Below are 144,179 nucleotides of genomic sequence, written 5' to 3'. Positions count from 1 at the left end.
TGGGGTCACACCTGATTGACTTGTATCAAACCCAACACAGAACAGTGTTTGACACATTTAAACGCTTAACAAATGCCATTTAAAAAAGAAACGAACTATACTCTCCCAAGCACTTAGTGCAGCGCTCTGTGCACAATAAGCACTCAATAAATGCCATTGATTGATTGATTGTCAGGCCAATAAGGAAATGCCTTTTTTAAAAAAATGACCCGATTTATTCTTTCATTCATTCAATCAGTATTTATTAAGTGCTTACTGTGTGCAGAACACTGTACTAAGCGCTTGGAAAGTACAATTCAGCAATAAAGAGAGACAATCCCTGTCCACACTGGGCTTACAGTCTTTTTTATAGCATTTATTAAGCACTTACTATGTGCAAAGCACTGTTCTAAGTGCTGGGGAGGTTACAAGGTGATCAGCTTGTCCCGTGAGGGACTCACAGTCTTAATCCCCATTTTATAGATGAGGTAACAGGCACAGAGTCTTTGAAGGGGGAGACAGACATCAAAACAAGTAAACAGGCTCAATATACATTAATAGAATTCTAGATATATGTACATCAAATCAAGTAAACAGGCATTAATATAAATAAATAGAATTACAGATATGTACGTATATACCCAAATGCTGGGGAGTGGGGAGAGGTGAGTAGAGCAATGGGAGCGAGTTGGGGTGAAGTGGAAGGGAGGGAGAGCTGAGGAAAAGCAACATGGCATAGTGGCTTATGCACTTGAGCACCAAGCGCTTAACATGGCAAATAATACCATAATTATTATTGGTAGTAGTAGTAGTAGTAGTAGTAGTAGTATTATATTTGTTAAGCACTTACTATATACCAGAACTGTTCTAAGCACTGGGGCAGGTACAAACTAATCAGGTTGGAAACAGTCCATGTCCCCACATGGGGCTCACAGACTGAATCTCCATTTTACAGATGAGGTAACTGAGGCACAGAGAAGTTAAGTGACTTGCCAAGGGTCATCCAGAAGACAAGGGCAGAACCAGAATTAGAACCCTGATCCATCTGACTCCAAGGCCCACGCTCTAGCCATTAGGCCATACGCTTAATAATGTGTGGGAACTCTACGCTGACTTCCCAGATGAGGCAGGGACCTGGCTGGTTATCACAGCAGGAGTCAGGAAGAGATTTTCTTCATTTGGACTCCGGGTTCTTCATTTTGTTCTCCATTCTCAGGGGCTGACCACTTCCTTTTTGAGAAGTTGGAGCACAGAAAACTACCTTTGTCTCTCCAACAGAGCAAGACTTCTCTGGCAACGTTCCTCCACGTTCAGGACTGTGTCCTTCCATGCTGGAAGTTTGGCTTTAAAGAGGAGAAGGGGCTGGAGTCCAGGGCTGTCTGAGACTCCCACCGTTAATGCTTAACAAAAGGTTGAACACAGTCTATGTGCCCCATGGGGCTCACAGTCGTAATCCCCATTTTACAGATGAGGTAACTGAGGCCCAGAGAAGTTAAGTGAATTGCCCAAGGTCACATAGCAGACAAGTGGCGGAGCAGGGACTAGAACCCAGGTACTTCTGACTCTCAGGCCTAGGCTCTATCTCACAGGTTCTTCAGACAAATCCCAGCCCGCGGGGTTGCCATGAGCCAAGTCTAATTGTGCTCCCAGGCCTCTCTGATGGAGATCCCTTCTTCCCGTTTGATGGTGAGCTTGGCTTATGGGTCACACTGACAAAAAAACCCAAGAAGCAGAATGTGCCTTGTGGGGAAGATCCAATTTCAGATACCAGGGAAGAGTTTTCAACTCCTTGGAGAAAAGAAGGTGTGTGTGTGTGTGTGTGTGTATATATACATTCTTATAGATCCGTCATTCGAATTCAAAAAGGACACTACAGACTGTCCATTTCTATCCATGCAAGGGCGTGGTGGCCGAAAAGACTAATGTGAGACAGACATACCGGGCCTCATTGTTTGCAAGAAAGATGTCAATCCTCCAAAATTAAATAAAATAATCAATAATTCCCAAGTAGGAAAGAAGGAACAGGAGAGAAAATTCTTTCTCCCTCAAGAGTCTGAGCAAGAACCCATCTTCTCTGCTGGCTGGTCTCTTTCCTCTCCCCCACCCCTGCTCCCTACCTCCCCATTCTCATTCTTCCCTTAGATAAAAAAATAGAATTGAACTGATTACACTTCCTACTTGACAGCCTTTTTTTTCCTCTCAGTAAAAACATGCGGTCAACCACCTAGCCCTACACAGGAGGTGTTTGTTGTGGCTTGATTAAATAATTAGATGGTACACAGCAAATGTGTCATCCCAAGGAGGAAGGAGTTCCTAAAGGAGCCCAACCTGTTTCTCCATCCTGACAACCCTGTAGTGCACGGTGTGAGTGTGTGTGTGTGTGTGTTTTGTATGTGGATTCATGAACACCTACATGCTCATTAACAGTCGGAGACAAGAAGGCATCTAGCCAAGGATACTGGAAGACATCTCCTTGATGAATTGCTGGGAGGAAATGACATCTGCCCATAAGGGTTTGAAAACATAGGAGTAACGGGAATGGTACCTATGAAGTGCTTACTGTGTGCAGAGCACTGTATAAAACACGGAGAAAAAAATGCACAGGTCAAAATTAGATCCTCGAGGGGCTCACAGTTTAAGAGTAAGAGAGGAGAAAGGAAAAATGGCTACATCAGTGAGTAAGTGCTTAAATAGTAGGGTGTGTTAAGTCTATATGTACAGAAGGACCTTGGGTGGGTGTGAGGGCCTAAATGTAAAGGTGGTATTCTCAGCTGGAGGTTGGCCAGGGATGACCTAGGGAGAAGAAAAGCTAACTGGGGAAGATTCATCCATCAGGTGAATATCCTGTTCTTTACTCATGGTATTCAACATTCCCTCCCAGAAACACTCCTTCTGTCTGAAACTGGCAGGGCAGGTTTCAACATTTAAAATCTCTCATACTCCCCGCTCTTTCTGCAGCCCCCAAATACGCATACACATTTTTTTTTAAGTCAGTGGCCATAAGACAGGGATTTTGTGGTTTGGATGAAAAGGAGGGAAACAACCCTGTTGATGAGGAAGTTAAATTAGAGTCTGGAGCCCCAAGCTCATTAGTCCATCTTCTTTCTTTCTTTCTTTCTCTTTTTCTTCCTTTCTTTCTATCTTTCTCTCCTTCTCTCTCATCAATTCACCTTCCCCATCTTGGGACTTCTCAGCCCAGTCTAGATAGCCCAGGAGCTTAACCTGATCAATCTCATTACAGTGAAGACCAAATTCATTAATAATGATTAGCCCCTTACTGTAAAGTGTTTCCTAATCAAAGGGCCATTAAAATAAAGTGCTACCATGCTGGGAGGACCAGGAGGGTGAGGCAGCCAAGTGGCTTAGGGCTGATCCCTGAACTCAGAGGAGATGCCAAGACATGAGGCTGAAACATTAAGAAGACACCTTCAGAGAGCAGGAGAAGGGGGAGAGGGGGTGTGTTTGTGTTTAAGCACCACATGCGAGGGTTGTCTGTGTATTTCCATATCAAGAAGCCTTCTCACAAGCAGCCCCAAGGGAACAGGAAAAATCATTTGTCTGGGAGGGGTTTTCCTCATCCTAGGTAGACTGTAATACTGCAATTCTTCCATCCCGTAAGGGTTTTGGAAAACACGCATTCCCAGCCAAGCGATTTCCTCTGTGAATGAGTTTGCATCCGAAATGTGTGTGATACATCGTCTGTAATGGACTCAATAGAAATGGATGTGTGTGAGTGGGTTTCACGGCTTGCAATTGCTTCCCAGGGACTGGCAAGCACTTTTTCCTCATTAATTGGTGGTTTTTTGCCTCTGTTCCTTCTCCTACTTCTTCACTGAGAAGGCTGAGGCAGATTCCTGTTACAGTTGGTCTCATGATCTGAGCACTCCAGGATGCCAGAATTCAGACCCGGCCGGGACTTCCCGGGTGTGCCACTTTCATTCCTAGAGCTCTAGACTGTAAGCTCTCTGTGGGCAGGGAGTGTAATGTTATACTGTACTTCCCAAGCACTTAATACAGTGCTGTGCACACAGTAAGTGCTCAATAAATACAATTGAATAAATGAATATTGTACTCTCCCAAGCCCTTAGTACAGTGCTCTAATAATTTCTAGATAAGTACACAGGTGCTGTGGGGCTGGAGCCAAATACCCTAAAGGATACAGATCCAAGTGCACAGATCCCACTTTCTGTCCTATCCCTCCTTTTCCGGGAGCAGACTCCAACTCTTCCCTTCTTTCCCAAGGAACAGAAGCCTGACTTCAAATGGGAAAGAATTTTGGCCCAGTGGGGAGAGCAGGGAACTAGGAGACCGAGGGTTCTGGTCCCAGCTCTGCAATTTGCCTGCTCTGACGTCGGGCAAGCCCCTTAACCTCTCTGACCCTCAGTTTCTTCATCTGCAAAGAGAAGGTTAAATAGAGGGCAACCTGATAACCTCATAGCTATCCAAGCGTTTGGCAAATTGTCAGCAGTTAATCAATACCGTGATTATTATTATTAGTAGTAGCAGTTTGGAGGAATTTGATTTAAATTGCTTCAGGTCAGTGATAAATCAATCGATTATATATCTTGAGTGTTTACTGTATGCAGAGCACTGTACTACACGCTTGGGAGGGTACGACACAACAGTATAACAGACATTTCCTGCAGCTACCTAGGGGAGGTTGGTGTCATCCCTGTCTTTGGCACTCTCCAAGATTTGACCTGGATTCACCCTACGTGGAGGCAGAGGGCTGGACCAGATGACCTCAAGCAGTCCCACCCAATTCTGAAAATCAATGATGAACTTCTAATTCAGTGTCTGCAGAAGGGAAACTTTGAAGGGTAAGATCAGTGAACATGTCTGATAATCCTGTTGTACTGTACTCTCCCAAGCACTTAATACATTGCTCTGCACATAGTAAGCACTCAATAAATACCATTGATTGATAGAGAGAGAAGAAGCATGTATAGCACACAGTCTCAAGGGTCAGAAGAACCAAGCTCTGCCACATGTCTGCTGTGTGACCTTGGACGAGTCAAGTAGCTTCACTTCTCTGTGTCTCAGTCACTTTATCTGTAAAATGGTGGTTAAAACTGTGAACTGTGTGCTTGGCACAAAATAAGCACTTTAATAAATACCATTAAAAAAGGATAAGCTGGGAAGGATCGGGAGAGGGAGACAGGGCAGCAGGGCCCAGCAGCTGGGAGTTAGTTGGAAATTCACTAAAATGGCTGGGACTAAGAGTGAAAAAGCTGCTAGAGCAGTGGAGGATCCCCACAGCCTGAGAGGCTCGGGTGAGGAGGCCTGGCCCTGGGCCATCCTTGCTGAAACCAGCAGCAGATTTCTTTTTGATCCTTTCTGTTCTTCAAGAAGGAGGAAGAGACGGCAGGAGAAAAGGCATTCAGAACATCCCAGGAATCTGGCATTTTCAGGGAACGGGAGGCTGATGTAAGTCAGACCTGGGATCGCTCCCCAGTGGAGGGAGTCAGAGTGAACCGCTCAGATCTGGGAGGGTCCCAGCCAGGAAAGGGTGGAGCTGGGAAGCCCCCAGCTGCCCTGGGAAAGGGGGCAAGAGACCCCCACTTCAGCTGGGTTTGGGTAATAGTAGTCATTATGGTATTTGTTAAGCACTTACTTTTTGTGCTGGAGTGGATACAAGCAAATCGGATTGGGCACAGTCCCTGTCCTACGTGGGACTCACAGTCTCAATCCTCATTTTACAGATGAGGTAACTGAGGCACAGAGAAGTGCAGTGACTTGCCCAAGGTCACATAGCAGACAAGTGGAGAGTAGAGATTGGAACCCGTGACCCTCTGAATCCTAGGCCCGTGCTTTATCCACTATGCTATGCTGCTTGTAATGGCAGAGTTTCAGGCAAGCAGCAGGACAAGCCAATTTCTCAGACTTACTCTGCTCTAAAACTATGATCCCTTTTGGGTTCAGGGGAGAGGGAGGGTGACCCTCACCCCATTGCTGACAGTTGCGGGCATCTACGTAAACAAGGCGTGAGGTGGACCAGTTTGCCTTCCATCGGAGTGAAGGAGAGGAAATAGGGACAAGTGGCCCAGAAAGAAAAGGAGGTAGAAATGTAAAGTGGTCAGCGTTCCAGTCCAGCCAAGCAGTTAGGGAGAAAGTCTCAATGGGCCTGTGGCCAGCAAGGCAGACGTTCTGAACCGGCAGGAGCCAATCTCGACATTGACGTCAGGACTTTCAAGAAATGGAGTCCGCCCACTTAAACCGCTTGTCACCCCGACCCCAACTTTCCCTTCAATCATTCTGCCTCTGGAAAGCTGAGGAGCTGAAAAATCCAAGAAACACCACCAGAGGAAACTTCCAATTAGTGGGTTCAGCTACTTTGGAACCCTCGAGCTTGGAGAGCGTAATTTCTTCATCCGCCAGTCAACATAACATAACATAATAATAACAACAACAACAACCTAAATGGTGGTTAAGTATATAAGTGCTGGGGAATGAGGAAGAGGTGAATAAAGAAAGCACATCCAAGGGCAATGCAGGAGGGAGTCAAGGAAGAGGAAAGGAGGGCTTAGACAGGGAAGACCTCTTGGAGGAGATGTGCCTTCGTTCATTCAATCGTATTTATTCAGCACTTACTGTGTGCAGAGCATTGTACTAGATGCTTGGGAAGTACAAGTTGGCAACATATAGAGACGGTCCCTACCCAACAACGGGCTCGCAGTCTAGAAGGGGGAGACAGTTCAATAAGACTTTGCAGGCATGCAACGGAAAAATCTACCTGGACTCAGAAACTCCTCCCAGCAGCAGTGAGGGCCTCAAAGTCTAGATTAGAAGTGTTGACATGCAGATAACCAGGAACAGCATGGCCTAGTGGAAAGAACTCAGGCCTAGGAGTCAGATGTAATTCCAGCTCTGCTACTTTCCTGTTGCGTGACCTTGGGCGAGTTATTTAACTCCTCTGGGTCTCAGTTTCCTCAACTACAAAATGGGGATTTTACAGTTCTCCCTCTTACTTAGACTTTGAGCCCCATGTGGGGCAGGGACTGTGTCCACTCTGATTAACTTGTATCTACCCCAGCACTTACAACAGTGTTTGACAAAGCACTTAATAAATATAATAATAACCCAAGAAGACACACACTGGGTGCCAGGGGCCTGAAAGAGAAAACCATCACCTCTGTACCTACCTGTTCTTGGGAGAGGGTGGAGGAGAATTCAGGGGTCTATCCCACTCCTAACCTCCACCACCATCACACCGCAGAGCTGCCATTCCCACAAGGCGACGTCCCCCTCACAATCAGTTGCCAATCATTCCACGTACCTGGCCAACCTGGGGTTTCTCAGCTGTGGTGAATGAGTTAAAGGGGCCCTGCTTCCAGAGTAGCTGCTAACTTCCAGAGAGGAGGAAATTGCCAAGGAGGGGAAAAAAAATTACCTAGGTTCATCATTCTCCCATTTTATCAAAATAAATTTAAAAGAAATTCCAGTTTCGCTATTTCTGGTACCTAAATCACCCAGCCTAGCAGTATATTCTCTGCTATTTATTGTCGTGCCCTCCAAGGGAACCTCTTTGGCAGAGGGGGTGAGCCCACGGAGCTGGAGGAAAGAGCAATAGTGCCATCTTCTGATCCACTGGGACACAGTTTTCCGACACTTGGCAAAGGTGGCCAAGAGTCTGTCAATCAGCTGCACTTACTGAACACTTACTCTGTGCAGAGCCATCTGCCAAGCTAGCTCTCTTCCTTCCTTCAAGGCCCTGCTGAGAGCTCACTTCCTCCGGGAGGCCTTCCCAGACTGAGCCCCTTCCTTCCTCTCCCCCTCGTCCCCCTCTCCATCTCCCCATCTTACCTCCTTCCCTTCCCCACAGCACCTGTATATATGTATATATATTTGTACATATTTATTACTCTATTTTACTTGTACATATCTATTCTATTTATTTTATTTTGTTAGTATGTTTGGTTTTGTTCTCTGTCTCCCCCTTTTAGACTGTGAGCCCACTGTTGGGTAGGGACCGTCTCTATATGTTGCCAATTTGTACTTCCCAAGCGCTTAGTACAGTGCTCTGCACATAGTAAGCGCTCAGTAAATACGAATGATGATGATGATGATGATGCAGAGCACTGTACTAAGCTCTTGGGAAACTAGTGTAACAGTAAACAGACCCCTTCCCTTCCCACAACGAGCTTGCAGTCTAGAGGAGGAGATATAACCGTAATAAAAATAAATAAATGACAGATATGGACTTAAGTGCTGTGCGACTGGGAGGGGAGATTCATTCAGTCGGATTTATTGAGCACTTACTGTGTGCAAACACTGTACTAGGCGCTTGGGAGACTACAATGCGACAATAAACATATAGCTTTAATTCTGTTTGTTCTGACGACTTTGACACCTGTCTACATGTTTGGTTTTGTTGTCTGTCTCCCCCTTCTAGACTGTGAGCCCGTTGTTGGCTAGGGACCGTCTCTATATGTTGCCAACTTGTATTTCCCAAACGCTTAGTACAGTGCTCTGCACACAGTAAGCGCTCAATAAATATGATTGAATGAATGAATGAAACAGATACATTCCCTGCCCACAACGAAGGGAGCAATCCAGAAGTGAGTGACCTTCTGTGACCTGCTGTTAACTCTTCATATCTTTACTGGGCCGATCTAGATTGGATCTTTTTTTATATATATTTGTTAAGCACTTACTATGTGCCAGGCACTGTACTATGCACTGGGGTAGATACAAGTTAATCAAGTTGGACACAGTTCCTGTCCCACATCGGGCTCACAGTCTCAGTCCCCATTTTACTGATGAGGGAACTGAGATGTGGTGAAGTAAAATGACTTGCCCAAGATCACCCAGCAGACAAGTAGCGGAGCTGGGATTAGAACCCGTGACTTTCTGACTCCCAAGCCTACGCCATGCTGCTTCAGAATTCAACCCCTGTCCCAGTCCCACTGCACTTTTGTACGTATCTGTAATTTATGTATTCATTTCTCTCCCCCTCTAGACTATGAGCTCGCTGTGGGCGGGGATTGTGTCTGCTTATTGTTGTAGTGTACTGTCCCAAGAGCTTAATACAGTGCTCTGCACACAGTAAGCACTCAATAAGTATGAATGAATTCATACATTCAATCGTATTTACTGAGCACTTACTGTGTGCAGAACACTGTACTAAGCTCTTGGAAAGTACAACTCAGTAACAAATAGAGACAATCCCTATTCACCATCTAGAAGGGGGGAGACAGACATCAAAACAAGTAAACAGGCATCACTAGCATCAATGTGAATAAATAGAATTATAGCTATATGCACATCATTAATAAAATGAATAGAATAATAAATTAGTACATATATATCCTCCCTTCAAGGCCCTACTGAGAGCTCACCTCCTCCAGGAGACCTTCCCAGACTGAGCCCCTTCCTTCCTCTCCCCCTTGTCTCCCTCTCCATCCCCCCCATCTTACCTCCTTCCCTTCCCCACAGCACCTGTATATATGTATATATGTTTGTACATATTTATTACTCTATTTATTTATTTATTTATGTTACTTGTACATATCTATTCTATTTATTTTATTTTGTTAGTATGTTTGGTTTTGTCTCCCCCTTTTAGACAGTGAGCCCACGTTTTAGACTGTGAGCCCACTGTTGGGTAGGGACTGTCTCTATTTGTTGTCAATTTGTACTTCCCAAGCGTTTAGTACAGTGCTCTGCACATAGTAAGCGTTCAATAAATACGATTGATGATGATGAGGAGAAGGAAGTGTGCTAGTTTGTAGGATGTGAGGAGGAAGGTTATTACAGGCCAGAGGTAGGACGCGGGCCAGGGGTCGACGGCAATGAAACTGGCAGAGCTTGAGGGTGGCTCACATGACTGGGGGGCTTCTTTTGGGGTATTCGGGGGGTCTCTGCAATAGCCAAGAGCTTCGGCTTCTTGGGGTCCTGCGTTTTCATCTTGCAGGGGTTGTAAAATAACTCCTTGCCCCCTTAGGATGGTTTATGAAATCACTAGGCAATTCTGAGCGCGGCCACGAGATGGCACTACAACCCCGTGGCCCTTTCCATTAGGTGTCCGATCCGGGGAAATGTTCTCATTGGGATATAATAATAATAATAATAATAATAATAATAATAATAATAATAATAATAATAATAATAATAGTTTTTAATGACTTATATCTAAATTATTATTTAGGTGTCCATTAGGTGTCCAATCCGGGGGAATGTTCTCATTGGGATAATAATAATAATCATAATAATAGTTTTGAATGATTGATATCTAAATTATTATGTACTTATATATAAAATAATATATTATTGTTGTCGTTGTATTTGTTCAGCGCTTACTATGTGCCAAGCACTGTTCTTAGCACTGGGATAGATATAAGGTCATCAGGTTGTCCCACGTGGGGCTCACAGTCTTAATCCCCATTTTACAGATGAGGTAACTGAGGTCCAGAAAAGTTAAGTGACTTGCCCAAAGACACACAGCGGACAAGTGGTGGAGCCGGGATTTGAACCCATGCCCTCTGACTCCAGAGCCCGGGCTCTTTCCACTGTGCCACACTGCTTCTCTACATGCCGAGAGCTGTTCTATACACTGGGATAGATGCAAGGTAATCAGGCTGTCCCATGTGGGGCTCACAGTCTTAGTCCTCATTTTACAGACGAGGTAACTGAGGCCCAGAGAATAATAATAATAATAATAATAATAATAATAATAATAATAATAATAATAATAATAATGGTATTTGTTAAGCGCTTACTATGTGCAAAGCACTGTTCTAAGCACTGGGGAGGTTACAAGGTGATCAGGTTGTCCCACGGGAGGCTCACAGTCTTTATCCCCATTTTACAGCTGAGGGAACTGAGGCCCAGAGAAGTTAAGTGACTTGCCCAGAGTCACACAGCTGATGTGGCAGAGCCGGGATTTGAACCCATGACCTCTGATTCCAAAGCCCGTGCTCTTTCCACCGAGCCACGCTGCTTCTTTAATCTCCCAAGAGTTTAGTAAAGAGCTTTGCACATAGTAAGCACTCAATAAATACCAGTGATTGATTGAGGTCTCAGCTCTGAGACTCCATCCGCAGATCATTTCAGCCACTAGAACAGAAGTGCAGGAGAGCAACCATTACTCAGTTCCTCAGGACACCCTGCCACCACCAAATACAGCATGGTCGGCCATGCGTCGGAACCAGTAATGGCCTCACTAATGTTCTTATGTTCCTACTTATAAATAATAGACAAAGTGAATAAATAAATGAGCAGTTAAATACGTAAGTGCTGTGGTCTTCTGAGTGGATGTCAAGTCCAGGAAGGTGAGGGATCAATTAGATGGTGGGGATTGCCATAAAGGAAGCCAAATCTCCCAACCCCCACCCCGTTTTGAGATTCATTTGGAAAGAGATGCATTTAACGAACACTGTAAATGAAAAAAAGTCAAATACAGAGGTTACCTCTTGTTCTCTAATGTCATCCTTCTTTAATCTCTAAAACTGGCAAAATGGCGTTAACGTCTGAAAAATATCTGGTAACACGTTTGAGGAACAACTTGGGTTCTGGCGATTATTTATTTTGCACTTGAATCTTCGGAGAAGCAACGTGGCTTGGTGGAAAGGGATGGGCTTTGGAGTCAGAGGTCATGGGTTCAAATCCCGGCTCCGCCAACTGTCAGCTGTGTGACTTTGAGCAAGTCACTTAATTTCTCTGTGCCTTAGTTACCTCCTCTGTAAAATGGGGATTAAGACTGTGAGCCCCCCGTGGGACAACCTGATCACCTTGTAACCTCCCCAGCACTTAGAACAGTGCTTTGCACATAGTAAGTGCTTATCAAATACCATTATTATTACAATACAACAATAAGCAGATACGTTCCTTGCTCACAATGAGTTTACAGTCTAGAGGGGGAGAAAAATAAATACATAAATTATAGCTATGCATATTAGTGCCGTGGGGCTGGGAGGGGGGACGATAGCAGCATGGTATAGTGGATAGAGCACTGCTGGGTGACTTTGGGCAAGTCACTTCACTTCTCTGGGCCTCAGTTACCTCATCTGTAAAATGGGGACAGGGACTGTGTCCAACCTGATTACCCTGTATCTTTCCCAGTGCTTAGAATAGTACTTGACACATAGCAAGTGCTTAACAAATGCCATTATTATCATTATTAAGGACACAGACCACCAATACCCATATTGACTGTAGACTGTAAGCTCCTTTTTTAATGGTATTTGTTAAGTGCTTACTAAGTGCCAGGCACTGTACTAAACACTGGGGTAGAGACAAGCTAATCCGGTTGGAAACAGTCCCTGTCCCACAAACTTAATCTCCATTTTACAGCTGAGGTAACTGAGTTCCAGAGAAGTGAGGTAACTTGCCCAAGGTCATACAGCAGACATGTTGTGGAGTCGGGATTAGAACCCAGCTCCTTTGACTCCCAGCCCATGCTCTATCCACTAGAAAACACAACTTCTCCTTGTGGGCAAGGATCATCTCTGGTGGTGATGATAGTAGTTGTTAAAGGCTTACTATGTGCCAAGTACTGTTCAAAGCTCTGTTCTAAAACAGAGGGTTTTATAGGAAATCTTTGGAGGTGGACAGGAATATGGTATAGTGGATTTGAGATGAGAGGAAATTCCGTGCAGAGGAAAGGTCATGCGCACCTAAAATATAATATAACATAATTATAAAATATAAAGTATGTTAGAGATGGGTGATTAAGAATGGGATACAGTCAGGAGCTTTGCTTGGGTAGAGAGGCAAATGTGAGGTGGGGTTAGATTCAGTGACCACACTCACAGGGAAAAACACTATTTTAGAGGGCTAGAACCACGCTTTATAAATGCCAAAATAATCATTGTTGATAGTATTGTAGGATGTGTGGGTCTCAGGGGCCTCGGCATCCCAGATTTAACCTTGCAAAGCTGACTGTGGCTTGAAATCAAGATTTAGAAACCTGAAAAGTGAGCAGTAAAATATTATAGTCCTGGTGCAGATATGCTGAGCTGCTTGGAAGAAGCAGGACAAATATTGCTACTTCAGTAGCCTATTGGAAAGAACACAGGTCTGTATTCTAATACCGGCTCTGTCATCTGCCTGCTATGTGACTTTGGGCAAATCACTTAACTTCTCTGTCCCTCAGTTTCCTCATCTGTAAAATGGGAATTTAAAAACCTGTTCTCCATGTGGGATAAGATGTGTGCCGACCTGATTATCCTGTAACTACTCCAGTGCTTAGTACGGTGCTTGGTACATAGTAAGGGCTTAACAAATGGTATTATTTTTATTATTGTTTTATTATTATTATTCAAAAAACAGTATTACATCAACAGCACTTAGTATCACCTCCCCCTCTCTGTTCATCATGCGAAGAATAGACCTCCTTGGGTAACTCACCCAAGACCACCCAGCAAAATGGGTCAAAGGCACAATTTGAACTCACAGCTTTAGTTGGCTTTGCCCTTTTTTAGCCTCCTAAGCCTGAAAGTGAGCTTAATGAAAAAAGCCCTACATAAATTCCTTGGACTACAGAATTCTGCTCAACTCCAGAACATTCTTAGTATGGAAAACATTAGCAAGGTTTCTAAGAGGACCTGAGACTGAGCAGAACTTCATTCCAAAAGAGAGTTTGGAATAAAGACACTAGATTCTTGTTTTAATAAACTTTCACCCTCTATTGAGTGTCAAATTCAGCAGCTATCAAATGGAAGAGAGTGAAAATTCACCGTCGAATATGCTAGGTCATGCCTATGGCAACGCCTTTGGTAGGCTGATAAACACCCAGAGTGGTCGTTGTGTTGGATGGCGTAGTGGATAGACCATGGGCCTGGAAATCAGAAGGTTGTGAATTCTAATCCCGAATCCATCACTTGTCTGCTGTGTGACCCTGGGCAAGTCACTTCACTTCTCTGGGCCTCAGTTACCTCATCTGTAAAATGGGAATTAAGACTGTGAGCCCCATGTGGAACAGGGACTGTGTCCAACCTGATTTGCTTGTATCCACCTCACCGCTTAGTACAGTGCCTGGCATGTAGGTAACAAAAGCCATAATTGTAATTATTATTATTACGGGGCTGCTCCTTCCCAAAGCCCAAAGTGAATTTTTTTTGAATGGTATTTGTTAAGTGCTTATTACATGCCAGACACTGTTCTACGTGTTGGGGTAGGTATAAGGTAATCCATGTGGGACAGGGGGCTCACAGTCTTAATCCCCATTTATTTATTGATTTTACTATTTATTTATTGATTTTACTATTTATTTATTTATTTTACTATTTATTTATTTATTTTACTTGTACATAGCTATTCTATTTATTTTATTTTGTTAGTATGTTTGGTTTTGTTCTCTGTCTCCCCCTTTTAGACTGTGAGCCCACTGTTGGGTAGGGACTGTCTCTATATGTTGCCAATTTGTACTTCCCAAGCGCTTAGTACAGTGCTCTGCACATAGTAAGCGCTCAATAAATACGATTGATGATGATGATGATGAGGCACAGAGAAGTGAAGTGTCTTGCCTGAAATGAGTAAAAATGTGTTTGAAGACATGAGGGTCCGTGCTTGGCTCTGGAGGCCGGGGGTAGTTTCCATCTTTTTTTTCTGGGGGGATGGAGAAAAGAGACACAGAAACATCTGGCCAGGATTAACTGTGCATGCAGAAGGCAGAGCCAATGCAAGGAGCCCTGGGCCTGTGCCTGGTTGCAGAGGTGTCCAGGCTATAATCCAGCGGTGGGGTGGGCCTTGCCCTGGAGGGAGAATGCCAAAGAGAGAACAGACCCCAGGGGAAGCGGGCAGAGGGCAGGCCGGAGAAGCAGCGAGGCCTAGAGGATAGAGCACGGACCTGGGCATTCTAGCCCTGACTCTGCCACTTGTCTGCCGTGTGACCTTAGGCAAGTCACATCACTTCTCTGTGCCTCAATTCCTTCATCTGTAAAAAATGGGGATCAACAACAATAATAATGATGATAATGGTACTTGTTAAGCGCTTACTACGTGCCAAGCACTGTTCCAAGCGCTGGGGTAGATGCAAGGTAATCAGGTTGTCCCATATGGGGCTCACAGTCTCAATCCCCATTTTACAGATGAGGGAACTGAGGCTCAGAGAAGTGAAGTGACTTGCCCAAGGTCACACAGCAGACAAGTGGTGGAGCTGGGATCAGAACCCTGGTCATCTGACTCCCAAGCCTGGGCTCTTTCGACAAGGCCATGCTTGCTGATTTACTTTAAATCCAAGTTCTGCCACTTGCCTGCTGTGTGCCCTTGGGGGGCAACTTAACTGTGCCTCAATTTTTTCAACTGTAAAATGGGGCTTGAAATTGTTCTCTCTCCTACTTAGACTAGGAACCCCATGTGGGACGGGGACTGTGTCTGACCTCATGATTTCGTATCTACCCCAGTCCTTAGAACAGTGCTTGTCACATAGTAAGCCCTTAACAAATATAATAATTATACTAATAGATGGTAAGCTCACTGTGGGTAGGGAAGTGAGTCCCATATAGGACAAGACATTGTGTCTTGTATCCACTGCAGTGCCTGGCACAAAGTAAGCACTTAATTCTGTTTTTTAGGAGAAGCAGCATGGCTCGTAGAAAGAGCATGGGCTTGGGAGTCAGAGGTCATGGATTCAAATCCCGGCTCCTCCACCTGTCAGCTGTGACTTTGGGCAAGTCACTTAACTTCTCTGTGCCTCAGTTATGTCATCTGTAAAATGGGAATTAAGACTCTGAGCCCCAAGTGGGACAGTCTGATTACCTTGTATCCCCACCCCCAGTGTTTAGTACATGGCACATTGTAAGAGCTTAACAAATACTATTATTATTATTATTGTTACTCTCCCAAGAACTTATTACAGTGTTTTGCACACATAAATACGATTGAATGAATGAATGAATATAATAATAATAACAACCTGTATCTCCCTGGCTGGTTCTTACTACCCAACCCCAACTAACACGGTCTCTTTCAGATTGAGCCAACAGGGCTAATGCCAGAGAATGTTTTAAAGGAAATCTAGCCTTCAAACAATAGACAACCCTCTTAAAAAAATAAAAAGAGTATTCTCTATTCCTCTGGTGTTTAAAGCAATGAGGAATTTGAATCAGAGGTTCATCTTTTGAGCTGACTATCATGCTGGCCCTTTGCTCAGCTCGGGGAGGGTTACTCTGCCTTATCAGTTTTATTTCCCCTTCCAGCCACCTCTAGTCAGCATCATTTCCCGTTCTCATGTACTGTTTCAGTGCGGCTGTGTCTGAAACCCTCCAGGGACGGGTTTTAAATAAATATAGATACACTTGTTATACTCTCTCTCTCTCTCTCTCTCTCTCTCTCTCTCTCTCTCTCTCTCTCTCTCTCTCTCTCTCTCTCCCTCCATCTTTTCCCACCTCTCTCTTCCCATCTTGCTGCCTCTGCCTCTCCCCATCTTTCCCTGCTTCTGTCTCTCTCCATTTCCAGATGGCACCCTTCTTGTTGAAGCAGATTTCCCCAGCATACAGGGCAGGAACTTACTACAGTAATTGTGTCCTAGTGGCCTGAAGGAGTCAATGGTGCTTCTAAGGCATTACATTGGCTGAAATCCTCAGTACTCAAATGGGGAAGAAGAAAACTCAGAGTTCCCCAGCCAGTTGTGGACCCTCACTCTCTCCCTCCCCTCCCCTCAATCCTCCGATTAAATGGTCTAGGTGTGGCTGGGGAGGAGGTGGGAAACAAATGAGAGTGAGAGATGTTTGGCCTTCTCCCTGAGACCCCTTTAACACCTTCTCTTCCTCCTCCTCATCCTCATCATCGTCGCCATCATCAGTGGTATGTATTGAACGTTTATTGTATGCAGAGCACTGTATCAGGCGTTTGGGAGAGTACAACAGAGTTTACTCTCCTCTTCCTTTCCCTCCTCCTCCCCCCTTATTATCACAGTCAATCGTATTTATTGAGGGCTTACTGTGTTCTGAGCACTGTATTAAGCGCTTGGGCTTGGTTGGCCCATTGGTAAGACCCGTTCCCTGCTTACAATGAGCAGGAGCAGGAGTATGAAACAGACTTCGGGGGGAAGGATACACGGAATGCAGTCTAAAAAACAAAAATTGTCAAACACCAGACAGCCACAAAACCTCCTAAGGAACCCTCAAGGGAGAGTATCTTCATGGTTCACTTAATAAGCTAGTAGTGTAATAAAGCCGTTGACACCGTATCCACAGTTCCTTTACAGAACAATTCGGTAGCATTGTAAAAGTAGTAAGTTAAACCGTTAGAATAATTTAACAGAATTAACAGCTCAGGGCCTGCTACTTACAACTGCTCAAGAATTGCAGATGAAAGGGGGAGAAGAGAGGGACGGGGAAAGGGAGTAAGTCGAGAAAGTAGACAGAAGGTGGGGAAAGGAAAGGGAAGAATAAATGGAGTCGGAGGTAAAAGAAGAATGAAACAGAGAGGAAAAATATTCTAGGAACTCTGGAGGAGGAAGGCACCTCCTGCTAATCTGAATAATCAGTCTCTATCCCAGTTGGCTAGGTTCCATCGTGCCCATTAGCAAGAATCCACTCTCTCCCAGTCAGCTCCAAGGCTCCTAGGCATTCTGGGACTTCAAGTCCTGTTTAGGGCAGGCCTTTAACACATAGGAAGAGGTCACTGGAATAAATTCCCAGGCCTACCCTCTAGCTCCTTTGGGTTAAATGCACTCTGTAAATCCGGCCTGTGTGTTCAGGCAGCCAGCCTCCGTTAGCATCTCCATCTGAGCCAGAATGGAAAACCTTCCAACTGCCTGGCAGCCTCCTGGCTGTTGCTCCATGATAGGTGGAAATGAATTTCCCACCCGCTTGTCGACTGGCTTTGGCAAATTTCTAAGAGAATGTGGGTGTGGATCCAGTCAGGTAAAGAGAATTCTTGGTCCTCTTCCACCAGAGGCAGATCAATACTAGGCCAACAATTCACATCCGAACTGACTTGTCTGGCTCTGCTGTCAATACATCTGTGAACTATAATGATAATAATAACTAAAGTTATTTTATTATTATTATTATGTCACACTTCCCTATGTATCAGTCAACTCATCTGTAAAATGGGGATTAAATAGTAGTAGTAGCATTAGTGTTACTACTAAGCCAACAATTCCCTTCCTAACTGCCTTGTTAGCAAGTGCTTAACAAATGCCACAGTTATTATCTCATGTTGAAAAGCTATCATTTATGAACTAGTCCCCCATTACTCAGATATTTGGGGCCCAATGTCCAAAATCACCAGTCCCCAGAAGGAAATACCATCCTCAAACTGGTCACCTTTGCTTCCTAAGCAGAAGTAACATGACCTAATGGAAAGAGCTTGGGCCAGCTGTGTAACCTTGGACAAGTCACTTAACTTCTCTGTGCCTCAATTAACTCCTCTGTAAAATGGAGAGGAAATCCTAGTCCCTTCTACTTAGACTGAAAGCCCCAGGTGAAACAGAGATTGTGTCCAAACTGATTGCCTTGCATCTACCAGTGCTTAGTACAGTGCCTGGAACATAGTAAGTGCTTAATAAGTGCCATTAAAAAATCAAAGAAGGTAATCAATCAATCAATCAGTGATATTTATTGAGCCCTGTGTGCAGAGTGCTGTACTAAACACTTGGAGAATACACTGGAGTTAGTATACATGATCTCTGCCTTCCAGGAGCTTACAGTCTAGTGGGGGAGGCAGTCACTAAAACAAAATACAGATACGGGAAGTAGCAGAGTATAAAGATATGTACATAAATGTAGTGAGGACATGGAGAGCATCAAAGTGCTTAGGGGATACAAATCCAAATTCATAGGTGACACAGAATTGCGTGGGGGCAGATAAATAGGATAGGATGATGAGAAGTTAGTCATGTGGGGCTGCTGAGAAGAGCTGTGATTTTAGTAAGGCTTTGAAGATGGGGAGAGAGATGGTCTGTTGGAGATGAAGTGGGCGCCGGAGGAGGATGTGAGAAAGGGGTTGACGACAAGAAACAAGATCGAGGCACAGAGGGTCGGTTGGCATTAGAAGAGTAAAGTGTGTGGAGTGGATTATAGTGGGAGAGGATTGAAATTGAGTAGGAAGATGAGATAGTTGACTGAGTGCCTAAAGCCAGTAGTACAGAGTTGCAGTTTGATGTGGTGAAGGACAGATAGGCAACCAATGAAGGTTTATGAGGAGAAAGGAAATGTGTGCAGAATCATTTTTTAGAAAGAAAATGAATTTTTAAAAAAGGAGTTAGAGAAATTAAGGAGTGGGGTGGAGAAGAGGAAGAGGAAGGAGCTGAGGAAGTAGGAGGGAGACGGTCTGAAAAGTAGAATGTAATTGGGCTGAGGGAGCAGAAAAATCAACCCTTCAATCAATCAATCATATTCATCATGGAGTGTTAACTGGGAAGGGGGACTTGGGGAGTGGGTCAGGCCGGCTTCTTGACCTTCTTCTGGAGCCTTTAGCGATGTCGAAGAAATAGTTGAAATTTGATTCATCCTCTTTCGATGCAGCCCAGAGAATAAGTCTGATAAATGCAGGAGAAAGTAAGCGACTTTGGCTCCCCTTCTTGAAATTGGCTGTTCCCACTGAGCTGAAAGGTGTCACTTTCTTATCTGAACAGATTATCCTTTGTCAAAGATTTTAAAGAGATTTGGGGCTGGTTCAGAAACTCTGCTGTCATGTGAATCCCGAGAGACTAATCCTGGCTAGTTTCAACCTCTGACCACACCGTGATTCATCTTGAATGGACCTCGAGAGAGGACTGATGATGATGATGATGATGATGATGGTATTTGTTAAGCGCTTACTATGTGCAAAGCACTGTTCTAAGCGCTGGGGAGGTTACAAGGTGATCAGGTTGTCCCACGGGGGGCTCACAATTTTAATCCCCATTTTACAGATGAGGTAACTGAGGCCCAGAGAAGTTAAGTGACTTGCCCAAAGTCACACAGCTGATAGTTGGCGGAGCTGGGATTTGAACCCATGACCTCTGACTCCAAAGCCCGTGCTCTTTCCACTGAGCCATGCTGCTTCTCATGGCTGGTCAAAGTGGATAGATTTGGGGATGGGAGGCAGCGCCTTCAGAAATAAGGTTGGGTCTCACCCGTCTGGGGCATTTTCGACGTGGTGTCCAACATGACCTCCATTCATCCCTCGGGATGATTCGGCCTCAGACGGTAACTGACGCACTGTGTTGGTTCTGGGGTCCTTTCTCGTTTTGAGACAGCGGTAAAATCTCCTCAATTCAGGCTGTGGATTCAGAGTTGGCTGAATTTTGGGCTGTGGAGAGTGATTCACCTTACAGTGCGGTGAATGAAAACCGGGGAAACGGCAGCCACAGAGAAAGAGGCAGTGAAAGAGAGGAGAACGAGAAGGGTGGTGGGAGCAAAGGAGGGGAAAGGCTGAGCCTGGGAGTCAGAGAACCCGGGTTCTACTTCCAGCTCCGTCACTGGGCCTGCTGTGTGACCTTGGGCAAATTGCTTAACTTCTCTGGGCCTCAGTTGCCTCATCTGTAAACTGGGGATTAAATGCCTGTTCTCCATCCTACTTAGGCTGTGAACCCCATTTGGGACAAGGACTATGTCCCACCTGATAAACTCCTGTCTACCCCCAGCACTTGGAACAACGCTTGACACATAATAAGTGCTTAACAAGTACCATAATTAAATCTGAGGGTGAGGGATGGGAGGGTGGGAGAGGGTAGGGAGGAGGAGGAAAGCTCTATTGGCTTTTGGGTTGACCCAAGATCTAGGCCCAATATCCCAGGGCTTTCAATGCCACTTCTCCAGGTTTTAGCAAGGGGAGTAGAAGTCCCGGGTTTGAGTCCTGGGTTCAAATTCCGACCACCTGCCTATTGTGTCACATTGGGTAAGTCACTTAACCTCTTTTAGTTCAGTTTTTCATCTGTAAAATGGGGTTCAAATACATTGTGATCCTGGGTGGAACAAGATCTGGATCAGATTTGATAACCTTGAATCTACCTAGCTCTCAGCCTAGAATAAGCATTTAATAAGTCACAGAATTATAATTATTCTTACTATTATAATGGAGAAAGGGCCTGTAGAACACTGAGTTTTCTCAGATTGAGAAGCAATGTGGCCTAATGGATAGAGCACAGGCCCAGCAGTCCCCCTTCTAGACTGTGAGCCTGTTTTTGGGTAGGGATTGTCTCTGTTGCCAAATTGCACTATCCAAGTGCTTAGTACAGTGCTCTGCACACAGGAAGCACTCAATAAATACGATTGAATGAATGAGTCAACTCATCTGCTGTGCGACCTTGGGCAAATCACTTCACTTCTCTGGGCCTCAGTGACCTCATCTATAAAATGGGGATTAAGACTGTGAGCCCCACGTGGGACAGGGATTGTGTCCAACCCTATTACGTTGTATCTACCCCAGTACTTAGAACAGTGTCTGGCACATAGTAAGTGCTTAACAAATACCAGAAAAAAAAAAAACAGGACTCAGCCCTTCAGGGAGAAAAAGGTGGCCGTGGAGAAGAAGGAACCTGAGGCGACGGGGCCTAGAACGTGTAAGCTTGTTGTGGGCAGTGAATGTGTCTGTTATATTGTGGTGTTGTACTCTCCCAAGCGCTTAGTATAGTGCTCTGCACACTGTAAGTGCCCAATAAATACAACTGATTGCTGACACTGATTTTTGTGAGCAAAACTGCTTGCTGTGAGCTGGAAACGCGTCGGTTCGTTGTTTTAAGGTACTCTCCCAAGTGCTTAGTACAGTGTTTTGCACACAGTAAGAACTCAATACGTATAATTGGATGAATGAATGCAGGATCTGCTCCTTCTCGGCCTGAACCCTATGGTAAAACCACCAGCCTTCGAGCCTGATCTCTCCCATCTCATAGCTGCAGAGGAAACCTCAACAGGTGGAAGTGAAATTCCTCAGTGGCTTTTGCCAGAGCTGCTCCAGGAAGAATCATCAGGGAAAAGGAGTAAGAGGGAGGGGAGCGGAAGGAGTCATTAGTGGAGCCCCATTTTTTGGAGTCGGTTTTCACTCCCGAAAGTTTACAGTCACCATTTGGTTCAATCAATCAATCAATCTTATGTCCATATCTGTAATTTACATTCATGTCTAGCTCCCCATCTAGACTGTAAGCTCACTGTGAGCATGGAACGTGTCTGTTATATTGTTACATTGTACACTCCCAAGTGCTTAGTGCACTGCTCTGCACATGTTGAGTGCTCAGTAAATATAATTGAATGAATGAATCAAACATATTTATTGAGCACTTGCTAAGCCCTTGGGAGAGTACAATATAACAGAGTTGGTAAGCACATTCCAAGCCCGCATCAAGCGTACAGTCTTCTCAGAAGATCGCAGAGTCTTCAGGATTTAGTGGTCATGGTCAGGTAATCTGATGGCCACAAGGATGATGATGATTATTACAGTATGTGTTTAGCACTTACTAGGTGTCAAGTACTGTACTAAGTGCTAAAGTCAATACAAGATAATCAGATGGGACACAGTCCCACTCCCTCATGGGGATAACAGTCTAAGTGGAAGAGAGAACGGGTAACTAATCATCATTTTACAAATGAGGAAACAGAGGCACAGAGAAGTTAAGGGTTTGCCCAAGATCAGAGCCACCATTAGAACCCAGGTCCTCTGACTCTCAGGCCTGTGACCTTTCCACTAAGCCACTATTGGGAATATGAAAGTCCTATAAGATTCTACAGATCTGGGAGGTTCCTGTGAGCCTTATGGCTAAAATTTCATTGTCCTTGGTGATTTCTTGTGTTCGGTTGTAGCAGTAATGGTATTTATTAAGCACTTACTGTGTGCTAAGCTCTGAGAAATAATACATGGTTAAGCATTAGACAGTATCCTTGGCCCTCAAGTTTAAGAGTAAAGTGGGGAAAGGGGCACAGTCTCTTCAAAGTCATCATTCCAGGGGAAGCCAATAAGTTGTTTATGAGAGTGATTCCTAAAGCCTTTAACTGGGCCAGTATCCTCCTGGCATCTCTCTTTCCCCACAGCCAGGGTGTCTGAGAGGGCAGGAATCCCTTTTTTAATGATGTTTGTTATGTGCTTACTATGTTCCGGGCACTGCACTAAGCACTGGGGTAGATACAAGCTAATTAAGTTGGACACAGTGATTTGCCCAAGGTCACAAAGCAGACAAGTGGTGGAGCCAGGATTAGAACCTAGGTCCCAGCACTTAGAACAGTGCTTTGCACATAGTAAGCACTTAACAAATGCCATTATTATTATTATTATTATTATTATTATTATTATTATTATAATTCTGACTCCCATCCCTATGTTCTATCCAGTAGGCCCTGCTGCTTCCCACAAGTCCTTGCCTGGAAAGCCGGAAAACAAATCCTTCATGGATCCCCTTAAATAAATCACTTCCTCTTTCTGGGTCTCCTCGGCTTTCTCAACCTTAAAATGGGTTTGATTAGAATCCTTGCTTCTTCCCCACCTACCTGTGAAGAACATAATAAATGGGTTCCAAGAAATGACTCAGAGCAGTTTGAACAATCCCATGTAAAACCAGCCGAGGACCTGGCTCAACCAGTAAAACTAAGGATCCGTCCCCTTAGTAGAAGCTCCTAATTCCTTTGGAAAATCAGTTCTTCCAGATGCTGGAACAAAATCCAAAGAGGTGTGCTGTCAAACTGGAATGTACAACACCCAGCATATTTTCATGGCCTATCCCCTAGGACTCCCCTCTCTCATTCTTCTCTTCTGCTGGAATGTTTTGTTTAAATTGGTCTGATCTGTTAAGAATTTCCTACTCTATAGCGTGCATAAAACACTGTTGAAGTTCATTAAATGTAAACACCAAAAAATGTCAACTGTGAACTCCAGGAAGACAGATTCTATTTCTGCCTGACTTTCCCAGGGAGTTCAGTGAATGTGGAGACACGTTTGGAATAAAATGTATAAATATACAGATGATAATAAAGGGGCAAATATCGTTCTAACTGAACAGCAAACTATTTTCCTGAACAGAACAAGAAGTTCTCAAGCCGAGATGTCTCGGTCCTCTGACATCATGTGTCTTATGATGAAACAAAAGGACTCATTGCTGGCAGTTTAGCTGTCTGTTTTCCATCATGTTGATCGGTCATTTAGCGTCCTTGGCTCCATTTCCAGGCAGTTCCGGGTTCTAAAATAGGATAAGGATTTTCAAGGGGGGAAATGCTAGCTACCAACGCTGTGGAAATAAAAAAGAAGGAAAGGGGAAAGAGAGGAGGAAAAGGAGAGAGAGAGAGAAGGAAAGATAGAAACAGACAGAGATGGAGAGAGAGAGAGAAACACATCTTTTCAGAAACAGATCGCTTTCCCACGGTATCCGGGAACAATAAAGGACAAGCTCTTCCTACTTTGGGGAAACTCTTGTTGTGGGGTGAAGGTATATAATCAATCAATTAGTCAATCAGTAGTATTTATTGAGTGCTGACTGAATGCAGAGAATTCTCTCTAAACTCCTTAATGACAGGGAACATGTCTACCAACTCTGCTGTATCATATTCTCCCAAGCACTTAGTACAGTGCCCTGAAGACAGTAAACACGCAATAATGATGACTGATTGAATGACTCTAGACACGTATATAACATGACAATATAACACATTCTCTGCCCACAACAAGCTTAGTGTCTACGAACGCTATTGTACTGTACTCTTCCGAGCACTTAGTACAGTGCTCTGCACACAGTTATCCCTCAATAAATATGATTAACTTCTAGGTCTCAGTTTCCTCATCGATCAATCAATATATCAATCCTCATCTGTAAAATGGGAATTAAATGTCTGCTCCATTTCCCCTATAGACTCTGAGCCGTATGTGGGAAGGGGACTGTGTCTTATCTGGTTGTACCATACTTACTCCAGTTCTTAGTACAGTGCTTGGCACATAAGAAGTGTGTAACAAATACCACAATCGCTGAGACCTTTTTTATCCAACCTCAATAAACACCACAGACTCCTGACATTTATTTCCCTCTCCAGTAAATTTAGGTACAGAATAACTGCTTACTTGATTGGCTTCATTGATTGTCGTACTGTAAATGTCTGAGATCCTTGGAAAATAGGGGCTATACCAGCTCGAATAATAATAATAAGAATAATAATGGCATTTATTAAGTGCTTACTATGTGCAAAGCACTGTTCTAAGCGCTGGGGGGTATAAGGTGATCAGGTTGTCCCATGTGAGGCTCACATTCTTAATCCCCATTTTACAGATGAGGTAACTGAGGCTCAGAGAAGCTCAGTGACTTGCCCAAGGTCACACAGCAGACATGTGGTGAAGCTGTGATTCGAACCCATGACCTCTGACTCCAAAGTCTGAGCTCTTTCTACTGAGCCACGCTGCTTCTCTGGTTACTGCTCTGGTTCTCTGCTTCTGGAATGTTACTGTTCAAGAATTATTGCCCAGTAAATTGTCAGCTGTGTGACTTTGGGCAAGTCACTTAACTTCTTTGTGCCTCAGTTACCTCATCTTTCACATGGGGATGAAGACTGTGAGCCCCACGTGGGACAATCTGATCACCTTGAATCCTTCCCAGAGCTTAGAACAGTGCTTGGCAAATAGTAAGCGCTTAACAAATGCTATTATTATTATTATTATTATTATTATTATTATTATTATTATTATCAGTTAACTGGCCAGCCATGACGACTGCCCATGTTTTCTGAACTATGCCATACAGACGTCTATCCAGTAGATGTCCCCAGTTTGTTAAATTGTGAAGAAGCGGCCAGTGGGATCTGGAATATATGGGAATTTTTAGAGCTGAACCAGTTTAGCATCGCAGCTGAACACACCTGGAGAAGGAGATGGAAAAAGCCAGAAAAATCTGCTGGCTCTAATACTCTCCAGAGAAAGTGATTAGAGAAGCAGCATGGCTCAGTGGAAAGAGCCCGAGCTTTGGAGTCCGAGGTCATGGGTTCAAATTCCGGCTCCGCCAATTGTCAGCTGTGTGACTTTGGGCAAGTCACTTCACTTCTCTGGGCCTCAGTTCCCTCATCTGGAAAACGGGGATGAAGACTGTGATCCCCCCGTGGGACAAGCTGATCACCTTGTAACCTCCCCAGCACTTAGAACAGTGCTTTGCACATAGTAAGCCCTTACTAAATGCCATTATTATTTTTATTATTATTATTAAGGAATGCCAGATTTATGCAGTTATGCATATTGCTACCAGCCTACAGGCTTGGGGCCTAAATCCTAATGATAATAGTAACAATTGTATTATTATTACTATAAATTTGTTGTTTGCTGATTATTTGATAAGCACCGTACTAAGCCCTGGGGTAGATAAAAGATAAGTGGGTGAGACACAACCCCTAGCCTACATGGGGCTCACAGTCTAAAGTGGAGAAAGAACAGGTATTGAATCCAATTTGTGAGAATAAGCATGACCTGGTGGAAAAGAGCATGCGCCTAGGAGTCAGAGGACCTGGGTTCTAATCCTGGCTCTCCCACTCATCTGCTGTGTGACCTTGGGGAAGTGACTTACCTTCTCTGTGCCTCAGTTACCTCATTAGTAAAATAGAGATTAAGACTATGAGCCCTACGTGGGACAGGGACTGTGTCCAACCCGATTATATTGTATCTACCCCAGTGCTTAGTATGGGGGGTGGCACACAATAATTTCTAAGAATAATTGTCATATTTGCTAAGCACTTACTATGTGTCAAGCACTGTTCTAAGCACTGGGGAGGATACAAGATAATCGGGTCAGACACAGTCGCTGTCCCACACAGGACTCACAATCTAAGTGGGAGAGAACAAGTATTGAATTCACATAGTAAGCACTTAACAAATACCATAAAAAAAAACTTCACATATGAAGTAACACAGGCACAGAGAAGTTAAGTGACTTGTCTAAGGACAATGTGGTAAAACCCAGATTAGACTGCAGGTCCTCTTTTTTTTTTATGGTATTTGTTAAATGCTTACTTTATGCCAGGCAATGTACTCAGCGCCAGAGTAGATACAAGCTAATCAGGTTGAATGAAGTCCTTTTCCCACATTGGGCTCAGTTTTAATCCCCATTTTACAGATGAGGTAACTGAGGCAAAGAGAAATGACTTACCCAAATTCACACAACTAACAAGTGGCGGAGCAGGGATTAGAACAGATGACCTTCTGAATTCCAGGCCCATGCTCTATCTAGTAGGTCATGCTACTTCTGACTCCCAAGCCCATTCTCTTCTTCACTATCACTCTGAAGGGTATCTATTGAGTAACCAACCTCTGCCAAAAATGGAACTCTTGTGCTTCAAGGAATTTCTGAAATTCTGCTCTCAAGGAATTTATAATCAAATGGATCATCCTCATGCACAGAACTGAGGCTAGGCCTGAAATAAACTATGAGCAAATAAGAATTTAAATGAAGATGCAAAAGATGACCCACAACTCTGGGAGTGAACTCTTCATGTTCTTGATTTTTCTCACTTGCATCATGTATAGGGCAGCCATCCATATGGAAAAGGCTGGGGTGATTTTACAGGCTAATAAATAGTCTGGCAGTCTAACTTCAAAGTTGGATGGAGGTTTCAAAAGTGTCACACCCTCCTGCTGTCATCTTCTGACTTTCATTGTTATTGTTTTTAGAATGAAAAGGCTCAACCTAATTGCATTTTCCAGAAGCTCGTTTATTCAGTCAGGGAGGGGTTCCAGCAGGTAGTGCTTGCCCCCTTTTACAATGGGGAAAACCAAGGCAGAGAGCAGGGAAGCCAGTCAATCAATCAATCAATCGTATTTATTGAACCCTGCCTTCCCGAAGCCCCCCTTTCCTCTTCTCCCACTCCCTTCTGCATCTCGCTGACTTGCTCCCTTTGTTCATCCCCTCTCCCAGCCCCACAGTACTTATGAACATAACTGTATTTTTTTTCCTTTAGTGTCTGTCTCCCCCTTCTAGACTTTAAGCTCCCTGTGGGCAGGGAATGTGTCTGTTAATTGTTGTATTGTACTCTCCCATGCACTTAATACAGTGCTCTGCACACGGTAAGCGCTCAATAAATATGACTGTGTGAATGCAGAGCACTGAACTAAGCGCTTGGGAGAGTACAATACAACAATATCACCAAGTTGTATCACATTCCCTGACCACAGCAGACCATCCAATTAAGTTAATGAAGGGAGGCGCCCCTGGGCTATCAACCTAGGCCTTTGACCAACACTAGTTTCACTTACTCTTTTATTTTTTTTTATTAATGCATATGATGATGCAGCTCTGCCTCTTTACTCCACCTCTCTGCTCCCAGGCTTCTCTTCCTGACTCCAGGGACTCCTGGCTCCACTTTGTCTAGGCTAGACAAGGTTCCGGGACACCTCCCTTTCTACCTAGATACAGGGGCAGAACAATTTGGAGGTTTCTGGTAGCTGACTCAGGCAAACATCTGAGCTGGAGGGGAACTAAGGGGTGGTTCCAGCCTCCCTCCGTGGACCCCTCCTCCTTTCCTGAAGACTGAAAACTCCTTGTGGGCAGGGGTCACATCTACCAACTCTGTAGTAGTGTCCTTTCCCAAGTGCTTAGTGAAGTGCTCCATAAATACCATAATAATAATAATAATTGTGGTATTTGTCAAGCACTGTACTGAGCACTGGGTGGATAGAAGCAAATCGAGTTCGACACAGTCCTTGTACCACATGGGGCTCACAGTCTCAATCTCCATTTTACAGATGAGGTAACTGAGGCCCAAAAAGGTTCATTGACTTGCCCAAGGTCACAGCAGACAAGTGGCAGAGTTGGGATTAGAACCCATGACTTTCTGACTCACATGCTCTATCCACTATGCCATGCTGCTCCTCTAAGTGTTAAACCCTGGGTTAGACAGAAGATAATCAGATTGGACACTCTCCCACATAGGGTTCACAGTCTAAGAAGGAAGGAGATGAGTTATTTTAACCCCATTTTGACAGATGAAGCAGCTTAGGTTAGTGGAAAGAGCACAGGCCTACGAGTCAGAGGATCTAGGTTCTAATCCCAAAACTGCTAATTGCTTGCTATGTGACCTTGGGCTCGTCACTTAATTTTGTTGTGCCTCAGTTTTCTCATCCATCAAATGGGGATTCGATACCTTTTTTCCTACTACTTAGACTGTGAGCCCCATGTTGGGCAGGGACTGGTTGCAACCTTATTAAACTTGTATCTACGGCAGCACTTGGAACAGTGCTTGAAACATAGCACTTACATTCCATATATTAAAAATGGGGAACCTGAGGCACAAAGAAGTTAAGTGACTTACCCAAGGCCACACACAAAGCAAATGATGAAACCGGGACTAGAACCCAGATCCCCTTAATCCAAGTCTTACTGTATCCTTTGTGTTACTGTCATGTAACACAAGGTTCTTCAAAATTCTAACCTGCCCATTATGGGAGAACCCTCTGTATTTTCAGGTCTTTGCCCCATCAAGAAGACCCCAGAAGTGTGAATCTGGAGGCCGACATCAGCCCTGCCCTCCCTTCCCATTCTGACGTGGCTCCAGTTTGCCCCTCAGGCCTTCGTGAGACTGCTGTCTCAGAGCTCACTGTGAGGACTTTCCCCAGCCTGAATCATCGGAACTGCCCTCAACGCGAGACATCAGGACAGGCTAAGGCAGTCCCCAGGGCCAGCCGCCCCTGACTGCACCTGAATTTACCTGTGACTCCTCAGCTGCCAGTGCCTTGAATGTCCTCCTCCTCCTCCTCTTCATCTTCTCCTCCTCCCTCAGGGGTTGGGCTGGGGCAAGATACTGTGACAAGTTCTGAATGAGCTGAGGCGGAGGCCAGCTCCATGGAGAAACACCCAGGAAATGATGTGCCAAAGAGAGGGCGGAGAGGTAGGAACGGAAGAAGGGCTTTTCCCGATTTGATAGGTAATACCTGAAGACTCTCCTTGAGGGAAAAGGCCTCTGGGGGCCTTCATCTTTGCCTCCTCTTTCTCAGGAGGAGTCTTGCTCTGCTGCTTCTAGATACTTCCTCCCCTCCCCGCCACATCTCTCCCCAAGCCCTCAGATACCTCCAGTATGATGACTGGGGCCTGAGTCTCCTGAAGCCCAGGAAGTAGGGGGACCACTTTCCTCTGGAGACTGGAGGTCCCCCCTCTGAGCAGCCTTACCCAGCCAACCACCGGTCTACAATGTGGACTGGGCCTTTCTCTCCAGCCTCCACAGATGTCCGTATTCCCTGTCTTGCCAGGGTAAGACATCATCACCCTGATCATCAACGTGTGTACCAAGCACCACCCGGGGTGACTGTGCTGAAACTAGAAAGGGATTTCAGCATGACCTAGTGGAGAGAGAGCAGAGGCTGGGAGTCACCTCCACATCAAACAGAAACTCCTCACCACTGGCTTCAAAGCATTCAATCAGCTTGCCCCTGCTATCTCACCTCGCTACTCTTCTACTGCGACCCAGTCAGTACACTTCGCTCCTCCAAAACTAACCTTCTCACTGTACTTCCATCTCATCTATATCGCCGCCGACCTCTCACCAGCGTCCCGCCTCTGGCTTGGAACGCCCTCCCTCTCATATCCGACAGATAATGAGATTTAAGCGCTTAGTACAGTGCTCTGCACACAGTAAGCGCTCAATAAATACGATTGATGATAATGACTGTCCCCAACTTAAAAGCTTAACTTGACACCTGTCCACATGTTTTGTTTTGTTGTCTGTCTCCCTCTTCTAGACTATGAGCCTGTTGTTGGGTAGGGACTGTCTCTATATTTTGCCAGCTTGTACATCCCGGCTCCGCCACTTGTCAGCTGTGCGACTTTGGGCAGGTCGCTTGGCTCCTCTGTGCCTCAGTTCCCTCACCTGTAAGATGGGGATGAAGACTGTGAGCCCCCCCGTGGGACATCCTGATCACCTTGTAACCTCCCCAGCGCTTGGAACAGTGCTTTGCATATAGTAAGCACTTAATAAATGCTATCATTATTATTATTATTATTACTATTATTTTTATTATTATTTGTTTGCTAGGCACTTACCACGTGCCAGGCACCATTCTAAGAGCTGGGGTGGAAACCAGCAAATTGGGTGGGACCCTCTCCCTATCCCACGTGGGGCTCACAGTCTCCATCCCCATTTTGCAGATGGGGGAACTGAGGCACAGAGGAGTTGAGTGACTCACCCAAGGTCATGCAGCAGACAAACGGCAGCAAACCTTGTGACTTCCAGGCCCGTGCTCTATCCCCACGCAGCAGACAAATGGCAGCAAGCCTTGTGACTCCCAGGCCCGTGCTCTATCCCTATGCCATACTGCTTATCTATCCATAGTTATCGATCGATCTCTGCTATGTACTGAGCGCTCGCTTGCTTTGTGGAGAGCCCCGTACAAAACGCTCAGGAGGGTACACTCCAACAGAGTTGGTAGATGGGACCCCTGCCCACAAGGAGTTTAGAGGAGGAGTTGGGCGTTAAAAACAGATTATTGGATTGGTTTCATCACACCCCACAGACAAACGTTTTAAGTCAATGCCTGCCAATGACAAAGGAAGAAATAAGCTTTAGGAGGCGTGAAGATGAAGCCATCTAGTCTCGGCTTGCTATCGCTTCAGCAGAACCCTTTCATTTTGGCCTCATGATGGCTTCCGCTTAGTTACTCGGTCTTATGAAGAAAAATTGGATCTCTCACCTGCAGTATTGGGAAACATCCAGCTCCTCAATTTTACTCGCTTTTGGCCCGCTCCACATCTGCCATACACCCCCTGGCCTGAAATGCCCCCCCTCCCCACATCCGCCAAGCTAGCTCTCTTCCTCCCTTCAAGGCCCTACTGAGAGCTCACCTCCTCCAGGAGGCCTTCCCAGACTGAGCCCCCTCCTTCCTCTTCCCCTCCTCCCCCTCTCCATCCCTCCCGCCTTACCTCCTTCCCTTCCCCACAGCACCTGTATATATGTATATATGTTTGTACGTATTTATTACTCTATTTATTTATTTTACTTGTACATATCTATTCAATTTATTTTATTTTGTTAATATGTTTGGTTTTGTTCTCTGTCACCCCCTTCTAGACTGTGAGCCCACTGTTGGGTAGGGACCGTCTCTATGTGTTGCCAACTTGTACTTCCCAAGCGCTTGGTACAGTGCTCTGCACACAGTAAGTGCTCAATAAATATGATTGATTGATTGATTGATTGATTCCCAAGTGCTTAGTACAGTGCTCTGCACACAGTAAGCACTCAATAAATACAATTGAATGAATGAATGAACTGAAGGCACATCTCCTCCAAGAGCCTTCCCTGATTAAGCCCTCCTTTCCTCTTCTCCCTCTCCCTTCTGCGTCCCTCTGTCTTGCTCCTTTAATTCATCCTCCTCCCAGCCCCACAGCACTAATGGACATATCTGTAATTTTATTTATTTATATTTATTTATATTAATGTCTGTCTCCCCCTCTAGGCTGTGAGTTCATTGTGGGTAAGGAATGTGTCTGTTATATCATTATATAGTACTCTCCCAAGAGCTTAGTACAGTGTTCTGCACACAGTAAACCCTTAAATGCAATTGACTGTCTGACTGACTGACTTGGGTCCTGATCCCAGTTCTGCTCCTTACTTGATGTGTGACCTTGGGCAAGTCACTTAACTTCTCTATGCCTCAGTTTCCTCGCTTGCAAAATGGGTATTATATACCAGAGAAGTTCAGTGACTTGCCCAAGGTTACAGACCAGGCAAGGGGCAGAGCAGGGATTAGACTCCCAAATCTGGGATCTTTCCACTAGGCCATGCCCCTTCTTGTATTTCTGCGAATCGCCCTGCCTCTCATTAGCCTCTTCGTCAACAGCATTTACTAAGAGGTTTCTCTGGGTTGTGCACCTGGGGAATAGTCACTGGAAGCAAAAGATCTAATGGAGAAGACAATCATAAAATTGACAATTATATAAATAGGCAAGAGATGCAAATGATTTAAAAAAGTAAACATTTACAATAATAGAAAACGAATCAACATGAGGACGAAAGTGGCTTATGAGGGAGTATGATCAGGCAAACCAGGAAGGCCTGCTGGAAGAGGAGGCTTCTTAGGAGGGTCTTAAAGGCGGGGAAAGCCAGGTGGAAAGTTGTGAGCAGTGAGACGGGAGAGCAGCCCCTTCGCCCTATCACAGGTCTACTCTTCGAGATCTTGAAAGTGGCAAGTTGCCTATACCAAGAGCAGGGGTCTTTCTGGGAAGCCCAGTTTTCTGCAGCCTTACTGGAGAAGGTGTGTATCAAGCTTTTGAGAGCTCCCCGACAGTACCCCAGCCTCCTACAGCCTGGAGCAAAGAGACCGTAACTCCCAGGCTGGGATTGGCAAAATTCTGCTTTCCCAGTTTTGTTCTCCCCACTGAGTCATGGCACTCTAGGATTGGGCCTCCCCTCTGGATTGACTCCTGATCTTCCATAAAGCCCCGTGGCGGAATCAGTTCCACAGAGCAAGATCGTCAGGTTGTCTCCAAGCGCGGTGCCATCCCTGGCTATTTGGTTGGTTGGTTTTTTTATGGCATTTGTTAAGCCTTTACTCTGTGCCAGGCACTGTACTAAGCGCTGAGGTAGATACAAGTTCATTAGGTTAGACACAGTCATGGGGCTCACAGTCTTAATCCCCATTCTACAGATGAGGTAACGTCAGTTACCAGAGAAATGAAGTGACTTGCTCAAGGTCACCCAGCAGACAAATGGCAAAGCCGGAATTAGAACCTAGGGCCTTCTGACTCTCAGGCACATGCGTCACCATTCATTCAATTCATTCAATCGTATTTATTGAGCACTTACTGTGTGCAGAGCACTGTACTAAGCGCTTGGGAAGTACAAGTTGGCAACATATAGAGACGGTCCCTACCCAACAGCGGACTAGGCAATGCTGCTTTTCATGCTCTATCCTCAGGCCGCACTGTTTCACCTTGGCCAGGGTGGTGAGGGGAGGGAAAGGGTCTTTAAAAACTCCCCTCTTTCCAGAGATTCATTCATTCATTTAATCATATTTATTGAATGCTTACTGTGTGCAGAGCACTATACTAAGTGCTTGGGAAGTACAAGTTGGCAACATATAGAGACGGTCCCTACCCAACAACGGGCTCACAGGGCCTGAAGTATGGTCAGCTGGGTTCCTTTGACCAGAGCATCTTCGTGGATAAAATAAGGCCTTACGCTGACAAGCTGCAACTTCTCAGAGGGACGATGCAGAACCAGGGTTCTTTTCATTAGCCTAGTGGATTTAATAAAGACACAGTCACCCACCAGGGGCCTCTGGGCACATCAGTGGTATTTACTGAACGCTTACTATAAGCAGAGCACTGTTCTAAGTCCTTGGGAGAGTACAAGAGAAATTAACAGGCATATTCCCTGCCCATAATGAGTTTACAGTCTAGAGGGAGCAAAGCCAAATATCACAACCTTCCCACTAACCTGTCCCACTCCTCTCTCTCTCAAATCCCTTCTGAGCACTCACTCCTTCTGAGATGTCCTCCGTAAGCTACACTAGAGCCCCAGGGAGGGACAGAAATCTGCTCCGCACCACTGGGTATGTCTTTCCCCTGCAACAGAGTGGCACCCTCCATCACCAGAGTACATTTGGATGGGATCTGACTGCAGATTTGGACTGTGAAATGTGTGACAGTTTAAGTCCCATGTGCTTAGAACAGGGCTCTCATTGCAAGCCACAGTCAAGGTAATAAAGGACCATAGGTCATCTCAAGCGAATAGCCATCAGAATGGAAAGAGAATGGGCCTAGGAGTCAGAAGGATCTGGGTTCTAATTCTGATTCCGCCACTTGTCTGTTGGGTGTCCTTGGGCAAGACAGATCACTTCTCTGGGCCTCAGTAACCTCATCTGTATAGTGGGGATTAAGGCTGTAATCCCCATGTGGGACACAGAATGTGTCCAACCTGATAAGCTTGCATTTACCTCAGTGCTGAGTACAGTGCCTAGCACATAGTAAGCGCTTAACAAATACAATTTTTTAAAAAATGGACAGGTAGGAAATCCTGGGCATTAGGGCAGTTTGTGAATGGCCTACTGGATAGAGCCCAGGCCTGGGAGTCGAAGGACCTGGGTTCTAATCCCTGCTCCACAACTTGTCTGCTGTGTGACCATGGGCAAGTCACTTCACTTGGCTGGTGACTGAGGTTACCTCATCTGTAAAATGGGGATCTAGACTGTGAGTCCCATATGGGTCAAGGAGTGTGCCTAACCCGATTTGCCTGCACCCACCCTGGCATTTAGTACAGTGCTGGCACATAGTAAGCACTTAACAAATGCCATTTGTATTAATATTATTATTATTATTATTATTATTATTAACGAATATGATTTTTTAAAATTGGTCAAACTAGAATTTTGGATCCTATGGCCACACCAACCGACCCTAAATGGAAGTGGTCAGAACCTTTGAAAGGACCAAGTGGAACGTAGAGCACAGGATCACTTGATATACACTGAAGCACTACCAGGAAGTGAATTTCCTGCCACTTTTAGTTTGGTGGCAAGCACTTCCAGTTAATGACATAGTATGTTTCGCACCATGGGCTAGACCAGTCCAACTGCATTTACAGGAGCCAGGGGCCGCTGGTTTAGGATGGGCTAGGGCCTAGATTTCTGGTCCAGGCCAGGCTAGAAACCAACCTCTTCGGAGGCAGATGTAAAGAATAGTGCAAAAATGAAAAAGGGAGACAGACTGGCCTTGCTGAAAGGGACTGGGAACCAAGAGAGCTGGGTTCTACTCCCAGCTTGTCTCCAAGCCCCCTGCGTCACCTTGGGTCAGTCATTTAACCTGTCTGGTCCTCAATGTTTTCACCTAAAAAAAGGGAGATACCTAGAAAAGTAACTCTTCCAGTGGTTGTTGGATAGAGACTATCTGATCTGATTATCTTGTACTTCACATACCCTAGTGGTTAACACAGTGCCTAAAACTTAGTAGGCACTTAACGCCTTAAACGGGTCCCCAAAAAATGCCTCATTACATTGGTTTATTATTTTTTTCCTCTGTACTTTAAAATCTGACTTGGGCATTGTTGGAATTCCTTTGGTTTGGATTCATTTCAGATTGGAGTGCTTATCCTGGCCTGTCACAGATTTTCAGGAGAAAAATAAAGATTTTTCTGATCCAAAATATCAATTCAAATTTTTCTCCTACTTTGTAGATCTGTCGGTTTAACAGGTGATTAGTAACCTAGCTCTGTGAATAGCAGCAAGTTGTGAGATCAAATTCAAGATCTCCTGTGATAAAGTGCAGCCAATATCAACTACAGTTCCCACACCAGTGATTACCTGGGATTACCAGTACAAACCTCTCCCTGCCAGGGTGAAGCTCCATAATTATAGTTGATCTTTGAAAGTCTACACACTGCTGGCTGCGTTACCCTTTTGCTGGTTGCCTGGATATAAAACCAAAAATTATTCCCGAAGTTCATGAAAGGTGGGGGTTGGAGGGGTGGTTGGATAGGAAGGCGAACTCTTAGGCAAGAATTGTATTCTTCAACTCATTCAACCCAACAGAAATATGAGCAAAGTGTTAAGTATGTGAGCCCATAAAGAACAGGAGGACGTGAGCACAGCAATAGAATAGCATTTCTCCAGACTCCAATAAACCGTAGGAATAACGCTAAGAGCTTCATACCATTATTTAGCTAGGAGCCGTAGTAAGAATTATTCATATAGGGGTGTGTGTGTCTATAAAACCTCAGCTGTGGTTTTAATTGCACTGGAATTCAATTGCAAAGTGAAACGATGGTTTTTGGGCTTTGAAAGTACCTCTTCCAATGGTTCTGAGGCGACCCTCACCCCCTCTTCTTGCCTCTGTCACTGAGGGAAAAAGAGAACAGGGGAACCACTGTAAGAAGACATCCCAAAGAGGCAGTGGCAGCTAGGAATTGGGGGGAAGGAACACCAGCTGTTACAATTGGTCTGCAGGGGCCTGGGAAAGGGCAGAGCAACATTTGAGTCTTCAATGCTTCAAGAAACATACTAGGAGAATAATAATGAGTAATAATTATGGAACTTGTTAAGAGCTTACTATGTGCCAGCCACTATACTAAGCACTGGGTCCTGTACTAAGTGCTGGAAGCCAGGTGAGTGCTGGAATTCGAGAACTGAAGCCAGCAGAAATACCATCTGAAGACCCGAGGGTAATATTCCTTAACCCAGGACATTCTGAAATATAATTTAGTCAGTAGGTCAGTCAGTCATATCTATTGAGTGCTTACCTTATGCAGGGCACTGTACTAAGCACTTGGGAAAGTGCAATATAACAATTCATTCATTCAATCATATTTATTGAGCGCTTACTGTGTGCAGAGCACTGTACTAAGCACTTGGGAAGTACAAGTTGGCAACATATAGAGACGGTCCCTACCCAACAGTGGGCTCACAGTCTAGAAGGGGGAGACAGAGAACAAAACAAAACATATTAACAAAATAAAATAGAATAAATATGTACAAATAAAATAGAGTACAATATAACTGGGACATTCCCCGCTCACAGTGAGCTTACAGTCACGAGGAAAAGAGGCAACTCGGTGGTGGGTTGGCCTCTGTTGATCTCTTTGTCGTTTCTTTGTCCTGTCATGATTGACTTGTTGTCAGCAGTTGCCTCTAGTAGTTTGTTTTCATTTCTTAGCGTTTTAGTGCAAGGCGCTTCCAAAGCAAAGGTGAAAGACTTGTTTGTAGGGAGGAGCTGGAGGGATAAATGCCCTGAACAGGAGAGAGAGACTGAGAAAAATAAAAGGAGAGGGGAAAGAAAGTCTGGTGAGGTGACTTTCAAAATTCCTTCCCCAATTCAAAATTTTAATTCAGTACTTTGGAAGGCTTTAGCCCCTCTCTAACAGTCTGGAGACTGTTAGCTCCTTGTGGGCATGGAACATTTTTACTTCTCTGTTATACGGTGCTCTGCGCACAGTAAGCCCTCAATAAATACCATTGATTGATTGATGATTGACTAGCCCAGGGGGCTCTCTGCTGCTTTCCTTGGACAGTGTGCTACTAGCCAGTTGCTCACTGACCACTTAGAAGCCAGGAGATTTTTTTCTTTAATGGTATTTGTTAAGTGCTTATTATGTGCCAGGCACTGTATTGAAGCAACATGACCTTCTGGATAGAGCACGGGCTTGGGAGTCAAAAGGACCTGGATTCTAATCCTGACTCCAACCCTAATTGGACACAGTACAATGCCTGTACAGTACAGTACCTGGCACATAATAAATCCTTAACAAATACCACAGTTAATATTATTATTACTAAGTGCTGGGGTACATACAAGATAATCAGTTCGGACACAGTCCACGTCCAACATAGGGCTTGCGGTCTTAATCTTAATCTTAAAATGGGGCGGTCTTAATCCCCATTTTACACGTGAGATAATTGAGGCCCAGAGAAGTGACTTGTCCAAAGTTACACAGCAGACAACTGGCAGAGCTGGAAATTACAACCCAGGTCCTCTGACTCCTAGGCCTGTGTTCTTTCCATTAGGCCACACGGCCACTGGACAGTCGGCCACTGCGATGCTCCGGACCCTGATATCTGTAGACTAGTGGTTTCCACCACTCCAGCCAGAGAGAATCCTCCAGAGACAAGTCCCTCCACCCTCCCTCCCCCATCCCCACCATCTCTTCTCTCTTGGTGCTGTATGCAAATCTTCTAGTTCAAAGATGAGTGTAACCTCTGAACATAGCAACATGACAGAACAAGTAGGGAAGGTGAAACTGAGTCGCTTGTGTAACAAATGCAGTCTTAATTGTGGTTTTTTTTTCCCTTTGGAGAAATGACCAATCTCTACATATTAAAAAACCTAAAAAATTAGAAAAAATCATCCCTCAGAAGTTACTAATGGCTTCTAAACCAGAAGAAAAAGCAATTCATTCCTCCTCTTTCCAAACTGCTTGCTGGCGTTTCACCCCACATGTACTCCAGCGCTTAGAACAGTGCTTGGCACACGTAAGCACTTAAACACCATCAATATCATTATTATTATTACTTCAGTCTGACTCCAAAACAAAAAAATCCCCTCCCTGCTCCCATCCAAATTGGCTCGTATCCTTCATTCAGATCAAGGAAAAGGGCTGCTGTGTGTTGAGTCTTGAAATCAATTAAGAACGTGATCAAGACCCAGGGTGCATGTAAACCCTGGTTGTCCTCCTAATGCCGGGCTGGGTGGTCTGAGATGGTAATGGAGCTGTTTGCCAACAGCTACTGCCTTCTCAAAACCACCCATGCTCAGAGAAAGGCCACTTTACACAGTTCACAACAATCAGCGCCAATCTTCACCTGCACGTTCTGCGGTCGGCCACTTGCTTCTCTGCTCCGCCTCTTAAGGCAATTTTCTACAACCCTGAAGGAAAGGACCGAAGTGTGTCCATTTCTGAGGGAAAGACACATACTGGGTGTATACGCCTGTCCCAGGACCTAGGAAGACCAGAGAGGGGCTCGTTGTAGGCAAGGAACGTGTCAGTTACATTGTTGTTTGTACTTTCCCAGCTTTTAGTAAAATGCCCTGCACTCAGGAAGCACTCGATCAAACCAAATATTGGTCTTATTGATTGAGGTCAGCTAAAACAAACATGTCAATAAATGTGGTATTTATTAAACTCTTACTATGTGTCAAAAATTGTACTAAACACTGGGGTAGATACAAGATAATCAGGTCCCACATGGGGCTCACGGTCTAAGTTGGAGGGAGAACAGGTCCTGAATCCCCATTTTGCAGTTGAGAGAACTGAGGCACAGAGAAGTAAAATGATTTGTCCAAGGTCACACAACAGAAATCTGGCAGTTTCTGTATTAGAACCCAGATCCTCTGACTCCTAGGCCCATACTCTTTCCACACTGCTTCTCTACCTCTTTTTTCTGCTTTCTTTATATATGCTTCTGTTCTTCTAACCTCATGTTTTAGGGGGCTTCTAAGGGGATTTTGAGGGATAGTGGAGGGATAGTGGAGTTTATCTATCAGGCAGTCAGCATAACACATTTCTCTGGGTCTAGGACAGCCTTCTGGAATTCAGAATGAAAAGGTACAGTATTTGCCTGACCAGAACTTTAGGGAAGCAGTATGACCTAGTGAATACAGCGAGGGCCTGGGAATCAGAAGAACCTGAGTTTTAATCTCAGCTCTGCCACTGGCCTGCTGTGTGACCTGAGGCAAAGCACTTCACTTCTCTGTGCCTCAGGTCTCTCATCTGTAAAACGTGGATTAAGATTGTGAGCCCCCTGTGGGATATGGACTGTGTCCCTCCTAATTAGCTTGTATCCACATCACTGCATGGTACAGTGCCTGGCACATAGTAAGTGCTTAACAAATACCATTAGAAAAAAAAATCCGTTAATCTAGGCCACTTTGAGTTTCTAGTGGAGTGGAGGAGGTCGCACCGTACTTTGAGAAGATGCTTCTCAGCTACCTCCAGCCCCCCTCCCCCGTGCCCCCTGCCTAGTTTTCAGGCCCAGCTCCTGACTCTCAGGTGGCAGAGAAATGCAAAAATAGCATCAGAAGCATGCATCATAAAAGCCAAGAGGCCTTCCCCAACTGAGCCCTCAATCAATCAATCAATCATATTTATTGAGCGCTTACTGTGTGCAGAGCACTGTACTAAGCACTTGGGAAGTACAAGTTGGCAACATATAGAGACGGTCCCTACCCAACAGTGGGCTCACAGTCTAGAAGGGGGAGACAGAGAACAAAACGAAACATATTAACAAAATAAAATAGAATAGATATGTACAAGTAAAATAAATAAATACAGTAATAAATACGAACAAACATATATACATATATACAGGTGTTGTGGGGAAGGGAAGGAGGTAAGGCGGGGGGGATCAAGAGGGGAAGGAGGGAGAGGGGAAGGAGGGGGCTCAGTCTGGGAAGGCCTCCTGGAGGAGGTGACCTCATTTTCTCGTCTCCCACTCCCTTCTAGAGAAGGAGCGTGGCTCAGTGGAAAGAGCATTGGCTTTGGAGTCAGAGGTCATGGGTTCAAATCCCCACTCTGCCAATTGTCAGCTGTGTGACTTTGGGCAAGTCACTTAACTTCTCTGTGCTTCAGTTACCTCATCTGTGAAATGGTGATTAAGACTGTGAGCCCCCCAGGGGCAACCTGATCAACTTGCAACCTCCCCAGCACTTAGAACAGCGCTTTGCACATAGTAAGTGCTTAATAAATGCCATTATTATTATTATTATTGTTATGCGTGGCCCTTGCACTTTAATTTGCAGTCTGAAGTCACCCCACCCTCAGCTCCACAGCATTTGCATTCCTCTCCATAATTTATTTATATTAATTAATTATATTTATATTAATATCTGTCACCTTTAGACAGCTGCTTAGAGAAGCAGCATGGCTCAGTGGAAAGAGCATGGGCTTGGGAGTTAGAGGTCATGGGTTCTAATCCTGGCTCCCCCACATGTCTGCTGTGTGAATTTGGGCAAGTCACTCAACTTCTCTGTGCCTCAGTGACCTCATCTGTAAAATGGGGATGAAGACTGTGAGCCCCACGTGGGACAACCTGATCACCTTGTATCCCCCCAGTGCTTAGAACAGTGCTTTGCACATAGTAAGTGCTTAACAAACACCATCATTATCACCCCCATAACCTGTAAGATACCTGTGGGCAGGGAACATGTTCACCAATGCTGTTATACTGAAACCTCCCAAGCACATAGTACAGTGCTCTTCACACAGTAAGCCCTTAGTAAATTGATTGATTAATTGATTGATTGGTTGGTTGAGTGAAGCATTCACTCACCCAATCCCTCTCCCTTCGAGTTGGCCTGGAAGCTGGGGTCCAGAGTCCACTAGAAGTGCTTGGTGGAATTTTTGAGTGACTCCATATCCTGCTAGTCCACACTTTATGGAAGAGCTGAATTTTTCCACCTACAAACCATGCCCAGTCTGTTAAAACCAGGCTGTACTATAAATGCCACGTAACACACCCATCAGACATTCTGCTAATTCTGTTGTATTTTAGTCTTCCAAGCACTTAGTACAGTCTCTGCACGTAGTAAGCCCTTAATTGATTGATCAATTTGCAAATCTAAAGAGTTCTATAGTGCTCTCTCAAAAAGGGGTTTGAGTCTTCCCCAGCGTGGCTCAGTGGAAAGAGCATGGGCTTGGGAGTCAAAGGTCATGGGTTTGAATCCCTGCTCCACCACATGCCTGCTGTGTGACCTTGGGCAAGTTACTTAACTTCTCTGAGCCTCAGTTTCATCATCAGTAAAATGGGGATTTAGACTGTGAGCACCACGTGGGACAACTTGATCACCTTGTATCCCCCCAGAGCTTAGAACAGTGCTTTGCACATAGTAAGTGCTTAACAAATGCCATCATCATTATTATTATTATTTCCCATTTCAAAATTCACACAAGTTGAGGTAGGAGAAGTTGTATGGGGCAAGAGTGTCATAAACTAGTACAGACAATGATTTGTGTGTGTTGCCAAGACCCTTGCCCCACACAATACTTCAGAGCTGAACCTTCACACAGTTCAAAAGAGAGCAGAGCTCGTTAATAACAATTCTTTATTAATAATTCATTAAGGATGATGGGAGTTTGACCAGAAGAGACTCAAATCATTCAAGGTGATGTGGAATTCAAAGCAGTGGTCAGGCCCTTACAGTCTGTCAGGGATGATGTCTTCTGAGAGAGAGAGAAGTTTAATTCCCCACCCCCTATCTCCGCCACCATTTCTTCCTGGGTTATGAAAGAGGTCACCATTCTGCCAATCAGTTGAAAGTGTCACGACTCAAAGTATGCAAATAGTTTCCTCCATAACGTCTTCGGAAGCACATTTTCTACCCCCCAAAAAAATGTTTCTTTGAACACAGCGGAGGAAACTGTTTTTCCCAAAAGACAAAATCTCCATAGGCTGTGATTGTTAAAAAAAAAAAAAAGAAAGGCTCTCCTAGTGAGGAGATAATGAGGTATATTGCCTGCAGAAAATAACATCCAAATCCAGAAATCCAAAAGTCATAGGGGAACAGTACAGCTCTGTTCAAGCAGAGAGAGCCTGTTCCCTCTGGATCGCTGGTTAAAAACAAAATCCAAGGGCGGGATTCATGGTCAGTATTACATCAAATTCCACTTCCCAGGGGCAGCTGGCGGATCACCAAAACTCTCTGGCCAGTTAGAGACCACGCTCCTCACCCCAATAGTGGTCGGAAATGGGGGCCGTGAGTGGGGGTGAGGTTGGGGGGAGCCAGGCCCTGTAAGAGCCAGTTTCCAATTTCCTCTTGCCCATTCCACCCTGGCATTCCACACCAAAAGTGATTTGGAAAACAGTTCATCCAGGGAAGAGTGAGCAATACGGTTTTCTGAGGAAGGGCCCTGGTGGGAGTTTGTCTGATCAGGTGCTAAATAGAAATAATAATAATTGTGGTATTTGTTAAGCACTTACTGTGTGCCAGGCAGTGTACTAAGCAAAGAAGCAGCGTGGCTCAGTGAAAAGAGCACGGGCTTTGGAGTCAGAGGTCATGGGTTCAAATCCCTGCTCTGCCAATTGTCAGCTGTGTGACTTTGGGAAAGTCACTTTACTTCTCTGTGCCTCAGTTACCTCATCTGTAAAATAAGGATTGAGACTGTGAGCCCCCGTGGGACAACCTGATCGCCTTGTAACCTCCCCAGCGCTTAGAACAGTGCTTTGCACATAGTAAGCACTTAATGAATGCCATTATTATTATTATTATTATTGTTACAAGCAAATCGGGTTGATCCAGTCCCTGTCCCACATGGGGTTCACAGCCTGAATCCCTCTTTTATGGATGAGAACTGAGACACAGAGAAGTGAAGTGACTGCCCAAGATCACACAGCAGACAAGTTGTAGAACCGGGATTAGAACCCATGACCTTCTGACTCCCAGGCTTGTATGTGCTTGTCCTCTGCCAGTTTAGACGCGCTGTCCAAATCACTGGCGTCCCCACAGGCCTGCGTCGGAGAGCAATCACTCAATCAGTCGTATTTCTTAAGAGCTTACTATGTTCAGAGCCACTGCCCAAATTCATTCATTTATTCAATCGTATTTATTGAGTGCTCACGGGGTGCAAAGCACCGTACTAAGCACTTGGGAGAGTAAACTATAACAAATCACAGGCATCTTCACAGGCCTGTGTCGGAGATCAAACAATCATGTTTGCTGAGTGCTTACTGTGAGCAGAGCACTGTACCAGCGCTTGGGAGAGTACAATATAACAATATAACAGACACATTACCTGCCCACATTGGGTTACAGTCTAGATGCTTTCCAAGCAACTGACTTCTTTGGCATCTGGGCTCCTCGAGGCTACAGGCTGGTGACTACGGGACCAAGTTGAGCTGGACAGAGGCAAAACACCCTTAGACCCCTGTTTTTTCAATGCTGGGGAATCTGGGGCATGATAATGATTATTCATTCAACCGTATTTATTGAGCGCTTACTGTGTGCAGAGCACTGTACCAAGCGCTTGTGAAGTACAAGTCGGCAACATATAGAGACAGTCACTACCCAACAGTGGGCTCACAGTCTAGAAGGGGGAGACAGAGAAGAAAAGAAAACATATTAACAAAATAAAATAAATAGAATAAGTATGCACAAATAAAATAGAGTAATAAATTCATACAAACATATATACAGGTGCTGCGGGGAAGGGAAGGAGGTAAGGTGGGGGGGGATGGGGAGAGGGAGAAGGGGGAGAGGAAGGAGGGGGCTCAGTCTGGGAAGGCCTCCTGGAGGAGGTGAGCTCTTAGTAGGGCCTTAATGATAGTCTACATTCCAGAAGAGTGTCACAGTTTATTGCCTGGCTTGGATCACTGCCCTCCACATTAATATGATTAAGTTATTTATTAAGCTCTTACTATGTGCCAAGCCCTGTAATAATAATAATAATAATGAACATTTATTAAGCGCTTACTATGTGCAAAGCACTGTCCTAAGCACTGGGGAAGTTACAAGGTGATCAGGTTGTCCCACGGGGGGCTCACAGTCTTAACCCCCATTTTACAGATGAGGGAACTGAGGCACAGAGAAGTTAAGTGACTTGCCCAAGGTCACACAGCTGACAATTGGCGGAATGGGATTTGAACCCATGACCTCTGACTCCAAAGCCCGTGCTCTTTCTACTGAGCCACACTGTACTAAGTGCTGGGGTAGAAGAAAGATTGTCAGGTTGCATAACATGGGGCTGGCAGTCTAAGTAGAAGGGAGAACAGGTATGGAATCCCCTTTTTACAGATGAGGAAACTGAGGCAGAGAGAAGTTAAGCGACTTGCCCAAAATCACACACTAGGCAATTGGCAGAGGTGGGATTAGAAATCAGGTCCTCTGACTCTCAGGTCCCTCTGTTTCCCATAAGTTACCCTATAAGGCCTTCCTGCATTGAATAGAATCCGCTAATTCCCCTTCTGCAGCTATTAAATTAATTGAGAAAAAGCGAAAGTCAATTCTGCTTTTATCTTTTGTGTTGTTTTTAATTTAATAATGCTCTTTAACCAACTTTAACCATATGATCGACTTAATCACATTATTAATCATTTATTCATCATATTCAATTAATTATAGCAGACTTCCACTTCAGCTAGGCAAATTATTGCAAGCCCATGGCATCATCATCATCATCATCAATCGTATTTATTGAGCGCTTACTATGTGCAGAGCACTGTACTAAGTGCTTGGGAAGTACAAATTGGCAACATATAGAGACAGTCCCTACCCAACAGTGGGCTCACAGTCTAAAAATGGCATGAAAGCTATTAAACTGGGCCTCTAGAAGTCAGGGGCAGGTAGCATGATAATTTTAATATCATTATGGCTTTGTTAAGTGCTTAGTACATGCCAAGCACTGTACTAAGTCCAAGGGTTGAAACGAGTTCGTCAGGTCAGACACAGTCTCTGTCCAGCATGGGGCTCACAGTCCAGAGGAGAGGGAGAAAGGGTGTTAAATCCCCATTTTACAGATGAGGAAACTGAGGCACAGAGAAGTGAAGTGGCTTGCCCAAGGTCACACATATGATCTTAACATGACGTCCCACATTGGTTCTGCGGTATCGGAGTCACTAATGCTCTGTTGCGTAATGGGTAACGCACAGGCCTGGGAGTTAGAAGTTTTGGAGTTCTAATCTGGGGTCCGCCACCTGTCTGCTGTGTGGCCTTGGGCAAGTCACTTCACTTCTCTATGCCTCAGTTCCTTCATCTGTAAAAGGGGGATTAAGACTGGGAGCCCTGTGTGGGACAGGGACTGTGTCTAGCCCATTTTGCCCATATCCACCCCAATACAGGGCCTGGCACATAGTGCTTAACAAATACCATTATCATTATTAATTATAATTATTATTATTAGAGCCTGCCTGAATACAATTAGGCAGAAATAGAGTGAAACTGACTCCCTTTCAAGACTACCGGACCCACCCAGACATACTAGATGTCAACTGCATTTCACCATGGCTGCAGTGTTGCACAGCGATGTTGTCTTACAACATCGTCCATAACCTTGGTGCTTCTCCAGGGGATCCCCAACTTCTCCCACTTGCTCTAGAATAAAAATAGTAATAGTGGTATTTATTAAGCACTTTCTATGCGCCAGTCTCTGTACTAAGCACCGGGGTCGATAAAGATAATCAGGTCGGAAACAGACCCCATCTCACACGGGACTCACAGTCTACGCAGGGGGAAGTTCGCTATTGGATCCCAATTTTACAGATGAAGTAGCGTGGCTCAGTGGAAAGAGCACGGGCTTTGGAGTCAGAGGTCATGGGTTTAAATCCTGACTCCGCCAACTGACAGCTATGGGACTTTGGGCAAGTCACTTCACTTCTCTGGGCCTCAGTTACCTCATCTGTAAAATGGGGATTAAGACTGTGAGCCCCACGTGGGGCAACCTGATCACCTTGTAAACTCTCCAGTGCTTAGAACAGTGCTTTGCACATTGTAAGCGCTTAATAAATGCTATTATTATTAGATGAGGAAATGGAGGCACAGAAAAGTCAAGTGACTTGCTCAAGGTCTCCAGGCAGACAAGTATTAGAGCTGGGATTAGAACCAAGGTCTTTCTGAACACAAGACTGACTTCCAAACCATGGAACTCAGCTGCAGGAACTGAGGCGGATGGAGGCTGGGCACCGAAAGTGAAAGTTTAATCATAATAATAACTGTGATATTTGTTAAGTGCTTACTGTGTGCCAAGTATAGTACTAAGTGCTAGAACAGATACAAGATGGTCTGGTCAGAACACAGTCTCTGTCCCACATGGGGCTCACAGTCTAAGGAAGAGGGAAAACAAGCATTTAATTCCCCTTTTACAGATTAGGGAACTGGGCCACAGAGAAATTAAGTAACTTGCCCAAGCAGGTAAGTGGCAGATCTGAGATTAGAACTCATGTTCTCCTACTCCTAGGCCCTTGCTCTTTCTACTAGGCCATAGTTCTTCTGTACTGGGCCAATGCCCATTGAGGCATTTAATGGGCAATCCATATTCAACAGGGGACAAATCATCTGAAAATGGGTTGACTCATAGACTCTAGATTATACATACCACCCTCTAGACTGTAAACTCCTTGTAGGCAGGGAACATGTCTACCATGTCTACCATAGAGAAGCAGCATGGCTCAGTGGAAAGAGCACGGGCTTTGGAGTCAGAGGTCATGGGTTCAAATTCTGGCTCTGCCACTTAGCTGTATGACTCTGGGCAAGTCACTTGACTTCTCTGGGCCTCAGTTCCCTCAACTGTAAAATGGAGATAAAGACTGTGAGCCCCCCATGGGACAACCTCATCACCTTGTAACCTCCCCAGATCTTAGAACAGTGCTTTACACATAGTAAGTGCTTAATAAATGCTATCATTATTATTATCAGCTCTGTTATATTATACTCTCCCAAGCACTTAGTACTGTGCTCTGCCCACAATAAACACTCAACAAATGATTGGTATAAAACTAGATAGGAGGGCAACTAAAGAGGGAAAAAGAAGGTTACATGCATCACACCTAAATCAATCATTGGTATTTATTATGCACTTACCTTGTGCCGGCAACTGTAGTAAGTGCTTGGAAGGGTACGTTCATCATCAGTGAAGAGCATGGCCTCATAGAAAGAGCACAGGCCTGCGAGTCAGAAGGACCTGTATTCTAATTGCAGCTCTGCCAACTGCTTGCTGTGTGACCTTAGGCAAGTCGCTTAACTTCTCTGGGCCTCAATTACCACATCTGTAAAATGAGGTTTAAGATTGTGAGCCCCATGTGGGACAGGGACTGTGTCCAACCCGATTTGCTTGTATCCACCCCAGCGCTTAGAAAGGTGCCTGGCACATAGTAAGTACTTAACAAGTACCACAATTATAAATATTATTGAACTCTCCCCCACATCCACCCCTGTAGCCCCAAACTCCAATTTGTGAACTTTTTATCCACCATCCTTCCTCCTCCCAAATGGAGAGGCAGCCTCTAACAAACTACCTAGCTTTCATTTGTCAGTGGGCATTCAAGGATGCGAATTGTTGGTGATGAGGATGACAGGTGTAAAGTATTTGTGACGGTTTACCCACTTAGCAAACAGCTCTTTGGGCTGTCAAATCCTGGGTGGTCTTTAAAAATGCATTGGATGCAGTGAAGTTAAAAACAAAATGAGACTTAAGCTTCATCAGCTACAAATGGCTGCTTCTTTATACACACAATCAGTGGGTGAGGTGGCCCACTTCCTCCTTGTAATAAATATGTAAAACTGGAACAGCAGGAGATGTGCTAAGAAGCCCTTCTCCAATTTGGATTCAGCTGGCAGGGTTGATTATTTAAAAAAAAAATACCCACAAAGCCACAGATGGAGGGGCTTTAGTCAGCACTAGTCTTGAGACTTCAGCATCAGGTAGAGGGAAGCTCTGGGAAGGGCTAAAGTACTTGGGGAAGAATGAACTATCAGTCTTTGAAAATGTCTGGTTTGCTGCCATCCCATTTATGACCATGTGATATCTTAGAGGTAAGGCCAACTGGAGTCTGGGATGTTCCTTGACTCTTCATGGAAACCTGAAGCATTTACAGTTGTGAGTTATTTTTGTGTGGGAATTTTAGTCTCCCCTCCTCAACCCTACCACTACAATTAATGTCTGTCGGTCTCCCCCAGACTTTGAAGAGAATATGAGAAGGGTTAGATTGTAAGTTTGTTGTGAGTAGGGAATGTGTCTACCAACTCTGATGTATTGTACTCTTCCAACTGCTTAATCCAGTGTGCTATATACAGTAAGTGGTCAGTAAATACGATTGACTGATGAGCATTAGAAGGATATAGGTGTTGAAGAGGTCAGTGTCTTGCTGGGAGAACAAATTCTTTTCTAGCTTGCTTGGGAACTGATAATAGGCCACAATCTACAGGTTGTGGTAATAACCCCTTCCTCAATCCAATCTGGCCACCCCAAGGCAGTATTGAAAAGCTTTGAGACTTAAATAACATAGCCCAAACTCAATCAATTGTTTTTACTGAGCACTTATTGTGTAATAAAGATGACGTCTTTATTTGTAGGCTGGGTGGAAGGAGAAGCAAAATTCCTGCAGGTTAATGTGTGAAAAACCATGATAGCTGGAGGATTTTCCACAAAACGTGCTCTAGCAGTATCAGGGGGAGACAATGGGTGATTTGTGAACTGCTAGTTCTCTTTTGAAGGACACTTTTTTTTTTTTTTTTTTGCTACACAAATAGACCATAGAGCAAGATATTAGACCTGTTTGGGAGAGTAAATTGTGCTTTTCTGGAAGGAAAACTTCGAACAGATCTTTCTGAATTAAGCACCAGTTATTTATAGAATAGCATCTAATATGGGAAACTTATTGAGGTCTGAGGCCCCTATCCAAAAGTGAACTGACAATTGCTTGCTTCTAGACTTTAAGCTCTTCTCTAGACTGTGAGCTTGTGGGAGGGAACGTGTCTTCCAACTCTGTACTATACTCTCCCAAGTACTTAGTGCAGTGCTCTGCACACAGTACGGACTCACTACTAATAATAATGGTGGCACTTATTAAGTGCTTACTATGTGCAAAGCACTGTTCTAAGCGCTGTGGGGATACAAGGAGATCAGGTTGTCCCACGTGGGGCTCACAGTCTTAATCCCCATTTTACAGATGAGGTAACTGAGGCACAGAGAAGTTAAATGACTTGCCCAAAGCCACATAGCTGACAATTGGCAGAGCCGGGATTTGAACCCATGACCTCTGACTCCAAAGCTCTTTCCACTGAGCCAGGCTGCTTCTCTAAATAAATAGCACTGATTGGTTTTTCGACTGAATTGGCCCATGGGGAAATGGAAGAAGGCAAGGGAGAAAAGTGCCACCATCTGTAATCTTTGAAAGGGAGGAGGGTCACATTATGATCTAATAAAAAAAAACTTCCAGATTATTTCTCTTCAAGAACAAATTACAGTTGGAGGTGATATCTCCAGCGGTAGCTAATTTCTTTTTGTATGCCATTTTATGTATCGTCCTAAATTATTCTGCAGTGGAAGTCATCAGTTTTTATTGGTTGGTCTGTGTGGCAAGCAGGAGTCTGTTGAAGGAGGTTAACAGAGGAAGTGTGGGCACTGGGCTTCACAAGGTGATCACTAAGTAGTGAAACAGCGTGGCCTAGTGGAAAGAGCATGGGCCCGGGAGTCAGAGGTCCCGAGTTCAAATCCTGGGTTCACCCCCTGCCCGCTGTTTGATCCTGCATAATAATAATAATAATAATAATAATAATAATAATGGAATATATTAAGCGCTATGTGCAAAGCACTGTTCTAAGTGCCAGGGAGGTTACAAGGTGATCAGGTTGTCCCACGGGGGGCTCACAATTTTAATCCGCATTTTACAGATGAGGTAACTGAGGCACAGAGAAGTTAAGTGACTTGCCCAAAGTTACACAGCTGACAGTTGGCAGAGCTGGGATTTGAACCCATGACCTCTGACTCCAAAGCCCGTGCTCTTTTCATTGAGCCATGCTGCTTCTCATTCTCTCTGAGTCAAGTCATTTCTCTAAAATGGAGAGTCAGTACCTGTTACCCCTCTCACTTAGACCGTGAGCTCCATGCAAGACTGGAACTGTTCAACCTGATTATCTTGTGTACCCCAGCGTTTATACAGTGTTTGGCACAGAATAAGAATTTAAATGCTATTATTAGCAGTAGTATTAGTGGTACTAGGATTGAGTCTACTGCTGTTAGGGATCAATCTATAGTATTTATTGAGCACCTACTGTGTGCAGAGCACTGTATTGAGAACTTGCGAGAGTACAATATAGCAGAGTTGGTAGACTCGTTACCTGCCCACAGCAAGCTTACAGTCTAGAGGGGAGGTAGATATTAATATGAATAGATTATAGATAGGCGCATAGGTGCCAAGGGAGTGGGAGAAGAGGAAATGAGGGCTTAGGGAAGGTCTCGTGGAGAAGAGGTGCCTTCAATAAGGCTTTGAAGGTGGGGAGAGTCATTGCCTCTCTAATGAAGAGGGAGGGCATTCCAGGGGAGAGGCAGGACGTGGATGAGAGGTTGGCAGTGAGAGAGATGAGATCGAGGTACAGTGAGTGGGTTGGCATTAAAGGAATGCAGTTTGAGGCCTGGTTTGTAGTAGGAAAGCATCAAGGTAAGGTAGGAGGGGCCAAGGTGATTGAGTGCTTTAAGCCCAGTGTAAGGAGTTTGATACGGAGGTGAATGGGCAACCACGGGAGATTATTGAGGAGTGGGGAAACATGGGCTGAGCGTTTTTGTAACAAAAAGATCCAGGCAGGTGACTGATGTATGGACTAGGGTGGGGAGAGACAGGAGGCAGAGAGGTCAGCAAGGAGGCTGATACAGTAAACAAGGCAGGATAAGAAAATTGCTAGGATTAACGCAGTAGCATTGTGAATGGAGGGGAAAGGGTGGATTTTGGTGAGGTTGTGATGGTTGAACAGACAGGATTTAGTGACAGATTGAATATGTGGGTTGAATGCGAGAGAGGAGTCGAGGACCAGCGCTGATAGAGAACTGCACTGCACATCTTCGCTGCTCAGAAGCTGGTTGGCTCTTAGGGTACCAGCACCACAATATCTCTATTCCTACCATGTGACTTGTGTTTGTGGAAGCCACCTAATCCTCTGGAGTCTGGGATTTTCCTGGGAAGTTTGGTTCCTAAAGTCCAGATGTGGGGGGTTAGTGACCCTGGCCCTTTCCCCTCTTGCCCTGAGCCTCTTGTTAGTGAATTCAACTGCTTTTTAATGCTGATGAGGCGATAATGAAGCACTTGGCAAAGAAAAGTGACCTACAGGGAAACATTCCCTTCAGAAAAGACTCCCTTCATGTCCTGTGCTATCCTAGTGGCCTTTGGAGTCACTGGGCGATGGCTAGTAGTGAAAGCAGACTCTCATTCCCTACTCTGCCCCTGCCCCCCATCCTTTAAACCATTTTTTTCATTCATTCAATAGTATTTATTGGGCGCTTACTGTGTGCAGAGCACTGTACTAAGCGCTTGGGAAAGTACAATAGAGCAGTGACTCAAAGTACAGTACAGCAAATTTTTGCCTGAACAATGCTCAACCGAATGACAAGGTCCCAGAGAAGATGCATGACCGCTCTCCCGTGAGCCAAGTGTGCAAATGTGTGACTTCAATTCTCTGTGCCTCAATTATCTCATCTGTAAAATGGAGGTTGAGATTGCATCCAACCCAAATTGCTTGTATCCACCCCAGAGTTTAGTACAGTGCCTGGCATATAGTAAGCGCTTAACAAATACTACAATAATTATAATTATTATTATTGTTATTAGTATATATAAGAATAATTGTGGGGTCTGAGCACTTAAACTGCTAATTGATGAGCCACAGTCCCTATCCCAGATGAGTCTCACAGTCTAAGGGGATGCAGGATGATCTAGTGAAAGAGTATGGGCCTAGGAGCCCCAGAGGATGTGGGTTCTAATCCTAGCTCTGCCACTTAACTGCTGTGTGACCTTGGGCAAGTCACTCAATGTCTCTGTGCCTCAGTTCCCTCATCCAAAAAAGGGAATTCAATCTCTGTTCTCATTCCTATTTAGACTGTGAGCCCCGTGTGGGATATGATTGTCTTGTTTAATAATAATAATAATAACGATGGCAATTGTTAAGCGCTTACTATGTTTAAAGCACTGTTCTAAGCGCTGGGGAGGATACAAGGTGATCAGGTTGTCCCACGTGGGGCTCACAGTCTTCATCCCCATTTTACAGATGAGGCCTCTGAGGCCCAGAGAAGTTAAGTGACTTGCCCAAACTCACACAGCTGACAATTGGCGGAGCTGGGATTTGAACCCCTGACCTCTGACTCCAAAGCCCGTGCTCTTTCCATTAACCCACGCTGCTTCTCCCGCTGTTTCTACCCCAACGCTTTATAAAGTGCATGGCACAAAGTAAGCGCTTAATAAACGTTTATTATTATCATCATTACTGGAAGAAGCACTCAAGAAATTCTTAACAAGTGTAGCCTCATTATTGCTTTTAAGAGGACAGTTCTATTGCTACCGTTCTGTGAGTCTACTTGTTTTGCTTTGTTTTGTTGTCTGTCTCCCTACTTCTCGACTGTGAGCCGTTGTTGGGCAGGGATTGTTTCTATTTGTCGCCGAATTGTACTCTCCAAGTGCTTAGTACAGCGCTCTGCGCATAGCAAGCACTCAATAAATACGACTGAATGAATGAATTTAGGGTTGACACGTTCCTTCATCATTTTCTTAAGCTCCGTTGTTATCGATAAGAGCATTCGCTGGATGTGTACAGTGCCAAAATAGAGGATCTAGGCTATGGCTTAACAGGACAATTGTTGCATTTTATTTTTCATGAAATAAAGGGGGAAAATAATAAAAACAAATGAGAAGTCGTACCTCGAATTGAGAACAGACTGTCTGAAGATCAGCCTGTACTTTGCACTGGAGCGCTGGCTTCCCCATTTCCCCATGAATAAATCGGTTTTCTTTCTAATCTTCCTGCACCCGGAAGCTGGAATGATTGCCACCCTGACCCCGATGGACTGTTATCTTGTGGAGAAATCAGATTGCACTGGAAAAGTGTGCCCTGCTATATCCCAACTCTGATCTTATTGAAAAACCCCTTATTGGAGAACACAATCAAGCTAGCTCCCAAGTATTAAATCCACCTTCCTCTTGGGCTGAGAGAGGAAAGACTCTAAATAACTGTGATATGGATTCTTATTATATACCATGAACTGTGTTTAAGCACATACTATGTGCCAAGCACTGTAGTAAGTGCTGGGGTAGATACGAGATGAGCAGGTTCCATATGGGGCTCACAGCCTAGAACAATAATGATAATAATAATGATGGCATTTATTAAGTGCTTACTATGTGCAAAGCACTGTTCTAAAACGCTGGGGAGGATACAAGGTGATCAGGTTGTCCCACGTGGGGCTCACAGTCTTAATCCCCATTTTACAGATGAGGTAACTGAGGCCCAGAGAATAATAATAATAATGGCATTTATTAAGCACTTACTATGTGAAAAGCACTGTTCTAAGCGCTGGGAAGGTTACAAGGTGATCAGGTTGTCCCACGGGGGACTCACAGTTTTAATCCCCATTTTACAGATGAGGTAACTGAGGCCCAGAGAAGTTAAGTGACTTGCCCAAACTCACACAGCTGACAATTGGCGGAGCTGGGATTTGAACCCATGACCTCTGACTCCAAAGCCCATGTTCTTTCCACTGAGCCACACTGCTTCTCTTAAGCCTATAGGAGAAGGGATACAGAATCCCTGTTTTGCAGATGAGGAAGCAGATTGAAAGGGCACTGGACTGGCAGTCAGAGGACTTGGGTTCTAATCCGACTCCGCCACACACCTGCTGTACTTTAGACTTTACTTCTCTGTGCCTCAGTTCCCTCATCTATTAAAGGGAATTCAATACCTGTTCTCCCTCCTATTTAGATTATGAGCACTTTGTGGGACCGGATTAACTTGTATCTACCCCTGTGCTTAAAATGGGGTTTGATGCATAATAAGCACATAACAGATCCCATACTTATTTGATTATTATTATCCTTCTCTCTCCCCCACCCCCCATCCCGGCTCCTCCTTATAGGCTGGCAGTGCATCTCCCAGCTTTTTGCCTGGGAACACTGGGGACATTTCTGTTATCTCTGCACAAGTATGAACTGTATCTTGGACAAGAACGTGACATTGGAGACCCCTGGGCATGAGCTACCATCCCAGGATTGCCTAATCCCCTACTCTGCCTCTGATCTGCTGTGTGACCTTGAGTAAGCCACCGAAACTCTCTGGGCCTCAGTTTCTTCAAGTAGAAAATATGGATAATCGGGCTTGCCTCCCCCTACCTCGCGGGGATGTGGCGAGGATAAAATGAGATCATTATGAATGGTATTTATTGAGGGCTTACTACGTGCACAGTACTATACTGAGAGCTTGGGAAAGTACAATACAGCAGAGTTGGTAGACATGGTTCCTGCCTATAAGGAGCTTTCAGCTGGTCTGTCCCCTGTCCAGTATGGACATGGTCTAGAGGGGAAGACAGACATTAATATAAATAAATAGGGCAGAGTTGGCATACATGTTCCCTGCCCACGATGAGATGACTGGAAAAGGGCTTTAGAAAAATAAAAGACAAGTTCAAAGTATTTTTGGACATATTTCATCTGTCACTCTCCCTCTGGCTGCTGCATCCTCTCCGATAGCTGGGACATAGGATTGCTACTCAAAGTCTGTCTCTGCTCTTCCCTCTCTGTAGTAAAGCTTAACAAGTACTGTTATTATTAGCAAAGCCACTTTAGTCCACTCAAAGCTGTTAAAAAAAAAATGCTGGGAGCAGTTAGGAGGGAGAAATAGATGAGAATCAGAAACATAGGCCAAAGGTTCTAGCAACCTGTGCTCTAAAAAATCTGGCAAATGACTTCTGAGGTTTGAACCAATTGCTCTTTGGTCAGGGTGGCCACAGTGAAGACCCATGTTGGCACATTTTATAGTTTGAGATAGAAACGTTCCTGCTTCCAAACCCCCATGGAGAGTTTTGGCACACCACAGTTTCCTCCTCTGCACCCCACAACAAAGCAGGTACTTCTTGGGGGATGGGTAACAAGAAAGTTTTCTCTCTCCCTCTAGGGTGCTTCATCCATTGACTCACGATGCCTCATGTACTCAAAGAAAACCTGAAAGAAAGAAAGAAAACTAGATTTAAGCTTAAAGAGTGCTCTAACTAGCAAGTGATAATGCAATCCACGAGAAGGTAAACACATTCTCTGGGACTTTGCCTTCTACAAAAATGAAGAAAGTTTGCTGCCCTCTAGACTGTAAGCTCCTCGTGAGCAGGAATTGGGTCTACTAACTCTTTTAATAATTGTGGTATTTGTTAAGCGCTTCCCATGTGCCAGGCCCTGTACTAAACGCTGGGGTGGATACAAGCAGATCAGATTGGACACAGTCAGTTTCCCACATAGGGTTCACAGTCTCAGTCCCCATTTTACATATGAGATAACTGAGGAACAGAGAAGTGAAGTGACTTACCCAAGGTCACACAGAAGAGAAGTGTTGGTGCTGGGATTAGAACCCACAACCTTTTGAGTCCCAGGCCTGTGCTATATCCAATATGTCATGCTGCTTCTAATGTACCCTCCTGAGTGCTAAGTACAATGCTATGCACACAGTAAGCGCTTAAAAAATTCCACTGATTGATATCCAATATGATTTTATTTCCTTTTCCCTTTCTGCCCCTAAGGCCTATCCTCAGACAGAATCAGCTAAGTATAAAATTCATTCAGGAGACTGATCTTCCATTTGGAGATTATCACTCAAATCCCTCATTTCTTGTCAGTATGTTTTTTTTTCACCAGGCTTTCTCTATTGCCCACCCATATCTTTTCCACATTCTTTTTGAGAACACCTTAAGCAGTGAGAGGCTGACTGCAGTTATTCACCTCTTTGACCACATTTGTTCTCCTACAGTGTGGTTGCCCTGACACATTTTATCAACTTCCCAAAACGTACAGAATATCTGCCTTCTAATGTTTCCATTTTTGTAGTATGAAAAACTGGAAACAAGGGAACTAGCTCAGGAAGGTTAAATGATCTGCTCAGTGTAAGAGAGCATATTTAGTGGGTAAACTGGAATTGTGTCTCCTGTTCACACATTATGCTTAAAAGATCTCTTAAGGGTCTTTATTTATGTGAAGACTCTTTAAAGGGAATTATTCCAGAGACCCTGTTGTATTTGGCCCCATTTCAAACAAGGCCCAAATCAGGGTCAGATTGGAGAACCCTGTCTAAAAGAAAGCCAAAGGAATTCCAACACCAGAATGGACAATCTGTTAAGTTTTTATGGTCTGTAAGTGTTTACTATGTGCCAGACACTGTATTAAGCACTGGGGTAGATAGAAGTTAATTAGATTGGACAGTCCCTGTCCAAATGGAACTCACAGTCTTAATCCCCATTTTATAGATGAGGGCATCGAGGCACAGAAACGTGAAGAGACTTTCCCAAAGTCATCCAGCAGGCAAGTGGCAGAGCAGGGATTAGAACCCAGGTCCCAGGCCCATATGCTATCCCTTAGGCCATGATACTTCTGATTAATCTCATAACTGGTTTAATGGATAATGCACAATGAAATCTTGTCCATAGACAATATAGGGACTCTGTGCAGTATTCCAGCAGCAGGCGATGGTATTATTTGTTCAGGAAGGAAACCGGGGGGAAAATAGTTTCAAATTTTGGGTAGCAGTTAGAAAGGTAGAGGAATGAAAATGTTAGCCAAATATCCTAGTGGCTATCACAGTTACCTTAGGGAAACTTTTAGGTGAGATCCTTTTTTCCAAGTCAATCCTGTTCTCAGAACTTTGACACCAATAAACGCTGAGCAGATCACATTGTGTTAACAAGAACATCTGGGTGTGAACTAGTTTTGTCAACCTGGACTATGGCTGTGGAAAGGGGAGGGGCAAGAAGATTGACTTGATGAGTTAGTTAGCCCCACGTTCTCTGAGTTTGTGCGGGTTTTCACTTTCTCATTGAAAAGTTGATTCCTTCCTATAGGCACTATACCCCACTGAACCTTGGTTGTAAACTCCCATCAAAGGGACAGCAAAGATGGGAGCCATCTGCTTCCTTGAACTGTCTCCTCCCCTGTCTCAGAGAAAGAATTCACGTGCAGATAGGCTGGGAGTCGAGACCTGGATTATTATCCTGGCTCTGTCACTTGCCTCCTGTTTGACCTTGGGCAAGTTACTAACTTCCTCTTTGCCTCAATTTTCTCATCTGTCAGGGGATGAAGTAGCTATTTTCCCTCCTACTCAGATTGTGGGACAGGGATTTGGTCTGATTTAATTATTTTATATCTATCCCAAACAAGGGACAGGGACTATGTTTAATTCCCACAGTAAGCACTTAAAATTCTGCTACCCCAGTGCTTAGCATACACTAAGCATATTATTATTATTATTATTATTATGTTCAGTTTCAAGTTTTAAAGATAAACTGTTTGAGAAAAGTATCCACTAGTATGAACTATGGGTAGACCTAGAATGGAGTCTTGAAGGTGTTTTCAAAGAGACAAATGAAAATTTCAGGTGAAGGAAGCCACCATTTCAACTAGATTCTGAAATTATCTTAAAATCTCAGAAAGGGGTTTTTGTACTTTTCCAATGTGGAATTTTTACTATAAATCTAACTTCCTAGTAAGAACAAATCAAAACAAGGGAACAGTGTGAGACTCGGAGTCTCATTCTGGCTTTCTGCAACTCACTCTCTGCGCAACCCTGGGCAAAGGAAACAGTGTGGCCTAGTGGATAGAGCTCGGGTCTAGGAATCAGAAGGACCTGGGTTCTAATCCCTTTCTGCCTATTGTCTGCTGTGAGACCTTGAACGAGTCACTTTACTTATCAGCGTCTCAGTTAATTCATCTGTAAAATGGGGATTAAGATTGTGAGTCTCTTGTGGGACAGAGACTGTGTCCAACCTGATTAGCTTGTATCTACCCCAGCGTGCTTAGCACAGTGCCTGGCGCAAAGTAAGTTATTAAAAAATGCCAGAAAAAAGGACATGAATATGCTCTTGTTTTGGAAGTGGAGGCTAAATGACCCAAATCTGATTCTAAAGACTGAACGAAAGCAGTGGATAGTAAAACAGATTTTAAAAAGAAAAATGTGCATGAAATAAAATGAGGAAGGGAAAATGGGATCGCCCCAACTTGCTCCCTTTGTTCTAATCCCCTCCCCACAGCACTTGTATATTTAAGTACATAATTATAATTATGATTCTATTTATTTTTATTAATGATGTGAATATATAATTCTATTTATAATGATGCTACTGATGCCCGTTTACTTGTTACGATGTCTGTATCCCCTCTTCTAGACTGTGAGCCCGTTGTGGGCAGAGATTGTCTCTGTTGCTGAATTGTACTTCCCAAGCAGTACAATGCTCTGCACATAGTAAGTGCTCAATAAATATGATTGAATGAACGAGTAATTTAATCCACTCAGCTCCCCTTTCTGGTCAAGTCTTCTAGGTGCCACGGTTCAGATGATGTGGGTAGGTAATCAGTCTATAGCATTTACTGAACACTTGCTCTGTACTATCATCTAGGGAGAGTGCCTAGGGTTGGTAGGCATGATCTTTGCCCTTGAAGAGTTTACGATCAAACAGGATTATGTTCTAAAGGGGCAGGTTGGCTGAGGGGTGATTGCCTGGAATGGGTGATGTGCTCACACTGGATTTGAAGTGAATGCCACTTTTGCTTCCCCTCTGGATTGGCCTGACTCCTTGCTATTCCCCATCCCCTTTAGTACTACTTTTACTAGTAGTTGCTACAGACTTAATCTCTCAAAATCCTCTGTGTGAGGTACTTGGAAAAAAAATATGAAGGTGTGTCAGTCACAGCCATTAGGGTCAAGTGGAAAGATTAGGGGATTGGGAGCCAGGAGATCCAGTTTCTGATCTCAGCTCTACCACTGGCCTGCTGTGTGACCTTAGGCAAGTCATCTAACCTCTCTGGCCTGTTTCCTCTTCTGTTCAACGGGGATAAGATCCTGCTTTTCCCTAACACACAGATTGTGAGCCTCATGGGGGGCAAAGGATATGTTCTGAGATGATTATTCTAAGCAGTGTGGCTTAGTGGATAGAGCATGGGCCTGGGCATCGGAAGGTCATGGGTTCTAATCCCTGTTCCCCCAAGGTCACCCAGCAGACACGTGGCGGAAGTCTCTTAATTTATCTGGGCCTCAGTTACCTCATCTGGAAAATGGGGATTAACAATGTGAGTCTTATGTGGGACAGGGAATGTGTCCAACCTGACTACCTCTACTCCAATCAATCAATCAATCGTATTTATTGAGTGCTTACTGTGTGCAGAGCACTGTACTAAGCGCTTGGGAAGTACAAGATGGCAACATATAGAGACAGTCCCTACCCAACAGTGGGCTCACAGTCTAAAAGGGGGAGACAGAGAACAAAACCAAACATACTAACAAAATAAAATAAATAGAATAGGTATGTACAAGTGCTTGGCACATAGTAAGCATTTAAAGAGTGCCATTATTATTATCATTATTATTCTTATCTACCCCAGTACTGGCACAGAATCACTGCTCAATTGTCTCTCTTCTGCTATGAATCCCCAACAGTCTATGGTCAGTGTTCTGCATATAGTAAGTGCTTACTATAAATACTTATAAATATAATAAATAATTATAAATCATGTACAAATACTGATCATTTCTGAAGATTTCATCAAGTAGTTCTGTCTGTATGATTGACCAAACTGGTGCAGCCAATACAATCATAAAGACTGCTCTTAGTTTGTGACTGCAGCTGCATTCCTAGTGTTGCTTTCAGCCTGCTGTAGTCATGATACACCCAGAGTTCCTCCACCTGACACAGGTCTGGCTGGTCTCCCTACTTCTGCTGGCTTCCAGCATTCCATAGCTAGGCCAGTCTGGAAGCTGGGCTTAATCATCTCTCATCCACTGTTTAGATTATTATTAACCACATTTATTGAGCACTTACTTTGTGCAAAGTACTGTGATAAGCACTTATAGTCCCCTCTTCTCCCACCCCTGCCCCATTTCAATTCACCCAACCAATGCTTGGGCATCCTGCCCTCAACTCTCAACTTGATAGTAATATTGGACAACTGAAAAGTTTTGGGGGGCAGTGAGGCACTAATAGGGGTCTGTGCCTTAACATACTCATTTATTTCTCTTCTTCCCCTCTCCCCACCCCTTTTTTATGTTAAGATCTGTTTAGTCATTGTGACTAAATTGCTTGCACAATTCTGCTCATGCTGTTTTACAAACTCTCCGGACAGTTGACAGATAAGTCTGAAGGATTGCATTAAAGGGCCACTGGGTGATGTGGAGAGAGCCAGCATGGCTCAGTGGACAGAGCGCGGGCTTTGGAGTCAGAGGTCTTGGGTTCAAATCCTGGTTCCTCCAATTGTCAACTGTGACATTGTGCAAGTCACTTAATCAATCAATCATATTTATTGAGCGCTTACTGTGTGCAGAGCACCGTACTAAGCACTTGGGAAGTACAAGTCGGCAACACATAGAGACAGTCCCTACCCAACAGCGGGCTCACAGTCTAGAAGGGCTCACAGTCTAGAAGTCACTTAACTTCTCTGTGCCTCAATTACCTCATCTGTAAAATGGGGATTAAGATTATGAGCCCCCCCCCGTGGGACAACCTGATCACCTTGCAACCTCCCTAGCGCTTAGAACAGTGCTTGGAACATAGAAAGTGCTTAATAAATGCCATTATTATATTATTATTATCCAGGCTGACCCTTGGAGGCAACTCTTGGGAGGCCTCGGGTGGGATGGAGAGATCAGCACAAATTCCCCCAACATTCGAACCCTGGGGGCTTTTAAAAGCTGCACATTTCTCCCCTTTCCCCTCTTTATTAAAGCACCCATGTGATGGGGTCTTTTCTCACTGTGCCCCGCTGGTATCTTGGGGGGAAATCTCTGCCTGACAAGCTGCCTGGGCACAGCCTTGAAAATGGTCTGAGGCTTGACATGCTCCTGTCTGAGAACTGTTCAGGAAGGCCAACAGTCATGGGCTGTTTACTGAACTCCTTTTGGTTCTTGGCATACCTGACGGTTCAGATGCAGTTCGGTGTTTAGTCCAGTGCTCTGCACACAGTAAGCGCTCAATAAATACGATTGAATGAATGGTGTTCCATGCTTGCGGGAAGTAGAGGGGGGAAGGAGAATGGAAGTGCCCCTTTTTCCTCTCCCCCTCCCCACAGCACTTGTATATATTTGTATAGATTTATTACTCTATTTTACTTGTACATATTTACTACTCTGTTTTGTTAATGATGTGCATATAGCTGTAATTCTATTTATTCTGACGGTTTTGACAACTGTCTACATGTTTTGTTGTCTGTCTCCCCCTTCTAGACTGTGAGCCCATTGTCGGGTAGGGACCGTCTCTATATGTTGCCTTGTAATAATAGTAATATGGCATTTATTAAGTGCTTACTATGTGCAAAGCACTGTTCTAAGCGCTGGGGAGGATACAAGGTGATCAGGTTGCCCCACTGGGGGCTCACAGTCTTAATCCCCATTTTACAGATGAGGGAACTGAGGCCCAGAGAAGTTAAGTGACTTGCCCAAAGTTGCACAGCTGACAATTGGCAGAGCTGGAATTTGAACCCATGTCCTGTGACTCTCAAGCCCGGGCTCTTTCCACTGAGCCACATTGCTTCAATATACAGTCATGGGCTGTTTATTGAACTCCTTTTGGTTCTTGGCGTACCTGACCGTTCAGATGCAGTTCGGTGTTTAGTCCAGTGCTCTGCACACAGTAAGCGCTCAATAAATACGATTGAATGAATGGTGTTCCATGCTTGCGGGAAGTAAAGGCGGGGAAGGAGAAGGGAAGTGGAAAGTTGCTTGGGCATAAATATTTTAGGTACTTTCCTAACTGTAACCAAACCATTGATCCTGTTATCGTTACCTTAGTACAAAGTGAGGGGGGTGAGACAACCTGAAGGCCCCAAGGTAGAGAAGCAGCGTGGCTCAGTGGAAAGGACCCGGGCTTTGGAGCCAGAGATCATGGGTTCAAATGCTGACTCCGCCAATTGCCAGCTGTATGACTTTGGGCAAGTCACGTCACTTCTCTGGGCCTCAGTTCCCTCACCGGTAAAATGGGGATGAAGACTGTGAGCCTCCCATGGGACAACCTGATCAGCATGGCTCAGTGGAAAGAGCCCGGGCTTTGGAGTCAGAGGTTGTGGGTTCTGATCCCAGCTCTGCCACTTGTCAGCTGTGTGACTTTGGGCAAGTCACTTCACTTCTCTGGGCCTCAGTTCCCTCATCTGTAAAATGGGGATGAAGACTGTGAGCCCCACTTGGGACAACATTGATTACCTTGTATCCCCCCTCCAGCACTTAGGACAGTGCTTGGCACATAGTAAGCGTTAAACAAATAATAATAATAATAATGGCATTAAGTGCTTACTATGTGCTAAGCACCGTTCTAAGTGCAACATTCATTCATTCAATCGTATTGAGTGCTTACTGTGTGCAGAGCACTGTACTAAGCACTTGGGAAGTACAAGTTGGCAACATAGTCATTCATTCAATCGTATTGAGCACTTACTGTGTGCAGAGCACTGTACGAAGCACTTGGGAAGTACAAGTTGGCAACATATAGTCGCAACGTTATTATTATTGCAACCTCCCCAGCGCTTAGAACAGTGCTTTGCACGTGAGCCCGTTGTTGGGTAGGGACCGTCTCTATATGTTGCCAGCTTGGCCTTCCCAAGTGCTTAGTACAGTGCTCTGCACACGGTAAGCTTTCAATGTAGAAGCAGCATGGCTCAGTGGAAAGAGCACGGACTTTGGAGTCACAGGTCATGAGTTCAAGTCCCGACTCCGCCAATTGCCAGCTGTGTGGCTTTGGGCAAGTCACTTCACTTCTCTGGGCCTCAGTTACCTCATCTGTAAAATGGGGATTGAGTGTGAGGCCCCCGTGGGACAACCTGATCACCTTGTAACCCACCCAGCGCTTAGAACAGTGCTCTGCACGTAGTAAGTGCTTAATAAATGCTATTATTATTATTATTATTATTAATAAATACAATTGATATATAACATGGCTCAGTAGAAAGAGCAGGGGCTTGGGAGTCAAGGCTCAAGTGTTCGAATCCTGACTCAGCCACTTGTCTGCTGTGTGGCCTTGGGCAAGCCACTTAACTTCTCTTTATTTTACCTGTGCATATCTAGTCTACTTATTTTATTTTGTTAATATGTTTGGTTTTGTTCTCTGTCTCCCCCTTCTAGACTGTGAGCCCACTGTTGCGTAGGGACTGTTTCTATATGTTGCCAACTTGTACGTCCCAAGCGCTTAGTACAGTGCTCTGCACAGAGTAAGCGCTCAATACATACGATTGATTGATTGATTCTCTGTGCCTCAGTTACCTCCTCTGTAAAATGGGGGTGAAGACTGTGAGCCCCACGTGGGACAACCTCATCATCCACGCTTACAGAGCTTCCCACACAGTAAGCGCTTAACAAATGCCATTATTATTATTATTATTATTTATAATGAATGCCATTATTATTATTATTATTTATTATTATTATTATTAGCCAATTTGGCAAGCCGAAGTCCAGACAGACGCGTGGCTTTAAAGGCCCACCACGTGGCCGCGGAGGCCGGGGGGGTGGGGGGGCGCGATCTCGACAGCGCCTGCGCAGTGGAGAGGGAACTCTTCTTTTTTTTTCTGCGCGCCGGGGACGAAGGGGATTGGACGGGAGGGCCGTCCTTATGCAAATTAGGACCCCCGGGGCGTGGCCTTCTATGCAAATCACGCCGGCCATTCGGAGCCGGCTCCTCTTTAGCGCCTCGTTCCTTTCTCCCTCTCCGCCGGCGCCCCTCCCCTGCCCGTTTAAAAGCCGCCGCGCGTGCGCAGTGGGCGGAAATGCGAACTTAGTCTGTTACACAAGTGCTGCGGGGCTCTCTCTGGCTCCGTCTCTCGGGGCCGCCGCCGCCGCTGCTTCTCCTGCCCGGGGCCCAGCCGATCGCCTCCATTTCCCTTCCTCTCCTCCACCGGCTTCGCCTCCCGATCGGGACCAGGATGAGCGGAGATCAGCTGTATAACGATTCCCAGGTAAGCCCCCTACCCCCCAGCTTCCACAATTCCCGGCCTCCTAAGGCCCCTCTCCAAAATCCAGCCCCAATTTCCCCAGGCCACCCCCAAATCCAGCTCCATTTTCCCCAGGCCACCCCCAAATCCAGCTCCATTTTCCCCAGGCCACCCCCAAATCCAGCCCCCTTTTCCCCAGGCCACCCCCAAATCCAGCCCCATTTTCCCCAGGCCACCCCCAAATCCAGCCCCTTTTCCCTAATCCAGCCCCTATTCCCCCAGGCCCAAGCCCCCCCCCCCAATTCCCCCATCTGGATTAAATCACCTTGTCCATTTTTGTCATATTTTAAGGGAGGGAGGATGCTGTTCAGTGACAGGCCTTTCTCAGAAATTTCCACAGCACCCTCCCCACGAGAAGAGGGGTGTAATCATAATAACGATAAAAATAATAATCATGGTATTAAGCGCCCACTATGTGCTAAGCACCCCGCCTTCTGCCCCAAGGCCTTTGAAGGGGATCAGGGGGGAAGAGGGGGTGTCAGCCGTCGCCCCCCAACCCCAGGGCCTTTTTAGGGGGTGGGGGGCAGGATGAGATGAAAATGCCAAAAAAAGAAAGTTTGGGAGGCGAAAAATCGTCCCCCCCGGTGTGTCCCCAATTTCCCAGAATGGGGGGGGGGTCCCTTCCCCCACCCCCCAACCCAGGATGAGGGTGATTAGAAGTTGGGGACCCCGATTTTGTATTTTGCCTCCCCGGTGGTTTTTATTTATCGGCTATTTTATTTCCTCTTCCCGCAGATCGATGCGGATTTCCGAGCGAATGGTAAGTCAGCTCGCCCCCCCCCACACCCTTTCCCGGAGGGTGGGGGGGGATCTGTTCCTCCTTGTCCCCCCCTTTTTCCCGGTTTTCCCCACCCGCCTCGGGCCGAGGATTGGGAAAGGACAGACATGGCGTCCCAGAGACTAAGTCCCGGCTCCCCGCTCACCGGCCCCATTGTTCCCACGGAGCCGCCCCGATGGCCGGGTTTCGGGGGGCTGAGCCCCCCAAAGACCCCAGCCCCCCCGAGAGGGGACAACGGAGACCCCCGATCGCCAAAGGACCGGCTGCTGGGAATCCAGGAGGGCCCGGATTCCCCCCGGGAAAGTGGCCTTGTCGACAGTCGGGACTTAGTCTCTGCGCCATTTTCTTTTTCTCCTCTCCTTTTCAGGGTCTGTCTTTCTCTCCCTCCTAAAGCCTCCAGGCTGGGGCTGCCCAAAGAGGCCTGCCAAGGAGGAAGAGCCCAATAAGTCGTCGTGCCCCCTCCCCGTCCAAAAGAAAACCGAAAGATTGAAGAGAAAAAAAAAAAAACCCACCCCCCAACCCATGACAAAACCCTTCACCTTTCATTGTATTGTCCGCCCTTAGAAATAGAAGCAGCCCTCCAAAATGAAAGACCGCTTTCTGCAACTGTTGCTTTATTTCTGCAGGAGCCACGGTTTTTAAAACCCCCTATCGAAGGAAATGGTTACCCATCTTACACCCACCCTTTGCGGGGGCCCTTTAATTTTTGTTTCTTTAATTAAAAAACCCGGTTTTTGCTATCAGGCGCGGGGCGTTTTTCGGCAGATGTGGCCTCCTTTCCCCCCAGAAGTTCGTAACTGTTTTGTTCGCAGGGTTTAGGAGTGCAGTCGGGGACGGAATTTAGAATTTGCTTTGTAATTTTTAGGACGTGACGGTATGTATGGGTGACTTTTTTTTTCAAGAAAAAAAAGCGACCTCAAGCTTGTGGATAGTTGATACGCTTATCTTTATGGTGGTGGAAGTTCCCCCAAGAAGCGGTGTGGTGAACTTGACAGTGAAGAGGGGTTCTGAGCCCCATTTCAGAGTGGGAGAATGCCTGCCCCAACAAGGAAAGACCTATTTCTTTATCCCCGGTCAGAAGGAAATGAAGGGAAAACCCCTTGATCCCCGTCTTTAGAGTCCCTAGGCCTGTTGTGTCATTTCTGTTTGGTTACCTTTGGTTTCTCACTAGGATTTTAGAACAGCAGCAGTATTTTGGGAGTTGAAACAACGCCTGTTGCCTTGAATTCTTCATGTCTTTCCTTAAACTTTTCTGGAAGTTCTGCATTGTGCCGTATACTCTTTCTACTCAGCTCAACAGGGGAACTCACAGGTAGTAGGCTCGTTCTAGCCTTCTCCATTGGTGTAGAAGACTTCCCTCAAGAGCCTACATGGTGCGTTGGGAATTCCTTCCCATTTTCCTCAGTTACTGTTGTCAGCTCAGGGCCCTGCTCATCTGGGCCTGAGATCTGGGAACCCATCCAGTGGAAGTGGTTGAATGGAGTTTCTGGGGCTCTAATAGGCAGTGTATGATCTCGGCATCCTTCGTTTTCAGCAGTATTATGCTGCAGTGGAGTGAAATAGCAGGTTGAAGTTGATTGCCCCAGGGAGAGACTGCTAGCCACTTTTTCTCCCCAAAAGGGAATGTCAGAAATGAACAACGTCTGCGGTTACCGAGTTCTTGTCTTGTTTTTCTAAGAAAGGGCTGGGGTTCTTGCCTGAAGAAAACATATTCCTTTCATCCATCCCTCCCCAGAACTTCAAATCCAAAGAGGGTAACTCGTTCCAACCCTTCCTCCTTGAAGCCAGCTGAAATAGGGTTGGTAACAATGCTGAGAACTGGTTTTCACAACCATTAGGAGGCATCTATTCATGCGTCACTGTCATTAGCCCAGAGGGAGGGAGACACATGCCTAATTGAAAATTTAAGGCGGTGGAGGGGGTTGGTGAACATCATATTCAATAGTGTCTGCGACCGCTGCTGCCCTTCTGAGTGTCATTTTAGCCGGGACACCTCCACCTCCTCCCCACCCTCTCGGTCCCATTACAAAGATCTCGTGATGTGGGATTCACGCAGAGGCTGTAGGATGTGGCTCACCTGTTGGCGTTAACCAGAATCTACCTAGGAAGACAGGAATTAATCTCTTCTGAGCTGATGTTATCCCGAAACAATGTTACACTAAGTTTTTTGTGCAAAATGTTTTAATATCGAACTCTGTGTTAGCGGAGTTAATCAGTGATCTGTTAGAAATGGACATGGGGCTTTCAGCAAATCCGTGCAGTCCACTACATTTGAACTTTCATACCCCGGTAAGATCTAAGCCAGAATTTTATTTGCATCGTTGGGTTTGGAACCAACACCTCTTTCTCTGTCTGGCCTTTTCTCACAATTGTTTGAAAGGCTGTGTTAAATCGGGGAATTACCAGGTCATTCCCATTTCATAGAACATATTTTAAAATAATATGCACTGAAGGCATTACGAAAGACATTTTCCTCTCTCCGTAGAGAGGCTTTTGGGGAATCATCAGATGCTGGCAAGTTATCTGACAGAGTTGTATGGTGTGAACTCTCCTCTTGGCACGGGGTTTCTCCAGACATGCTGTTCAGGATAGTTTTGAAGGCTATTGCTCTTGGATCATTCTCGTTCTTACAGAGGCAGTTTGGCCCAGACGACAGTATGGGTCTGGGATCCAGGAAACCTAGGTACGGGTCCCGGCTCTGCCACTGGCCTGGTGTTCGACCTTGGGCGAGTCACTTAACCTCTCCATTCCTCGATCCCCTCACTTTGTAAAATGGGAATGCTGCTGCTTTCCCTGCGTCTGCAATTGGGTACTCTAAACAGACTGTCTCTCCTCTGATTACATTTGTAGTTACTCAAAGACTTTCTCAGTGCTTGGCACTCTGAATAGAACCAATTCAGTGGTATTTATTGAATGTCTGTAGTGCACAGAGTACGAAGCGTTCAGGAGAGTACCGTGTAACAGTAGGTATCCCTACTGATCGTATCCTTGCTTCAGGAAGCCTTCTTTCCTTGGGTGTGTTGGGGAGACAGCATGGTATCATCATTTTTATATCTCCTGTTTAGTAACATTTTGTCTGGTAAAGCAAGGTGGAATATTGAGCGTCATACGTGTTTGTTCTCGGTGATGGCGTTGGGATCGTGATTCAACATCTTTGTTGTTTTGATCCTGCTTGGCTTAATGGATTATATTTGGATTGGGGGAATTAAATCTAAATTGTTCCTGGTGCTAACAGGGTTTTATGCCTCTCTACTGTTTGGTCACAGCTCTCTGAAAAATCCATCTCCTCTTTCTTCCACCACATTTTTAAAGCTAAGAAATGATAGAACCTGCAGCGAGAATCTGGGACACAACACTCAATCCAGAAACATTTGAGTATTAGGCCGCAGCGTTGCTTTTTATTGCAACAAGAGTACTGTGATCCTTTGGGTATTTATTTAAGGAGAGATTTTAAAGTGAACGTTTTAAATGAAAGGTAACCAGATGAGTAAAATATTTAGAGTATCTTTGTTTACACCCCGAAAGGATTCAGATAGAGGATAGGAGCGCAGCATGGCCTAATGGAAAGACCGTGGAATCTGGGAGTCAGAGGACCTGGGTTCTAATCCTGGTTGTGCCATGTGTCTGCTGTGTGACCTTAGACAAGGCACTTAACTAACCTTATCCGTAACATGGGGCTTTAGACTGAGCCTCCTGTGGGGCATGGACTGTCCAGCCTTATATCTACTCCAGCACTTAATCCAGTGCCTGGCATGTACTGAGCACTTAACAAATATCTTTAAAAAGCCCCTTTTGATGATTAGTTGTAATTCAGGATAAGGGTAGCACCTACAATTAAAACCTATGTATTTTTAGTTCAAAATCCCCTTGTACCCAATCGTGGAAAAACTGGTCATCTGAGCTGAAATTTAAAAAATTTAATTTTTAGTTCTTAATTTTCCCACGATTCTTTAGATCTCTGGATTGTAAGCTCATTGTGGGCAGGGAACTTGTCTACCAACTCTGTCGCATTGTACTCTCCCAAGCGATTAATTCTGTGGTCTGCATGCAGTAAGCCCCCAAATACAACTGACTGATTGATTTTCCGAAGGCAGGTAGAGAGCACACTCAGATACGACCAAAAAGGGGGGTTTCACACTGCGTTTTGGTTAGAATGTTAAGGAGCTAGGTAACCTTCGCCTGACAGTGTGAGCCTCCTTGGAGTCAGTGTGCTGCGTTTCTGGAATAGAGGGTTGTTGTATGAGTGAAAGACACAGTGAGTACTACGACGCAAGTTAGCTCTAACGTGGGGCTCTGTTAGAAGGCATCCCCCACATTGCAGAAGAGCTACATGTACAGACTTCTGCACAAAAGGATCACTCGATAAATAGATTGAGGTTAGTTCAGATCGGGGAAAACTGGAATAACTGAACAAAATAACAGCCCAGAAACCAACCTCAATTCTTTCCCTCACTTATCTGAACTTTTGATTTTTCTTGTCCATCCCCGGTCCCAACTTTTTCTTCTAGAGTGCTAAAGTCTCCCACCTGACTTTTTTTTTTTTAAAGGGCAGGAAGGTCAGTAGTAACAGAATTGAACTCCTACTGTGCGGAGCTCTCTGCTCAGCGCTTAAAGGAATATTTAAGAGAAGTAAGATCTAGTTTCTGCTGTCCAAGATAATAGACACAAATTGGGAATAGGCAGCGTGGCTTAGTGGAAAGAGCCCAGGCTTGGTAGTCAGAAGTCATGGGTTCTAATCCCGGCTCCACCGCTTGTCAGCTGTGTGACTTTGGGCAAGTCACTTCGCTTCTCTGTGTCTGTTACCTCATCTGTAAAATGGAGATGAAGACTGTGAGCCCTACGGGGGACAACCTGATTACCTTGTATGTACCCCAGCGCTTAGAACAGTGCTTGGCACATAGTAAGTGCTTAACAAATACCAACATTATTATTATTATTATTATCTAAGTAACAGATAAAGGACCAGTTACGCATATGAACACTGAAGCGGCATGGCCGGAAAGATGATTGGATTAATGAAGAGTGCTTCTTAGAGGAGTTGTGGGGTTTTGGGGTTGGTTTTGTTTGGCTTTTTTAAGAATGCCTGTGAAGAGTTCAATGCTTATATCACAGACGGATGGAGGATAAAGAAGGGAAATGAGCCCTAGGATAACTGAATGAACTTCTTGAAAGTTTATCAGTAGCAGGCAAAATGCTCAACGCCCCTGCCTTTATGTCTTTGGATTGTATTAAATACTGTAAAGTTCTAGAAACACAGTCCTTATTAAAGAGTAGTCCGGGAAGCATTACAGCAGCACACCTTAAGTGCCATGTACGTTCTCTCAACTAAGTCTTCTGCTTGAGCCAACTTGTGGATCGTGTTCAACTGGAACAAGATTGAATTATGAGAATAATGGTTCCTGATGCTCCCATTGACTTTAATCCAAATTATGTAATCAAAGACACATTGGGAGGCCTAGTGGAAAGCGCACCGGCCGGGGAGTCCGAAGACCTGGGTTCTCATTCTGGCTCCCCCCACTTGCCTGCCTTGGGCAAGTCACTCAATTTCTCTGTAGAGTGAGGAATCGATACCCGATCAGCATCCTACTTAGGCTGTGAGCCCCTTCTGGGAGAGGGACTGTGTCCAGCCTGATAAACTTGTATCTACCCCAATACTGAAAGTAATGATGGTGGTATTTAAGCATTTACTTTGTGACTGTACTAATTGCTGAAGTGGATATAAGATAATCAGGTCCCAAATGGGGATGCTAATCCTAGTAGGGTGGAGAACAAGTTTTGGATCCCCATTCTGCCGATGAGTGAACAGAGGCACAGAGAAGTGACTTGCCCAAGGTCGCCCAAGAGACAACTGGCAGAGTCAGGATTACAGCTCTGGTCCTCTGCTAGCCAGGCTCTTTCCACCAGGCCAAACTGCTTCCCCACTAGGCTCTTCCACTAGACCCCAGTGTTACCCTACCGCTTAGAACAGTGCTTGACACATAGTAAGTGCTTAACAAATACCAAAATTATTGTGTTGTAGCAGAAAAACTGACTTCAGAAAGTTGACCATTTCACGCTCTTCCCCCAAGTAGCACACATTAGTGAAATGACTGCAACCAATATTTATTTGGAATTCATTTCAGTGACTCTTTGCCAGGCTGAACTTCTAATCCAGTATTTTCATGTAAGAGTTAGGGAGATTTGTCACAAAGATTTAGTGATTTGGTTAAAGTGTGTTCATGCCTGTTTGAGAACCAAGGATTTCTGATTTTTTTTTCCCATTCCTATAATCCAGCGCTCCTTGTTTTCAATGGGGGATTCTATCGAAGTCTTGATGGCACTTTGCAAGGAATGAAGTGTTTGTTGACCCAGTCATTGCGACCAGTTTTCCCCACTTGTAATTACAGTGTGTTCTTTCTATTTAAGGTCTGTATCCTGTGCGTCATTTAAAAACAAGTGTCATATTCCACCCAAGAGGTAGCTGTATTTTAGTGAAGTATGAAGTGATTCTTTATATTATTCGATTTTGATGAAGGAAAGTTAGTTGAGAAGTGCCCTGTCAACTAGATGAATTACAATCGCAAGAGGGTAGAAGTAGAGTTCCATTTTTTAAATTTTCATTTAATCCAAATGTAATAGAGGAAAAGCATCTTTTTTTTTTTTTTCCCCCACTGAGGGGTGGTTTGGATGAGAGACTGCATCCTTCTCAAGAATTGAAGATGAAGCTAGTGGCTGTCACTGATTTAGAAGCATCCAAGAGTTGTTTTGGCTGCCACAGTGTCTGTCTTGCCCCTCTAGACTGTAAGCTTGTTGTGGGCAGAGAACGTGTCTGCCAACTTGGTTGTATAGTACTCTTCCAGGCACTTAGTGTAGTGCTCTGCGCACAGGAAGTGCTCAATAAATGCAATTAATGATGGTGATTCTGGGGTCGTACTGCCGCTTTTGGTTTAATAATTATAATTGTGGTATTTGCTAAGCACTTCTTATGTGCAAGGCACTGTACTAAGCGCTGGGGTGAATACAAGCAAAGCTCCCCCACCCCTTCTCTCAGGCCTCTTCCTCTCCCCCTTATTGCTAGGATGTTGGTAGTGGAACCAGTGTCTGAAGTTAAAACATTTGATTCTGAACCATGAGTGTGGCTCCCACCTTTGGAAGACCAGTATGTGCCATCTCAGCTTCATCATTGTCATCCTCAGGGGTATTTATTAAGCATTTACTATGTGCAGAGCACTATACTAAGCACTGGGAAGAGTACTATCCAACAGAGTTGGCAGACGTGTTCCCTGCCCACATTAAAGATAGGCACGTGACCACCCGTACCCCGCCAATCTCTGTTCTAAGTAAATGTGCAATTGAACACTTCCATGCGATGGTCTCCCAGTTTAAGCAGCTGGAAATACAACATTGTGGGAGGAACTGTGAAGTTCAAGGCTTTCAAAACAGTTGTTGTCCTCGAGGGCTATCTAGTTTGTGTATTATCAATCAGTCGATGGTATTTATTGAGTGCTTACTGTGTGCATAGCACTGTACTAAGTGCTTGGAAGAGTACAGTGTAACAGAGTTGGTAAATGTGTTCCCTGCCCATGATGAGTTCACTATTTTTTTTCATTTAGGGAATTGAAGAGTTTGTTCATCTCAGTAAACCTATGTCCCTGTCTATCTGACTTTCTTACTTAGCAAAGCATTATTGTAGAAAGTGATTGCACTTGCGGGGTTGGAGGAGCCTCTCGATAATGTTAAAAGCAATTGGTGTGATGTGGAGAAGAGGCACGTTGAAGGTATTTTGTCTGTAAGGTAGCTTCCCTTGTGTGTTTTTGTTTTTTTTTTATATATGATAGCTGAAAGGGAGCTCTGTATCCTGGACTTCAAATGTGAAACGAGAAGAGCAACAGAGAGGGAAAGTTTAAATTGATCCTTGTTGGAGGTAAATAGTTGGCACAGGGAATCAATCCGTAGTATTTGAGTGCTTACTGTGTGCAGAGAACCGTGCTAAAGCACTTGAGAGAATACAATATGACAGAGTTCCCTGCCTGATTAGCCTGTATCCACCCCAGTACAGTGCCTGGCACATAGTAAGTGCTTAACAAATACCACAATTATTATTATTTTTATTATTATTATTACTAATGAGCTTATAGTTTAGAGGAAGGCACTGCAACACCCGTTTGCTGTCTTGTGTGAAATAATCATCAATTCCAGGATAGACTAAGGAAGTGGAAAAGGGAGTAGGGTAGAAAGGGAGATTTTTAATTTTAGAAGAAAAAGCATGTGTGCTTTATCAGGGAGTTGGCTGTGGGGCTTGTGGCACAGTCCTGTTTGGAGGTTGCCAAACTCCTTATATTTCAAGCCGATTAGCAAGCATTTGTTCAATTTGAACTTGATGGCATCTGATTTAATTTGTGGGTTTAGGAAAGATCCTAAAAGAATCATTGAAAGCTTTGCAAATACCCACTTGCTATTAATCCTTCAAAGATGTGCAGGAAATCATCATCAATGGTATTTTTTTAAGTAGGAATGTTCTGAGTGGATCATTTGCTGGTTGCTGAGCTGGAATGTCCTATTGAAGTATTTAGTAAAGGTGCCATCTTTTCATTTATCACCTGAAAAGCACCTTGGGAGAGTGCATAATATATACTATATAGTATTATATTCAGGAGAAGCTGTGTGATCTAATGGAAAGAGTACGGGCCTCGGGGTCAGGGGACTTGTGTTCTAAGCAGTCAGTTGCCTGCTCTGTGACCTTGGGCCAGTCACTTAACTTCCATGCCTCAGTTCCTCCTCTCTGTGTTTTTTAAAAAAATAGGGATTCAGTGCCTGTTCTCCCTCTGTATCTGATTGAATTAGTTTGTATCTATCCCGACACTTAGAACAGTGTTTGATACATAGTAAGCACTAAACAAATACCTGAATAATATTTTATACCCACATATAGGCTCACAGTTCCCCCCACAACTTAGAGAGAGAGAGAGTGGCTGGGGGAAACTGTGAGCCTGTGTGGGTTGGCAGTCTTTGTAAGGGCTTCTGGAATGTCTAGTCTTATAAGATCTTGACACTTTAGATGGGTGATTTCAAAAGTTAATTTGGCCGATCGGTTTTGAATGCCCTCAGTCAGACCTCCTAGATTTTGCTCTAACACTTAGCTTTGAATTTAACAAATCTCAGAAATTCAAGGTGAGCACGTGGCCTAGTTCTTCATCTCAGAAGCTAATTGGACTTTGTAGGTTACTTTTAGTGTTTGCTTTTTCAGAGTACAGAATGTTCATTTCCCAGCCTCTCCAGTGTTCTGGAGTCACGACAGCCCTTTCGCTTTTTTTGTAGGTTTCTACCACATTAGGCATTTCTGTTGGTCCATATGCCCTGTCCAAAATAGTTAGTGCTTTTGTGTCTGCTGTCAGTTGCAGCGGCATGCGCTGAATCCCAAGTGAGTTGGTACTATAACATGATTCCCTTTTTTAGAAGACAAGGGTGAAATATTATTTATTACTATCTTTCTTCCCTGGTGTTTCATCGTAATCCCTTAGCATGGGTAAAGAGAATATTTGATACCTCTTATACTCGCTCGTTCTCCCCCATTAGACAAATGAATAATGGGCAGTTATGGTGACATTTGCTAAGCATTTAGAATGTGTGACTCTGTTTCTCAGTAACTGTTTCCTTGTCTTGCCCCCAATGCCTGCCCCTGAAGGGGCTCCAAATCTAGGAGGCCAGTACCTGGACATGCTGGTATGGGAAACAGTAACAATAAGAGTAATACATCACTGCTGAGAAGGGAGAGAGAGCCTTACATTGGTGATGCTGATGTGAAGTGGTTCTCTACACTCTGAATTTCTCTACGAGCTCAAGGTTTTTAAAATCATTTTACTTTCTCCCACCAAAATCCAAATTTAATTCTGCCTTCTCATCCAGCCTCCACATAGCCCCTAGAATCAAGCATTTATATTATTGTCTGTCTCCCCATGTAAACTTTAAGCTTGTTGTCTACAGTGAATGTGACTGCTCTGAATTGGATTCTCCCAAGTGCTTGGTAATGATGATAATAATTATGGTAATTGTTAAGCCAAGCACTGTTCCAAGCACCATTCTAAGCACTGCGGTAGATACAAGGTAATCAGGTTGTGCCACAAGGGATCACAGTCTTCATCCCCAGTTTACAGATGAGGTAACTGAGGCACAGAGAAGTGAAGTGGCAGCGCTGGGATTAGAACCCACATCCTCTGACTCCCAAGCCTGGGCTCTTTCCACCGTGCCACGCTGCTTCACACTGCTTCGTAAAGTGCTCTGCAAACAGTAAGCACTCAATAAATACCACTCCACCTGTTTTCAGAATTGATTCCTAATTGATGACCATGATCCTGAAGGCTTTGCATCAAAGTTTCACTGAAATTCTTATGCTCATGTCATGCTGGAAAAACTCTACCGTTACAGGAGCCATTCATTCAGCCACTCAGTAGTATACTTATTGAGCACTAACTATGGGCAGAGCACTGTATTAAGTGCTTGGGAGAATACAAAGCAACAGAGTTCCCATTTCAGTATATTTGGCCTCAGTTACCTCATCTGTAAAAATAGGGATTGTCTGTGAACCCCACGTGAGACAGAGCCTGTGTCCAACCTGATTGCTTTGTATCTACCCCAGTGCTTAGAGTAATGCTTTATAAGCATTTGTAAGCACTTAATAAATATCATTAATATTATTGGGGGAGTATCTGTATAATATGTTTGTATTCACGGGACTATTTGATCCAGTTTGTGCTCTTGCTAGTGTAAGCTAGATCAGTGGAAGAAAATGAGTTAAAGGTGTCAGATGATCTGTGAAAAGGGCCTTAGTAAAAATCATGTTGCTAATGATGCTGAGGACAGTCAGTGGGGAATTCTGACCTCCCCCCCCCCCCCCCCCCCCACAAAATTACCTGGAGTGAAAAGTTTTTCCCATCCAGGTGATCTTACATTGAGAAGCAGCGTAGCCTAAAGGATAGAGCATGAAATTGGGAGCCAGAGGATCTGGGATCTCTGTCCCTCAGTTTCCTCATGCTAAATAGGGATTCAGTTCTGGTTCTTCCTCCTCTCTAGACTTGAGACCCATGTGGGACCTGATTATCTTGTATCTACTCCAGCACTTAGTAAAATACTTGGCATAAAATAAGCGCTTAACAAACACCGCAGTTATTTCACCCCTCAGAAGAGGATTTTTTTTTTAAATGGTATTTGTTAATAGTGTATGTGCCAAGACATAAGTGCTGGGGTAGATACAAGCTAATGAGATAAAAGTGAGGTAACTGAGGCACAGAGAAGCTAAGCCACTTGCCCAAGGTACACAGCAGACAAGTGATGGAGCCGGGATTAGGACGCAGGTCCTCTAACTCCTAGGCCTGTGCTTAGTTCCTTGGCTACAGAGTACCGGTGCTCTGTTTTTCAGTAAGTCTTTGAAAGCAGATCAGTGTCTTCACTCTAGATTCAGCAGTTGATCAGCATTCTCTCAGTAGTGGCTTAGGATTTGAAGAGGTTACCATTCCAGGTGCACTTCGTGAGGAAGCGGAGTAGAAGATATTACATTTCAGTTCCAGTTAAGCCCAATAGATCGCATGCTTTTCATAGCGGGAAGTCTTCTCGTAAACTCTAATACAATTGAGAAGACAGTTGGTAGTACCGGGGGCTGGAGCATTCAATAGCAATCAAGACATAATTCCTATCAGTTTACAGTCAAGTGGAGGGAGATAAGACAAATGAATGCACAAATGTGCCGGATGCAGGTGACGGCTCTCAACACCCAGATATGTAATGCAGGCAGATAATGGATGTGGATGCAGTGAGCCATAATTCCATGTGGGTTTTAGGAATGGTGAAATTGTGCTCTGGGTGGTTTTTTATTCTTATTACGTTAAAGACGATTAAGCATCATGGCCTCCCGAATCAATCCCTCTGTGGGCAGGGAACGTGTCTACCAACTCTGTTATACTGTACTCTTTCAAGAGCTTAGTACTGTGCCTCGCACATTGTAAGCGCTCAGGAAAGACATACGATTGAATCCACCCATTAGAGGTAGGTTGGCACTAGAGTCCTATATAGGACAGACATCAAGGGCTCAGGACCAGCTCTAGAGGGTGGCCGTTAGGTTCCGAAGTGGACTGGAAGGAATTTAAGCTTAACTGGTTAAAGCTGCCTCCTCAGTTGATAGGCGCTGTTCTTCTTCACTTCATAATACAATTGTTGATTGGGCTCCACTGTAGGAAAATCTTATTACCTAGACAACACTTTCTCAAATTTTGAGTACAAATACTTTCCACTCGAGGGTTAAAACTTGGAAAATCGAGGCTCCGAATTTTGGAAATGGACAACTCGTTCATGGAATTCCGGGTTTGTCGGAATGGCCATGGAACTCTCATTCCACCAGACCCATATTTCTGGTGCAGATGTCACCCATGAGAAGTGTTAGCAAAACTCATTGTGGGCAGGGAACACATCATTTTCTCCAAGGAGCCATCTTTCTATGGAGTTAACACTCCTGGAGAATTCACAAATGTTTTTAGAATGTAATTATTTTAAACAGCAACTTATATGGTTTTGAAATTGACAGACCTTAAGGACCATGTGGGTTTCAGGTTTTCCCGTAACCTCTTCACAATTTAACAGCCTAGGTCTTTGGGCAGTCCGAGGCTGGTGAGAAATATCAAAATTTTAGAGAGGCTTAAAAATCACATTTTAAAGAAACCTAGAAGCGTTTCATATGTCAACCATTTCTGAGTTTCGAAGCGTTTTAACTCCTGATTAAAGTTTTCACTAACTTTTTCCAGCCTCCAAATTCATACCGACGCCTAGCACTTAAATATTATTGTTGTAATTGTTTTTAGTAATTGTTAAGCACTTACTATTTGCCAGGCACCATATTAAGAGCTGGGGTGTATGCAAGGTAATCAGGTTAGACACAGTCCCAGTTCCGCTTGGCTATTAATGTATATTCGATCACTTATTCAGCTCTTTTATCCTGATACTGTTCTACTACCTATTTTATCATTTATCCCACAAAGTTTTTCTGTCACTCTTCCCTCTCCCCCCTACCCTATGATAAAGTCCTTTGGGCTAGGGAATGTACCTCTTCCTTCTAGTGGAATATCCTAACCACTTAGTACTGGGCCAAATCCTCAATAAATAACCCAGACGAGTGGCCTTTTTTAATGCTTCCAAACCTAAATGTTTGGATAACAGTATTTGAATTTGGACCTAAACAGCTTAAAATGAGCATGACTGAATTGCATATGCCCAGAGGGATATTTTAAATGTGGCTGAAAGTAGATCTCTTTTGTGAAAGAAAAAAAAAAACCCATATGAGCTTGAGTTAACATTGTGTAGCTATGCAGAGTAACAAAATAATAATCCAGGTGCCCCACAGACCAAGAATTGGTACCAGGAACATCCGGATTCCAGAGTGCTGAAAATTAAAAAAAAAACTGCGAGCTGTCAAGACCTATCATTTTGAAAGATAAGATTTGAATTCAGTAATTAGTGTTGGCTTTTCACATTAAGTTGACAGTTCTGAAACAGGAATCCATTGATTCTTGGATCAACATTAGAAATGCAATGCAAGGCTTAAGATACCAAATTCACAGGTACCTTATTATTCCTCGCTCGTTAAAGTTAAATTGGGATTCATTCTACTCATTTTTAAGAGGGTCTTTTGACCCATTAAATGTATTATGGTGCTTCTGAATAGTCATTAATGTGGAGAGAAGAGAATTCTGGTTTCCCCTCTGTTGGATTTACATTTTTTGTTTGTTTGTTTCTCAGTGTTCCAATTCCAGAGCCAGGAAAACGAAGGTTCTAAATCAAACCCCAAATGTCCTTGCCCGGGGCCCAGGATTATTGTTCCAAATCCTATCATTCAACAGTATTTGAGCACTTACTGCGTACAGAACACTGTCCCTAATGCTTGGGAGGACAGTACAACACAGTGGACACATTCCCTGCCCACAAGGAGTTTATAATCTAGAGAGGGAGAGGGACATTAAAAGAAATTGTGGATCCAGTGCTGTGGGACTGGTGACAGCGTGACTATCAAGTGCTTAAAGGGTTCAGCGTCCATTGCATAGTTGACACGGAAGGGAGAGGGAGTAGGAGAAATGAGGGCTTAGTCAGGGAAGCCCTCTTGGAGGAGATGGGCCTTTGAAGATGGGGAGAGTGATCTGTGGAATATAAAAAGGGGAAGAGTCCCAGGCCAGAGGGAGTTGACGGTCGGTGGTGAGATAGGCAAGATTGAGGTACAGTGAGTAGGTTGGCATTAGACTAATTGTGTAGACTGGGTTGTAGTAGAGCAGCGAGGTAAGGTAGAAGGGGGCGAGTTGACTAGTGCTTTAAAGCTGATGTTTTTCAGAAGTGCTAAGAGCCATGGCAGAGATAATAATAATTATGGTATTCGTTACGGGCTTACTACGTGCCAGGCTCTGTACTAGGTACTGGGGTGGATACAAGCAAATCGGGTTGGACACAGTCCCTGCCCCACATGGGGCTCACAGTTTCAATCCCCATTTTACAGATGAGGTAACTGAGGCCCAGAGAAGTGAAGCAACCTGCCCGAGGTCACACAGCAGATGAGAGGCGGAAGACTGTGTTTGGAAAGTCAGGATTCTTAAGGCCTATGTGGTCTACTCAGAACCAGACTTGTGCTAAATATTTCTGGGGTGCAGTTGGGGTGACATTCCCAATGGGGATGGCATTCCCAAGTACTTTGGGGAAGGATCTCTAGGTATCTCTGACAGCACTTTCATTCTTAAATATTTGTAAGTGGAGACAAGGAGAGAAGTTGAGAAGAGGGGAAAGGGGAAGAGTTCCCCTGACATACCTAGGGAGAGCTTGACTTTAGAGGAACAAGAATATCTCTTTGGCCAGAAGCTTGACTATCTAAAGACATCTTCTCAGGAAGGATTTATGCTTTAATGTCTAACCGATTACTTTATGGTTCCTGACCTGGAGAGGAATTTCTGGAGGATAGCCACTTCGGTGAAGCAGTTTCTTAAAGACAGGGTTTATGAAGAGGTATTTAAGAGGTGTATTTCCTGTGATATCTAAGCACTTACTATGTGCTAGGCACTATAAGTGCTGGGGTTGATATAAAGTTGGACTCTGTGTCCCACATGGGGCTTCCCCTTTCAATCTCCATTTTATAGACCAGGTAACAGGCCCCGAGAGATGAAGTGACTTGCTCAAGGCCACACAACAGACCAGTGGTGGAGCTTGAATTGGAACCCAGTTTTTACTGATTCCCAGGCCCATGCTCTATCCAAAAGACCACACCACTTCACGTATTTTTATCTTACTAGTTGAAGTCTACAAATAGTTTAAAGGGAACTCAAGATCACTTTTTCGCCTAACAGATTGAACAGAAGCGGGAAACAAATAGGGGGGTAACTCCCTCCCATCTCTCAGCCAGTTTGACCCTTTTAGACACCCCCCTGCCCCAGCCCCTTCCTTGCCATGCTTTTCCAGCGTGCTGCCTTCCGGCTCATTCATTCGATCATATTTATTGAGTGCTTACTGTTTGCAGATCTCTGTATTAAGCGCTTGAGAGAGTATGAACCCTGTCGTGTTTTGGGTGAATGACCAATGCAGTCAGTTAGTCTGTGTCTCCACTAGATCCATCCCCATCGTTTAGTCCTTCCTATTTAGTAGATGAACCAGTGAAAATAATTCCGGTCTTCCTTTGAAGTAGTAGTTCAGTAGTAGTTCAGATCACCCAGGATGAGTCTGACTTGCTTCTGCAACTGCCAGCCTGTTGAGGATCGCTCCTTCCCTATTTGAAGGAGCTACAAGGTCAGGGAACCAAGAATTGTAAAGGGCAGCCAGCACTCCCTACTCTTTGAAGGGCTTTCCGTTTCCTGCAGCCGGGAAATGGCTCAAATGTTGAACCAGATTTAGCCAGGGCTAGGGGCTCTGAATTCCCACTTCTGCACCCTTCTCTCCTTCATGCAGGGTGTTCTGACTCTAATAATAGGGAGGAAGCATTGACACCATTTATTCCTACTCAGTGTACATCTCAGAAAACAGATGGCTCAGGAAAGGTGGTCTGTTCTGTAATTGGTGGGGGTGGTGGGCATGGGGGTGGTTGGATGTAAAAATTTGGTTTTCAACAGAGTCAGAGTTTCCTGTCAGAGCTACAGTGGGTGACACATCCCAAATAGAGTAATTGTATCACCTAAAAACTCAAATTTTCTGACTGTCCAGTGCATTAATTTATTTCTGCTGTTAAGTCATCTTAGAGAACCTTTGGGTTATAGGACAATCATACTTGATTTCATCATCATCACTGGTGTTTCTTGAGCGCTTACTGTGTGCAGAGCGCATACTACTCTCTTGGGAGAGTACAATACAACAGAGTTGATAATGTCATTGTAATTAATGATTAAGGAGCAGCTGGTTTGAAGATAAATGATAATTTGGAATGGAAAACATTCGTGGTGCTAGAATTTATGTGCTATTCGTTCTTCTGCCGAATTAAATACTATGAAGTTGTGAAATGCAAGGACTAGCCCCACAGCACTGAAGAACGTATCTGTAATGCATTTATATTAATCTCTGTCTCCCCCTCTACACTGTAAGCTCTTAGTGGGCAGGGAGCCTCTCGACCAGGGCTGAGTTGTGCTCTCCCAAGTGCTTAGTACAGTGTTCTGTACACAGTAAGCGCTCAATAAATGCCACTAATTAAGCAGTTGAGGTCAGTCATGTGTATGCTCAGACATTTGTTAGGAAGAACTTCCTCCAGTTTCCACTGTCATGTTCAGACTGTGTTATGAAAACCCATGTTCTAGCAGAATTGAGTGTATTCCTGAAAAATTACTTCCACCAAGAGCATTCAGATGCTTTCTATATGCAGAGTCCTGTTCCAAGCCCTTGGGGGAATACAAATAGAAGTAAGATATGTGGTCAAAGCCCTTGAGCTATCAAGTCTAACGGACTTGATCCATGACTTCTGTCAGCCTGATTTTTGCCGTCTACAAGACTTTCAGTTTTTGGAAAATTTGACTTTGGTCAGATTGAATGTCAGACTATTCTAGATCTGTGGTTTTCAAGGATTATTGTGCTCCATAGTGTGTGTGTGGGGGTGGGGGGGGGCGGGGGGTGAGTTGGGATTACAGTAAATGGTTTTACATTGAATTTATCTAGTCCAGCAAGCAGCAGAAAAGTTTTCAGTGAGGGTTTTTTTTTTGTTTTGGTGACTTCTCAGTGGCTACCCTTGAACTCCAGTTCTAAAACAAGACAAGTTTGTCCTGAAGCCACCCTTGAAATTGCTTTGTAAATTGTGAATCCTGTCAGTCATCCCTTCAAGCCCTTTAAAAATAGAAATGGCTTGTTTCATCCTAGTGGCACAAAGAAATTAATTTATTAAATTAGAATGGTTTTTATTTTCGGGTGTAAAGCAATGTCTGCCTACCTGAGGCATATACTTGTTCAAAATATTTTAGTTGCGTACTCTGTCTCTCCAAAAGCCTGCCAGAATGATTCTTGTGACAGTGTTCATTGAGTCTCTCCCTTATTTTCATCCATCTGTCCCTCTTTGCCCCACCAATAGCAACCACCTTTCCAAAACCCACCTCTTTTGCTATGTTTACCTACTTCTTTCTCCACTCCTTTCTCTTCCTCCACTTTTCTCCTGTTTCCCTCTCCCAGGTCTTCTATGTCTCCCCATTCTGCTGTGATTTTCTTTGTCTGTTTTTGCACGTGCGCGTGTGCACACACAAGGTGTTCACTACCCCGCCCCTCGTGCTTAATAAGTAATAATAATGATGGTGTTCGTTAAGAACTCACTGTGTACCCAACTGTACTAAGCACTGGGGCAGATATATAATAGATTGGACACAGTCCTTGCTCCACATACGACACTGAGAGAGGGAAATAATAAGACTCAGAGAGGGAAAATATCACCCTCATTTTAATGTTGAGAAGACTGAGGCACAAAGAGGTCAAGTGACTTTGCCCAAGGTTGCATGGCGGACAAGTCACGCAGCCTCAATTAGGATCCGAGCCACCTGACTCTGTCCTGAGCTCTTTGAATTAACACTGTCATTATCACTACCATGAGAGGGCCAGAGAGGAATGATAGGAGTAAAGGAGCAGCAAGGAATAGGGAGCATTTGTGTGTGGAAAGGGTTGGGAGAAGGAGATGAGGGCTAACCGGCTAAAGGGCGCTGGTAGATAACCGCCCTGTAGAATTCAGACTTTGTATTTCTGAAATTGTTCCCGTGGCAAGGAGACAGCTTGCTGAAACAGCTTGCCAGGCCCCATTCTGCTGAGACCCGCTTGTGAACAGCCCCTGTAATCCCCATCTTGGTGGAATACACATCAATACCATCTCCCTTAATTTGGCCAAGGGGAACAGCAGGGGAACCAACGAGATTCAAATCTCGCTAATCTACGTGTCTGAAGGTTTAAAGTATAGGAAGGGGTTCAAGAAAGCAGCATCCTTTCACCTGGCCTATTGAGAAGCTTTCGCATCTTCTCATCCTGTACTGTTTTCTTTGTGAACGAAGGCAAAATTTTCCTCTCCTTTGGGGGAAATGTGTAGTTCAGTGGACTCTGAAGATAGACGCCTGCCTATGCTGCTGAGCCTCTTATCCTTTTTCTGAAACTCTGCCCACCCATTCATTCTATCGTCACTTCCCGAGGATTAGGTGACTTCGGGCTGGGCCTGAACAAGAGGAGCAGGTGTCCTATGAGTTAACATCCATAGATGAGAAAATTGAGACTAAGCAAAACAGGGGTTTTGCTGAGAGATATCAGGAGCTGTCAGCCAGTTGGAAAAAAAAGTGGGGGGGTGAGTGATTACAGTGAACAATTATTATTAGCTGCCGTTAACTGAGTTAAAATTATTTAAGGGGAATTAGAGGAGAGGTGATGCGTATGTTTCCCCTTCCGTCATTTATTTCTCTAGTCCCGCTCCCATATGTATCTCTTTAATTTTTGTACAGTTTTAAAGGCAATGGAGTGCTTTATTCCTTTCTCCTCTCATTCATTCATTCAGGTGTATTTATTGAGCACTTACTGTGTGCTGAGCACCGTACCAAGTGCTTGGGAAGTACAAATCGGCAACAACGGTGCCTACCCAACAGCGACCTAATGTTCTAGACGGGGGAGACAGACAACAAAACAAGTAGACAGGTTTCAATACCATCAGAATTAATAGAATTATAGCTATATGCACATCATTAATAAAGTAAATAGAGTAATAAATATGCACAAATATACACAAGTGCTGTGAGGAGGGGAAGGGAGTAGGGTGAAGGGAAGGGGAGGAAGAGCAGAGGAAAAGAGGGGGCTCAGTCTGGAAAGGCCTCCTGAAGGAGCCCCCTCCTCCTTCCTCCCTCCTGACTTCCCTCTCACACTCATAATTCTGGCAGAGGTTAAAGTAGAGCTTTTATTGATAGAATGCATCCCCAGTCAGGTTTTCTCTTACAGTATTTGCAAGAGGGCTGAGGCTTGGGTCCTGCAGAGTTGGACTAGGTTGAAAAACTGCTGCTGCTTTTGCTTTCAGGATGAGAGCCAAAACGTTGGGGAATTAATAATAATGGCATTTATTAAGCACTTACTATGTGTAAAGCACTGTTCTAAGTGCTGGGGAGGCTACAGATTGATCAGGTTGTCCCACGGAGGGCTCACAGTCAATCCCCATTTTACAGATGAGGTAACTGAGGCCCAGAGAAGTGAAGTGACTTGCCCAAAGTCACACAGCTGACAATTGGAGTAGCTGGGATTTGAACCCATGACCACTGACTCCAAAGCCCATGCTCTTTCCACTGAGCCACGCTGCTTCTTTATGAATTATGTTCGGACAACTCCTTTAGGTTTGTTTTTTTTTTACTATATTTAGGGGATGTGAATTTCTAAATAAGAAAAAACTTTTTTAAAAAATGTGGGTTTTTTCCCTTTGGTTGTGATAAAGAATTTGGGGATGTAAACCCTGGGGATTTCAGAATTAGTTGCAGAAAGGGCTCTATGGGTTCTTTACATCAACAAGCTAACCCTGAGAGCATTTAAGCCCAATTCAGGCTGTGTTTTGAAATAGGCTATTGTGAAGGAAAAATATCTGTATTGGAAGAGCCATATGAACAGAGAAGTAGCATGGCTCAGTGGCAAGAGCCCGGGCTTGGGAATCAGAGGTCATGAGTTCTAATTCCGGCTCTGCCACATGTCTGCTGTGTGACCTTAGGCAAGTCACTTAATGTCTCTGTGCCTGTTACCACATCATCATCATCATCATCATCAATCGTATTTATTGAGCGCTTACTGTGTGCAGAGCACTGTACTAAGCGCTTGGGAAGTACAAATTGGCAATATATAGAGACAGTCCCTACCCAACAGTGGGCTCACAAAATAAAATAAACAGAATAAATCAGTAAAACAGGGATTAAGACTGTGAGCCCCACGTGGGACAACCTGATAAACTTGTATCTCCCCCAGTGCTCGGCACATAGTAAGCGCTTAAATACCATATAAAGATCAGGATGTAGTGTGGGGTTCAGGGCTAATGACAGGCCCTGGGGTTCTCCTTGGGGACCACCCCAAATTGCTGGCCCAGTAGGGTCCAGGGGTCCGTGTGATGCGCAAGTGTGTGAAGGGCAGCCTGAGCTGGGGGTCTCCGCCGCCCCCTGAGAACAGCACATTCCCCGCCACACACATTGCATCAGTCAGAAGATGAGCATTATAAGTGGGCTCATCTATTAGTCGTTGGGTGAGGTAAAATGGCAGGAACAGGCATGCCCCCACTTGGTATACCTGAGAGCTCATCTTCAGGTTAGACAAGTCCTCTTCTCCCTTGCCCCCCCCCCCCTTTTTAATCCAACCTCCTGGGAAAGCGAAGCATTTGCCGTACGGAGAGGTCTGTGACAGCATGATTCATAGCAGCAGCGTTACCCAAGATACAGGAACAAGTCGGAAAAACCTTTCTTGAAGGTTAGCAACTTGATGGTTGCTAAACACAAGAGGAAAATTTTCCTCCCTCTTGTTTTCGTAGGAAGAGTCCCGTTTTGGTAATCAGAGCTCACGTTTTTTGTATTATAGATCCATTCGCTAAGTGTCACTGAACAGCTCACCAATAGATTATAGGCTTGCGCGGCATTGGATACATCTTCAGCTACTGCACACAGGAATTTTCTTATGTAAGCATGAACAAGCACGTCTTGTTCTTTAAGGCCGAGAGCAGGTAGTCTATTGATTGTTTAATCACCAGAAAATAGCATAGCCTAATGAAAGAGCACGGGTCTGAGTTCTAATCCTGGCTGTGCCACGTGCCTGCTCTGTGACCTTGGCACAAGTCATTCAGTGCCAAATAATAATTGTCATATTTGTTAAGCGCTTACTATGTGCCAAGCACTGTACTAAGTGCAAAATCTGCAAAATGAGATTCAGTGCCCATTCTCCCTCCTACTTGGACTGCAAGCCCCATGCGGGACCTGATTATCTTGTATCGACCCCAGCGCTTAGTGTAGTGCTTGGCACATAGTAAGCGTTTAACAAATGCCACAGTTATCACTGGACAATACACCATAGCCATTAACAATTGGGAAAAGAAAAGATGTTCCCCCATTTCTCTCAAATTTTGGGGTGAAAACTAGATTTAGTTTCAGCTGGACAACACTTGATTTAAAAAAAAAAAAAGGTTGTTCAGCAAGTGTGACAGACCTGTGAAACTCCTCTTTTAAAAAAAGATCGTGATGCCTGGAGATGTTTTTTATCATGTTTTTCTTGTATAACTGAGTTCTCTCTGAACTATATTCATAAATTAGAATTCATGGCTCGTGATGCTAACTTGACATTGCTACTCTAAAACTTTGAACAGTTTGGGAAGCCTAAGATTCTTGTTCTCCCTCTTACTGTTGGGTGGCGTTGAGATGGATGATCCTAGTAGAGATGATTGATAAGTCCTCATGTTAATGGCATCCTCGTTAGATTTCTGTAGAATTTTGGAGTAAGGAATTAACAGAAAATCAGTGGTGACCGCCACCTTCCCTGCCACCACTGAAGGTCCAGGCTCCTGCAAGCTCTTGGACACCTCCATCCCTGCCAAAACTTTGAACCTATTTTGTTTTTATTTATGTTTTAATATTTCATCACTCTGGATGTCTGTCTTTAACTCCTTCTCCCCTCTTAAGCCCCCCTAAGGGACAGGAACTGTGTCTAATTCCCACCTGTTCTCTCTCAACCCTAGAACAGTGCTCTTGCAGCCAGTAAGCACTTAACTACAACTATTACTGCCTCTATAAGGAATGTGGAAAGCCATGCTTTGCTTTGGATGTACTATTTTAGCTGAGCAGTGGTAGATCCAGAATTTATTGGGTAGTAGTGTTTATATCTGTAGTTCCGTTATTTTAATTTTGATTTAATTTTTTTTAATAGCTGTACCATGTCAAAGAAAACTAAGCACCCCACTGAGTAATTATTGTAGGTGAGTGTAGAGGAGATGGCCATTTAAGGGAGCCTTCCTTCCCTCTTTCTCTGCTTCAAGGGGAACAGCAGGAGGGATGTTGTTTAGTCAGACACTTTTCAGACACAGGCAGGAGTTCCAGGCAACTACACGAATGCCCCAAGGATATTGATTGCTTTTAGGGCCGGAAATGTATTCAGAAAAATATCCATATTTAGGATAGATAGAGTGAACCTTGGTCACTAGCAAACATGTTAGGTGCTCCTAGTTCTCCACCAATTTCTCTCATGTACTCCTTTGTTGCGGAAGGGGCTGTCAACCCTAGTTCTGTCTCCAAGCCCACCTTTGGTACCCTGATTAATCTTCCCTCCATGTGATTGTCCCTTTGCTGGTCTGGGAAATGAAGTTCCTCCAAGCACTGCATGCCAGTTATGTAGTTTTTCCAGGGCCAATCCAGAGTCTCAAATCCTCCGGTTAATCCCAAATCGGGATAATTGGGAATTTACCACAGTGGGTTGGAAACAGAATACTGGTGTTCTTTTCTTTATGAATTGGATTGGATCAAATATATTATTGCAGTCTGTAGCCCTGCTGTCGTCAAAAAAGTTGTTGCAGTCTGATACAGCAGAAACCATTGAGTAATTTCCTGTTGTGGTCATTTGCAGCAAATCAATGTTGTTTGTGCTTCAATCCAGTGCTGCTTCACATACCACAGAGCCTAATGATAGTTGAATGCTGAGACTATGATAGCATTTTTATGGACAAATGTGATCTTGGTCTTTTATGTTATGAAATGTGAAATTGGGAAAGGAGTAATTTCCCAGTTCTTCAATGAGTGGAGAAAAGCAGGAATAGATCTGAGACCGTTTAAGCAATCTCTGCTTTTTCCTGCCTATTTTTTTGGCAATCATAGGTTGACTAAAAATGACGCTTTACAATTGAATACCTCACCACTCATATCTACTGTGCTATCAGTCAGTCTTATTTATTGAGCGCTTATTGTGTGCAGAGCACTGTACTAAGCACTTGGGAGAGTACACTGCAGCAGAGTTGGTAGACCCATTCCCTGCCCACAAAGAAGCTTCTCATATTTCTATGTTCCTAAATCAGTTGATATCCATGTGGGAAAGACTATCTCAAATCTGCCTTAGCTCTCAGATACTGCTGTCATCCATGAATGATGTTGCATTTTGCATTTTCCCCTCCAAATATGGAATGAATGTCACTTAAAAGGCTTACCCAATGCACGTAGTTCTCAAATGCAAATCCAGTTCCCTCTGTTTCATGAGCTAGTATTTTAAAAGTTTAAAATTCCATGGGTCATGAGCAAGGAATGCCCGTAGGTGATTTTTTTAGTGTCACCCCAGTTCTTCCCATAGAAACAGCATGGCGTAGTGGATAAAGCACAGCCTGGGAGTCAGAAGGTCATGGGTTCCGCCACTTGTCTGCTTTGTGACCTTGGCCAAGTCACTTCACTTCTCTGGGCCTCAGTTACCTCCTGTGTAAAATTGGGATTGAGATGGTGAGCCCCACAAGGTACAGTGACGGTGTCCAACTCAGTCCATTTGTATCTACCCCAGTGCCTAGTACAGTGCCTGGCACGTAGCAAGCGCTTCACAGCTACCCTCATTATTGTTTTAAAGTCCTTTAAAAATCTCATTGACGGGAGATCTTCCCCAGCTAATGTCTAAAGACAGAACCCCAGTTTCTGTCCTCTCAAATGCCACTTAAATACCTTCAACCTCCAAGCGCATTGGTTCAGTGCATCTCTTACATAGCCTAACTCATGTACCTCACCTTCTTCCTCCTATCTTTAACTTATGTTAGCATCTGTTTCTCTGCATGCAGGAGCAGGAGTGCGCACAAACACACACAATCTCGTGGAGCCGGCGGCTAGATTACAGGATCATTAAGGACAGTTATCATGTCAACTGATTCCATCGTAGTCTCCCAAGTGCTTAGTCCAGTACACTGCCCACAGTAGGCACTCAAGAAGTTCTGTTGATTGTTCTGATAGTGGGCCTTTTGGCACTCTCTGGCACGTTCCCAGGAAAGAGGTGACTATGTGATCATTAAAATGCAAAGGTCAAATTCCACTGGACACCTCCATCTACTCTTTCCCAGTGCTTTGCCCACCTGCTAATTTGTTGCACTCCGAGCCCCAGTGGGAACATGACTGGCAGGGAAGAGGACATGCCAGTGGCCCTGTGCCATCCACTAGCATTAGAATAACTTCCCTCAGGCAGGTTCTCTGTCCTGAGATACTAGGACTGAGGCTCATCTGTTGTTCTTGGCGGGAGACTTCAACATCATCATCATTTCACCATTAACAGAATCATTTTCTGTTAGCACAGGGCTCTGTACACAATAAGCACTTAATGAATATTACCCCTACACAGTTGTTCCCCCCACTGGGAGACTGCAAACAAACCCAAGCCTACCATATAACAATAATAATAATGATAATAATAATGGCATTTATTAAGCACTTACTATGTGCAAAGCACTGTCCTAAGCACTTGGGAGTTTACAAGGTGATCAGGTTGTCCCACGGGGGGCTCACAGTCTTTAATCCCCATTTTACAGATGAGGTAACTGTACCTCATCTGTAAAATTGTAACTGTACTTCACAGAGAAGTGAAGTGACTTGCCCAAAGTCACACGGCTGACAATTGGCGGAGTCAGGATTTGAACCCATGACCTCTGCCTCCAAAGCCCACGCTCTTTCCACTGAGCCACGCTGCTTCTCTTAACCTCCTGATTTGGGTGACCGAGATCAACCCTTGATCTTGCATAGCTAAAGGGACCCTAGAAGTGTAATGCCACCGGCCCCGACACCCAGAATCTGGAAATTCTAACCCCATAGTCTAGAAATACTGCTACTAATAATAATATTTAAGCGCTTACTATGTGTTAAGCACTGTTCTAAGTGCTGGGGAAGATACGGGATAATCAGGATGGACACAGTCCCTGTTCCACACAGGGCTCACAATCCAGAGACACAGTGTCCTTATCTGTTCAGTTTAAGAGGTTTGTCTCCAGACCCAGGAGTGGTAGAAATGCAAACAGTATCTGTTTTATCATCAAGGAACATTTTGATGGCTGTCTTCTTCCAGTCTTCTGCATTTTTAATAACTTCTGTGGACTACAAGCTTTTGTAAGGCTGTTCAATTTTTATTATCGCCACACATCATATCTGAAGTGCTGTGTCGGGTATGCCAGTACCCACTACAGCTGTCAGGGGTCAAAGGGATTTTGGATCCCTGAAAATTATCCCCTCAAAATGCATTGCAATCCTGAAAACTAGAGGCAGGATTGAAAGTGAGGAGGGAGGAGGTGACAAATAGGAACAAAGCGGTGAGGAGAGAAAGTTTGGGGGGCAGGCAGGGAGAGAGAGATGTCAGAATAATGGGCTGGATGAAGCATTGGTATACCCCAATATGGACTTAATGATAAGTGTTGTGAATTACTGAGCAATGAAAATAGCTTTTTGTGGGTGATTTACAGCTCTTTTGTGAGTCGTGCCGTGTGGAGCTATGAAAGAGGTCAGTACTCTTAGCCCCATTTTATAGGCAGAGAAACGGAAGCATCTTTAAATCCTGGTTTAGTTTTTAACCCAATGGGCCCCATTTCTCCTTGAGTGGCTGTGACTTGTTCTTGTGAAGCCTGCACCATTTTCTAGGAGGAAAAGAGTCTTTGACCATTTACGAAGGAATGCAGACTTTGGTAGGATTCTGGTTATAATGATTAGTTCAGATAAGCATGGAAGGCATGCCAATGAGGGGTTTGTAGTATCTCCTCAGAAACGGAGAATCGCCCCTTAACACTAAGGTTCCTCTCCAGTAGATTCAGAGTCCCAAAGTCCATTTGTTAAACAAAAAAACGAAGTCAGGGTTTGTTTACCCTTTACAGCCTATCCATAAATCCCATTTTGTTCCCCTTCTTTTGCTGATCTGTGGACCCAAATGCAGGGTTCCCAAAGAAAAACCAGTCCGTCTTATTTGCTAGAGATTTATGGGGTTGGACTGGATTTGGCTGGGCTCCTTACCACCTCCCCCTCCCCTTCATTTTGGACAAAGGGGACAGAGTGTGGGGGTCAGCTTGCCCACCAAACTGGAAATGACTCTCGGTGGGGGGTGAAAGCCCATATGTGACAGGACACCCCAAAAGTGGATCTATCTGACCTGCAGGTTCAGCTTGGCCCTCTGACATTGTGAACTGAAACCAGGGCCCAGTGACAGAGTAGAAAGGCCCTTGTTTTAGGTCACCTGAAGGCGAATGGCGAATGTCACACAAAGGAATCTTAGATAACTAATGTGTCCTCCTCTGTAAGCTTGTTGTGGGCAGGGAGTGGATCTGCCAACCGTTGTACTAAGAGCTTGGGAGAGTACAGTGGTCTGCATTTAATATGCACTCAATAAATTCCATCGATTGAGAGGCTTGACACTAAGTGCCTGCATTCCCGGGGAAACAAATGTGCGGCTGTGCCTGTACCTAGAAGGAAGACGGAACTCCACCAGAGATCTCAGGTGGGGCTGCACACGCTGCGCCGTGCAAAGAATAAATTGGTGGAGGTAAGGAAAGAGTCAGAGAGGGGAAGGAAAAGGGGAAAATGAGTGTGTGAAAAAGGGAGTATGTGGGGGGCTGAGGAGGCTCTTGAATGCCCCAATTCTAATTCTGTGAAAGGGAGGGAGAGTTGGAAAAGATAGACAAGGTACAGTGCTCTGCAGATAGTAAGCACTCAATAAATACGATTGAATGAATGAATAGACAAGAGAAATTGCGGACAGGTAGAGGAAGAACAACAAAAGGAAGGGAAACCCCAGGCCCAAAGGAGGGAGAGGCTCCAGGGTAAGGAAGGAGGGAAGCCTGGGGGGAAAATAGAAAAATCTCAAATGGTGGAGGAAAGGATACAAGAGAGAGGGAAGCAAGAAGATTAGTGAAGGAAGAGGAAGGAGGTCAAGAAACCAATGAATGAGAGAAGGAATAGAGAAACAGAAAGAATTATCCAATAGCTGCCCATCCACCTCCCTCACACAGATACTCCTTACCACTGACTTTAAAGTACTCAATGAGCTCGCCCCATCCTACGTCACCTCACTAATATCCTACAAGCCCAGCCCACACACTCCACTCTAGCGCCAGCTTACTGTGCCCTGATGTCGTCTGTCTCGCCGCCGACCCCTTTCCAGCATCCTCCCCCTAACCTGGAACCACCCCCCTCCTTCTCCATATACACCAGACCACTAGTCTCTCCACCTTCAAAGCACTATTAAGGTCACATGTCCTCCAAGAGGCTTCCCCGATGAAGCCCTCTTTTCCCCAGCTCGCTCTCCCTTCTACATCATCTGTGCACTTGTACCCATGACCTTTGGACATTTGAGATTCACCTCAACCCCACAGCACTGGTGTGCATCTCTACATAAATATTATAATTTATTTATTCATATTAATGTCTGTCTACCCCTCTGGACTGTAAGCTCGTTATGGGCAGGGAACATGTCTGCTAATTTTGTTGTACTCTCCCAAATGCTTTAGTAGAGTGCTCTGTACATAGTAAACACTCAGTACCATTGATGGAAATAGACTAAAAGATAAGGCAAGGAACTTTTGCTGGGAGAAGAGTGAAGGGAACTTTAGACGAAGAAAAAAAAGTTCAGGATGCGCTTACAAAGCTAGAAAATTTTGACCAGTTTAGTATAAAAGGGTTTGCTCACTTAGTTTCACTCAGCACCATTCAGGGTGGTTCCATAACTTGCTTCCCTAAATCTGTTCAAGCGATGATCTGGGATGGAATCAGGAGATGTTATCCTCTGCTGTCTTTGTGGAGATTTCAGCTCTTGAAACTGCTTCATTCTGGTTCATTTCATCTTTTTGAACTCGTCCTGCCCATGTAACGGTTAACGACTGTTAGAAGGGGCCTGTAATCTTGTATGTGTGCATTTGATCTTCTCTCGTGTCAAATGGCTTGTGGGATTTGGAAGATTACAGATGGACACAGGCTTTCGGACATAATGGGGGAGAGAAAGGGGGCTCTTTGAAGGCTTCACGGACGGGAGAGTTTACAAAATTCAGTACTTTTGTTTAGAACAGGGCAGAAGACGGCATTTCCTGCATTTGACCGATAACTCAGAAAATTAAACAAGTGGGTTGTGTTGCAAAAGTATTTACATCACCGCAGCATTACTGAACTTTCGCAGATGGGGAAGTGATGCGAATTCTGTGCCTTGTGTGACTCCAGGAGGAACAGCAGTTCCTTATTGTTTTACTCTCTTAAAAGTCTGTTGCAAATTCCTACCCAGATCTGGCTTGGCCTCTGAGATCCAGGGTGGAATACATTTGGTCATAATAACAGCCAACTTGTCTCTAAATTCAGATCAGTGCCCTGCAGATCCTCCCATTGGGAGCTGAGATTCATGTCCTCAAAAATGTTAGCCCACTGACATTCTAGTAAAGGGATTAAGTCTAGAGAAAACCTCCTGCTTGGAAATCAGTTAATCAATGATATTTACTGAGCAGGGAATGTGGCTGCTAATTCTGTTGTATTGTACTCTCCTAAGTGCTTAGTACAGTGTTCTGCACATATTAAGTGTTCAGTAAATACTATTCTTTGAATGGTTACTGTGGGCTATGCGTTGCACTATGCACGTGGGACAGTGTAGTTCTGAGTTGAAAACGAGGGCCTTCTTTTTTTTTATTTAATTCTGCATAGTTGAACAAACACCTGGGGGTCATCTGTAACTCTTTGGCCAAGGAGGGGCTGTGAATGTTGGCAGGACTGCCCCCAAACCATGACAGTAACCCCAAGAATACATTGACGGGAATGAGTGAGTCCTGGATTAGCTGGGATTTTGGAGAATGGTTAGTGTCAATTGAGTAACATGTATTGAAGGAGGGGCTATGATTTAGAGGAAGGAAAGGTAAGGAAGGTAGGTAGAGGGGAAAAAATGTATGAACTGGATGCCGTAGTTGGTCTCGTCCCGGGTCAGCTTCCACGTGATGATGGTCTTGTCTTGGAGGGACAGAGAAGGGGAGGGGGATTACTCCACTTGGAAAAACTTTGAAAACCCAACTCATGATCCAAGTCTGGTACTAATAATCTGTGTTCATCATGTTATGTTTTCCTCCAGGTATATGAATTGTGATTGTCATATTTTGCTTTTTGATTTCCATTGGGAAAGGATGTGGAGTTCAGAGTGGTTCCTTCAGGTTCCTAAATACGATTGATGATGATGATGATTGGTGCCTCTTTATTGCGTGCACCCCCTACCCCCCCCACCCCAGTTACAGAGCTACTTACTCCCCATCGCCTATCTGATTAGGATCATCTCTATCAGGAAGGAGTCCAGGCCTGGGATGGAGGGCAAATTGCAGACCACTGGGTGGTGAGAGCGGTTTCTTCTTGGGACCTCTCTGTAGCTGACTAGTGCTATTATTTTTGTTCTGTGCGAACACCAGACCTTCACAACTTGGAGAGGGTTGTAAAAAAGGAGGAGAATGAGGAAGTCTGATGATTCCAGCCCAGGCCGTGTATGGTTTCACTCCCACCCCTGCACCTGGGCAACAGATGAACAGAAAAATGTGCAGCAGTCAGGATTTAATTGTTATGAATGAACACTTGTGGAGCAGGTGTGCAGCCTCCCTTTTTATGGTATTCGGGTATTTGTCAGTGCTTACTATGTGAGGCACTGTACTAAGCGCCAGAGTAGATACAAGCTAATCAGGTCCCTGTCCCCCGTGGGGCTCACAGTCATAATCCCCATTTTACAGATGAGGTGACTAAAGCATAGAGAAGTGAAGTGACTCACAGCAGAAAAGTGGCAGAACTAGATTGCGAACTCCCAGACCCACGCTCTACCCATTAGGCTACGCTGCCTCTCGTATTGCCTAAAAACTGAATTCTTTATGTTCTTCAAAATAGACAGTCCATCGGTTCCTGACTGAAAAGTTGTAGTCAAAAGTTCTGGAGAGGTTTTTAAGAGGGATACTATTTAGGAAAAGGTGATAATGTTGCTCCATATGTGTAGGAAGACCCAGTTTTGGGTGTCGTCTTTAGTCAGCACCGTGTTATCATTTCCCTGAATCTGTGAGGACATGGAAGTAAGAAATGGAGGTATGGAGGACAAGTGACCAATTCTGAGGGTGCCCCACCTTCCTTTAGATGCCTTAAGCCCTCTGCTGTTGCCCTGACTACCCATCTGGGAATTGGAGAAGGAGCTATTTTAAAAGAGAACCTGGCTGGGGTTTGGAAGGTACAGAACCAAGCAGTGCCACAGGCATAAGCATTGTAACTTGTGCTACACAATCTGTCATTCGGTCGTCCTTTAGTCAGTAGTTCTGCATGGATGTATAATGGTAGGAAGCTCTGTGTCAGGTGAGGCTTCGATCACTACAGGGTTTCAGGTTGTGCGGAAGCAAGTATTTCTTCCCATGTTAGCTCTTCTGTCTTTTTCTGGTGCACGTTCAGCCACGCGATTTCTAGAAATCTGCCGATTAGGAACCCAGAATTAGCGGGTAATCTTCTGATTCCATGCCTGGTTTCTAGTTTTCCCACAGAAATGCTCCTCGCCTTTATTCCAAGAGGTAATGGCCAATACGAGCCAGAATTAAACTGGAATCCAAATAAGGCTGTTGGCAGAGGGTTCCCGGGAAAAAATGAGGAACACCATTTCTGCAGAAAGGTGGTTCTGCTGTCCTGACTAGGTTAAACAGGCAAAAATATTTTCCAACTTCTAAGGCAGAAGAACTGGCATCAGCCAACAACACAATCTCATGTTCTGTGCTCATGAAACTGATTTTTTTAAAAGCAGCAACACTAAGAGCTCTGTAATCTTTTTTTTTTTTAAAAAAAAAGCATTAATTTTTCAAAGCTCTTAGCCTAGCTGGTTTGCTGGTTTTGGGTTTGTTTTTGGTTGCGAGGGGGAGTTAAATAGGTCCCATTTGGTGGAGGTAAAGAGGCTGGATACTTCAAACCTAACCAGGGAGCTTCTGGATCGTAACAGGATCCTGGAAATTCTTTTCTGCTTCTTCTGGGTCACCACAGGGAGACGTTTTAGCCTACAGTAAAAACAACTTCAGCATATTTTCATAAATGTATGAGCACCTCTAGACATGAGAATAGCATGCAGCGGGAGGGAGAGTGGGCAGATCTGTACCCAACGTAGCCTAGTGGAAAGAGCACGGGGGGCCTGGAAATCAGAGGATGTGGGTTCTAATCGCAGCTCCACCAGGTGTCTGCTGTGTGATCTTGGACAAGTCACTTAACATTTCTGTACCTCCGTTCCCTCATTTGTAAAATGGAAATTAAGACTGAGCCCCAGTGGGAACAGGGACTGTTGTCCAATGTGATTACCTTGTACCTACCCCAGCACTTAGAACAGGGCTTGGCACACAGTAAGTGCTTAACAAATACTATTATTATGATGATGATTTCCAGTCAAGCTGTGTGATTTGACTTGAAAGCATGCATGTATTAGGTCAGCTTTGTAAATAAGTTTTTTTTTTTAAATCTTATTATCAGCACTTTCATCAGCACTTCCTTGCTTCTGAAAGTTTTTCCTCCTGAAGCAAATGAAATCTTCATCTACTCCTTCAGTTTCAGTTGTCGCAGTGACAGTTGTTGACTTGGAGCAGTGTAGTCTAATGGAAAGAGCACGAGCCTGGGAGTCAAAAGACTTGGGTTCTAATCCTGGCTCCACCACTTGTCTGCTGTATGACCTTAGGCAAGTCACTTCCTCTTCTCTATGCCTCAGTTCCCTCACCTGTAAAATGGTGATTCAGTCCTACTCCCTCCTACTTAAAATGTTAACCCCCTGTGGGGTAGGGATTATGTCCAACCTGATTAAATTATGTCTACTCCAGGTTTTAAAGCAGTGCTTGACTCATAGTTTGTGCTTAACAAGTATCGTAATGATTATTACTGTAGGGTGTGGACAAATAGGCTGCATTGGATCGCTTGGGGAAGTTGAATCCTGATAGGTTTTTCAGGGGAATCAGCCTTGTCCTCAATATCGTCATCCAGAAATTAAAGGGATGAATGTGGTGGCACAAATGTTGGGCAATTAGAAGATTTTTGAGCCATTTTGACTCAAAATGGAGTGGATTTGAATGAACTTTTCTGGGAAATGGAGACGTAAAATCAATGTGTGATGTGGAGGAGAGAATACGTTTCTGTGTTGGCGTAAATCTTCAAGGTGGTTTAAAGTAACCTTTTCATTATTTAAGTACAATCAGTTTTATTCAGTGTAGGGATTGCAGTCTTGAAGAATCCTGGGTTAAGAAATCATGTGTTAGATTATGGATATCTTGAGGGAGAGCGCTTTGTGATTTCTCCAGACAGATGTTTGCCATCAGCAGAACATTCCCTAGCTCTGCGACTGCCGAATTAGATTCAAAACTCTGTGAGCACATGCATTCTAGGAGAACTGACTGTACAGTAAACTCCCGGTTATCAGACCGAGGATTACCCAGTTTTCAGAAAAGATTTGGTTCATCATTTGAGTTTTTTGTAAATTACAGTTTTAATGAAGCAAAGGAATGAAACTACTGTACTAAAGATGCTTACAGTCACTTTGAAACTGCAGTATATTTTAAATAGTAACGCAGGAGGGTTGAGGGAAGAGAAGTGACAAAGGCCAAAAGGGACCCTACCCTTAGCTGGTGAACAGGGTTTGGCCGGAGAAGTGAGAGTGTGCTCTGCTTTTCAAAAAGTTCTGGTACATATAGTTTTCTAAAAAATGAAGAGTATAATAAATAATTATGGTGTCCAAGTGCTTACTATGTGCCAAGCACTGTTATAATCACTAGGTAGATAGAAGATATTCAGGTTGGACAAAGTCCCTGCCCCTCGTGGGGCTCAGTCAGAGGGAGTAGCATTTAATCCCCATTTTGCAGATGAAGAAACTGAGCCGTAGAGAACTGAAGTGTCTTGCCAAAGTCACCCATCAGGCAACTGGCAGAGTCGAAATTAGTACCCAGGTCCTCTGACTCTCTTGCTCATTCCACTAGGCCACGCTACTTCAGTACATTTCTGCTTGCCTGTAGCTTTTGCACAATATGAAGTCAGTCCGTTGTCCCCTGGGTTAAATTCAGTTCTTGTAATAGGTATTTTTGGACAGTGATTGGATCCAGGCCTTAACAGTGGTGGCTGAACCTGACCCCTCTGCTTGAGATCTGGACGGAGCGCCATCCTAGAGAGAGAAATCTAATGATTTCCATGCTGACTTGCCTCTGATTGAAGGCTGCCTCTCCTGGGGCCCCCAAGGACACATCTTAACATTTCTGGGGGGATTCCTGGCCCCAGAAGTCATATTCCAAGTTGGCAGCAAGTGGCGCCTTCGATTTATGGGAACAAACTGGACTACCTTCCTCCAGTCCCCCTCTAAATTCTAAGTCTATATGGGCAGGGAATGTGTCTATTAGATCGTACTCCACCAAGCACTCAGTAAGTGCTCTGCACAAAGTGCTCAATAAATACTATTGACTGACAATTGTAAAGATGAGGCAGCCTGATCTGAGAAGCCACCGAGGAAACCTACCCTCTTGTTTTGTCTTATGCTGTTGAGCCGTTTCCGACCCATAGCGACACCACAGATACATCTCAGAGAATGCCCCGCTCTCCATCTGCATCTGTGTAGCCACAGAGTTTTCTTGGTAAAAATACGGAAGCGGTTGACCATTACTGCCTTCTGCTCAGTAAACTCGCATCTCTACCCTCAACTCTCTTCCATGCCACTGCTGTCCAACATGGGTGAGTTTTGACTTGTAGCAGATTGCCTTCCACTCACTAGCCACTGCCCAAGCTAGGAATGGAATGGGTAGGTAGGCCTCTGCTTGACTCACCCTCCCGTAGCTGAGACTAGTAGAGTACTGGACACTCTCTGGGTGTGACCCTAAGAGGGGAACCTACCCCCTGACTGAAAATAGCCCTTATTCCCTTTCCTGTCCCCTTTGGCAGCGAGACTTGAGGCAAAGTGTTTGAGTCTTTAGCCCTCCTGGCTGAACTAGGACCAGAAAACATGTAACATAAATTATGAATAAAATAAAAGCGTCGGAAATAACTGGACCTAAAATTCAGCAGCCTGTTAGTATTTCGGCTTCTGATGCCGAGTCAGCACAGGTCTGTAAAGTTGCTTCACAGTTAGGGCAGCAAGAGGTACTTAGCCTCTTTGGGGTAGTAAGTGATGTCATTGTTGAGGGGGTGAATTTTTAAATCGCTCTCTCCCCCCGAGCATCTTCTCCCCTTTTCTCAGTGACAAGTTTTTTAACCTCGTACACGAAAGCCATTCCTGACATAAGTAATTATCCCATGAGGCTCGGCCCCCTTAGAGGTCACGCCAGTAACTGCCAGTCAGCTTAATTGTTCCCGTCACGCCTTCTTCCGTGGGTTTGTTGGCAGGAGGGGTGGAGAAGGGCAGTGAGAAGAGGGACTCGCCATGCCACTTCCTATCCTGTAATTCTCTATCCCGGCTGCCTCGCTCGTGTGGGTGGCTGGGCGTGGGGGAATGCCTCCATGGGCTACTTCTCTGATTGTCAGCCATTCCAGTGGAATGATGTGTAAGCACCATCTGGCAAATAGGCCCCATGCCACAGTTCCATCCTTAAGTCACCTTGTGTAACACACTGGGCATGAGGGGACTACTGCCTTCCCTTCACTGATTCACCTCCTTTTTTGTTTGCAGATTCTCACAAACATAAAGATAAACACAAAGACAGAGAACATCGACACAAAGAGCACAAGAAGGACAAGGAGAAAGATCGGGAAAAGTCCAAGCACAGTAATAGGTAAGGGGACCTTTCTTTATCAGCTGGTAAATCTCCATTCAGATAATTGCCTGATGTGGTCTTTGCTCGCCAGATTGGCAGAGCTGCAGAAGGCACTGATGGAAAAATGAGCCCGGGCACTGTCGTATTTTCCGGGTTGTACCATGACCCCTCAGGGTAGCCGATTAGTGCATCCATGCAAAGACTTTTCCTTTCTTGGGTTAAAAACATTCCCAACAAACTGCCTAAGACCCTTGGGTAGTGGGTGAATTCTTTTGTCCCATGCTCAGGTTTCTGCAATACTTATTTCATTGCAAAATAAATAATTACAGTGTAGCATTTCCCCCAAACTGACTTCGTCATCCCATTATGAGCGGAGAGCCATTTTTGTCCCTCATTAATTATATTTTGTGTGCCTAGAAGGAGACCGATTAGAACACCTTCCTTAATTTCTAACCATCTTTTCTTCGAAGACATACAAGGAGTAAATGGAACAGAGGCAAGTTAAATGCCATATTCCACTGGGTAGTTTAGTCTTTCTCAGGCAGCGGTAAACATTGCTGGAACAAGAATACAAAGCTGATTTATCTAGAACAATTTGACCTCCTAAATGGTGGGACATGGAAAATTCACTTGTGCTGAAGGTGAAAGTCCTTGTTAACAAGGTACCTGGTAATTGGAATTTAGTGCGTCCTTAAGGGAGTCAAAATCACATGCCACATTGAATACGGTTTTTCTTAGGTGCCCACAATTTGGCACGCAACCTCAGATTTATGTGTTAGACACAAACCGATCGATTAAACTCAGTGTGCCCCCACAATAACGTTCTCTTTTTCCTTGAAAAGAAACATAACAAATATGTCTCTTTGTCTGAATTCATACTGATAAAATAGGGTCTAAATAAATGACTCTTCTTCCCATATGCCCGACCAAAAAGACACTCTTTCAAAAGCTGTATCACGTATTTGGAGAGTGGACAGTTAAAAGGCAGATTCCTGATTTCCACCACCAGCATATGAGGCAGTCAGATTTTCCTTCTGGCAGATTTTGACTATGTTGCTTTTACACTGAAATCCTGGCACTTGGTCTTGAACTTGTCAGAAATGACAAGTTTGTGGAAAACCGGAGAAGACAGAAAACTATTGCTGTAAAAGATGGAGCCAAGAGTCTTTTTCCGGCTGCATTGGCAGCGCTGATCTAGTCTGTCAGAGTGAGAAACGCCTGATAGCTTTTTGGGAAAAGTCCTCCGTTGATTTCCCTCTTCCCTTCGGTTCCAAATGTTTCTGGGCCTCTTGGTTTTCCGGATGTAAGCTCTTCAAGAACACAGAGTGGGGCTTTTTGTTTCTGTTGTATGTTGTCAAGCACCTGGTGCAGTGGCTTGTATCTCCTGGAAAACTGGGCTTCCCGCCTACCCTTGAGTCTGCCCTCGGCCTCTGAGGATCTCCACCAGACATTTGAAAGAGTCATGAACTCTCAGCTGCACTCAGAGGAACTGAGGGCATCTTTGCCATCCATCTCGCCCCTTACCGATTCTGTTCCTAGCATCTGGGAAACCAGGTCCAACTGCCTGCCCTCAAGGGCCTGTTCTCACCTTAAATAGTTGTTGGGCCAACTGGGCAGTGTGAAGATGTCTGCCAAGCCTTATAATAATAATAATAATAATAATAATGGTATTTGTTAAGCCCCTACTACGTGCCAGGCACCGTACTAAGCCCTGGGGTGGGTACAAGCAAATCAGGTTGGACACAGTCCCTATCCCAAATGGGGATCACAGTCTCAATCCCCATTTTACAGATGAGGGAACTGAGGCATAGAGAAGTGAAGTGACTTGTCTGAGCTCATACAGCAGACAGTTGGTGGAGCCGAGATTGAAGCCCATGACTTTCTGACTCCTAGGCATGTGCGCTCTCCACTATGCCATGCTGCGTAGAATAAGAATATCCACTCCGCCTGCCAAGCCTTAGAATCACGACTACCTCTTTGAAGAGAGGACTCGGCAGTTTATCCACTTGTAAGAAGCTAAAGGTTTTGTTGATGTTTAGTGGTCATTGCTTTTCTTACAAAGGAAGATGCCAAGCACATTTCTTGAAATTTGGCCGAGTGGATAGAGCTTAGGCCTTGGAGGCAGAAGATCCTGGGTTCTAATTCCAACTCAGTTACCTGTCTGCCGTGTGACCTTAGGCAACTCATTTCATTTCTCTGTGCCTCAGTTACCTCATCTGTAAAAATGGGGATTGAGACTGAGCCCCACGTGGGACAGGGACTGTTATCTATCAATCAGTTGTATTAAGCATTTACTATGGGCAGAGTTCTGTACTAAGCGCTTGGGACAACAGAATTATCAGCCATGTTCCCTGCCCATAATGAGCTTACCATCAAGGGGGAGGCAGACATATGAATAATTAAGTAATTTATAATATAATTCAAAAGTATGTACATAAGTGTTGGAGGAAGGGTGAATATCACAGGTCCCAAGGTCACAGATCAAAGTACATAGATGATTCATTCATTCATTCACTCATATTTGATCCCTTACTGTGCAAAGCACTGTACTAAGCACTTGGGAGAGTACAGTAGAACAATAAATTGACACATTCCTTGTCTACAATGAGCTTACAGTCTAGTGGGGGAGGCGGACATATGAATAATTAAGTAATTTATAATATAATTCAAAAGTATGTACATAAGTGTTGGAGGAAGGGTGAATATCACAGGTCCCAAGGTCACAGATCAAAGTACATAGATGATTCATTCATTCATTCACTCATATTTGATCCCTTACTGTGCAAAGCACTGTACTAAGCGCTTGGGAGAGTACAGTAGAACAATAAATTGACACATTCCTTGTCTACAACGAGCTTACAGTCTAGTGGGGGAGGCAGACATTAATAGAAATAAATTACAGATATGGGTATGAGATCATACGTGGATAGAGCAAGGGCCCGAGAGTCTGCAGGACCTGGGTTCTCATTCCAGCTCAGTCACTGCTGGGTGACTTCACTTCTGTACCTCAGTTACCTCATCTGAAAAATGGGGACAAAGACTGTGAGCCACATGTAGGACATTGACTATGTCCAACTTGATTAGCCTGTTTGGAGAAGGGAGAGCAAGCCAGGGAAAAGAGGGCTTTAATCAGGGAAAGCCTCTTGGAGGAGATATGACCTTAATAATGGTTTGAAGGTGAAGAGAATGGCAGCCTGGTATACAGAAAACATGGGATAGGGATTGGCAGCGAAGTAGACATAAAGATCCCCATTTTTCTGGTCTTTTACTAATTTTAAGGCCCCAGACTTTTAAAGGCCACAATAATGTTCCTCTGAAGTGTCATCTTACAGACCAGAGTGATGATTGCTGAGGGTTGAAAAGTCTAACGTCATTGCCGTTTCCCTATTGCTCCAGGTGTTGTTCCTTGGTGAGAGTCCAAAGACCTGGTGTTCCCAGCTGTCCCAAGCAGCAAGAGTTTGCTTATCTGATTCAGTGTATTAGATGTCCATGTTTGCCTTTCAGCTAAAAGCCCAGCTCTCAAACCTGACTGATCCTGTTATCCCAAAATGGAAAAGTCTTTTGCAGTTACTTTCAGGGGAACACACGCTCTCTCTTGCTGACCATTCCTTTCTTCCCTCCTCATTCCATCTCCTTTGAACTCAGTATCTGCTCACCATGGGCTGCTGGAAAGAGTTGGAGGGAGAGGAGAGACATGGCTGGGAGTCAGGTCTGCTACTGGCCTCACTGTGACCTTGGACAGGCTATTTAACTTCTCTGGGCCTCGGTTTCGGTCTCCTCGTCTGCAAAATGGGGGTAAAATGCCTGCTTTCCCTACTGTGTCTTCTCACCCGCAACAAGCCTTCTCCAGTTAATTTCCCCACACTCGAAGCTCTGTAAATCCAGCACCCAATTCTAGCACTTATGAAGTCAATGTATGTAACATCCAGTGTCTTACAGGTCACTTATCAGGAAAGTAGCAAATCCAGAATTCAAACCCATCCACCCTTAGCCTCCTTCCATATATTTTATTCTAAATATATCCAAACATAAAAATATTTCTTTTAGCTGCTGTAAATGCTTTTGTCTTCTATTAGAGGGTAAGATCCTAATGGGAAGATCCTTATGTGTCACTTCTTGCTAAACTTCCCAAGCACCTAGGATGGTGCACTGTTACTACTACTACTAGTTTGAAAGGCGAAACATGATCATCTTAGTGGCCTTCACTTGATTCTTCTTTTTTCCTCCTTTTCCTCTTTCACTGCATAATAGTATCAACTAGTACTCTCTAGGGCTGTAACTCTCTATTGCTTCAGACAAAAATTCAATCTGACCTGGGCAGCCCACATCTGTGCCTAGTGGCAATGGAAGATTTTTTTTTCCTCTTGGGCACTTAGCATTTAGTGAATAAGACAGTTTCATAGTGTCTTGGAAAGTAGGACTTTTGGAAAAGATGCAGAGGATAGCCCTGACTGCATTTATTTATTCTCGCAGCTTATTTTAGTTTTCACCTCACTTGCTGCAATCGTAATCTTGCCCGTCAGATTATGTAGTTGGGTGCAAAGTTTTGCCATCTAAGTGATTTCTTGTCCATCTAGAAGTACAGTCTCATATCAGACCTGCTAGTATTTTCGGTTCACTGGGTGGTGATGATGGTCAAGGTGACTTAACCGTGTTGCCTTAAGTAAATAAGTGGGAGTGGAAAAAGCCTAGTGCAATCCTGACCAAAGCAGGCAAATTTAGCAGACAGTCAAGTTCTCCGTATGTAATCATGACATACATACGTGTTTTTGTGTGTGTGCGTGCGCATCTGTTTTCCCTTGGGGATTGTTCAGTTTAGACCCTCATAATTCCTAGAACAGTTTCTGGTTGCTCATAAACTTTCTCCCAAGATTTCTGGGCCATGAAAATCTCTCATAGGATTGATTTCCTCTGATAAAACAGTCTCCACTGTAATCTTTGTACCTTGTGATTCCATTTCTCTTATCTGGTAGCTATTTTCTATTGCACAAAGAACCACCCTGGAGTTTTACCAGAGAGCTCTATTTCTTTTAAAAATCTCTTCCTGAGCAGCCATTCTAACCTTGCAGTTTTCCAGTGGCCTGCACAGATTGCAGACTTTAATTGCACTCGAGTGCCGAGAAGATGTGCTAGTGAAGCTGATTTTTTTCAGTGTGGTAGTTGCTTTCATTAAAGCAGAGATCAAGTGAAATGGAAGCTAAAGAAAAGAGAGCCTGAAGACAGGAAGGTACCCAGAGCACCATTTGGGGCTTGGAGGTGAAAATTAGGGCAAGCACCAGAGCAGCCCCATAGATTTTGATCATTAACTGTGAAGTTCTCTATGTTGGTATTAAAGTAAACATTTGCCATCTATAACTAGTTTTAGATCATCAGCCTACAAAATGATCATTTGTCAGAAATGTAAGTGGTCCAAAATAACAGCTGTGTATCCCTTTCATAAGAAACAGCAAGTTGCTTTTCTGCTGCTCAGAAAGAAGTGACACTATATGTGTGCAGACACATGTATATTCACACACACACACATTCATTTATTCATTCAGTTATATTTATTGAGTGCTTGCTGTGTGCAGAGCACTGTCCTAAGCACTTGGGAGAGTACAGTACAACAATAGACACATTGCCTGCCCACATGGATCTTAAGGTCTAGAGGGGGAGGTAGACATTAATATAATTAACTTACAAATATGTACATAAGTGTTTTGGGGTTGGGAGGTGTGATGAATAAAGGGAGCAAGTCAGGGCGACACAGAGGGGAGTGGAAGAAGAGGAAAGGAGGGCTTAGTCAGGGAAGGCCTCTTGGAGAAGATGTGCCCCCAATAAGGCCTTGAGGGTTTAATTCACACACAGCCAATCCTGCTAAATGTCTCAAACCCCTGTTCTGTCTAGTCTGAAGCTGTTGTGAATATATGCAAACACAAATCTGGGATAGAGAGGCTCACCTCAGGTGACCCCATTATCTGCAGCCAGGCAGCTCAGATTAAAAGCCCCCCAGCTCTGCTCAGTGATTCCAAAGCTGCTTGGAAAATGGGTGGGGGGGGTTCATCTATGGAAATCAGGTCCCATGGGGGCTCACAGTCTAACTAGGAAGAACAGGTATTGAATCCCCGTTTTGCAGATGAGGGAACTGAGGTTCAGAGAAGTTAAGTGACTTGCCCATGGTCAGTCAGTCAAATCATATTTGAGTGCTTAGTGTGTGCAGAGCACTGTTCTAAGCACATAGGAGAGTACGTTATAGAGTTGGTAGGCACGTTCCCTTGCCACAACGGGCTTACAGTCTAGAGGCTACAGCCTAGGTCACACGGCCGATCCATGGCAGAGCCGGAATTAGAATCTAGGTCTTCCAACTGCCAGGCCCATGCTCTTTCCACTGGGTCATGCTGCTTCCCCATGACTTACAAAACCAAAGAAATACCACTCGTGACCATGGATGATAAAACACAGAAAATTGTGCAGGCTTGGAATATCAGGTTTGGTGAGATCTGGGTAATTGTCTATTGAGAGGTGGCCTAGTAAACGGGCCTGTGGAGTTGGAGGACTTGGGTTCTCATCCTGGCTCCATCACTCGTCTACTCTAGGATGTGGGGAAGTCACTTCCTTTCTCTGTGCCTCAGTTCCCTCATCTGTAAAATGGGAATTCAGACTGTGAGCCCCATGTGGGACTTGGATTCTATCCAACCTGATCAGCTTGTATCTACCCCAGCGCTTATTATGGTGCCCAGCACATAGTAAGCGCTTAACCGCATTAAAAAAAATTTGAACTAGGGTGGGGAATAAACTTGCTGCCGGTTTCTGATCTGGCTCCATAAATGCCAGGATTCATTTTGGGTGCAGTGAATTTAGTTTTCATACGGAAACGGCTGTAAGGCTTGATACTTGGGAAGACGGAGAAGGTGTAGCCTAGTGGAAAGAAAATGGAGCTTTCATGGTATTAATAATAATAAGTGTAATATAATAAGTGTAATAAGTGTAATAATGTGGTATTTTTAATAAGCACTTACTAAGGGCCAAGTACTGTGCAAAGCACTGGTTGATATAAGATAATTGGGTCAGACATAGTCTCTGTCCTATATGGGATAAGCGCTCAATAAAAACAGTTGATTTTTGGTGTATTTGAAAAAGAGGTCTGACGCGTATTTGTCAGACAGGCAAAAATGATCAGCCTTTTAAGAAGCACAAGTCGAGGTAGTGGTAAGAAATGTGCCTTGCTTAGATTGCTCATCACCTTAAGGGGAACTAGGTGTGGAAGTAAGGCCTTCAGAGAAAATATTTGGGTTAATGGGTATTAGACTACCAAACTTGTGTTGAGTAAGACCTTTTCTTGTTCCTTCTGCAGCCTGGGAATAAAAGATTTAAAGATAATTATCAACGGTATGAAAGTAAAGTTGATTCACTGTAAATTTTCTATCAGTAAAAGACCATATGCACATGAACACATTAACAATTATTAACTCTTCCTTTTCCAGTTGGCAACGCCCTGAAAAACAGAACCCAACCCTTCAATATAGAGCTTGGCAACTTCCCCCCACTTAACCAGGATCACCCAGGATCGTTTCCCCTTAAGTGATCCAAAATTTCTATGGCCCCTTTAGTTTTAATTTTGACAGGTACCATGGGAACAAAGCCTTTCCTTGAGCTAAACCTGGGATGTCTTATCTGTTTCACAGTGAGCACAAAGATTCCTCGGAGAAGAAACACAAAGAGAAGGAGAAGACCAAACACAAAGATGGGAGCTCAGAGAAGCATAAAGACAAGCATAAAGATAGAGACAAGGAAAAGAGGAAGGAAGAAAAGGTATGGGAGTTCATTGATTTATTTGAGGGATTCCAGTGACTTGCGGGAGGGGCGTCAGCAATCTGTTGCTTTGTAAATTTACCCAAGTACCACATCTCTTCACGAGCAGAAATGTACGATTTCTCACTGGGCTCAAGATCAGCCTTGCCCATCGCTTCTCCCTTCTCATTGGGAAATGGAGGTGTGAAGTATGGCCTTGTTAGCCCTACAGATGTGTTCTGCTTTACGAGATTGGCGCTCACTGAATATGTTGGAGTACTACCAGATCGGGGAAGAAGGAGGAGGAGGGCCATGATATCTGGCTGCACATTTCTTCCTACTCAGTCCTGCCCACCAGAGCTGATTTGGAGGGGTGAAAACACGGTTCACTAGATGGAGGGATGCTGCCGCAACATTCAGAATAGAAGTCTAGGGGGCAAAGGAAACGGCTACCCTTGGAAATCTGTTCTTTTCATCTGCTGTTGATTGTAACTTGGTTGACTGCCTGTTAAAGGCAACTTTGGAAGAAAAGGGAGTAGTTCGCTGGTGCTGAAAGGGAGTTGCAACCAGGCTGGGAAAGATAAATCAGTCCTCAAGATTCTGACAACTTGTTGCTTTATCTTACAGGGAAGACCTTCTGGGGATGCTAAAATAAAGAAGGAAAAGGAAAATGGCTTCTCTAGGTAAGAAGGGTGTATTACCTTGATTTGTATTGCCCTAATGCCATGATGAGGAGATGAATCTATGGAGACCCGCTCTACCGTGTTGGTGGCAGTGACTAAAGATCTTCATGTGTGCTGAAAGCCAAGGTCACCACCCTGGCTCATTCTCAGTTCTGCTTCAGTCCCCTCTTTTTTTTTTTTTTTCTTCCATTTTGAGTGGGGGATGAAAAGCAGACAGAGATTTGAGTCGGGGTGTTGGGGGATGAGTAATAAAACCTACTTTGGGTCTTTTTAGCCCCTTACCGATGTCCAGCTCAAGAAGCTCTTGGACAGGTCTCCCCCTTTGCCTGCGCCCCTCTGGGCTCTTTCAAAGATTTGGTTCTACCAAATTTCGATTTGTTAGGGGATTCAGAGGAGGATGTCTTCCTAATGGTTATTCTGTGAGTGAATAAAAGGGATGGGCCTGACTTTAAAAGGAGGGAATTTTACAATAATGTTTTGAGGTGTTTTTATGCATTTAATAATAATAATAATAATAATGATGGCATTTATTAAGCGCTTACTATGTGCAAAGCACTGTTCTAAGCACTGGGGAGGTTACAAGGTGATCCAGTTGTCCCACGGGGGGCTCACAGTCTTCATCCCCATTTTACGAATGAGGGAACTGAGGCATAGAGAAGTTAAGTGACTTGCCCAAAGTCACACAGCTGACAGTTGGCAGAGCGGGGATTTGAACCCATAACCTCTGACTCCAAAGCCCGTGTTCTTTCCACTGAGCCACGCTGCTTCTCTCAGTGCTGCATTTACCCACCTGTATATTACAGTGTATGCCTGTTAACTGAAGTTGATTAATGGCTGCCCTCTTTGGTATCTTCTCTGGCTGCCAAGTTCTCCTCTTTATTGCCAGGATTTCAAGTAAGGTATTTTGTCAGTGCCAAGGCCAATAACTTGAAAACGTGTCCTTGCTTTCCTAAATCACCCTTCCCCACCTGTCCTCCTCCAGTTCCGTCTCTCTCCCTGTGAATATAGTTTAGTCACCCAAGGCACTTGGAAGTGTTACGTTCAGGTGGGCTAGTAACCGAATGACGGAACATTGCAATTTTGTTTTACAGTGTTCTCCAAGGGGTTTAGGGTTGGAGTTAGCGAAGAGAGCTGAGAGCATATGGGAGTCTGCCCCAAAAAGCTAAAGATCAATCCCCACTTTGCATTCTGACACCTTCATTTCAGCCCAGTGCTTTTTTTGCCCTGCCATTATTGTTCCCCAAGTTCTTGTTTGCTCTTGTATTTGATGTGTGGACTTGCAAAGCAGGCCTTCCCAGACTGAGCCCCCTCCGACCTCTCCCCCTCCTCCCCCTCCCCATTCCCCCCGCCTTACCTCCTTCCCCTCCCCACAGCACCTGTATATATGTATATATGTTTGTACGTATTTATTACTCCATTTATTTTATTTGTACATATTTATTTTATTTTGTTAATATGTTTTGTTTCGATGTCTGTCTCCCCCTTCTAGACTGTGAGCCCACTGTTGGGTAGGGACCGTCTCTATATGTTGCCAACTTGGGCTTCCCAAGCGCTTAGTACAGTGCTCTGCACACAGTAAGCGCTCAATAAGTACGATTGAATGAATGAATGAGGGATGAAATGTTTGCTTTTGCCGCCTAGGACAAAGCGCAGGATGAGTGTTTCTTCCCAAAATATGCAATTCTTGTTTTCACCTTTGAAGTTCCAGATGGGAATCAATCAATCGTATTTATGGAGCGCTTACTGTGTGCAGGGCACTGTACTAAGCGCTTGGGAAGTACAAGTTGGCAACATATAGAGACAGTCCCTACCCAACAGTAGGCTCACAGTCTAAAAGGGGGAGACAGAGAACAAAAGCAAGTGTACTAACAAAATAAAATAAATAGAATAGATATGTACAAGTGAAATAAATAAACCCTTGTTTGGGGAAAATAAGCGGTTTGCATGGAATTCCTTTCTGCGGCAGAAGGAAGGTGCCCCCTTCAGGTGGTTCTTAGAACTGTTGCTTGGGGAACGCAAACCCATCTTAAGGTTAAGTGAATGGAGTGCCCATCCTTTTAATTACTTCAGATTTAATTATTTCAGATTCTCCAAAGCCTGCCCTAGGTTCCCAGCTACAACAGGTCCAGTGGCGACAAGACAGCCTGGTGCTTGGAACCCACTCCAATTAATAGACTTCAGGCTAGACAGAATGAAAATCAACGTGTCCTAAGATGCAACGGTCTTAGCGTGGGGTTTTCCCGAGTTGAATGTGGTAAAGACAGCCGTTGAGTGTGCTTCTCAGGGGAAAGCTGGGAATGACAGGAGGGGAACGTGGCTCAGTGGAAAGAGCACGGGCTTCGGAGTCAGAGGTCATAGGTTCAAATCCCGGCTCCACCACTTGTCAGCTGTGTGACTTTGGGCAAGTCACTTAACTTCTCTGTGCCTCAGTTCCCTCATCTGTAAAATGGGGATTAAGATTGTGATTCCCCCTGTGGGACAACCTGATCACCTTGTGACCTCCCCAGCGCTTAGAACAGTGCTTTGCACATAGTAAGCACCTAATAAATGCCATAAAAAAAAAAATCTGGCCCCCTCCCCAGACTGGATCTGAGGACATTTTTCTTTTAGACTGTGAGCCCACTGTTGGGTAGGGACTGTCTCTATATGTTGCCAACTTGTACTTCCCAAGCACTTAGTACAGTGCCCTGCACACAGTAAGCGCTCAATAAATACGATTGATTGATTGAATAGACTGTTGTAGAGAAGTTGTGTGACTTTGTGGCAAGAACACAGGCTTGGGAATCAGAGGTCATGGGTTCTAAACCTGTCCCCGCCACTTGTCAGCCGCTTGACTCTGGGCAAGTCATTTACCTTCTCTGTGCCTCCTTTACCTCATCTGTAAAATGGTGATTAAGACGGTGAGCCTCACCGTGGACAACCTGATAAACCTTGTGTCTCAGTCCTTAGAGCAGTACTTGGCACATAGTAAATGCTTAACAAATACCATAATAATAATAATATTATTACTGTCAGCTGTGTGACTTTGGGCAAGTCATGGGTTCTAATCTGTAAAATGGGGATTAAGACATTAAGCCAGGTGAGCCCCACCTGGGATAACCTGATTACCTTGTATATCTCTCCCAGCGCTTAGAACAGTAAGGGCATAATAAGCGCTTAACAAATACCATCATTGTTCTCCTGGTGGACTGTATAATTACCAAGTTGCTTCAGGGCAGTTGTCAGTATCCAGCCACATTCTTAATGTTGCCAGTGTTTAAATGGAGGCCTAATGTATACTTGGAAGATGGGTATGAGTTTTTCATTTGGAGAAGCAGTGTAAACTGGTAAAAGTGCACAGGCCTGTGGAGTTAAAGGACCAGGGTTCTCATCATGGCCACATCACTTGTCTGCTCTAGGACGTGGGTGAGTCACTTCATTTCTCTGTGACTCAGTTCCCTGTAAAATGGGAATTAAGACTGTGAGCCCCATGTGGGACTTGGAGTGTATCCAACCTGATCAGCTTGTATCTACCCCAGTGCTTATTACGGTGCCCGGCACATATTAAGCGCTTAACAGCATTAAAAAATTTGAACTAGGGTGGGGAATTAACTTGCTGCCAGTTTCTGATCTGGCTCCATAAATGCCAGGATTCATTTTGGATGCAGTGAATTTAGTTTTCATACAGAAACGACTGTAAGTCTTGATACTTGGGAAGAGGGAGAAGGTGTAGCCTAGTGGAAAGAAAATGGAGCTTTCATGGTATTTGTGTAATAATTTGGTATTTTGGTAAGTGCTTACAAGCCCAAATACTGTGCTAAACACTGTGATTGATATAAGATAATTGGGTCAGACATAGTCTCTGTCCTTTATGGGATCTGGGTTCTGTTCCTGGCTCTTCTCCTTGCCTGCTGTGTGCCCTTGGGCTAGTCACTTAACTTCCCTTGGCTCCAGTTTCCTCACCTGTAAAATAGGAATAAAATACCTTCTCTTCCTTGTGGGGCAAGGTGTGTTTTTTGATCTGATTATCTGTTATCCATCTTAGTAAACTGCTTGGCACATATTAAACCCTTAATAAATAACTGTAACTAAGAATAATTTAACAAGAAAAGTAACTCTTCTATACTTCTAACTCCCAATCAATCCTGTTTTTTGAATGCTTACTGTATGCTGAGGACTGTACTAAACACTTGGGCGACTACAAGATAACAGAGTTGGTAGACACGTTCGCTCCCCATACTGAGCTTACATCTAGAGGGGGAGATGGACATTAATATAAATAAATTAGAAATATAAATAAATTAGTGCAATGGGGCTGAGGAAGGGAAGAATACAAGGTGCAAATCCAGATGTAAGGGTGACAGTGATCCTTATTTCTGAAAATTAGTCGCTTGTAAGCTTGGGGTTTCTGCATAAATGAGGGGAGAATAATGAACTCCTGTATTGCCTGCCTCTCTGGGTAGGAGTTGTGAGGTGAGGATGAGGTGTTCCCTGCAGCGGAGGAGGCATGCTTAAAGATTTTGGTACAGATAGCAATTTCAGTTCAAATGACATTTTAACTTGGGAGGAAGTTGGTCAGTAAGGAAAATGGCCCCCATGAAAAAAGGCCTCACTGTGCTTCTCTGTGAACTAGGACTTCCAGAACTGCAGAAGCAGGGCAACAGAAAAAGCAGGCTTTATACCATGTGGCTTGACTAACACGCGTGCTATTTCAGTTAAGATTTCCAAGATGTTGTTATTTGAAATGATGAGTGAAGAAGAAAGAATCCTAATTGGATCTCTTAACTTGACCCCCCCCACCCCCAAGTCTTAAATAGGAGGGTAGTATAGTGTTGTATTACTCTTTTTAACTGGAAAACTGCAGATTATTGTCATTCGCTTGTGTGTGTATGTAAAATATCAAATTGGAGAACTGAAAGTAGCAGACATCAGAGCAAAAAGTGACGGTCTTCACTTAGCGGGATCAGCCCCACTCCAGTTTGGAGTGTTTCTCACATTTGTTCCTAAACCGGCTAATTTCCTCTCCCCAGTCCACTTCGTATTAAAGATGAACCAGATGACGATGGGTACTTTGCACCTCCCAAAGAAGATGCTAAGCCTTTAAAAAGACCTCGAGAAGATGATGAGTGAGTATTTTTGTCTGTTTCGTTTCCCTCAATCAGGGAAATGGGAAATACTTAGAGAGCCATCTACTCGTTTACAGACAGTCTTAAATTGTCTCCTCAGCAGACTTGCTGTTACTTGTATTTCTGTAAAATCTTTCTGGAGGGGCTTTTCCACTTGGGTACGTAACAGGATGGGTGTGCATATTGGTGGCAATGTGGGAGGGTTTCTGGGGAAGACGGTTTGATGGTGTGCATAGATTTGTAAGCTCCTAAGAGCTCAGTACAGAGCAGATGTCCAGTCAGTGTGATCGATTGATTGATGACGTAGTCATCCCTGCCGTCCCCTCAGCGAGATTGTTTTTGGTGTTTTGATATGTTCTGTTGCGGGCAGAGCAGATGCGAGGGGCCCCACTTCTAGACCTCAGATTTTAGAATTCCTTTTCCTGCGGATGATAAGTTTAAGTGGCTTTTTTTTTTCTTTTTCCTCCAGTGTTGATTTTAAGCCCAAAAAAATTAAAACAGAAGATATCAAAAAAGTCAAGAAGCGAAAACCAGAGGTAGAAGAGGTAAGCTGGGAGATGGGTACTCTGGCTAATTGCCAGGAAGCAGATTCAAGACTCTCAGGTTGAGAATCAGATAAAAGGATTTGGACTGCTGGTTTGCTTAAAAGGAGCCTATGAAGTATCTTTAATGGTTGCAATGATGATTCCTGGGCATCAATGGCTACACTTTCTTCATAGGTAGTAGTCATTGTTTTAAGCCCTTGCTGTGTGCTGAGCACTGTACTAAGTGCTGGGAGAAAATGCACAGGTGGGAATTACACAGTCCATGTCTCTCTGAAAGACTGTTATATTGTACTCACCCAAGCGCTTAGTGCAGTGCTCTGCACAGTCAGTGCTCAGTAAATGTAATTGATTGACTGAAAGAGAGTAGTTTGCACCGTAGTTGAGAGTGCTGCTTTTTCCCTCAGTGTTCTGAACTCCTTTCAATTTGATGGGTACTGCTTGGTCCAGGAAAAAAAAAAAAAGATAACCTTTCTACTGGAGATAGGGAGGATGAAGAGGGCTTAGGTGAAACATGTATAGGGCGGCGGGGGAAGACATTTGGCTTTTGCCTCTCTTGGAAGTCATATAGTGGACAGACACTTTAAATGACCCTGTTACGTCATTAAGCGTAGGTTGAGGCTTCTCAGGAGAGGTCAGGGAATCACTCTGTGATTCTCCAGTTGTGGATTTTCCCATCTGAGCCCTGAAGGTTATTAAGCAGCCAGACATTTCTGAGTCAGGAAGTATGGAGGCGGGCTTGCACTTGAAAAGAAATTCCCCTTTATGTGCTTTAATTTGTTTTCTCTTCAAATGGTTGCATAGTCTTCCAAACGAGTCTGCCTGAAGTTAAGTTCCCTTCCTCCCCTCCCCTTTGCTGTTCTTCAACCTCAAGATAAATTGACAAGGTTAATTTTTTTTAATCCGTTTTTTCAAGGGCCAAGATGATTTTATTACAAGCCTGAGAGTTCTGCCCCCGAGTGGCCCAGCCAGCCCCAGCATGGTCCTCTGTCCCCATGATTCCTAGAAGTCATGTTCAGTAGTTTAATAGCAAGCACTCACCCAAAGAGATCTAACAGCATGCTTGGAATTTATATTAATGGGGCTTCATGAGTGCTGTGCTGCCAACCCCAGGATAGATGGTGGAAGCAGCTGTTCGATATGATTGTGTCTGGAGGATTTTGAGCCAAAGCCTCTCCCTCCCCTATTTTCAACACTGCATGTCTTCATTCCTTTGCCGAGCCAAACTCCCAACTTGATAAGCTGCTTGTTCCAGGTTTTATCTACTTGTTCACTTTTGCTGAGTTTCCATTATTTAAATGTGATTCACATTTCACTATTCTACTGTAGTCAGCCTTTTTTTAGGGGGGGTTGCAGTTTGGGTGGGTGCTTTTTTTTTTTTTTAATGTATGATAGAGGTCACAGTGGTTTGAAACATCACTTGTAAAGTAAGAGAAGACTGAAGGAATAAGGATTTTTTTTTCTTTTTCTTTTGTTTTTTTAGAGGGGTTGGGATGAGGCAGCAGTGCTATTTCAATGCCTGCTTTTATCAATGCATCAACTAAATGTTTAGAAAATGTATAAGAAGCAAACTCCAGCTGAAGGAATCACCCTGAAGCTGCTGAGACTGTCTTCTCCATTTAAACCAAATATTTAGCTCTAGGTTACAAGTAGCCCCAGACCATTTACACTGAGCACTTTATATTAACTGACTGGAAGAAAGACGTGCTTGACAAGAGAAGTAAAGAGGTCTGCAATAGAGGAAGAGATGGGAAAATATAGGTTCCCTCTCTTCCTCTCCATACATACCATGGTTGATATGAATCCATTTACCATAACAACCCATTCTAACCCTGCCAGCTTCTTTAATGTTCTCCAGACAAATGTGTTCAAGTTCTGTCCTTTCTCACCTTTCCATAGGACAATAAAGCCAAGAAACCCAAGAATAAAGATAAGAAGATGCCTGAAACAGACAACAAGAGAAAGAAACAGAAGAAAGAAGAGGAACAAAAATGGAAATGGTAACTTCGTAATTCAGATTAAAACTTGAGGGTTTGCTCCAGTACCTCATTCCTCATCTGTAAAATGGGGATCCAATATCTGTTCTCTCTCCTACTTACACTATGAACCCCCCCATGGGGTTCAGGGACTGTTTCTGACCTGATCTCAGATCTGCCCCAGTGTTGAGAACAGTGCTGGGCACGGTTTGTTTATCTATTTATTCATTTTTTAATATTAATTTCTGTCTCTCCCTCTAGACTATGAACTCATTATGGGCAGGAATGTGTCTGTTCTATTGTACTCTCCCAAGCTCTTAGTACAGTGCTGTGCACACAGTAAGCACTCAATAAATACAATTGAATGAATGAACATAGCACTTAACAAATACAATAATTACAATACTAATAGAAACCAAACCACTGGAAAAAAAACAACATCACTTAAATTATTTTGGACATTCATTCCACTATCCAGAGATTTCTTCTTTGCTAGAAAAGTGGCAGAAAAATAATCTCCTTTGCACTCATACAGGGCCAGAAATGCTGGGGTAGATACTAGGTAATCAGGTTGGACACAGTACCTGTCCTGCAGTGGGCTTGCAGTCTTAATCCCCATTTTACAGATGAGGTAACTGAGGCACAGAGAAGTGAAGTGACTTGCCCAAGGTCACACAGCAGACAAGTGGCAGAGATGGGACTAGAACCCAGGTCCTTCTATCTCCCAGACCTGTGCTCTCTCCGCTATGCCACACTGCTCCTCTTGAATGTATATTCCAGGCCAAATATTCCAAAACCCTTCTTTCATACTGAGTCATTGTGTGCAGTTTCAAAGAGGAAATTGGTGTTTTATTTTGAGGGTTTATGTGTTGGACTTGTTATCTGTGCTCAGTAAATAGAGGAAATAGCCAAATGTGGGCTTTTTGGCTCTAGAGTTGCAGTGGGTATGAAAAGGAAACCCGTTTTTGAGCCTTTTTTGGCTGCAGTTCCATATTGGACTGGTGATTTAAAAAAAAAAAAAGTCAACAGCAATTCTAAATCTCTTTCCAGCAGGTTGACTGGTAGCTCTCTAAATTCATTACCATGTATCATCAAAAACTCTTTTTTGATTAACCAGGATTGTCTCCAGAGGAATCCAGTTAAGCTCAGTTCTCTCAATGCATGTTGATTTTATGGTAGTAAATTAAGCACTCTAAGAAGTGCATTCACTTTTTCATCATTAGTGAAATACTGCCTACGTTGTGTTTGTACTGGGGCAGTGTATTTAGCATCCTCTTAATGGTGTCTTTTTTTTTTTTAGAAAGCGAAGGTACGTAATTTTTACTATAGGGGAGTTAATTCATTCACTCAGCCCAAAACCATACATGCAGCATTAGCAGTGAAGTGATCATTTTACCAATGTGGGAGCCTACTTAGTGAGCTATAGACTCTTGGTTTTTTGTTTATTTTTAAATGCTCCAGGGATGGGGTGGGGGGGGGGGGGGGGGGCGGGGGGGGTGTAATCATTTGACTAATAAATGTGACTGATTACTGAGTAATGGAATACCAGTTTTTCTCCCCCTCCCACACACACCCTTTTAAAAGAGGAATTTCGTGAAATAAAGACTCAAGTTCCTAAGACTTGTTTAAGAAATGAAACTCCTTTGGCAGTATAGCAGTTATTTGCTGAAATACTCAATGATTACAAATCTCTGTTCTACATGATGAGGTACCACAAATCTTTGTACGTAATATGTTGAGGGTTTTGTTTTTCATTACCGCTGTTCCTTCCCTATGGTTGTCTCCCTGGAGGCTTTGCATTTGTGCTTCTTAGGTGACTTGCATTTCCACTTACTGTGAAATACATATGTTCAAGTTCTGTTTTCTCCTCCTTTTTCCTGTTTTTCTCCATCCCTGGAAGTATATCTCTGCCTGCTCACCTTTCTGATGATCTTTTGTGAAATTAACTGTAAGCGATACTTGGCCAAAGCCAGGAATCAGGGGCTTCAGGAGAAAAGAACATGTTCTCTGGTCTTGAAATGTTTTGTAAGGGAGACATAGGTTTTAGTTTTGAGAGGGAATACACGAATGTGTCTGAGCAAAATAGATGTCCTTTTATAGAAGTAGAAAGTGAAAACCGTATTTCATTTTCACAAGGAAACCATTGATCCTTTGACAAGAGCCTTTTTACAGGAGAAAATTCTATTCTCATTCTCCTGCTTTAATTGCATATTTATTGAAGTATAGGTAGTCGTGAAAGGAAAGGAGTTGTCTGAGTAAAGCTCAAAAAAGTAGAAGCTTATGATGTAGGGGTGGTTTGGGATAATCTGACTGATCTCCCTTTCTGACTGCACGAATTTGCAAAGGAGTCTCAGGTTTCCCATTTTAAAAAATAACAATAATCCTTCCTCTCTTATTCTTTCCTTTCTTCTCTTTCAGCCATATTTTCTTTCCCCTCTTTTCTGGGGCTTTATATGTAGGGAAATTTCCTTAAAGGTATAGATGACTCCATGTCCGGAATCATTGACATCCAGCTCATACCTTCAAGTGTCTGATATCTGAAATGTAATATTTTGTTAAAATCGTCTATGCAGAACTTGAAAACTGCATTGAATTTAACAGCGGTAAACCTTAGGAGCTCTAGTATTTCAGTCTAACTTTTCATTTTGAAGGAGCAGTGGAAACTAGTAAAAAAGGGGCCCTTTTATTTTTTACTGAAGGAAAAGGGTGGTAGGGAAGTGATATGCAGAGAAGCAGCGTGGCTCAGTGGAAAAAGCCCGTGCTTGAAAGTCAGAGGTCATGGGTTCTAATCCCAGCTCCGCCACTTGTCAGCTGTGTGATTTTGGGCAAGTCACGTAACTTCTCTGTGCCTCACTTACCTCATCTGTAAAATGGGGATTAAGATTGTGAGCCCCATGTGGGACAACTTGATTGCCTTGTACTCCCCCCAGCGCTTAGTACAGTGCTTGGCACATAGTAAGCACTCAAATTCCATTACTATTATTATTATTATAATTTTGGGAGTCTGCCTGTTGGGTAATCTTGGGCAAATAATTTAACTGTGCCTGATTTCTCTGATCTCTAAAATAGTACATGGGGCAGCGGGTCAGTGCCCCTTCTCCCAACCCCCCACCCTCTGTCCAGGGATCCTGGTGGTCCCAAGTTAGGACCTGGGGAATGTCCGTCTGTCCGGGGATGGGGTGACAGAGCTACCAATCCTTCAGCGGGATTGGTTGAGAATTTATGAGCTAGTACTGTTTGAACTGCTGCCCCTATAAAGTATGGGCCTGGGAAACAGAAGGTCATGGCTTATGATCCTTGCTCTCCTACCTGTTTGCTGTGTGACCCTGGGTGAGTCACTTCACTTCGCTGGGCCTCAGTTTATCTCATCTGTAAAGGGTGGATTGAGACTGTGAGCCCCATGAGAAACAGGGACTATTTCCAACCTGATTTGCCTGTGTCCACCCCAGCACTTAGTAAGCACTTAACAAATACCACTATTTATTATTATTATTATTATTTGCCTGTTCTCCCTCGAAGCAGCATGGCTCAGTGGAAAGAGCACGGGCTTGGGAGGCAGAGGTCATAGGTTCTAATCCCAACTCCGCCACTTGTCAGGTGTGTGATTTTGGGCCAATCACTTAACTTCTGTGTGCATCAGTTACCTCATCTGTAAAATGGGGATTAAAACTGTGAGCCCCACGTGGGACAACCTGATCAATCAATCAGTTGTATTTATTGAGCGCTTACTGTGTGCAGAGCACTGTACTAAGCGCTTGGGAAGTACAAGTTGGCGACATATAGAGACAGTCCCTACCCAACAGTGGGCTCACGGTCTAGAAGGGGGAGACAGAGAACAAAACCAAACATATTCATAAAATAAATAGAATAGATATGTACAAGTTAAATAAATAAATAAATAGAATAAAAAATATGTACAAACATATATACATATATACAGGTGATCACCTGATCACCTTATATCCCCCCTATCGCTTAAGCGGTTGCACAGTAAGCACTTAACAAATACCATCATTATTCTTTAGATTTAGATTGTGAACCCCATGTGGGCCAGGGACTGTCTGATCTGATTGCGTTGTATCCCCCTACCACTTAGTACAGTGCTTGGCACCTAATAAGCACTTAAACACCATAATTATTATTATAATTTTGGTGTGGGAAGAGAAATTTCTACTTCCTTGATGGAAAAAAACAGAAGTGAGTTGCTAGTGTCAGGAGTATTTGATTCACTGGCTTGTAATTTCTGTAGATTCCTTTGATTAAATCACAGCCATACTGATTTTTGGGGGGATTCTTTTACTCCAAAGAGAGGCTTTCCTTTGTCCTGTTTGCTTTTTTGCCATGAGTGCTAGATTTTTCTTTGGTTTGAGAGTGCTAATCTAAGCAAGAAGAGGAACAGCATGGGTTAGTGGAAAGTATGATCCTGGAAGTCAGAGAACCTGAGTCCTAACCCCATTTCTGGCTGTTGCTTGCTGCATGACCTTGGGCAAGTCACTTCACTTCTCTGGGCTTTAGTTTTCTCACCTGCAAAATCCTACTACCCCTTGTTAGGGTGTGAGCCCCATGTGGGGCAGCCTGATTTAACTTGCATCTCTTTATTTTGTTAATGATGCGCATATAGCTATAATTCTATTTATTTTACTTGTACATATTTACTATTCTATTTTGTTAATGATGTGCATATAGCTATAATTCTATATATTCTGTGTATATGTATATACAAACAAATATGTATATACAAACATATGTATGTTTGTACATATTTTTTACTCTATTTATTTTATTTGTACATATCCTATTTATTTTATTTTGTTAGTATGTTTGGTTTTGTTCTCTGTCTCCCCCTTTTAGACTGTGAGCCCACTGTTGGGTAGGGACTGTCTCTCTATGTTGCCAATTTGTACTTCCCAAGCGCTTAGTACAGTGCTCTGCACATAGTAAGCGCTCAATAAATACGATTGATGATGATGATGATATTCTGATGGTTTTGACACCTGTCTACATGTTCTGTCTCATTGTCTGTCTCCCCCTTCTAGACTGTGAGCCCGTTGTTGGGTAGGGACTGTCTCTATCTGTTGTCGATTTGTACTTCCCAAGCACTTAGTATCATGCTGTGCACACAGTAAGCGCTCAATAAATACGATTGTCAAGCACTGTTCTAAGTGCTGGGAGAGATTCATTCACTCATTCATTCAGTCAGTGCTTAAACAAAAGTAATAGTAATAATAAAGTGATGGCTAACATAACTGTCTTTCCTCCTTTGTTTTTAAGGTGGGAGGAAGAGCGTTACCCTGAAGGCATCAAATGGAAATTCCTTGAACACAAAGGCCCTGTGTTTGCACCACCATACGAACCCCTGCCTGAAAATGTCAAGTTTTACTATGATGGTGAGTTATTCGAACTTACAGCGGAGCTTAGGTCTGGAAGATCATTTTCAGGATTTCCTTCTTTTAGGGGAAGAAATAAAGACAGAACACTGTAGAATTTTAATTTAGTGTTTGATTATTATAGTAGAAGCAGCATGGCATGTTTTTTCACCTGGGTTTTGGGGACAAAAGTGAAATTAATGTGGCTGCTTTGTTTAAATATTAAAGTAGAAGCAGTTTTCCCTTCCTTTATTTTTTTTTAATGGTACTTATTAAGCGTTATTATGTGCTAGGCACTGTATTAAGCCCTGGGATGGGTACAAGTTAACCAGGTGGACACAATCCCTGTTCCACATGGGATTTGTGGTAGAAGGGAGTAGGATTTAATCCCCATTTTACAGATGAGGTAACTGAAGCACTGAGAAGTGATTTGACTTGCCCAAGGCCACACAAGTGGTGGAACCGGGATTAGAGCCCAGGTCCTCTGACTTCCGGGCCCGTCTATCCACTAGACCACACTGCTTCCCTCCCTTTATGAACCAGTCCACCACAGAATATTTCCTTCTTGCAAAAGCTAACATTCTCCATTTTTCAGTCCAACAACCTATTTTAACCTTTTCCTCCATGCACTTATCCTATCCGTTCTCGAATCTATTCGTATTTTCTAACTGCATGCGGTAATGATATCTGTAAGGCTGCCATTAACGTGAAGAAGCTGTTTTACTAAGCGCTTAACAAATGCCATCATTATTATTATTGTATTGATCCTGCCACTGTCAAGCTTCATTCTTAGTCTTTTTACGGCATATGCCATGATGTTCTGTCTCTTCTGTGGGTGGGGGTGAATTTTCCAAACCAAACTTGGGTGATATGTGTTTTTAATAATCACACTATAGCATACTCATAAGTGATATGGAACAGGAGAGTTCCTGGCTGGTTTTTAATCTCAGAAAGGTTCTGTCTTTTCCTGAAGGTCAGGAGAATATGCCTAATTGAGAAATCAGTAATATCAGCAGGTAGTCTTATTTATTTAGAGATTGTCCTTCAAGATGCTCACTTCACATGCGTAAATCTAAGCAATAAAGATCTGGCAACTTCTGCTTAGATCTTGAGTACTAGCGGAGGCAACAATCACTAGATTCTGCTAGGAATGTTAAAATTGCTTTTTGCCCCTTGAGGATCATTTTTAGTCGTCCCATTTCCCACCCCCGAAAATGAGCGTTTGAGTGGCCAGCGATTCAGAGATAGCTTGATTGCAAAATTAGTAATGTTCAGGGCCCTGAATAGTAAGTACCAGCTCCATCAGCTCCACAATTGCTCCTTTCATATGTGAGAACTCTGTCGGCCTCAAATCTAGGGTTCTCACTAGGCCCCTCCCAAGAGCAGGCTAGTTGAATATTCTGCTGCGTGCATCGAGAGCAATCTGTTGGTAGGAAAGTAGTTGACTGTTGTCTAAAAGACAAGCAAGAACCCACCAGAGCAGGGAGGGCTCAGATGGCAGCAACTGTGTGAGCTGATGCTTAAGTGGCATTGAATTTTCAGCTCTGACTCAGCAGCTTCCTCTCCCCGGAGCTTGTCGTGTTCCTTAAAATGCTATCATTGCTGGGAATAGTCATATCAGCCGCGCACAGCCAGGTTGCAGTGAGCTGTGACTAGCTCTTTAAAGTGAGTTTACTGGAGACGGGGAAGAAACTCAATACCCTTTTCTGCCTCTCTGGCCGTCTGCTGGGGAGCCAGCTTAACAATAAAATGAAGCGGTTTTGCCCTATTTTCCGGACAGTTGGCTAGTTGTTTTATTAATGGATACTCCGTGCAACCAATATTTCGTACGTGGTCCTTTACCCCCCAGAGTGAAGCATTTGCGATCTTAAATGGAAAAAAAAGTATGGATTGTCTAAGTCAGTAGTATTACTGGCAAAGGCACCCATTTTAACCGTTGAGTGCATTCGTAATATGAAGAATTTGTAAAGACGTTCTTTAGATTTGGATAGTATTGCTAGCTTGACTTCCAAACCTACTTCTCCAGGTAAAGTGATGAAGCTGAGCCCCAAAGCAGAAGAAGTGGCGACATTCTTTGCAAAAATGCTTGACCATGAATACACTACGAAGGATATCTTCAGGAAAAACTTTTTCAAAGATTGGAGGAAGGTAAGCGTCACCTAGACTGTCAGTTTCATGACTTAGGGTGGCTGTCACGAGTGGAAGGGACTGGCAAACTCAGTTGTGGAAGTGAGCCCAGGTATTTTCAGGCAGTCAGCTCTTTCACTGCGAAAAGCATTCTAAAGTGAAAGCTTGGGGCTAAATGGATTTTTCTTTTAACCCTAGTATATGCTTGTCTTGCAGCAAGATGGGCAACACCTCAGAATGATTCATCAAATTTGAAATGAGGCCGTGTTGTGTTCTGATTAGGCTTACCATTGACCCTGGGTTTTTTGGTAAACTGTCTCCGGTAATTCTTAGAAATTAAGAGAGCTGGCATGGCCTAGTGGATAGAGAAGTCAGAAGATCCTGGGTCCTAATTCTGACTCTGCCACTTGTCAGTTGTGTGACCTTAAGCAAGGCACTTAACTTTTCTGGGCCTCAGTTACCTCATCTGTAAAATGGGGATTAAGACCGTGTATGTGGGATGCAGACTGTGTCTAACCTGATAAGCTTGTATCTACCCCAACGCTTGGCATATAGTAAGCGCTGAAATGCCTTAAAAAAATCCAGAATGGGTCGGTTTTTATCTTGCACTGACTCGAGTCTCCTCTGCCTTCTTTCAAATACTTGGACTTTCATGTCCAAGTCAGCTTAATTCAGGTCCTTTTAATCGAGGCTTTTGGAGAGTGAGTTAATCAGCCCAGAATGGTGGGTGACTTGGATGCCAGACCTTATCACCACTCCCCTTCCCTCTCTGATTCTCTCAGTCCCCAAAAGAATATGTAGCTACATGGGGAATGGTTCCCCAAGGTCTCACCGTCAAAAGAATGCTATGCTTATAGTGGCGTTCTTGGATTCCTTTATCCAAGGCATTGCAAACATGAACATGACAATCAGCAAAAAGCAAAACAATTTGAGTTCATCTGGGAAGGGACAATCAATTAAGTCAACCGTGGTATTTATTAGCGTTTACTTTGTGCAGAGCAGTGTACCAAGCACTTGGGAAAGAAGTAGATGTGATCCCTGCCCATAAGGAGTGCACAGTCTGTAAAGGTTGTCATAGCAGAGAAGGTGGCTTCCTCTTCTCTAGAAATGGGGCTAGGTGGATGGCCTCCAGAGATTCTCTCAACCCCCTTCTGGTCAAACTACTTCTTATTACTGACCAACAAAAGTCAAATTTCTAAGGCTTTTGGTGATTTCTCATCTGGTAATGAGGATTTAAGATTTTTTTCCATGATCCTCTCTGACTCAGGCAGGCAGACTCAACTCAGGCAGAAACTCCTCACCCTGGGCTTCAAGGCTGTCCATCACCTTGCCCCCTCCTACCTCACCTCCCTTCTCTCCTTCTACAGCCCACCCTGCACCCTCCGCTCTTCTGCCGCTAATCTCCTCACCGTACCTCGTTCTCGCCTGTCCCGCCATCGACCCCCGGCCCACGTCCTCCCCCGGGCCTGGAATGCCCTCCCTCTGCCCATCCGCCAAGCTAGCTCTCTTCCTCCCTTCAAGGCCCTACTGAGAGCTCACCTCCTCCAGGAGGCCTTCCCAGACTGAGCCCCTTCCTTCCTCTCCCCCTCATCCCCCTCTCCATCCCCCCCATCTTACCTCCTTCCCTTCCCCATGGCACCTGTATATATGTTTGTACATATTTATTACTCTGTTTATTTATTTTACTTGTACCTATCTATTCTATTTATTTTATTCTGTTAATATGTTTGGTTTTGTTCTCTGTCTCCCCCTTTTAGACTGTGAGCCCACTGTTGGGTAGGGACTGTATATGTTGCCAACTTGTACTTCCCAAGCGCTTAGTACAGTGCTCTGCACACAGTAAGCGCTCAATAAATACGATTGATGGACTCCTCCGCCCCCACCCCAAAATCCTTTCCTTCCTCTTTTCTCCCAGGAAATGACCAATGAAGAGAAGAGTAACATCACCAATTTGAGCAAGTGTGATTTCAATCATATGAGCCAGTATTTTAAGGCCCAGTCAGAAGCCAGAAAGCAGATGAGCAAAGAAGAAAAGCAGGTACGGCACAATATTTTTCAAGCCTTTTGCGGTTCATCTTCCCTTAGGTTTATTCTCAGCCATCTCTGGCCTTTCATGTCATTTCAGGACTGTTGTTTGGGTGCGGATTCTCTCCTAGTGAAGTGGTATACTTCATAGTGGCCTTTCCACCAAGGACAGAATTGCATAGACTCTTGATCTAATAGTTCCCTGGATAAAAACTTTGTCTTGATATGTCATTGCGTGATTTTTTAAAAAAAATCAGTTAATGGTAATTTGAGCGCTGAGTACAGAGCGCTGTACTTAACTGTTCATGGACGGATTATCGTATATTTATCCCAGAGCATAGGACGTGCTTGGTTTAGGAAGTGCTGAAGACATACTGCGTTGATGATGATGATGATTATAGTAATAGTAGTAGGAGGCAACTTTTAAAGTTTAGGAAGATTGGAGAGTCAGGGGGGATGGTCCTTCTCTCTCAGGCCCTCTCTTTTACAGCTTTCTTGGTAACAACTTTGGCACTTGTCTATTTAATAATGTTATGATGGCATGATTAAGCACTACACATTACACAAATAGACAGAACTCATAGTTGTGAAGTAATTAGTTATTTCCCCAGCTGGATGTGGGTGGAAAGTGGGGAAAAGTAAATTTATTTTCCTGTTCTAATGAGGCAACAAACCTTATTTGGATCAGTCAAAAATATTGATCTGTCATGCATTAATGAATAACAATCACTGTGTCCTCTCGCCTTGTCCCGTAATAATGTGGAGTTTTACCACCCGATCCTGCCTCCAAAGATAATTATCTGTCAGAGCGGCTCAATCAATGACACAGAGGGTTTCTAATCTGTACCTCTTCTGTTTCTATCCCATAAGCAAATTTGAGGCATATAAGGCGAGATTAAAGTCATTTTGTATCCAGAAATCATCTCCAACAACTCGATCCAGGATTCTGGGACAACTTTATTCATTGGGTTGGGACTCAAGATGTCAGGTAGAATGTCTTCATTGGGAGCATGTAGTAACAGCCCCTTCCTGAAAATACCACCAAAAGCCTTTTGCCGAGTACACATGGGACAGAGGCTGCTTATGCGTTGAGGTGAAAGTCTCTGGGGCCAATCTTGGCTTCTGATGATCCTGACTTTGCCATTTGTTTGCTGTATGAGTTTGGGCAAGTCACTTTACTTCTCTGGGCCTCAGTTATCCCATCTGTAAAATAAGGAGTAAAGCTGGGGGTCTTATGTATGACAGAGTCTCTGTCCAACCAAAGTACCCTGTGTCTATCCCAGCACTTAGTACAGTTCCGGGCACATCGTAAGCGCTTAACAAATATCACTATTATTATTTTTATTATTACTCTTAGAACTTTGACCAACAGATGGCTACTGGAGGAGAAATCTCCATGTAGCTGACCCTGTTCCGTTCCTTGCAAAAGCACTAGAGTAATACATTCTGTTACCACTGGCGACAGACAGCCGGCTGCCCCTGTTGAAAGGCAAAAAGAGGGAAATAGAGAAAATAGAGTTGTAAATGGAACACCGTCTCTTGGCATGTATCCTTGAATGTGATTCTCTTAAACCTCTTTCAGGCTTGCTATTCCTAATATCTGTCTCGACCTGACCTGGATTTCTAAGAACTACCAAGTTTGTAAGGAGAACCCAATCAACCTCTCTCCCTCTTGCTATTTACCAGCTCCTGCAGAGACTGCTAATAGCTTGGTTTTTCCCAGGGAAGGTTATTGGTATTTAAAGCAGCATAGCTACCAACTGGTTTAATAGAAGGCACACGGTGTAAATATTTAAGCACTGGAGACCAATTGGGCAGTTTTGTGTTAAGGGTGGAATATGGCGCTCTTCAGTTTCCCTAGGTTTAGTCATAGCTGAGTTAATTTTTCCAACTGTTTTTGAGCTCTATATTCCCAAGTCTGTATCTTTGATCCCTGGGCCAAGGACAGTGGTAACATTCATCTTTTTGTCTGTGCTGGACAGGGAACATGTCTGCCAATTCTGTATTTTCCCAAGCTCTTAGCACAGTGCTTGGCCCAGAGTAAGCACCTAATAAATATCGTTGATGATGATGAGGTTCCGGAACAAAGATTGAATCCATTTTGCGTGCCTGGTCCCTTCTGTCATCCTAGAAAATCAAAGACGAGAACGAACAGTTGCTTAAGGAATTTGGCTTCTGTGTGATGGATAACCACAAAGAAAGGATTGCCAACTTCAGGATTGAGCCTCCGGGTCTCTTCCGGGGGCGGGGTAACCACCCCAAGATGGGCATGCTCAAGAGGAGGATCCAGCCAGAGGACATCATCATTAACTGTAGCAAGTAAGCATGACTCCATTTTGGACTCCAGACAACCAATTTGGGGTTGAGGGGAAGGGGGGCTTTCTGTGACTGTGTCTGATCACTTTCTTTCCTCTCCTTCTCCCTTCAACTTGCCCTCTGCAGAGATTCCAAGGTCCCTCCCCCTCCCCCAGGACACAAGTGGAAAGAGGTCCGACATGATAACAAGGTGACCTGGCTGGTGTCCTGGACTGAAAATATCCAGGGTTCCATCAAGTACATCATGCTGAACCCCAGCTCTAGGATCAAGGTAAGGTGGTAGAAGTAACCCAGTGAGCTGACTCTGTACATCCCTGGATGTGGTGTTAGGATCACTAATCCTGAAGCAAATCTTCCTATTTTTTGAATTTGATTAATTTCTGGGAGGCTCACAGGTGCCCTGCACGCCAAGGTTTCAGTGATCCCTGGCCTCTTAAGGAATTTGGTAGAACTTAGGCCACAGACTTAACTTCAGTGCTGGATGTGCCATTTTAAAACATCATCCTGAATAAGCTTTCGAGTGCAGTTCCACTATTTTAGTTATTGGGCCTAGGTCAAGATTATCTGTACCCCTTCTCCCTTGATTAAAACTGCTCAGCATCCTGCCTTTCAAAAAGTACTATAATTATTTAAGTGCTTACTATATGCCGAGCACTGTTCTAAGCACTGGGGTAGATAAGAGATCATCAGATCAGACACCATCCCTGTCCGAAATGGGGCTCAAGTAGGAGGGAGAACAGGTAGTGGATCTCTGTTTTCAGATGAGGAAACTGAGGCCAAGTGAAGTGACATGCCTGAAGTCACGCAGCAGGCAGAGCTGGGATTAGAACCCAGGTCCTTTGACGCCCTGGCCTGAGCTCTTTCAGGCCCTGCTGCTCCTAATTCAGAGCTCTCAGCCTGGTAGGCTAAATGAGGTACAGGAGCAAACCATTCTGTTGCGTTGTCATCAGTGTGGCAAAAGAGTAAAGCATAGTTTTCTGGGCCTCCAGGGTGAAAAAGATTGGCAGAAATACGAGACGGCTCGGAGGTTGAAGAAGTGTGTGGATAAGATTCGGAACCAATATCGAGAAGACTGGAAATCCAAAGAAATGAAAGTCCGACAGAGGGCCGTAGCATTGTACTTCATCGATAAGGTGAGTGTCATGCGTGTGTGGGCACTGTTTAATGGACTTTTCTCATTTTTCTTCTCCTCGTGCCATCATAGATGATTATTGTTATCGGTAGTATTGTGTTCGATAAGAGCGTACTGTGTACCAAGCAAGTCAGTTCTGACATAGTCCCTGTCCCACATGAGGCTCACAGTGTAAGTGGGACAGAGAACAGGTATTTAGTCTTCATTTTACAGATGAGGAAACTGAGGTACCGAGAAGTTTCTTGCTCACCACACCTGAGAAACCCATAACCTTAGCATTAACTTCAATTCCTGTTGGTTTTTCCTTCATGACATCTCTAAAGTCTGCCCTTTCCTCTCCATTCAAACTGCCAATCTGATCTAAACACTTACATCTTTGCTTGGCTAATGCATCAGGCTCCTTGCTGACCTCCCTGCCTCCTGTCTCTCCCCCACACCAGTCCTTACTTTATTCTGCTTCCCAGATCATTTTCCTAAAATAAAGTTCAGCCCCACAGCTCCCACTCCTCAAAAGTCCCTATTCCCCATTCACTATAGCCCATTCACCTCCATATCAGACACAAACTCCATACCAATGGCTTTAAGGCACTCCATTGGCTTCTCTGTTTCTATATTACCTCACTGATCTACTGCATCCCAGGCCACACACTCAAATTTAATACCAACCTTTTCACCATGCCTCGATCTCATCTATCTCAGCACTGCCCCCTTATCCACATCCTCCCTCTGGTGTGGACCTCCCTCCCCTTAATAATAATAGTTATGATGGCATTTATTAAGCGCTTACTATGTGCCAAGCACTGTTCTAAGCGCTGTATCCAACAGACCATCACTCTCCCCACTTTGAGCCATCCTGAAATCATATCTCCTCCAAGGGGCCTTCCCTGACTAAACCCTCAATTCCCCAAATAATGGTAATAATGATCATTATGGTATTTGTTAAGCATATACTATGTGCCAGGCACTACTAAGCACTGGGGTAGGTACAAGCAAATCAGTTTGGATACCGTCCCAGCCCCACTTGGGGCTCACAGTCTCAATCCCCATTTTACAGATGAGGTAACTGAGGCACAGAGAAGTGAAGTGATTTGCCCAGCATCACACAGCAGACAAGTGGTGGAGCTGGGATTAGAACCCCATGACCTTCTGCCTCACCTATGCATCTTGGATCTGTACCCTTTTAGCACTTGATATCCACTTCACCTTCAGTCCCATAGCATTTATGAACATATCCTTGTACCTCTTCCACTTCCCCCTACCTCTATTTCAATACCTATCTCCCTTTCTAGACTTGCGCTCTTTGTGGGCAGGGATCACGTCTATTCTGTTGCATTGTACTCTCCCAACCACTTGTTCAGTGCTCACTTGGTAAATATTGATTAACCTGGTGGTGTTAACCTGGTGGTGTCTTGTTTTGTTGTCTGTCTCCCCCTTCTAGACTGTGAGCCCGTTGTTAGGTAGGGACCGTCTCTATATGTTGCCGACTTGTACTTCCCAAGCGCTTAGTACAGTGCTCTGCACACTGTAAGCGCTCAGTCAATACGATTGAATGACTGAATGGTGTCACTCAAGATGATCTTTTTGAGGCTGATGGGGGAGCTTCTGAGGTTTAGAAACACCATTCTCATTCTGCATTTGCCTCCTCTCTTTTCTTCCCCTATCCAATTTGCAGCTTGCTCTGAGGGCCGGTAATGAGAAGGAAGAAGGGGAGACAGCTGACACTGTGGGTTGCTGCTCCCTCCGAGTGGAACATATTAACTTGCACACGGAGATGGATGGCCAGGAATATGTGGTCGAGTTTGACTTCCTCGGGAAAGACTCCATCCGATACTACAACAAGGTTCCCGTGGAGAAGAGGGTAAGCCGTGGGCGCGATCTCCCTGCCGAGGTGTCGGTTTCGAAAGGGGCTGGGGTGGCCAGTGTCCCTTGACATTCCGTTTTTGGCCCCAAACCTCATTCTCTCTAAACAAGAAGGGTAACGGGGTGGTTGCCACAGTCTTATGGGGTTGACGATTAAAGTAGAAAACGTAATCTTGTGAAAAGTGTTGAGACGAGGGCCCCGCACTTAAGCACCACCCTGGCATGTTTACCCAACGTGCCCTTGCAGCAGTGTCTCAGAATAGAGGTAAGAAACCCGGGACCCGTTTTCTGTGGCAGCTGCGAAATCTCAGCTCATCTAATGTGAAGAGCCACTTACAATGCACACAAGCTTAGGACCGGGAACCCAAGAGAATCGTCTGTTGAGTTGAATTTTAGTGAATGACCACTTTTGTTTACCCTTTCTGTAGGTTTTCAAGAACCTTCAACTATTTATGGAGAATAAACAACCCGAAGATGACCTTTTCGACAGGCTCAATGTAAGCTTGCAGAGGAATGGATGCCCCCCTACTCTCACGTAGAAAGGAGGGCAGAAACCGAAAAGCTTGGGCCAGCCCTCAGCTCTAGAGCATCCAAAAACAGATTGGTTTGCCCTATTCGGCCACTTGGCAATATGGCAGCCCTTTCTTCAAGCCAGTCAGCCTGAAACCAGCCAAAGGGGTGACTGTCTGAGAGTCCCATCTAAAGCAAGGGGAGGATAAAGCATGACCTTGACTTTATTGTAGTCTGATTGTCCTCAGGGCTACCAATCCTTTGGGTCCAGCTCCAGGCCATAGTCTGGATGCTGGCTTTCCCTTGTTTTGTAGGCCCAAATGCTTGTCATCTCCTCATCCTCCTTCTCCTCCCCACTTCCCCCTTCTCTCCCTGTCCGTTTCAGGAGGTTTGTGTTTGAAGATTGAGCCCAAAAGAGAATTTAATTTTGTACTTAATCTGCCAAACTGAGAATTCCTTGACTGGAAGAATACTCTGTAAATTCACGGTAGTTCTCCAAGTTTCCAACCTGCCAGATGACTAATGCTCGAGAATCTGGTTCAGGCACGGTGTTTCTGCCTGGCGGGCGGGGTGAGCTCACAAATACATTTCACCTAAACCCTTCCTCCTCACTTGTCTCCTTTAGACCAGTATCCTAAATAAGCATCTCCAGGATCTGATGGAGGGCTTGACGGCCAAAGTATTCCGTACCTACAATGCCTCCATCACGTTACAACAGCAGCTGAAGGAGCTCACTGCCCGTAAGTGTTATCTCGGTCAAGGGATCGTCTCGGGTCTGGGAACCCCAACGGTTCTGATCCCGGCTTGGTGAAACAAGTCCTCGTCTGCAAACGATGACTCTGAATATGCCCATATCCAGATTGTTTTTGCAGACAGGCTCTTCCAACAGATTACTGCTGGTTTTTACCCAATTCTGTTAACACCATTTAATAATAATGACAATGGCTATTATCAGTATTGTTGTTATTATTATGGAATTTTAAGTGCTTAAGTTTGGTTGTAAGGTCATTGTGGGTAGGGCACATATTCATTCAATTGTATTTACTGAGCATTTACTGTGTGCAGAGCACTGTACTATGCACTTGGGAAGTACACTTCGGCAACATATAGAGACGGTCCCTACCCAATAATGGGCTCGCAGTCTAGAAGGGAGAGACAGACAACAAAACAAAACTTATACACAGGTGTCAAAATTGTCAGAACAAATAGAATTAAAGCTATATACAGAAGATGCCTAATTCTGTTTTAGTGGCATTCATTCATTCAGTCATATTTATTGAGCGTTTACTGCTTGCAGAGCACTGTTCTAAGTGCTTGGAGAGTACAATTCAGCAACAAAGAGAGACAGTCCCTGCCCACAATGGGCTCACAGTCCAGAAGGGGGGTGACAGACATCAAAACAAGTTAACAGGTATTAATATAAATAGAATTATAGTTATGTACATATATACACGAGTGCTGTGGTGTGGTAGAGCAAAGGGAGCTGAGGAAAAGAGGAGGCTTAGTCTGGATTAGTCCTCTCCCAGGCATTTCATACAGTGCTCTGTACACAGTAAGCACTCAATAAATACAGTTGGTTGATTGCTGTGCGCCAAGTGCTATACTAAGCACTGGGGTGGATACAAAATACTCAGGTCTCACATTCTAATTTGGAGGAAGAACAGGTAACAAATTCCCAGCGCTTAGAACAATGCTTGGCACATAGCGCTTACCAAATACCATCGTTATTATTATCCCCCTTTTGCAGATGAGGGAACTGAGACACAAAGAAGTGAAGTGACTTGCCCTGAGGTCATGGCAGCAGGCAACTGGCAAAGCCAGGATTATAACCCAGGTCCTGTGACTATCAGGCCATACTGCTTCTCAAGAGTAGCCCTCCTTCCCCGCTCTCTCCCCTCCCTCCCCCTCTGTACACACATTCCAATTCCGGCCTTCATTTGCTGAGTGGAGAAGCATATGTGCCAACTGGAGTTTCTAAACACAGCTCTGAAAATTCTTTTTCAAGAGTTTTTTTTTTTTTTTTCTTTCTGGGCTATGGACTTTACACAAATATTCTCACAGGGCTCACCGCCTTAAAGATGATGTTCTTTTGAAACTGGAAAGAGGGTGGAGTTGTCATGGTAACTGGAAAAAGAAGGTGGGAGAGAATCAACTCCCCGAAGTACATGCTGCTCTCCCCCTCACAGTTGGCTAGAGTCGCCAAAGCACCCGGTTGAGTCTCAATTACCCATTGTAGTTTGGGGTGCAGTAGTGGGTAGGCATTTGTGAGTCAGAGGTCTCTGATCTATGTGGGGAAAGGGCAGGTAATAAGCCTGATCGGTGTTTGGGACTGGCTTCAGTCATTTGCATTATCATACATGCGCAAAGGCTGAGGATGATGTCACTTCCAAAGAAGTTTTGGGGGGAGGGGGCTAAATTATTTGATGAGGTCATGTTTGGCAAAGTTACATATGTCTGCAGCAATAAGCATTGAAGTTCTGGGTTCACCTCAGTAAAGAGGAGTCTTATTGTGTCTTATTGGGAAGCAGCGTGGACTTGTAGACAGAACATGATCCAGGGAGTCGAAAGAACCCGAGTTCTAAAGCCACTTATTTGCTGTGTGACCTTCTCTGGGCCTGTTACGTCATCTTTCCAACCGGATATACTTGTACCTATCCCAGTGTGTAGTACAGTGCCTGTCACATAGTAAATACCATTTAAATGCCGGGGGCGGAGGGTGCCCGCGTGGGGAGGAATTTTCCTCCCCCAGATCTGTAGCTAAGCCTCTGATTATCTGCAGGTGACATTGATTTTTCAGCCTCTAGTTGTGGAAGGATGCCAGAATCGTGGCAACTGAATTTTCAGCTCCCTGGAGCTTTACTGAAAGAACTAAGCTAGAGGGAGACAATAGATTGGGGTTTCCACACTTCCCGCCATGTGGGTTAAATTTAGAGTCTCTTGGGCCGCAGCCCTGACGGGGACCGTCTGTTGCCTTCTGGCTGAAGTAAGAACCAGGAAAAGCCGCGATGATAGGTTTGTGGTCGCCTGAAAGGGGAACAGTCCATCTTACCGGAATATGGTGTCTTTTCCATGTGTAAACGGTTCCAGCGGACGAGAACATCCCCGCGAAGATCCTGTCGTATAATCGTGCCAACCGAGCCGTTGCTATTCTGTGTAATCACCAGAGGGCGCCGCCGAAGACCTTTGAGAAATCCATGCTGAATCTACAAACCAAGGTAATTTTGTCATTTTAGGGGGATCTAAGCCCAAACCGGGACGATTCTCTATCAAATCAACTCAGATACATAAGTTCCTAGATGGCAGGGATCACACCTACCAGCCCCGCTGTACTCGCCCAAGCGATTACCACTTAGGGCTCTGCATAACGTCGATTAAATACCCCCTTGGCATTAAAAAGAGTCACAGCCACTCAAGTTGACCTTTAAAAAAAAAATAATAATAATAATGGCATTTATTAAGCGCTTACTATGTGCAAAGCACTGTTCTAATCACTGGGGGGATACAAGGTGATCAGGTTGTCCCACGGGGGGCTCACAGTCCATCCCCATTTTACAGATGAGGTCACTGAGACACAGAAGTTAAGTGACTTGCCCAGGGTCACACAGCTGACAATTGGTGGAGCCGGGATTTGAACCTATGTCCACTGACTCCGTGCTCTTTCCACTGAGCCACGCTGCTTTAAAAAGAAAATCTCTGCTGGAATTTAAGCCTTTTTCCAGTTCGAAAAGAAATTTGTGAGCGGCTCTGGAATTTTAAGGCAGTCCAAGTTTTAAGTCAAGCAAACATTGTCTCCTATATAGCTAGAGAAGGATAGTTTCCTCAGTTTTGACGGCCAGAAGTGCTTTGGTTTCTCTCCGTGCAGGTAAAACCGAGCGATCTCGTGGGTCATCAGTCTCGCTAAAGTGTCAGAAACAGTTGGGTGCATTAGAAACTCTGCCAAGCCAGTGTTCCCCTTTTGTTTCAGCAGAGGGGGGATGCTGGAGAGGAGAGGCTCTGCAACTTGTCTGCTGTGTGACCTTGGGCAAGTCTCTTAACTTCTCTGGGCCTCAGTTACCTCATCTGTAAAATGGGGATTAAGACTGAGAGCCCCACATGGGACAGCGTATTACCTTATATCTACCCCAGTGCTTAGAACAGTGCTTGGCACATAGTAAGTGCTTAACAAATACCATTATAATTCATACACACACACGATTCCCAGACTTGCTAATTCTGGGTCTCCGATAAGTCCCAAGAGATTCCATTCAAGGCTGAAAAACCCCCAAATTGTGGCCCCCTGACTTGTTAACTATTTGATGCCTGATTCCTGGGCCCCCGTGTCAAAAATGAAAAGCTGGCACCTCAGCCTGGAGCAGAGATGTGGAGAGGAGTCAATGTTCAGGCTGTTGAGATAAGAAACTTAACAGCTTTGAAGAAGCCCTAGATCCAGTTTCTTCCCTCCTCCCCTGCCCGTGAAACCAGGGCATCTTTCGCCTCTCGGCATTCAGAAACCAGTCCCACCTCATTCATTCAATCGTATTTATTGAGTGCTTACTGTGTGCAGAGCACTGTACTAAGCGCTTGGGAAGTACAAGTTGCGTCGTGTCTTATAACTCTGGTGTGTTCCTCAGCTATAGTGAAAACAGTCCGTTCTCCCTTAACGTGTGTTTCCGCCACACACTCTGGAAAGAACGCAAAGGAAGAATTAGGGCGTGTTCTTCCAGCGTGCGTCTAGATAGAGCACAGTGTGATGGAGGAAGAAGTGATTGTGTGCGTGGCAGTAATCAAGGCTATAGTACTTCAGTGTGAGTTCTTTATAAATCAGGAGTTTGTCAAGGACAAAACCCGAGTTATCAGAAAGCTCACTCATACCTCAAATATGACCCTAGCAGAATTCTTCCATATTTTTAAAGTCCTTAATCCTTTAAATTTTTTAAATCCTCCTCCCCCCAACTTAGACTGTGAGCCCTATGTTGGACAGGAACTGTGTCCAACCTGATTCTCTTGGATGTACCCCAGAGCCTAGTATGGTGCCCGGCACATAGGACGGAGGCTGGAGTGTTTTTCCATGGTTTTGTGGGGGAATCCAAAATATGGCTCACTGGGCTACCTTTGATGTTGTTTTGTGGACCTGGGTGTAGTATCCAAAGTTCCTGCTTGGACTGCTCCTCGTAAAGCAGGAGAGCAAGCTTGGGGCTGAAGCTGGATCCAGGGAATGAAATAATTTAACTCAAACACTTGCTTTCTGTCACTATTTTCTAGTTCAGGGCAGACCTTGAGAACTTTTGATGGCAGGAATCGTGTTGCCTAACTCTTGTCCTCTCCTGGTGATTAGTGATTTGCACAGAATGGGGTAGCAGTTTTGTTCCAATTTCAGGCCTTAGCTTCATGTAGTTTCTTGGGACATCTTACCTCTCCAAGTTGGGGAATAACCCTAACCTGTTGTGCCACTTCTTGGGCAATGGTTAGTTTGATATCAAAATGGCACGTTTGCTGCATGCACTCTTCGTATTGTACTTCTGAGGGAGGCCAACATTACCACTTCATTCTTTCCCCCCCAACATCATAATTAGCCTCATTCCACTGGGGAGGAATTTGCTTTATCCTTAGCTGGAAATGAGACCCTAGCTAAACCCTGCCACTCTGTTGTGCTTCTCTTCAGATTGATGCCAAGAAGGACCAATTAGCCAATGCCAGAAGAGACCTGAAAAGCGCCAAAGCTGATGCCAAGGTCCAGAGGGATGCAAAGTCTAAAAAGTAAGTCTCCAGGTTTTCAAACCAAAGGGAGAAGGGCTTTAAAGAATGATTGAGCAGCCTGAGTCAACTAAATCAAGTTCAACCATAAAGTGACTTTTTGGTAATGTGATATGTCTTTTAGAGCTTGGTCAGTGGCTATATCCTTTTGGCCCCTAGTCTCTCAGTCCCAGATCATTTTTCTAAAATGCCAAACTGTATCCATCGCCCCAGTACTCAAAAAACCTCCAGTGGTTGTTCATTCCCTTCTCCCCTTGAAGCGGAAACTCTGGACGTTTTGGTTCTAAGGAACTGAAATCAGGTCTCCTCCTCCTTATCCACTCATTTCCTAGCATGCACTCTCTGTTCCGCTCAAGCTAACCTACTTGTTCTCACCTTCCCCACTTCTGCCGACCTCTTGCTCACTTTCTCCTTCATATCCAACAGACCACGGCTTTCCCTTTTGAAACTGCATTTTTTCCAGGGGAGCGTCCCCGATTAATTTCGCTCTGGTTTCTCTCTCCTCCCCCTTTGTCCCCCAGTACCCAAGATCACTTCATCACCACTTTAGCACTTAAGTCCCCTCAATTTGGGAAGTACTTAGGTATACCGTACCCTGTTGTTTAAGCACCATTCTCACGTACATTGTTCCTCCTTTTTCCTCCTAACTAATTTTAGTGTGTCTCTCCCTCGATAAATTGATAAGCTCCCTCGGGGCAGGGAACATGTCTCTTGCACTCTCCCAAGGGCTTGGTCTAATACACAGTGGATCCTCAGTAAATATCGCTCATTGACTGTTGAGTGGCATGAATTCCTGAAGAAGTGATGGGCCTTGGCTTTGGGTAAACTGATGCCTGTTCCCTTCTCCTTACAGGGTAGTAGAGACAAAAAAGAAGGCCGTACAGAGGTTGGAGGAGCAGTTGATGAAACTGGAAGTTCAGGCCACAGACAGAGAGGAGAATAAGCAGATCGCCTTGGGGACCTCCAAACTTAATTACCTGGATCCCAGGATCTCAGTGGCCTGGTATGCAATGGGATATCAAGGGAGGGTGGGGAGGAAGGAAGAAGAGGGAATCCTTTTATGCCCCTTTTAAGGGCTCTTCACAAACCTGGCTTATTATGACTGGTTGTCACAGTGGTGTTTTTTTGTTGTTGTTGGTTTTGGGGCGGGGGGGTTGTTTTTAATTATTCCTTGGATTTGTATAGCACTTATTTTTCAAAGCACTTTCACACGTGACCACGTATTTATCATCACACCATCCAGAAGTTTTCCCCATTTTGTGATTGAGGAGATTGACGTGGAGGCCACACAGCCAGGCAGAGTCAGGGCAGGGCTAGAAACTGTCTCCTGACTCCCAAGACTTATGAGAGGGTCTTTTATTGTTTCCACCACCCCGCCTCATTTTGAACCTGCATTCTGTGAGCTTCGTCCCCTGGGCCTTCCATGATATTACACCCTGGGGATCCTGCCGTTGCCACTAAATTCCTCAGAGTTGCCAGGCATTCTAGGATCATTGTGTACAGGGGTTCCCCAGTTAGCCCTCTTAATTGGTTCCACGGAAATCACAACTCCTTCAGGAGGAGTCTCCAATTACTATCTAATCTCTCCAGTTTCTATCTCCCCCCACCCCTGGACTGCCACTTAGGCACTTAAGTACAGTTTAAACGCTAACTCAAGTACATATCCCTCTTCCTCCTCTCTAATTTATTTTCCATCTCTGTCTCCCCCACAAGGTGGTAGACTCCTAGAGGGCAGGGATTATATTTGTTTACTGTATGGCACTCTCCCAAGTAGTTGGTACAGTGCTCTGCCCACAGTGCTGCTGCTGCTGCCACTACAGTAAGTGCCCGATAAAGAAGTATCTGTTAACATTCAATAGAGCTGATACAGGAAAGCACTACAAGAAATGCTTTGTGTCAGGGGACGGTGAAAGCAGACTTGTCAGTCAGACTCACACCGTAGCCACCCGGAGAGTCGTCAACTTCTCTGCCTTTCAGAGCCGGGTGGCTATGTTCGTCTCAACTACCTAGCTTCCCACCAGGGACCCGGGCCTGCGGGCCCCTAGTTTTTCCCGTGGGTGAGGAGAGATGCCCTGTCGGCCGATGACGGGTCTCAGTGGGACGTCTGCGCGGGGGCTGAGCTGGGTCTGTCGGTAGAAGGCCGGAGAAGCAGCGTGGGGTAGTGGGTAGAGCACCGGCCTGGGATTCAGAAGGTCATGGGTTCTAATCCCAGCTCTGCCACTTGTCTGCTCTGTGATATTGGATGTCACTTTCCCTCATCTGTGAAATGGGGATGGATATATGTATATATGTTTGTACATATTTATTACTCTATTTATTTTACTTGTACATATCTATTCTATTTATTTTATTTTGTTAGTATGTTTGGTTTTGTTCTCTGTCTCCCCCTTTTAGACTGTGAGCCCACTGTTGGGTAGGGACTGTCTCTATATGTTGCCAATTTCTACTTCCCAAGGGCTTAGTACAGGCTCTGCACACAGTAAGTGCTCAATAAATACGATTGATGATGATGATGATGAGACTGTGAGCCCCATGTGGGACAGGGACTGTGTCTAACCCGATTTGCTTTTACCCACCCCAGCGCTTATTACAGTGCCTGGCACGTAGGAGGTGCTTAAAAAATACTGCAGTTATGATGATGATTATGACCCCGATGCACACCGGAAACAAGAATAGTGGCCGGGGGTCGGGGGCAGCTCTTGCAGAGAGATCTCAGCCCAGAAGAAAGCACCCACTGCCAGGGCTACTGCCCAACACGTTTGAAACGCCCTAGGGGTCCAGGGACCATGGGAGCTCTGCCCAGGGGACCGAGGGTACTTGAGGGGCCTCTGGATTTGTGATGCCAAGGAAGGAGGAAGGGGGACCTTAGAGACTCCCTGCCTCTGGTCCTTGCCCCTCCGGGACCGGTGACTTAAAGGCGGGCCCGGTCTCCTGGGCAGTGACAGAATGTAATCCTGGACCCCACATATGAAGCAATCCTTTAATTGCTACCGTGTCCCCTTGGGAAAGTCCTGTAAGGGGAAGGCCTAATGCTGGGCCTCAGTTCCGATTCCTCCAGCTGATCTTCCTGGCATACAGTCGCTGACTTCTCCTCTCTCTTTTCCTTGCAGGTGTAAGAAGTGGGGGATCCCTATAGAGAAAATTTATAACAAAACCCAGCGGGAGAAGTTTGCCTGGGCCATTGATATGGCAGATGAAGACTATGAATTTTAACTGGTTTTTAATGGGATGAATTGTATGGAAAGGGAGAGCCTGGTTTTAGGAAGATTGATAAACTGTGAGCCTTACTTGTCCTTATATTTGGCGGGGGGGAAGGGGGGAACAGACGGGCAAGCAAGCATTAACAAACCAACATCTTTGCGAAAAGATAAACCTGGAAATATTATAATGGAGAGCTGAGCCAGTTGTCCTATGGACAACTTATTTAAAAATATTTCAAATATCAAAATTCTAGCTGTATGATTTGTTTTCTTTTTGTTTTTTTGGGTTTTTTCTTTTTTTGTCTCGTTTTCTCTCGAGGGCAAGTGGATAGGAATTTGTCAACCTTCCGCCAGGCAAATTCACTGATTCACTGAAGAATTTGGGTCTTTAGCTACTGTACAAGAAGTCCGATTATATTGGTGCGTTTTTACAGTTAGGGTTTTGCAATAACTTCTATATTTTAATAGAAAATGGACTCCTAAACCCCTCCCCCCACCCTCCCGTCCACTTCAGGAATTTCAAAATAAGCAAAACGAAACCCAGCGCACCTGTTACAGCTGTTGCTATTGACGTGGGAATAGATTTTTCAATTAAACTTGAAACAGTTGTAATCGGAAAATTTTTAGCTAAGATGGCTGTTCACAGCAAAACATGATGGGAAGATGCTTCCTGACTTGAGTGCTCCTTTTTAAATGTGAATTTTTATTTCTTTTAATTATTTTAAAATATTTAAACCTTTTCCTTGATCTTAAAGATCGTGTAGATTGGGCTGGGGGTGGGAGGGGAGTGACAGTTGAGTGAGTTTGAAGATAATAAAATCAGTGACTGAAGCCATTTTCCCATCATGCCTTGTTCTGAGCATGTTCTGTACACATCTAAAATAATCCTCTCTCCGCTGACCCCCATTTTTTTTCCCCCTTTTTAAATCCCAGTCTTTTACTTGAAAGATTTTATTGTGTACAAAGTTTCACAGGTCAATAAATTTCGAGGGAAATGAGCATTGGTCCAAAAAGGAAAAATAATCAAGATTTTAGGGCTTTTATTTTTCTTTTGTAATTGTGTAAAAAATAAAAAAAAAAACACAAAAACAAATAAAAAGCAGAATTTTAATGTGAAGACTTTTTTTGCTATAATCATTAGTTTTAGAGGCATTGTTAGCTTAGCGTGTGTGCAAAGACCATTTCCCACATCTTTCCTCAAGTATCTTCTATTTTTATCATGAATTCCCTTTTAATCAACTGTAGGTTATTTAAAATAAATTCCTACACCTTAACTGAACCTTGGTGTCTGTGTCCTCTTGCTTCAGTTGGCCAATTGGCCTGCTTGGGGGTTGGGGTGTGGGTTTGGGCCCCCTCTCGTTGGGCTCCATGTGACAGCTAAGGGTAGATCGTTACTGTGAGCCCACTGTTGGGTAGGGACTGTCTCTATATGTTGCCTATTTGTACTTCCCAAGCGCTTAGTACAGTGCTCTGCACATAGTAAGCGCTCAATAAATACGGTTGATGATGATATTCCCTTAGATGCTCCCTGAACATCGGCTCCTTTCCCCAGCCGCCGGGTCGCCACCGAGCCCCGTGGCTAGTTGTGGGACCAGGAGGTAGAGCCTGGCTGGAAATCTGTGACTATTCCGAACTTCAAACTGACCTCACCTAAACTGTTTCTGCCCCCTTTCTTCTCCTTATCGCCCATCCCAAGAACTACCCCAATTTTCCTTGGAGAACTTTTACCCTCCCCCCAGCACCCTCCAGCAAAAAGAGTCTGTTCCTCTCGTATGCCCACGTGCCTAATTGCAGTTGCCGGCAACTAACTTCCCTCTTTCTTCCCAGACGTCTTGGATTTGATTTATTTCTTTGAGGCAAAATCTGCGGGTGAAAAGCCAACTTGGAAGGAATAGGTCTGCTGATGCAAGTCTAGTTGCCTTTCTGGTTCAGTCGTATTGAGTGCTTACTGTGTGCAGAGCACTGTACTAAGTGTTTGGAAAGTACAATTTGGCAACAGATAGAGACACCAGATGGTTGAGTCAGTGATCTCGGGACTGAGTGAAGAATGACAGGGCTCTGACGCACGTGCCTTTGACCTGGAGGTTTTGGTTCCTGCTCCCAAAACAATAAATGCAGATTTAGGGTATTATTTCAGAGCCCTGGGGGCAGGCTGAGACTCTTGAGAAGTAATATTTGTGGTATTTATTAAACACTGCGTACTTGACAAGCACTGTGATAGGATAAGATAATCAGGTTGGGCTCAGTTCCTGTCCCACAGTGGGCTCACAGTACAAGGTGGACAAGAACAGGTGTTCAGTCCCCATTTGATAGATGTGAGACGTAGACAAGTCAAGTGATCTGCCCATGGTCACAGCAGGTAAGTGGCAGGGCTGGGATTAGAACCCAGATCCTCTGGTTCCCAGACTTGTCCTCTTTCCACTAGGCTCCACTGCTTCTCCAGCGTCTGCTGCCTTGAGTTTTCCCTGGTGCCTACGTATCTCTCCTCCAGAAGGTAGGCCCACTTTTTTTTTTTCTTCTTTTTTTAGTGGTACACAAGCACTTACTATGTACCAGGCACTATACTAAGGGCTGGGGTTGATTCAAGGTAGGTTGGACACAGTTCGTGTCCCACGAACTGTTCCTGTCCCACGTGCGGCTCACGATCTTAACCCCCATTTTACAGATGAGGCATAAAGAGGTGAAGACATACCCAAGGTCACAGCAGACAAGTGGCAGAGGCAGGATTAGAACCCAGGTCCTTCTGACGCCCAGGCTTGAGCTTTATCCACTAGGCCATACTGCTTCGCACTTGGGCTAATTTCCCCCATGGCGTCCAGTACCGTACCTTGGATGCTAACTTCAGTTTGTCAGGACTCACTTTTAACGAAGAGGTCAGCGCCCATGGAAGCTATGGGATATGAGCCTTGGGAGATCAGGGAATCGGGTTGAGCACAATGTCGCCTTTTTATTTCCTGATATGTGACGATTCCATTATAAAGTACCTAAAATGTCTGTCTCCCCCTCTAGACTGTAAG

At 44.4% G+C, this 144,179-nt stretch overlaps 1 protein-coding gene and 1 non-coding gene across 2 annotated transcripts; one reads left to right on the top strand and one right to left on the bottom strand.

The window, feature by feature from the left end:
• Positions 1–64,667: 64,667 nt before the first annotated feature.
• On the top strand, positions 64,668–142,441 carry TOP1 (DNA topoisomerase I). The gene is made up of 21 exons (XM_038750181.1): positions 64,668–64,854; positions 65,626–65,650; positions 100,733–100,835; positions 108,482–108,608; positions 109,215–109,270; positions 114,280–114,375; positions 114,845–114,920; positions 116,817–116,917; positions 122,165–122,280; positions 124,286–124,407; positions 126,302–126,424; positions 128,543–128,730; positions 128,854–128,998; positions 129,717–129,860; positions 131,532–131,717; positions 132,148–132,216; positions 132,855–132,969; positions 135,317–135,444; positions 137,871–137,965; positions 138,816–138,965; positions 141,073–142,441. The coding sequence occupies exons 1-21, from the start codon at positions 64,822–64,824 to the stop codon at positions 141,173–141,175; spliced, it is 2,301 nt and encodes a 766-aa protein (XP_038606109.1). The 5' UTR covers positions 64,668–64,821; the 3' UTR covers positions 141,176–142,441.
• LOC119931867 lies at positions 99,812–99,953 on the bottom strand. The gene has a single exon (XR_005452174.1). It is a non-coding gene; the product is annotated as a small nucleolar RNA SNORA7 (small nucleolar RNA).
• Positions 142,442–144,179: the final 1,738 nt, after the last annotated feature.

The sequence above is a fragment of the Tachyglossus aculeatus genome, chromosome 8, assembly GCF_015852505.1.
Source record: "Tachyglossus aculeatus isolate mTacAcu1 chromosome 8, mTacAcu1.pri, whole genome shotgun sequence".
Taxonomy (NCBI): Eukaryota; Metazoa; Chordata; class Mammalia; order Monotremata; family Tachyglossidae; genus Tachyglossus; species Tachyglossus aculeatus.
This window is presented reverse-complemented; position numbering and strand designations above follow the sequence as displayed.

Excerpts from the sequence above, each read along its gene's own strand:
- TOP1 (XM_038750181.1), top strand. The coding sequence starts at position 64,822 with ATGAGCGGAGATCAGCTGTATAACGATTCCCAG. Across the intron at positions 124,408-126,301 it reads TTTTCAAAGATTGGAGGAAG|GAAATGACCAATGAAGAGAA; the intron begins GTAAGCGTCACC and ends CTTTTCTCCCAG. Across the intron at positions 135,445-137,870 it reads TGCTGAATCTACAAACCAAG|ATTGATGCCAAGAAGGACCA; the intron begins GTAATTTTGTCA and ends GCTTCTCTTCAG.